This window comes from Euleptes europaea, chromosome 10 (assembly GCF_029931775.1).
Source record: "Euleptes europaea isolate rEulEur1 chromosome 10, rEulEur1.hap1, whole genome shotgun sequence".
NCBI classification, from domain to species: Eukaryota; Metazoa; Chordata; class Lepidosauria; order Squamata; family Sphaerodactylidae; genus Euleptes; species Euleptes europaea.
The window spans coordinates 66,444,022-66,588,200 of record NC_079321.1 but is presented as its reverse complement, the minus strand read 5'-3'; the positions used below and the strand labels follow the sequence as shown (position 1 = coordinate 66,588,200).

Here is a 144,179-nt window from a genome sequence, read left to right as displayed (position 1 = left end):
TAATTCCGCCACCCCTCTCACCTCCTCTTGAGGAATATTGGTATATAGTGCTTGAACATCCATTGTACACTTCACCAGCCTTCATGTCATATCCTTCTACTTTGGTGATAAAGTCCATAGTATCCCTAAGGAAAGCATGTGTATGTGGGACAAATGGACTGAGAAAACTGTCAACATACTGTGCTAATGGTTCAAAGATGGAATTTGATCCAGATACTATTGGAGGTGGAAATCTTTCTTTATATAATTTAGGTAATTTGCAAAAAATGGGGACTCTATAATTAATGTTCACCAAAAATGAAGCTACTGTGTTGGTGATAAAGCCTAGAGATAAGCCCTCATAAACAATTGTTCTAACAATATTCAAAATATTCTTACTGGGATTACTGTCTACTGATCTATAATCCTGTAAGTGTCTGCGCATCTCCAATTCATAGTCACTCTTATCTAATATGACTATAGCCCCACCTTTGTCAGCAGGTTTGATTACAACTGAAGAATCCTCCCTAAGTCCTTTCAGCTGTCCTGCTTCCACTTCAGTTCTTGTGGAGCTCATCTGTTTTGTACAGACAGTGTATCCAAAATCTTTCCCTAGTTCTTAACAAATTGAAGTCTTTCCCTTAGGTTCTACTGTCTCGTTCATGCTCTGAGACACTTAATCTCTGTATGTCTGGTTGGCCCTGTATGTTAAACAAGCAGCATTTTGGGGAATGCTGCCTTGGAGGTTCTGGGTCTCTTATCTCCTGCCTAACAATCTAATTTTTCATCTAGGACGACATGACTGCATTTTACAACATTGTTGCTGCAGATGTGTATCACAACCACTGGCTTCTCTCCTGCACTTACTAGCCTATCTAGTACTTCTCTCCTGCACTTACTGCTTACTAGCCTATCTAGACAACACAATGTTTGTCCCAGGCAGGCAAGTAACAGACCATCTCTCTACATTACTAAAGATCAAAAATCCCACCACCACGTAACCCCACTCCCAGAGGATTATCCATGGTGCAAGAGGATATTGGTCTGCTGTCTGAAGAAAAGATCCCTGCTAAGGGATTACTGTCCCATGCTCCTTAGCCTGACACCCCCCTACAATAAGATCCCCATTCTTCCTCACTGCAGCAGAAGTATCACTGTGGGAATGGGATTCTTTAGCTGATCTCTGAAAGTCGTCTCTATATATCTCCTCTAGGGTAAAATCTCATTCCCTGAGAGCCAGAAGCTCAATGGTCTAAGCATACACACAGACAAGTTCTATCCAGCAGGCATCTCCTATTGTATATGTGGTGCACTGTGCAGTATATCCAATGAAACCTAGTTTTTTTTTTAATCTCAACCCACCAACCAAAGTCTAACATGTTACAATGTCTATTGGGGAGCAGGTAAAAAATGTGCAGCATAAGAATGCCTTGATTCTGCTCCCTTTTCTAGATGTGCATTAAGACTTAAAAAAAACTTGTGGGTAACTTGCACATTTTATTTTATGTGTTGCTTTAAAAAAATATTTTCATTTCATTTAAGCATAAACATACACAGACAGGTATAATAAAATCCAGTACATAAGCATCACAAACTGCATAATACAAATACAGAATCTAAGATACACTAAAATAGGTTTTAACTGAGTGGACATATAAAGTTTTTGTTTCCCTCTTGCTATCTTCCCTGTAAATACTGCCGTAACATTATAACATTGAGTCTGCTTTTTAATCAATATTTCTCTCTCAAAATATAGATACTTTATACTTGCATAGAAAAGCAAACCATTATTAAATAATTCTAGCTGCTTCGATAATTTTATATATACTCTAGATTCTATTATATACTTCCATTGTATGTTTTTTCCATTATAGTATATTTTTTCCATTATAACTAAGCATTTTCCTTTTCAGGTTTACATAGATTATGAGACATATGCATAATATAGCTTCCAGGTTTTTTTGAACTCTTCACTGGATCTTTGGTTCACATAATTTGTCAATTTGGCCATTACTGCATACTCTGCTAGCTTGTCTTTCCAATCTTCTGTCCAGACACTCTTCTGACTTCCATTTTGTAGCAATGATCACTCTTGCAGCCATGGTCATGTATCTGAACAATTCTTCCATCATTTTTCTGTGACTCATGGTAAAACTCCTAACAACATGGTATTGGAATCCATTGTAAAATTAACCTTTAACATTTTTTGCATTTCACCATGAACTTCACTCCAATATTTTTTAATCTTCTTGCATTACCACCATGCATGAAAAATGGTTCCAACTGTCTCCTTACATTTCCAACAGTGTCCACTTACAATCTTATTCATTTTCTGGATATTTTTTGGTGTGATATACCAATGGTAAAACATTTTGTACCAATTCTCTCTTAGTGCTTGACTTGCTGTAAATTTAATTGCTTTAGTCCATAACTGTTCCCACTGTTCCATCGTAATCTTCTCTACAAAATTCTGCATCCATTCCACCAAACATGGTTTGACTTGTTTGGACTCTGTCATATTTGAGTAGTAATTTGTATATCTTGCCCAGAAGATGCCCTTTGTTCTTCATAATCAAACTTTCACATTCCGTCATGCCTCTAATTTTACCCATAACTAAACTATATTTTCTTAATCTTGAAATCATTTGGCAATATGTAAGCCATTTTATATTTTTGTTCTTTTTATTTGTTTGCCATTTTTTGATTTCTCCCTGTTTATTAATCATATCTTGATATGTTATATAGTCATTGAACTTCACTGTCATCATACGCTTCAGTTGAAGACATTAATGGTGATGGAGTTGGGCTGGTTTCGTTTGTTGACCATAAGGTCAGAAGATTATCCTTGATTACATATTGTGTCTTCTGTCTTGTCAGGCCTCTAGATATTTTCCCCATCCAGAGATGATAATGCAATCCTTCTTTCATGTCAGGTTTCTCCAACTTTATTAAACTTGCTTTTGAATGTCTAATCCAGTCTGTAATCCACACCAACTGAGCCGCTTGGTAGTATAATTTCAAGTTCAGTAACACCAGGCCCCCTTTTGCTTTTTCATCCTGTAATATTTTCAGACTGATTTTCTGTTTCTTGCCATTCCACACAAATTTATTCAATTGTTGTTGCCAACCTTTCAAAGTCTTTTCTTCCAAGTGATTCAGCAACATTTGGAATAGAAAATTAAGTTTAGGCAAGATGTTCATTTTAATTGTAGAGATTCTTCCCAACCATGAGATTTTCAGTTTTGACCATCTCTCCAAATCCTCTTCAGTTTTTCCCATGCTGTTCTATAATTGTCTTTAAATAGAGTCTTATTGTGTCCTGTTATTTTTATTCCCAAGTATTTGATATCTTCTTGTGTCACCTTACATCCTGTAATACTGTATATACTCGTGTATAAGCCGAGTTTTTCAGCCCAAAAAAAGGGCTGAAAAAGCCGAACTCGGCTTATACACGGGTCAATACGGTAGGAGAGGGGAGGAGGGAGGAACTTACCGCTGCCATCGCCGCCTCGCCCGGGAGCCTTTCTCCTGCCGGCAGGGGCCTGGAGGGGCCGGCAGGAGGTCCCTGCTGGCTGCTCCGCCGCCGCCCAGGCGCCTTTCTCCTGCCGGCAGGGTCCTTCCTTGGCTGGCAGAAGGTCCCTGCCGGCCGCTCTTCTGCCGCCCAGGAGCCTTTCTCCTGCGGCAGGGGCCTGGAGGGGCCGGCAGGAGGTTACTGCCGGATGCTCTGCCGCCGCCCAGGCGCCCGGGCACCTTTCTTCTGCCGGCAGGGACCTTCCTGGGCCGGCAGGAGGCCCCTGACGGCTGCGCCGCCTCCATCCACGAGCCCAAGCGCCTTCTTCCGGCCGGCAGGGGCCTGGAAAGGCCTCCTGACGGCCCAGGAAGGCCACACCGCCGATTCGCCGCGTCTCCCGGTAAGTAGGGGGTTCAGGGGCTCTTCCCCCTCCCCCCCTTGTATGGCACTGGGGGTGGGGTGGGGTGGGGCGGGAGGGCTTGGGAGGCTGCGGGAGGGCGACCTGGGGCAGGGGCTCTGCGCTCTAAAATGGCGGCCGGCATTTTAGAGCGCAGCATTGCCGGTAAAGGGAATTTCTTATTGACCCTCGGCTTATACGCGGGTCAATAAGAAATTCCCTTTTCTGGCCTCAAATTTGGGGGGTCGGCTTATACTCGGGTCGGCTTATACCCGAGTATATACGGTAAATTTTATCACATCTTTTTCTTGCCTCAAGAGGTGCTCTAAGACTGTTTTCGTCTTTAACTTGTTAATTTTATAGCCTGAATATGGTCCACATTCTTCTATTTGTACCATGAGATGTCGTATCGATTTGTGAGGGCTGAGTATGGTCAGCACCACGTCATCAGCATAGCATTTCCTTTTGAGTTCTTCTCCCTCCATTTGCAGCCCTTTGATTCTGGTGTCTCTCATTCTGTTTACAAGCACCTCCAGCAGGATGTTAAACAGCAGTGGTGACAGTGGACAGCCGTGCCTTGTGCCTTTGCCAATCTGCAGCCCCTCCATTAGTTTCCCATTGATCAGAGTTGTTGCTTTCTGACTTGTTGCAGATACTCTGAATCCACTTCAGAAATCTATCACCACAATTTAGGATTTCAATTTTTTTTAACAAGAACATCCAAGAAATATTATTGAAAGCTTTCTCAGCATCAAGAAATATAAATGCTGCTTTTTTGCCCTTGTTTTCACAAATTCAAATGCATTAAGGGTTATGTGTTCCTTTTTAATTTAATTAAGCTAAAAAAATTTAAAGGATTCCTTGACACAAACTGAAACCTTTACTCCTGATTGCAGAGTTCCCACTGAATTGTACTGAAGATTTTTAAGAATATGGGAACATTAACATGCTTATTTCGTTTCGTTGTATGTCTACTTTGAAAAAAGTATCAAGGGAGAAGATAAAAATATGTGGGGTACTTCCCATGGGGTTTATAGATGTTGTATACTATTAAACAAGATCTCAAGCTAAGTATATCACATATAGTAAAGTAATTAAATAGCCTATTTGCAATGCTTTCAAGTAATAAAGAGATCTTTGTTTAACAAGAATTAATATGTATAGTGTTGCTTTTGCTATATAATTAAGTAAAAATAGGCATACTTGGCTTGCAATATTAGAAATGCAGAAAACAGAAATTAGAGCTAGAACTTCAGCTTTGTAGCTCTCTTAAACTGTCTGATGTTTTCTCCAACCACATTTTCCAGTGCGCATGTGCTTCCTAAATTAAACTTGTCACTGTTGGCAAGGAAGAGAGCAAAAAGATGAAAATCTTTATTTATTGAGTGGGGAAATGTGGTGTGCAGCTACTTCCATCTTTTTTTCACTGAAACTTTTATATGGATATTAGTTTATTTTATTGAAGTACAGATACATATTGACTAAACATTGTCACATATATTTTTTTATTGAAGTACAGATACATAGTGACTAAACATTGTCACATGTATTTTCACAATGTCTCTTCGTTCATTCACTCGCTCGTTCATTCTCTCTCACTTATTTTGCTCCCAGTCTTGAAAGGAAGGCAAGCACATCCTTCATATTTAACATTTTTATCTAATGAAAGAGAACTTTGATATGCTTTCAGGAATCTAAATTTAACTTACATTTGGAAAAGTTTCAGGTAGCTCATATTCTGCTTTGGGAGAAAGTTGCCTTCTGGTAAAGGTTCTCTAGAATCTATTACATTAAACTCTTATCTGAAGGCCATTGCGTGTGTGTTAAGTGCCATAACATCATATCCATAATCCCAGTCCCAAAAGTAAAATGGCAGTGTTCAAGGACACCTGGCTTTTGTAAATTGGCCCAGTTTCCTTTGAGCAAAAGGAGAGAGAAGTTGTCTGTCCTCACAATAGAGTTGCTAGTTGAAGATGTCATAAAACCCTTTATTGTTAATCTGCTACTGATTTAAACCCCCTTTAAATGTAGATGAAGTGACATTATTCTAAGGCCAAATCCCTTGCCTCATCCTGGTGCCATCACTGGGATTTCAGTTCTGAGCAAAATGGGCAAATGCTTCTTTGTGCCTTACTGAACCCAAGACAAGCTGCTGCTTGTCTTCAATTAGATTCTACCCCATCCCCACTAAACCTTTTGCAGATCCTGTCCTTATCTCTTCTGTCTTGTGCTAGCCGTGTGATCTAGGATGGTCTACAGCTACTGATGTGTAATATTTATTAGTGCCGACATCATGCTCATACTGTGCAGAACACAGATGTGAGATAGCCTGTGATTAGAGTGGGTGAACATAATGAAAATAGAAGTGAGAGAGGAATTGTGGTTAAAGATTATTGAACATGGAGTAGGTTTTGGCTGAAAAGTAGCAGAAAGAGAAGGAATTGTGAGTCCATGGTACAACATGAAAATCTTTTCAAAAGTGTGTTTTTGGAGCAATTTGATTATGACAGATGAGGCACTCTTGTGGGAATAATCAGAGTAATAGCTGAAGGCAAGGGTAGAAGAGACCCGACAGTTTCACACACAAAAAAACATTTTAGCCTCTTTTCCACTGTTGATGTGGATGTGTGAAAAGTGTGAAACATAGTTTTAAACATAGTTTTAAATATGCTCAACAGGGTTTGGATTAATAGATGTTTAGAAAGGTGGTGGTATAGGCAGGTTATCCTGTGTTTTTTGGGTCACTTGTGAACAGATGGCTATTTCCAAAGGAAAAATGCATTTTTGCACATTTTAATGTCTTTTCCCTATTTGGAATGTCTTCTCTGTAGTCACTGTTAATAGGTGAGGCTCTCACACCTGATTCTTCTTCCTTTTACATGACTGTGTATTTTCTGGTTGGTTGTTTATCTGTTTGTCTTCTCTCTCACACACACTCTCACTCTCTCTCACTCTCTCTCTCTTTCACTCTCACACACGCACACACACGAGCCGAGCCCTTTAGTAAATTCTTGAAATCTGAACAGAAATATTTCCAACACTTAGGAGCAATCAAAAACCTTTGGATGTGGCAGTTATTCTAACTCCTTGCTGTCTGGTTTAATTTTTCCAGGCAGAATGATAGGCAGAGAGGAGAGTGTGTGACTTAGCAGTTATTCCTGACAGAGACATCATTCAACTACAACTGGCCATCTTTCTGTCAAATAAGAATGTTGTGATTGATGTTAAAGCATTTTCTCTTTAATCCAAATTATTGCACAACCTCACTTATTTTGTCAGGACTTTTAGCTTTAATAAGGCCGCATGAACTATTTTGTGCTCTTCTGTGTTTTAAAGTGACATAAAAACCAAATCTAAGGTGAACTCTTTTGCACACCACAGTAGCACACATTGTAATGGTTTTTAAAAATGAGGAATTTGTGAAATTGACATGGATTTCTCCTGACTGTCAATTTCAGCAGAGTCTGGAGAGAAGAGACAGGGAATGAAATGGTGGGGCAGTAGTGTACAGAGAATGTTATGAACTGTCAGACCATATATCAACCGCCTAATTATGTATCCTGGTCTAGTTACGGTGCAGCATCCAGAGTAGGCAGGAAGGGGAAAAGTCTTCTAACATTCTAGCTAGAGGGTATAATGACATTTAAAGGAGGAAAATGTGAATTTGTGAATGATGGTAATGCTCAAACTGAAGGGGTAGATTCTTGAGTAACCATTAAGTGCTTGAAAATGTACATGTAATTCTAACCCCAATACACCTGTGTATAGCTGAAAGGAAAGAAAAAGAAAAATAATGCTGGCAAGAGAAGGTGAAAATCGGGGCATAGTTATGGACAACTTTAGTTGTGGCACTAGTTGATTCATGTTTCTGTGAAAACTGACATTAAGACTGGAACAGATGTCCCAACATTCAAAAAAGAAAGATGTAGTAGTAATGGGAGATTTCAATTATCCTGACATCTGTTGGAAAGCTAACTCTGCCAAAACAACTAGGTCTGACAAATTCCTCACTTCCCTTCCAGGCAACTTCATAGTCCAAAAAGTGGAAGAAGCAACAAGGGGAACAGCCATTTTGGATCTGATCTTAACCAGTTATGATGACATGGTTTATGGGGTAGAAGGAGTGGGATCTTTGGGTGGGAGTGACCATGTTCTCCTGGAGTTTGTTATACAGCAGAAAGGAGAAGCAAGCAATAGTCAAACATGTATTCTAGATTTTAAGAAAGCTGATTTCAATAAATTTAGAGAACTACTGGGTATGGTCCTGTGGGTGAGAATATTGGATGAGAAGGGAGTACATGAAGGATGGGAAATTCTAAAAAAGGAGATATTGAAGGCGCAATTTCAGTCAATTCCCATGAGGAGAAAAAGAGGTCGAGGTTTGAAGAAACCAGGGTGGATGTCTAAAGAACTTTTGGTTGAGATAGGGTTTAAGAAGGGCATGTACAAAAAGTGGAAAAAGGGAGAAATCAACAAAGAGGAATTCAAACAAGTAGCTGGCACATATAGGGAGAAAGTCAGGAAGGCTAAAGCACAGAATGAGCTCCAGCTAGCCAGGGAAGTTAAAAACAACAAAAAAGGGTTTTTTGGTTATGTCCATAACAAAAGGAAGATCAAGGTAACGATCGGGTCATTGCGTGGAGAGGACGGTGAGTTATTAACAGGGGAGGCAGAAAAGGCAGAATTACTTAACTCCTTTTTTATATCAGTCTTCTCCCAAAAGGGGAATAGTGCTCAACCTGGGAATAATGGAGCAGAGGATGCAATAGGGGAATGACAGCATAGTATAGACACTGAGATACTATGGGAGTACCTGGCTACTCTCAATGAATTCAAGTCTCCGGGGCCGGACAAACTGCATCCAAGGGTGTTAAAAGAACTGGCTGAAGTGATTTCAGAACCACTGGCAATAATATTTGAGAATTCATGGAGAACAGGAGAAGTTCCAGCAGACTGGAGGAGGGCAAATGTGGTCCCCATCTTTAAAGGAGGGGGGGGAAAGAAACCCCAAACAATTATCGCCCAGTCAGCCTGATATCAATACCAGGTAAAATACTAGAGCAGATAATTAAACAGAAGGTCTGTAAGCACTTAGAAAGAAATGCCGTGCTCACTGACAGTCAACATGGGTTTCTCAAAAACAGGTCATGCCAAACTAATCTCATATCTTTTTTTTTTTTGAAAGAGCGACAAGTATGGTAGATGAAGGGAATGCTGTAGATGTAGTGTACCTTGATTTTAGTAAAGCCTTTGATAAAGTCCCCCATGATCTTGAAACAAAGCTGGTAAAATGTGGGCTGGTCACTGCTACTGTTAGGTGGATTGGTAATTGGTTGACCAACCGAACCCAAAGGGTGCTCATTAATGGCACAACTTCATCCTGGAGAGGAGTGACCAGTGGGGTGCCACAGGGGTCTGTCCTGGGACCGGTACTATTTAATATTTTTATAAATGACTTGGATGATGGGATAGAGAGCATGCTAATCAAATTTGCAGATGACACCAAGTTAGGAGGGGTAGTTAATACCCCAGAGGATAGGGTCAGAGTTCAGAATGACCTTGATAGACTGGAGAGCTGGGCCATAAGTAATAAAATGGATTTCAATAGGGAGAAGTGTAAGGTTCTTCACCTAGGCAGAAACAACATAAGGCACAGGCACAGGTACAGGATGGGAGAGAGTTGGCTTGACAACAGTACATATGAAAGAGATCTGGGAGTCTTAGTGGACCACAAACTGAACATGAGTCAACAGTGTGATGTGGCGGCTAAGAAGGCCAATGCAATTCTGGGCTGCATCAATAGGAGTATTGTGTCTAGATCAAGGGAAGTAATGCTACCACTGTATTCTGCATTGGTCAGACCTTGGAATACTGTGTCCAGTTTTGGGCTTCACAATTTAAGAAGGATGTTGACAAGTTGGAGCGTGTCCAGAGGAGGGCGACCAGAATGGTGAAAGGTCTGGAATCCATGCCCTATGAGGAGAGACTTAGGGAGTTGGGTTTGTTTAGTTTGGAGAAGAGAAGGTTGAGGAAAGACATGATAGCCATGTTTAAATATTTGAAGGGATGTCATTTTGATGAGGGAACTAGCTTGTTCTCTGTTGCTCCAGAGACTAGGACACGGAGTAATGGATTTAAACTAATAGAAAAGCGATTCCACCTAAACATTAGGAAGAACTTCCTGAGGGTGAGGGCTGTTCGATGGTGGAATGAACTGCCTCGGAGGTGAATATGTAGGCATCAGCACACCTATCCTCAACTGACATAAATATATTTGGTATGAATGAAGGCCTGAGAAGATGCTTACTAGCTTGTAATTTCCTGTTTCCCCTCTGGACCCCTTTTAAAAAAATGGTATAACATTTGCTACTCTCCAGTCTTCTAGTACAGCAGTTGAATGTAGTGATAGGTTACATGATCAGGTTAATAGATCAATTATATTACATTTGAGTTCCTCTCAACCCCAAAAGGCTATCCTCGATTCAAGAAGATATTGGTCCCGTCCCCCAAGGAAGAGGTCCCTTCTAAGGGATCACATCGGTTCTCCTCAGACTGACACTCTCCAACCTTGAGATTCTCACTTTCCACAACAGCAGAAGAGCTGCCAGCACAGGAGTGGGACTGTTCTGGTGAGTCCCTGAAGTTTTCATCCCCAAACTTATCTCTCTGCCTTAGCTTCTCCAGGTTGGCAACCCTAGCCTCAGGGGAATGACCTGCTCCCTGAGAGCCAAGAGCTCCATGCATCAAGAACACAGCCATGATTTCCGCCCAGTGGGTAGATATTCATACATGAAGCACTCCCTGCAAAACACTGCATAGCCCCCACTCCCCGGTTGGCTTTCTACCTTTATAGCTGGTTAATCATTCAAGGTGTTTTGGAGTGAAATAGGGTGCTTACCTGAACGTGTGGATATCCATAGCAGGAAGGATACAGCAGCACACCATCCTCCTTGCTGATGTGGAGCTTGTATGTCCTTTCTCAGGAAACTTGGACTAGAGGGGTTCTCTCCAGCTTGCCTGCAATCTCCCACACTGAACTCCCAAGCTCTGCTCCTCCATTAGAAGCCTGTTCGAAGCATTGGTCACAAGCCCCACAGGAATCCTGTGTGCCTCTTACAGGATCAGCCTTCTAACCCTGCTTTGCTAGCTGCCCTTGGGTCCATGGAGAATAAGGCAGGATATCAGTATTTTAAATAAATAAATTATTTTCTCTTTTCCACTGCCAGTGTGTGAAAAGCAGGGGAAAGTAAAAACAAATTTTTTTTCCTTCTAACACAAGAAAATGAAACCCTTGAATTAAAAAAAAAATTGCCATCAAGTTGCAACCAACTTATGGCAACCTGTAAGGTTTTCATGACAAGAGACATTCAGAAGTGGTTTTGCCATTGCCTGCCTCTGCATAGTGACCCTTGCATTCCTTGGTGGTCTCCCATCCAAATACTAACCAGGGCCAACCCTGCTTAGCTTTTAGGAGGGGAAAAACACTGCCTTCAAAGTTTGAAAATCGTATATATTCACTTCACTCAATACTTGTAAATCTAGCTACAATTTAAAGTGTGAAAAAACTAAGATTTTTTTTTTTAGGATTTTTTAGAATGTGATTGGCATATTCATTGGTTTGTATTAAATGAGGCTTGTGGCTTTCAGCTCACCAGAAAAAAAAACAGCCGTAATGGCCAGAACTCATATCAATAGGATCACTTGTTGTCCCTCACTGCTGAGACGCTAAACGGTGAATAGTCATGGAAACTGAATAGGCTTTTCTTCTCCAGTTCCTCATGAAGCCACATAGTTAAGCAGTGTGGGGGAAGCTGCCTGTACCACAACTGTTCTGGTATTAAACAAAAAGCCAATTCTTCAAGAATAGTTTTCATCAGTGTCTGTCAGCAGCAGTGAAATATTAGGTGCACATTCTCAGTTTTTAAATGTTAAACTAGCTATGGGCTTCTGCTGTACATGTGGTGTTTGATTCCCCAGGGGTGAAGGATTCAAGCAAGTGCTGGAAGTTACATCATACAATTCCTTTTGCTTGCCTTTGCCTTAGCATTAGGTATATCAGGGTAGATCCTACCCATATCCTATCACTCCACGGAGCAAAGTTTGAAGTCTTCTTCTGGTTTAAGGAGCCTTCCTCCAACTTAAGTGCCTCCTCCATTGAAGGAAGAGCCACTTAAGTTGGAGAAAGGTTAATTGGAGAAGGGTTGGGCCCACCCCATCCTTATAAGGTTGGTGCCCATAACTGCCTACTACCACTTCCCATTGGCACCACTCCAGTCACATTCCCCCATGCTATTGCATTCTTAGGAATATTCTAACCGCCTTTCTTGTCTCCCTGACACAGAGCACTGCCTCTCCCTTCCCATGGGTTATGCATCATAAGGTTTCCAGAACACTAGAGAAATTTAGGAGTGAGAAGAAAGAATAGATAAGTTACATTACATATATTACCTTCCCAGCTGAATTTTTGGACCATGATTCACTATGGGGGCGAGGAGGGATAATGTCTGCTGGGCTTCCTTGGTAGCCTTTCCCATTGGGGGAGAGAGTTCGTCTTCTATGATTTATTGCTTACAAGCAAGAAAGATGTGAAGGCGATTGGACTGATGTCTTCTTGCTTGTTCTAGCATTTATGCCCACGTGGAAATCTGTTGTCTGATTGAGATGGCTGCTGTCAGGGTGTGTCAACACCACCTTTGTTCCAAAGAAGAAATGTAGAAAACTCAAAACTGGCAGCTGTCTGTTTTTGGGCCTCTTCTGTGGCAGGACCATTCCTTTTAAATGGCTTACCAGAATGGATTTGAAGGTTGCCTTGAATCACTACATTCAGGAAGGCATGTAAAATGGTCTTATTTCAACCCACTTGAGGTGGAGAGTAAATTGTTTTGGCAGTTCTGATGTACTGTTTTTATCATGCGCTGGTTTTATCAAATTTTCTTTAATTTTTGTTGTATTTTGTTATGTTTAATTTTTTAAAAAACAGTCCTCTGCTTTCTGATTGGAAAGTGCTACTCCCAAAAGGCTCTCATTGCATCTCAATGTAATGTTTTCAGCTTCCTATTTTCTGTATTTTATTCCCTGAAGTAAGTTGAAGGTAAAGCCCTTTCTGCCCACAAGAAGCTGGTTAAAATGTGAAGAGGGCTGTCATGTTGTTGTGTAGGCATTTCATTTTAAAAAAAAGAACATGAGACTATCAGAGGGCTTATTTTAATACACCCATTCTGTTACCATAACTAAATTACATTAATTTCCAAGCATCTGTTCTTACTTTAAACTGCTAAGTAGAGATCCCATTCTTATGGTCTATGGCTTGGATCCTATGTAGCACAAGTGGACCTGCACTGCATAACCTTTTCCCGTCTTTCATTCTTGCTACAGTCTTCTGTGCACTGTGAAATTATATCCAAATGGACCACTGAACCCCCAGGAACATCGTGGAGGTCAAAGGGGAGGGGCTGCAGTAAGAGGGGGAAATTGCCAAAAAAATGCTCTCCCTCTCTTTGGCAAATAGAAGTGCTTTATATGAGCATGTCATTATGAACTTTTTTAAAAATTCCATTTATGACCTGATGATTACTTGAGGATATAAAACAAATTAATGGTATTAAATGGCTGTATTTGTAATGTTGCAGCAGCCCTAATAGCCCAGACTAGCCTGATCTTGTCAGAGCATGGAAGCTAAGGAGGGTCAGTACTTGGGTGGGAGATCACCAGGGTAGACTGGGGCTACTATGCAGAGGAAGGCAATGTCAAACCATCTGTGCTCATTTCTGGCTTTGAAAACCCTATGAGGACTCACGGGGATGCCATGAGTCAGTTGCCACTTAATGTCACATTTTACCTTATGTCCCGAGATAACGGCCGAGTCTCGGGCCTCTCCCCGCCAATCATACCAGGAGCCAAAGAGATGAAGCAATGCTGGCAAGGCAACAAGGACGTTGGGCTGCCTCTTCCCCACTGCTTGGGAAGCAGCTCAACAGGCCCCGCATGTGTGCCCCAGCCAGTGGCAGGTTGGGTGAGCAGGGAAAGGCCCACAAAAGCTCCAGCTCTGCGGAGCCCTGCAGAGAGATGGCCCCAACCCAGCCAGCCCACAGCGGTTCGCAAGGGCTCTGAACTGACGGGCGGAGCACGCTCCAGAGCACATGGGCAGACGCCAATCCACACTTCTGCCTTCACATGGGGAAACTTGGGCAGTTCCCTATATGGACTTTGGTTCTCTTCACAGCCTCTGCTTATCAGAGATGGCAATACTGGATCAGTGGTATGACTTGGCATGACAGCTTCATAAGTTCACACTGCTACTGTAAATATAATTAAGTGAATATGCTTTGCTTTGTAAAAAAAAGCCCTCCTCAGGCTCCACCTCAAAAACCTCCTTCCAATGGCGAAGAGGGACTCGGCGACCTTATACATCTGCTCTCCAGCCGATAGAGATCAGTTCACCTGGAGAAAATAGCTGCTTTGGCAATTGGACTCTATGGCATTGAAGTCCCTCCCCTCTCCAAACCCCACCTCCTCAGGCTCTGCCCCGAATATCTTCAGGTATTTTCCAATCCGGAGTTGGCAACACTGCCTTTCCTCCTCTCTCTTGGAGGTTGATTACATGAGGCACCCTGCTTGCCTTTACTTACTGCTTGTGGTTCATGATAACGTTGCAGGCTAAAGTTATGACAGCTAACGATATGACCATAGAACCGATGAGTAAATTAAACATGAATAAATGCAGATTGAGATGTGAACTATGAGTTGCATGGTGAAGTAATCACATTGTTTTCCCCATGTGTTAATCTTCACAGATGCAAGCTATATAATCTCAGCATACCAGTACGGTGCTACACATTTGGCACACTAATAGTGGTATACCAGTGAGCTTATTTTGAAAGGATTAGGGTGTGGCCTGTGTGTGTTTGTTTTGGTTCTATCTTGGGAAAACATTTCTAAACATAAAACCATTAATAAGATATGGAGTGTGATGCTACTTATTTCTTGATAGCATGGTTACTAGATCAGTACATAGTGCTCTACTCTTGTTGACTATATCAGTGCACTTGCTTGTACATCAAAATGCTCTCCGTCTTTTCTGCTCAGCATTTATTCTGTGAAATGGATAAGTTTAAAAACTTAAACTACAACCAAATTGAAGTTCAATTTGTAAGCAAGTTAAATGGCATAATTTTACTTTATGATCTATAAAAAAGTCTTGGCTTTTGGCCTCTAGGGGGCTACAGAACTGGATGGTAGCATAACCTTGAACTGCTGCCCTCCTCCCGCTCTTTTTTATAAAATAAAAGGCTATTAGATACCCATTGGAACGTCCAAATGGTCAGGAAAGGGCCAAAAGATCACCCTGCACCAGTCAGAGGAAAACAGATCTGAAGCTGTTCTTTGTGGGGCAGAAAGAACTCAACAAAGAAAAAGCTACAAACCACGAAGGCAATAAAATGGCTGCCATAAATCAGGGAGAGGAACAAGAGGAAAGGAGAAGCCGACCCAGCGAGGTGCCTGCCTCTAAAGAGGACGTCTTGCGAAACTCTTTAGACACACAGCAACAAATAATCAGCAGAATGGAGAGCCTGCTGGCCCCAATCAACGCGCAGTTAACGGAGACAGCAGCAATAGCAGGGGAGGCTAAGGACATGGCCAGTTCTAACCAAATGAAAATTCAAAACCTGGAACGGAGAGAATCTGACCTCCTTCACAATGTAGTCACTGGATGCTAAATTAAGGCAAAATAATTTACGATTTAGAGGATTTTTGGCTGGAGAAGAGGGAAGTGATCCAGCACTGTTTCTTTCAAACTGGCTAGCTTGACTTGGAAGAAGGCATAGCTCCAGTTATAAATAGAGCATACCGGGTGGGTCCTCTACACAAAGAGTCCCCAAGGTTTACTCACAAGAGGACAAAGGCTAAAGTCCTCAGAATGGCAAGGGAGAGCGGAACCCTAACTCACACGGGAAAGAAGATACAAATTTTTGCAGATATTGCCCCAGAAATTCTGGAAAAGAGGCAGAAGCTTAAGATGGCTGCTCAGGCCCTACGGGAGAATGGGATCCGATATAGATGGGGGTTTCCCGCCAGAATTGTGGTATACCATGACAACCATCTTTTCACAGCCTCTGATGAGCAACAAGGCAAGCAACTGCTATATGATTTGGGCATCAGGAATCCTCCGCCTGGTAAATCTGCAAAAGCTTCGACTCCAACCTCAACTTCGCCAAAGCATAACTGATCGTTTTAAACAGATCATTTTAAACCAGGTTTCTGCTTTTAGACATATATTTTGACATACCTATAAACTGTTTCTATATTTAGTATAACTCTAGAATAAAACCTGGCCGATGGGCCACAGAGCTGTGACTCGCTTGAGAGTTCTTAGTACATGCTCCCCTTAGTACAAATGCATTGGTTCTAGTTAATAGAGATCACTAAGGCTTTTCCTTTATATGGTTATAGATAGGTCTGTATCTTAATGTGGGCCAACCCTTGAAGAGTATACAGTTATATTTAAGTTAATTGGTTAAAGATGGCTAACAAGAGTATTCTATTTGACCCAAGAGTAATAACTACATAGGTAGCATGTTTCAGTTATAAACACTGTGTTGTACTGTATAATTTCTGAGGGACATACTGCCTCAGAGCTATATTTGTTACAGCTGTATACTAAGCATATTTTATTTGGGTTAAGGTTAATGCTGAGTAAAAAGACAATTTTTAGTTTTCTCAAAGCTAAAAAGAATGGAAGTTTATTCTATGTATGAAAAGGGTGCAGTGGAATCTGAAATAAGATACAGCTGCAAATGTTTTGTTAAACTTATTTAATTTTGTTTTTATAAAAAGGGGATAGGAATTGATATCTTTTAATGGGTCTAGATATATTTAAGCATTAAAGAAGAATATTTCTAGAAGGGTATTCTATTATAATGGACTTCCTTAGTTATAAGCTGTATGTGAAGCATATTTTAGTTATAGTTGAAAACTGAGTGTGAAGAACGTTCTACATGGTTTTAGGGGCTTTTTGTGTTTCACGGAGGGTGATACAACAAGTGGTTTTTTGGGCTACAACAGTCCAGTTCCCAGATTTCTCTTAACCCCAAAACAAAAGCTGAATATGAAGCACGTTTTAGTCACAGATGAATTAGGAGATTATTATAAGTTTTATCATTTTTGCTGGGTCAGTCAAAGTGCTTTATAAATTTTGATAAATCCGTTACTGGAGCAGCATCTGTGTTAAACCACGTTGCTTTCTCCAATTATAAATGACCAAAACATATTTCCTTTGCCCTGAAAGTTTAAGCTAATTATGAAGAATTTTCTAACTTAGGCCATGGAAAACATACAAAGACAGGAATAAGGCCTGAAATCAAATCTTGAAGCTAAGGTAGCTTACAGCCATTTCAGATTAAACGTGGTTGTGACCGGCCACTATGGGCTCTTACATTGACTAAAGGATAACTTAGTTCTTGAAATGAGGTTGAATAATTTGATTGATTGATTTGATGATTAACATGACCCTAGTATTTTCATTACATTGAAACCCAATTAGCATAAGTTAACTATGAGGGGAGGAGGACTGTAGACTCTAACTGCTTCATTGAATGATGGTCTTATTATACTTATAATTTTAGTAAAGCTGACTATGACGAAAGACTTAGCCACAGATGTGATGAATGCTGATTGTCTACTCTCAGGTTTTAAATTAGGGGCCCAGCTGATCTCACAGGATATTTTGACAGATGGCTCGAACTGATTATAGAATATCTATCAATTTCATATAGGAATAGATAGGAGAGTGTGGGGGAGAGCATTTCTAGTGTGTAAACCTACACATATCCCCAAAGACTTTACTCTTCATTGGATAGGGAGTTCCAAGGACTCTCTGAGGAGGTCATGAGAACCTCCTCACTCCCGAGAGGAAACACCTGCTTTCAGGTGTGCTTGTTGACACTCTTAATGTTTTGTTTTAGAGTTTCCTTTTTTTTTTTCATTTGTTAGTTTTACGTTCCTGTTCCATCAAGCATGGTACACCACGCTACAAAACTACAAAATTATGTAGGAGGGGAAAGGAATTCAGATTTGTACAACTTGACAGAACCACAAAATCACATTCAGAATGCACTCTAAATCACGATATAACTATAAACTAATAGTTTTCAAAAAACTAAATCACGATATAACTATAAACTAATAGTTTTCAAAAAACCATGTCAAAAAATTACTCTTGAATCTATTTACACGCCCAATGATCAACAACTTAAGTATAATGAAGAAGTGCTTTCTAAATTACTTGCATTCGGGGAGAACCAGCTATAGGAGGTGATTTTAATTTAGCGCCAGACCCTCTATGGGATAAATGTAAATATAAAAAAGCAAGGGCACCCTTAAAAAATGTAAAATCAAACTTTAAAGATTTATTAGAGACCTTAGGACTCTGCGACACATGGAGATTCTTGCACAGGGGAGAGAGAGACTACACCTTCTATTCTAATGTTCATAAAACTTATTCCCGTATAGATCTTATAATAATCCCGGTGACCCAAGTCTCAGATTAATGGCAGCAGGTACTGCACCAATCATTTGGTCTGACCACGCTTGGGTACCCTGCTCATTGAGCTCACAGGAAAACAAACAGCAATTCTCAGACTGGAAATTGAATAATTCTCTTTTAATGAAGGAAAAGATAATTTCAGAAACAACAACGAGCATTAAAGATTTTTTTCTTGCATAATGAGAACTGTGGGGTAACATCGCAAGTGGATGCATTCAAGGCGGTAATCTGAGGTAAAAACAGACAGTATTGGAATCCATAGAGAAATTGGAAACCAGGCATAAAAATTTGGTGGGAGGAAAACATATAAAAAACTCAGAGATAAACGCATTAAATTGGAATTGTTACAATCACACATGGTGCAAACAAATCTCTTATTGGTTCTTGTAGGTTATCCAGGCTGTGTGACCGTGGTCTTGGAAAAAATACCAAGACCACAGTCACACAGCCCGGATAACCTACAAGAACCAATGAACTCTGACCGTGAAAGCCTTCGACAAATCTCTTATTCATGAAACAAAACTATTGAGAATCAGGTGCAAGGGCAAGCAAATTACTGGCCAGAAGGGTAGCACAGCGGAAGGCATCTAATCTGATAGGCGCAATGAAAGATAAGACAGGAAAAATAAAAACAAAAAATGAAGAGATTTTAGAAATTTTTGAACAATACTACATGGCTCTATATACATCAAACAACCCAGATCATACTCGAATTGAGAAATTTCTAGAGCAGTGCTCCATGAAAAAATTGACATTGGAACACAAATCTTTTTTAGACTCCCCAATATTAGAGGAAGAAACTAAATCGGCTATTAAAAAGCTGAAAAATAATAAAACTCCTGGCAGGGATGGATACACTGCAGAGTTTTATAAAAAAATTCCAAGGTATCTTAATAAAACCTATGACGAAAATCTTTAATGAAGCTACTGAGAATGGAGGATTCCTGATTCATGGAGTGAGGCCCAGATTATTGTATTGCCAAAAGACAAAAAAGAGGCTACTTCGGCATCTTCATACTGCCCAATATCCCTCCTTAACCATGATGCTAAGATATTTACATCATTGCTAGCCACTAGACTTAATCGGTTTATCCATCAGTATATATCACCAGACCAAACAGGTTTTATCTCAAAATGATTAATTATGGACAATATCAGGGAAACTCTCAATATTATAGAACACTGCAAGAATAACCACTTAGAGACGGCTATTATTTCATTGGACGCAGAAAAGGCATTCGATCACCTGGAAAGTCCATATCTCCATAAATTACTAGTCTAATTAAATTTTGGCCCAGGCTTTTGCCAGACCATCAAGTGATCAGAACGCATGCAGGAATAAAAGGAATAAAAATTGATGATTCACAGTATAAGATAAGTCTGTTCGCAGACAACGTTATTCTGTACATAACAAAAATAGCATCTACCTTTCCCTGTCTAATGGAAACAATCCAGTCTTTCAGAACTATAGCGAGATATAAGATTAATTACTCAAAATCTAATATCATTACGCTAAACATGTCTGAAGAGAACATTTTACAGTTAAAAACCAATCTTCGATTAGACCATGCGCCCCCAAAATGGAAATACTTGGGAGTCACCTTATCAAAAGACATAAATGACATGCATAAATTAAATTATGGCCCATTAATAGCAGATATTAAAAAATCCTTTATGGAGTGGTCTGTTGCATTTGTCATGGTTCTCTAGAATTCACTTAGTCAAAATTATTATTCTACCCAAATTTTTGTTTTTCTTTACAACTCTTCCTATTAAAATTGAGGAAAAGGATTTCGTAATATGGCAAAGACTTATTCACGCATTTATTTGGAAAGAGAAAAAGGCAAGATTACAGACCTCTACTCTAATAATGCCAACAAATGCAGGTGGTCTGGGGGTGCCTAGCTTGAGGCTATACTATGCAGCGGCTCAACTAAAAACCATAACTACTTAAGCCCTATAGAAAAAGGCTCATGGCCTCAAATAGAACAAGCCTCATGCACCAATATTACCCTGGAGGAATTGGTCTGGCTTAGACTGTTGGAGCGCACCAAATACATGGATAAAAATCCAATGTTGCGGAACACCATAAGGAAGTGGGACAAATATAAAAAATATCTGGTACCAGAGATATCACCAATAATGACTTTCACTAAAAGCGCACTGTATCCTCCAGGACAAGAGGGACACAACTATAATACATGGAGGCAACTTCATATAAATAGAATTCAGGATATTACGGAGTGAAAGACAATCCAAAGCAAGATCACATTACAACAAAAGCTTTCACCCCTGGCACTGTCATGGTACCAATTTCTGCAACTGAAACATTTCATCCACGTGCCCCAAATCCAACAAAGTTTGCACAGGCCTCCAACACAATTCGAAATAATGGCACGGAATATGCAAGGGTATCATAAGAGGATTATTGCCAAATTATATAAGATACTTTTGGAAAGTCTCCCACAGATCCCATCTTATATAAGCAAATGGGAAATAGACAGTGGTGGGGCCATCCCAAAAAAGAAATGGGAAAAAATTTGGAGAGCTTATCCCTTCAGATCAGTTGCAGTTAATATTAAAGAGCAAGCGTGCAAGTTTATGAGCAGGTGGTACATGATGCCTGACAGGCTACATAAGATAAAACAAACATATCCAAATAAATGTTGGAAAGGGTGCAGGGGGAAAGCAGACTTTGCTCACTGTTGGTGGATATGTCCTAGAATCAAAGAATTCTGGGGGGAAATTATTTCTGAAATAGAAAAAAATTGTTTTGTATAAATTGAACCCGGTACTACCTTATGTATTGTTACATCTACATGATGACCAACATGAAGACGTATGTAAGAAGGAGCTTACTTCAGTCTTGATTTTGGCAGCACAGAGTCTTTTAGTATTTTTTTAGAAAAAGAAATCCATCCCAACATTGATACAATGATACTCCAAAGTGTGGAAGTTAATGATCATGGGTAAAATATCATCATAGATCAAAGCCTCGGAGGATGCAAAAACGAATTCAAACTACTTAAAAAGATGGTTTCCCTTTATTACGTATGTAACAAACAATGACACTCATCAGAATGTGAGTTACTCTAAGTCGGCGTCCATACTTCAAATATGGTCCATCTTATAAACTTTAATTTAGGTATAATGTTGTACTAGGTCTGCCTTTCACCCATACTGTATTGACTAAGTATACAATATTGTAGAGCAATTACAAATGCATCAAAAATGGAATGAGGAAATTGATGTTGTTATGTAAACCTATGTTTTGTTATTGTTATGTACGGAAATTAATAAACTTTAAAAAAAATTTTAAAAGTCTTGGCTTTAAAAACTGCTCTAAACTTCAAAAGGCCCAGCATTATTTTTCAGAAGCAAGTTTAGCTTTGGACAAAAATGAAAAGTCAGTATGTTTCTAATTGCATGGACTGAGTTGAAAATATCCTTGGAGGTTGATAACATGACGGTTGAATTTATACTACAAATCTATCTTACCAGGAGTTAATATAGATCTATATGGCTTTAAATTACTTTTCAAACGATGATACATTTGCATGAGTCCTAGATTACTTCAGTGGCAAACATGGAGAATTTCATTTTCATGAGAAGAACTTCCAATATTGATTATTGTTGGCATTATGTGTGTGTGGAAGGTATAGTAATACAGAAAGATTCTGGGTGCTCAGAGTATGCCAAATGGGTTTCCTAAAAGAGTATTCTGCTTGTGCATTAAAATTCATTAAAATTGAGAGAGAGTTAATCACAGCAAGTTGTATTTTAAAATTGCACATGTCTTTCAATTGCTGATATTGGTTCTCAGTTCTGTAACTTAAAACTTCCCAAGGAGCAACTCCTCCCCCCAACAGTTGTTCAAGAAACACATGTTCTTCCTATTTACTGATTGAAATTGATTGAAAATCATTTGTCATCATCAGTCACAATTAACTGAAAACATTCATCTGAGGGAGAGCAGTGTTTTAAACTGCTGTCGGTACCCATTGGGGAGAAAAGCAGGATGTAAAACATAATAATAAACATAAGTTTTGTTTGTACAAATTCCTCTGCAGTTTAAAGTTTGTCTTTTTAAAAATCAAACCATGGGTAAAGGCCAAGCATTATCAGCCAGTGACCTTTTAATAAGAGCTTGCCCTGCCAGCAGACTGCATATGGTTTTGCTAGCAAGTTCATAAACTTTTTGAAGCTTGATAAACTCTTTTGCTTCCCCCTTCCCCTGGCAGTAGGATGCAGTAGATATAGTTGCCAGCTTTGGCTTGGAAAATTCCTGGAGATTTGTGGGGAGTGCCAGGGGGAGGGCAGAGTTTGGGGATGGAGCTTAGCAGGAATGTGGCGCCATAGTCCACCCTCCACAGCTGTCATTTCCTCCAGGGGAACTGTTGTCTGGAGATCAGTGGTAATTCTGGGAGAAGACCACACCCCACCTAGAGGTTCGTAACCCTAGACCTATATTTCAGTTATTGGATTAGGTCAGGAAAATCCTCGATACAGCCTTTTGCCTCAATCCTTTCTTTCCAGATCTGTTTTAATATCTCTGGACCTAGGGACATACAAGGAAATGGGAAACGGTGCCTGCCAAGTGCCATCATAAGCAGATTTTCTAAGCTCATTAAAGTCAGTTGGCTTAGAAGAGTGTAATTTTGTTTAGGATTGCACTGCATGAGTCTTGCTTCCTTTGAAGGCTTGAGTATTACGCACAAAAATCCATTTGCCCCACTTCTGCATCAAATTGATATCAAATTGATATCCTTTTGATATCAGCTTGCTTAGGGTTGCCAGTCTGCAGCTGGCAGCCCATGAGAGGAAATGGGGGGTTGAGGGGCATCAGCATTGCATAACTTTTGTTACTTCCAGTGAAAATTGGAAGTGATGTGGTGGGCGCTCTAGCATTTTAGAAAAAACTCCATGGTTTACTGTAGTTGTTACAAAATGCTAGCGCATCAGCCATGTTACTTCCAGTTTTCACCAGAAATTATGTAAGTATGCTATCATGATGCCAGTACAACTCTCCCCCACACTCATTTCCTCCTGCTGGAGGGCAGTAATGTTGGATGCTGGAAGGCCTGCCGCTATGGCAGGAGGCCTGGCATCCCTAGTCTGCATTGACAGATGGGGGAACAGAAGCAAGGAATGTATTTGTGCGCACTTCTCAATGTGGGATTGGAGGAAGACTGACTTATGTGATTACAGCCAGCTTTTGAAAGGAGTTGTAGAATATGTCTGTATGAATGAAGCCAAAAGTTACATAGCTAGGTTATCAAAAGATTGTAGGGACTTCTTCCAAACCTTGTTAAGGAATTAACAATCAGAATAAAAATAGCAAGTCTGAAAAGGCTTTGTCTGGCTAGGCTTTTTGGCTTCTCAAGATTATTACTTTTTGTTGTTTTTATAACTTTACTCCTTTAGGAGCAATTTCAAACTACCTACTGATACAGAGGGATGAATTAAATCAACACTGTGAAAGTAGCCATTAAGCTACTGAACTAGTCTCTTATGGGAAGAACTGCCTCAGTCACAGAGTATTTCCTTCCAGGAAGGCAACACAGCTAAATATTTTACACTTTAATTAAAAAAGAAGGTGGAAGGCAGTGGTATCTCATATCACTGGAATTGTTTTTACTGAGTTAGAATGAAGTGTTCCACCCTGTCATAAGTAATTAAAACACAACCATTTAGTTAACACCAGCACCATTAATCAATACATTGGGTTGGATCCAGAATAAATTTCCACTGATGCAAGTGTAGGACGATTTTCAGCAATTTGCCCCTCGAACTGCAGACCTCTGATTTGCCCCTCATATTGTTCCTGGGGTCCCTCACAAGCAACATTTTGGTGAACTTGGTGGGCTGAATCAGGAGTGAAGACAGGAAACGTCTTTTCCACTGTCACTTGATCCAATCCAATAAGGCTAATTTCAGGTGTAGCACCTAATCATGATTAAAGAAACTTAAATGTTAGACCAAGGGTGTGGAACTCAATTGTTACGAGGGCCGGATATGGCATAAATGTCACTTGGTCGGCCGGGCTATGCCTCGCCAGCCCAGATCGAGAGTGGGGTGGGGCTGCTTCAGCTGGATTGCAGGCCAAATATGAGCTCTCAAGGGGTCAGATCTAGCCCCAGGCTTATGTTTGACACCCCTGTGTTCGACAATACAGCCAATAACCAAGTCATGATTTGCAGCCAATTGTAGTTGGATCTGGCTGCAACATCTGTCCCCCCATTGATCTCCAGGGTTGATTCGGCTGATCTGGCTGGCTAGGTGGGTGTCCCCTACCTCCCTCACCGCTCCATGTGCTTCCCTCCTGAAGCTGCGCGGTGGAAGACGACCATCCTAGTGAATTGTAGTCCAGATGTGATTTGAAATGAGTTAAAAAACCAAAAGTTCATTCTAACTGTAGATCGTAAATATGTCTGCACTAAAAAGCTATATTTACTACTAGTACATAGTACTGTGCTTTGTACTACAGGCATTACTTCACCTGCAACAATCACCATACCATAGAAGCAGGAGTGCTGAGCAGCAAGAAATCAAAAGCCAGTGATATAGCTCTTGCTGGTGGGTCCCCATTGAACAATCTAATCTGTGGTTTGAAATCATGATTTGGAATCAGAATTTGCAGGAAGAGCACAAACCATCATTTGCTGATATTCTACCGTCACAGTGCAAGTGTTTCTATACTGTCTCCAAGCACTTCTTTAAGGTTTGCACTGCTTTCCACTTTCCTGGAATTAAATGGAAAGTAAAGACACAGGAGAGTGTGACACTGTACTCCAAGTCTCTTTCCTCAGCTATGTAATCCCCACTCCCCAACTTTATTTCTTTTTTTAAGGCACTGTTATCAGTCTCCTGTCCAATTTTTCCTTTGCTTTTCTGTATATCCTTCTCTGGTGCATTTTGTAAACATGGAAGGGGAGGACCCAGCGTTGAGGAAAGGACTGTGCAGCCAAGACTGCATTCTCAGCAGCTTACATAGATGGCTAAAAAGCATACCCTGAGACAGTTGTTTAGAGGTCAGGAGGAAGCTGTATGTGGTTCAGGAAGTGGCAAGCCTAGAGGCAGCACCAGCAAAGCTCTAAGGTAGGGGTGTCAAACATAAGGCCTGGGGGCCCGATCCGGCCCTTTGAGAGCTCTTATTCAGCCTGCGAGGCAGCCACCACCACCCCACTCTCGATCTGGGCTGGCGAGGCATGGCCAGGCCCGAACAAGTGACATTTGTGTCATATCCGGTCCTCTTAACAATTGAGTTCAACAACCCTGCTCTAAGGCAACGCTGTGTTTGTTACAGCTCTGTTTGGAGGCAGCACATTTTGGGTCCCTGGGAGGCCAAAGGAGAATTTCCTTGCATTTAATACAAGAACCAGGTTGGTGCTCATTTGTCTTGAGCTGACATTTATTTATTTATTTATTTAGAAAACAACTATACAACAACAAAAGCCAGTAGCAGATTTTGGATGTTCTTCTTCAACCAAGAACTGTCTTAGCCAAACACCAGTGGCAGAGCTTCCCCTACAGCAGAACAATCCAGTATATGTTTACTCAGAAGTAAGTCTCACTTAATCATAGGTAGGGTTGCCAACCTACAGGTGGTGGCTGGAGATCTCCCGCTATTACAACTGATCTCCAGGTGACAGAAATCAGTTCCCCTGGAGAAAATGGCCGCTTTGGCAATTGGACTCTATGGCATTGAAGTCCCTCCCCTCCCCAAACCCCACCCTCCTCAGGCTCCACCCCCAAAATCTCCAGGTATTTCCCAACCCGGAGCTGGCAACCCTAATCGTAGGTAAGAATGCATATGATTGCAACCTTAATAAACTGTTGAGTGATTGCGGCCATCTCTTGGAATGCATGACATTTGGGAGTTATTGCCTGTCATGTGCATCTGCTAATGCTGCCAGTGGCAGCTGGTTCTGCTATCTCCACCTCTGTGCTTTTTCTGTGACACCATGTAAAGGCAGTGTCAAAAATGGACGCCACAGGAATGAACAAGAGCAGGAGGTTCTGCTGTTGCCATCGCACCTCAAAGAAGGCCAAGGGGGGCTCAGATGTAAGAAATCCTTTTAATCTGGCTGTTGAACATCCACTGTATACCAATCACTAAAGGCAAACTCGATACAGTCATCCCTATAAATGTCATTATTTTATCCAGCAACATGTTATCAGCCGTAACTAGTCTTAAGGACTGAAATTATTTATTGAAATGGCTGCAGAAGTTTTAGTCCTTCTGAATATTTACCATTGCATTTGTAGGGCTTTTTCTTGTTCTAATACAGAAAAATAGAGGTTCATGTGATCAGGATTAAGGGAATGCATGAGGCTCCCAGGAGCAGCAAAGTAAAGGTATAGAAGTACTGATGGTAAAGTAAGAGGCCTCTGCTAGTGAGGGAGATTCTGTACATTCCCATCTTCTCAGGATTCACTGAGTCAGACTCGATGGGACGGCTTCCACGGGTCCAACCTGTGAATGCTGCCGTCATTTTAAAGCGATTTTAAAATTCTGCAGGAGTTTGTTCCCACAGCACAGCAGGCTAAGGCACTTTTGTCGTCCCCCCCCCCCGTGCTTTTCGGCTACCAAAACAGCCATGGGGGTGGACACGATCACATCTAGTTTGGCCCACAGTCTCAACCTGATGAAGGTTTTTCCGTCAGAAGAGTTGTTTGCTTTGGGAAGGTGGAGGAACACATACCACTTTGCTGGACTACTTGTAAAACCAGAGCTTTTAGTGAGTCCAAGGTTTCACATGCCGCATGGAAATTTAAAATGAGATGTGGTCTGTTGCCATAATGATGATAGGGCTGCCAGGTCCCTCTTCACCACCAATGGGAGGTTTTTGGGGCGGAGCCTGAGGAGGGCGGGGTTTGGGGAGGGGAGGGACTTAGATGCCATAGAGTCCAATTGCCAGAGCGGCCATTTTCTTCAGGTGAACTGATCTCTATCGGCTGGAGATCAATTGTAATAGCAGGAGATCTCCAGCTAGTACCTGGAGGTTGGCAACCCTATATGCTTTGTATACCATCTGTACTGTAACTGTAATGGACCAGCAATTTTATTAATTGTCCAATGTGTGCTATGGTAAAAAAAGGATGTCCCAGGCTGGAAAACATACTGTGTTTAAACATATGTGTATGGAACAAGAAAACTCATGCTCAAGGTAAAGGTAGTCCCCTGTGCAAGCACCGGGTAATTATTGACCCATGAGGTGACATCACACGACGTTTACTAGGTGGTTTGCCTTTGCCTTCCCCAGTCATCTACACTTTACCTCCAGCAAGCTGGGTACTCATTTTACCAACCTCGGAAGGATGGAAGGCTGAGTCAACCTTGAGCTGGCTACCTTATACCAACTTCCGTTGGGATCGAACTCAGGTCGTGAGAAGAGCTTTGACTGCAGTACTGCAGCTTAGTACTCTGCGCCAAAGGGCTCTATTCTACAGGGAGAATGTTAAAATTCAGTGATTAGTCACCTAGTTTTAAACGAATAGTAGAATAGAATAGAAATTTTATTACAATGACCAGCACAAGAAACGAATAGTAAAATTCATATTTTCTGATTATCAAATATAGCTTTTGTAGATCTGAAGGCTTAAATTAGATTGTTAATCTTTAAAAAGAAAGAAAAAACCCTAATCCATTCTTATGACCTTTCATATAGTGGCTGTGATAGAGAAATCAGTAGCATTTCCTTGTGCTAAATACTTCTGAATGAGTGGCTAGCTTTCACATCCTCAAATTCCACTACTCTTGTGTGCTCTTTGCTTAGGCAGTTGTTTAGAATATCTTGCCAGTCTTGTAATGTCAAAGCGGAGTAGAACAAGGCTGACATTTGAAGCACATGGTGGCATTTTCTCTCCCCCTGTGGTGTGACACAGCAATCTTTTGATCAACTACAGAGAGAAAAAATCAGCTTGTCTGAAATGACTTTATGCAAGATAACACCTGTTTTTAAAATATGGCTTACTTTAAATATTTTAAGATCAATTTCGTAGACAGAAAAATTCAAATCAAATATTTCCTTCTGCTGGCAGTTTGGGACCCTTTAGCAGTGCAGGATGCTAAATAGTCTTTGAGGTAGGGTTGCCAGGTCCCTCTTTGCCACCGGTGGGAGGTTTTTAGGGCAGAGCCTGAGGAGGGTGAGGTTTGTGGAGGGGAGGGACTTCAATGCCGTAGAGTCCAATGGCCAAAGCAGCCATTTTCTCCATGTGAACTGATCTCTATCGGCTGGAGATCAGTTGTAGTAGCAGGAGATCTCCAGCTAGTACCTGGAGGTTGAAAGAGATCCACAACGACACTCACAACTATAATAATAAAGTAAGGATTTATAAAGTGAAAAGGGTGCAAAAAAGTGAATATATATACATGAATACAATAGGGTACAATAAGATACAAATTATCAAAGGAATCCAGCACAAATGGAAATTCAATTGAAGAATATAAGCATCCTGTAAGCCAGGTAAGTCAATGTATATTGTCCACAATATGTTGTTATTTCTTCTCTGTATATAACAAGCTGGACGATAAACAGCGATGGCGAAGCCACAATGAGGAAATATCAGGACGTGTCGTCTAGATCAAAAGCACATTTCGCACTTGGCTTCATCAGCTACATGTATCTATGTACCATGAAATAAATATGCTATTTTATAATAATAAATATTTGAATATTTTAAACATATTAAAATTTATACTTTATTCCCAATAGTATTAAAAACCTAAATTAGATTAAAATATACATAAGCCATCATATATGTATCACATATTGAAAGGGTCTTACCTAAGAGAATTCATAATAGTAAAGTCTCAAACAGGACCAAAGTCTTCCTTGTGTAGGTCTCTCAAGGGATAGAATAGTAGAATGAATAACAATGGGAAGTTAAGATAAGAGCACTGCCACTAATGAGTTACAGCTGGTTAATTGAGGACTGGAGGAGATACAGTATCTTAAAAGGCAAGGTCTTTATAAAAAACAAGAATAATCCAATTCATTATTCAGGCCGTTGGGGGATAGGGTCCCCATAAGAAAAAATAGTTTAGTTTCCATCTGATATAACAACTTTTGAATATTTTGGGAATCATAAGAACGACCATGATACTGCCAAAGGACACAAAATGTAAATTCATTAAATTCATTATCAGCATGTCCTTTTTCTATGAAATGTGGTGTGAGTGGCGCCTCCAAATTCTTGGAGCGTAATCTAGATCGATGCTCGGCAATTCTGGTCCTAACTGGTCTAATTGTGCTTCCTATGTACATAGAGCCACATTTGCATAAAACGCAATATACAACATTTTTTGAGGCACAGTTGAAAAAATGCCTCAAAGAAAACTTAAAACCAGTGACAGGGGATGTAAGTTCTTTAATTGTAAGGCACAGATTGCACACCGAGCAAGAACCATATGGGTAGTGTCCTAATGCAGGAGGTAATAGAAGAGATGTGGTGGACGGCATGTATGTAAGAGTGTCCGTATGAGTCAAACAATCTCGGATCGCCCAGGGTCGGCGTAATCCACAAAGTGGCGGGGTTTGGCAACCTGGTAAATTTTTCAAAAGATGCCAATGTTTCCTGATTAGTTTATTAATTATATGAGACTTTGAACTAAATTGCAAAGACCAAGTGACAGTAGATCGGGAAGAAAACATGTGTTTGGAAGTTAACAAGGCTTTTCTATCAGAGAGATCGGCTCTCAGTTTGGCTGTTTGTAAAATCTGGTCTGGATATCCCTTAGCTACCTTGGCAAGGTGGAGTTGAGCAGAAGATTGTTGATAGTATTATCAGTAGAGTTTTGTTTCATTCTTAAAAAGTGACTAAGGGAGATTCTTAATAAGATGTGGTGGATGAAAGGAGGAAAAGTCTAAGCCATCATGTTTAGAAGATGGCTTTGTATAAGGTTTCACAGAAAGGGAACGGTCATGAGAAACAAAAACTTCAAGATCAAGAAACGGAATGGAAGTGTCGCTGACGGTCCCAGTAAAGGATAACTGGGGATGAAGCGTATTGATCCAATTTAGAAAGAGAGTGTAAGTTGATAAAGATCTGAAATTAAAAATTAGATCATCCACAAAACGTCTGTAAAAAATAATATCATGAGAAAAGGGGTTATTATGAAATAAAAAATTATGCTCAAAATGAAAATGTTGGCTATTGAGGGGGCACAAGCGGCCCCCATAGATACTCCATTAACCTGCAAATAAAATTGATTTTTGTACCTGAAAAAATTATGCTCAAATATAATATCAAGAAGCTGCAATAAGAATTCAGTGGGGGGAGAAGGATCGTTTCTACTATCCAACAGATCTTGAATAATGTTCCGTGCTTCATTTAAAGGAACATTAGTGTATAAGGATACCCCATCAAGGGTGGCAAGTACACTTTCATCTGGAATGGTAGCACCTTCCATTTGGGAAATAAAATCCCTTGAATCAAAAATATAAGAAGAGGGGTATTTGAAACGAAAGGCTTTAAATAAAAATCCAAGAGGTTCCAGAAGAGAGCCAGATCCTGAGATGATTGGACGTCCAATAGGGGATCGGGTTGGTTTATGTACCTTTGGCAGGGTATAAAATATCGGTGTCCTTGGGAACTTATTGATAAGGAAATCAGCTAGCAGATTCTAATTTTTATTGTCTGATTCCTTCCAATCCCAGTAAAGCAGTTGATCTTACCATTAGAACCTCTGTTTATGAAGCACTTGCTGCTGGTCATATTACACAGCATATAGCTGATTTCCTTATCAATAAGTTCCCAAGGACACCGATATTTTATACCCTGCCAAAGGTACATAAACCAACCCGACCCCCTATTGGGGGCTTATGTATATTTTGGCTTATGTATATTTTAATCTAATTTACTTTTTTGCACCTTTTTCACTTTATAAAACTTTATTAATATAGTTGTGAGTGTTGTTGTGGATCTCTTCCATTACCATTGCAGCACTGAGCCTTGTTTGTCTCCAGTACCTGGAGGTTGGCAACCCTAATTTGAGGGTATGTAAGTAGGCTTCACCACACTCCTCTCCTTTTGCCATTATGTTGAAGTTATAAGAAGTACAAAGTGCTGATTTAATGAAGTCCAAAACATTACAGAAATAGGATTAATAAGAAAAAACAAAATAAGTTTTAAGATGAATAAATGATGGCCCTGGACTTACCTGGGGCCGGCTGCCTTTGAGAAAGGGGTGAGTGAAAGGGAGGGTTTCCCCCTTTCTCCCCTTGGCTCCTTGGGCTGCAGCAGGGAGCCAGGTGGGCTGGCTTCAGCAGCAGACTAGGCCAACAAGCCAGGCACCTGGGACCAGTTTGAGGGGGGGAGGAATTGAGCTTCCAGGAGGTCCTAGAAGGCAGAGTCTTCACTCCTGTGCATCTCTTCCTTATTCAGTCGGCTCTGCTGGTGGTGCCACCTCTCAGTTCGCTCCACCCTTCCCCGCCCACCCTTCCTTGGTTTTCCTTGCCATCAGATGACAGGCAGATCGCCCAATGCTAGATCCATGTGCCATGCTGCACCAATGCTCCTGTGGTTGCATTTAATAAAGCTTTGGCCTGTTTTCACTCCAGTTGCATTCTCTGGTTGGCATTGTTCTCTCTTTCACCCTCACTCCCTACCCTGCCCCTAGGACCTCAAAGAATATTTCTGTTTCTAGTTTCTCTCACATTCTTTTCCTTTCCATCCTTCACCCTGTCTGGACCTCATTATTTCCCTCCAGAAGCTCACCGCAAGCTGAAGAACAAAAAACTCATCACCAACTAACTGCCCCCTGCTGTCAGCATTAGCTAATCCACTTTCACCTCTGGAATCAGCACCCCCTCCCATCATCACTGGATAAAGTCAATACATTTTAAATCAACAACAACCTATCAAGGAAAAACTGGTTTGCACATCATACCCAATAATAATAATAATAATCAGCTACTCACATTAGCATACCATGCAACCACATCCACTCACCAACAAACATATGATATACATATATATGTTACTGTGTTCCAGCATAGCCTTAATTTTTTTACTCCAGTCTTGCACCCATGCTTAGTTCTGCAGAAACCTTATCTGATTAGAGGGACCATTTGTGTTGTGCAATAAGCTGTTGGATGTTGGTTAGCTCAGTAATTCGCTACAGATCTCATTCTTATTTACCTAGCCATTGTATCCATGATGTCTTGCAAGAAATCACTTCTGCTTTTTAAGAAGCCATTGCCTGGTCAGAAAGGATTTAAAGTTCAAAGCTGTAATCACTGTTTACTGATAGCCAAGGGCTGGGCCCTGTGTGGATCAAAAAAACCTGCACAATTGGGTCCAGTGTGACTACAATTTGCAGTTCTGCAAACTTGGGGGAGGGAACCACCAGGTTTATGCAAAAAAGTTAATTTTTTTTTTTTTAATGGTGTGGGGGAACCTAACATGGTAACAGGCAGGTTATAGCAACCCAGATAGTTGCGGGAGCCATCACAATGATAAGGTGTTGGTGCCGGGAGATGAAAGAGCCAGAGCAGGGCTTGTGGAAAGCAGGGGCTGTATGGGATGGGACGCAGTTTCCCTTCTTCCATGACTTTCATCGGTCCCTCTCGTTTTCCTACTTTCCAAATTTAAAGGGGGATATTGATTTTACTCGCCTAATCCACAAGAGATTATGCTTCTATATATTTTTCATATAGTTGGCTATTAACTAATTTTCAGCCTGCTTCTGTATCTATAAATATATAGATTTTTTTTCAGAAAAGCTAGTGGAACTGTCAGACACTAGTCTTTATTAATATTTTGGTTTGAACATTTATCCATTTTGACTTAGTGTTTTTGCATCTGTTTACAGAGCAGCTGTTGTTAACATGTTTGTTCTTTAAAATCTTGGCTCCGGCAATCGTATTTTTAGTTATAAAAAAATTCAAATGTTGAAAGATCTGTAACTGTAAAGAAGGCTTTGTACAAAAAATAATGTTTTTCATGTGACTACTGATCAGCCGTGTGGAGCCAAAGATATGAGCAATGTTATGAGATTATTTTACATAAAAGAATATTACTCTGATACTCTACTAATGTGTGTTGGAAATTAAAGCCATGTTTCTGATTTTTGAATAATGACAAATGGAGAGCGTCACATAAATTAGATCTGTTTATATTGTTCAAGGGCAGGCACTACATGCCAAATTTTAAAAAGAGGTCTCCAGGGTCCATACCTTGCCCTAGCCTATCTTAATAAGCTGTGATGCCCCATGTTTCCCAGAGATGCTCCAGAAGATCATCCATCCCATCCCTGAAAAGGGGAGAGAGGAGGTGGGCTTGATAGAACCAAATGATGAGGAACAACCTGGGACTTCCCGAGACAATGATGGTAGCAGGAGACCAATCCCGCCATGCCATCAGCCCAAGAAGGCTTCCACGAGGGATGGGAGGAAGATCCCACCTCTCAACAGGCCCAAAACCACAATCCGTCACTAGCTGCCTTACGTTGAATGGCGGCAGTAAGTGAAGGGAAAGTCCAGGATGCACGCACGGCCAGGCAGTGACCCCACATAATAAGGGAGTGGGACAAGTGGTATAGGGTGGTCCAAGACAACAAGGGGGAGGTGTGCCAATTGCTAGTACCCCCCCACCGAGCAAAACTTCTAGAGCTCAGCCATGAACATACGTGGGTGGGCACCAAGGAGTGAAAATACACTGTGCTGTCTCTTGGCCAGGTTTTTCTGGCCTGCCACCTCCTGCGATGTAAAACAGTTCTGCTGCTCCTGCTCCCAGTGTCCGCGATGGACAGCCCGAGCCCCCTAGAACCCGCTGCCTATTATCCAAACTCCTTTTGAGCGCCTAGCAATGGATTTTGTGGGACCCTTGCCCCGGACCCCAAGGGGTTTCTGATATATACTGGTCATAGTCAATTATGGCCGTATCCCTGAGGACCATGCAGGCCTCTGGCGTCGGCCGCACTTTAGTGCACCTTTTTGCCAAAGTGAGTCTACGCCGGGTGATATTGATGGACCAGGGCACCTCGTTCACTGCAACCCTCACCTGCCACCTCCTGGATCCTGGGTATATGCCAACTCCCCTGCAGAGTGGTCTGAGGCAGAGGGGTCACAATTGATACAATGTAAAGAAGTGTGAGAGTGTAATCTATGTAACAGAGAATGTAAAAGAAACCTATTGAGCATATTTTTAAAGTGCTGTAGTGCCAGGAAGTCCAAAGGATAGTTGAACACATTAAAATTCCTCCAGCTGCTGAGAAGAGAGAGATGTATTCAATAAACACAGCTACTATGTCTATTCAATATTATGACAAAAAGTATATTCAAAGAGCAAAAGTTTATCAGTTAGCGTATATTTCGTCACTGTTTCATATAAATAAAATACAATGTGCTACCGCACACACATTGCTGCTCAAGTATAACATAAAGTCTGCAAGTTGCATATAACAAAATTCATAGAAGGATAAATGTACAGCCATCACGAACAAAAAATAAATGAATGCTGAACATAGAAAATCAGGGTGGGGTAAGTAGTCCTGTGTCTCAATCTGCCGCCCGTGCACAGACACGTGTCTATTCTGTTATGATTACCGCAGCAATGTGAGTTTACACTTCATACAGTCAGTATTCCATCAATCCGATATCAGTTCAAACGTCCCTTAGGCTCATGTTTTGCTGCTGTCACACTCTCTTACCTTCCACAAAGGATATGGAAAGAAGAGAGAAAGCCCAGTTGAATTATATTTTGTCCATTAGGCAGTGGCAAGGAAATGAGTACTATGAATCTATTTTTTGTTGTGTTGTTTTTTCAAACCCAATTAATTTTAATAGATTAGTTGGATAAATGTTACATAATTTTTTACAGTGTGATCCTATGTAATTTTAGCCAGAAAATAAGTCTTTCTAAGCAGGTCCTACTAATTTCAGTGGAATTTATTGTTTGAATCCTATCTAATTTGGGCCTTTTATGCATGGGTTGTTTTTACTGGATATACTACTCTCTTGATGCATAGTATTTGCAGTCACATTCTCAAATCGCTCTGCACAGGGGCTTTCCCCCCAGAATTAATTCCCAGATTTATTTGGGATTACTTGGAGTAAATTTCTACATGCAGCCAAAAACAGTGGGGACCATCTGAACCAATGGGAGTGGTCACTGATGTTGTTGTTGTTACACGGCTTGCCACCCCCTTTTTTTAAATAAGCATGTGTTCTAGTGATAGATCGCTAGCGAAAAAGGCACACACAAGCGAGTCCCTTCTCCTTCCAGATACTGCTTTGTATTTGGCTGTAATGGTGGGATTCTTTCATTTTTACATAACCGAGTAGCCATCTTAGATCCACAATGGAGATCTGATTCCACATGCCTGCATCCACTAACCAGTGATTCCACCCAAAATGACCAAAAGGAGAAATGTACACCAATGCACCATTCGATTAAGAATTTTTCATCAGGTGAACTCATGTGGCACACATGGCTCACCAAGGGTCATTATGGGAAAGCTGCATGGTCATTTGTACTATTTCAACAATCTATGTATAGTCTTGTTCGCAAAAAAAAAAAAAAAAAAATAGACTGGGGGGAGCTGTTGAAGAGGATGTTAAATGGAAACGAGAAATAAGCAGCCGCATACATCATTTGTGATTATTCCAGATTTCTATCGCTAGTCCTGTACTCCCCCCCCCCAAAAAAAACCTAAAAATAAAAATGGCAGCTGTGGCCAGGAGTGGCTTTTACCATAACTGGCTAGCCAGCTCTGGCCTTCCAGGGCAGAAAAAATCAGGCCACTGTGGTGCATGCTCTGGTTACCTGTAGATTAGACAAGTGAGGACCTGCAAGAAACTTGTGGAATCGGTGACCCTATTCTCTTTGCTTTTGCTTCCTCCCCTCTTCTCCCACTCCTCTCCCACTTTTTCCCTCTTTCTCTCTCTCTCTCTCTCTCTCTCTCTCTCTCTCAGCCTGTCAGGTTTTCTCTCTTTCTTTGTCCCCCACCCCCACTGTCACTTTCTCTCTTTTTTGCTCTGTCCTCCAATGTTTTCTGTCACTCGTACTCTCTTTCTTGTTCTGTTCCCAAATGCCTTGTCTCTCTCACACACACAGAGAGAGACTTACTTGTCTCTGTTTTTCTACTTTCCATTCCACTGCAGCTGCTTCCTCCCCACCCCCACCAGCCCACATTGCTTCCCTCTTCACCACTCGGAGTCAGACAGTTAGTGAATGGGAGGGGTGGACCACACTAGCGAGCTGCTTACACTGATGCAGTTTGGGAAGTGGCCTGCTCACCCCCTGCTCTGCCCGGCCTTCTCAGTAGCCAGAGGGAGAGTTGGAGAGTCTCCTGCCTGGAGCCTCCTCACCCAGCTGTCCTTCACCTCAAGTCACTCTGCCTCCCTCTTCCTGTCTGGCCATCCTCTCCCTCATTATCTCATAAGTTGTGGTGGGTTTCTAGTGGGAACTGCTGCTGCATCAACCCTCACACCTCCTAACCTCTTGCTTGCCTACCTCCTAGATGCTGTGCCCATTACTCTGCCCCACTTGTATGGCCACTCCCTCAACAGTGTGCGCATGAACAGACAACATTCATTTGTTTCGGGGAACATAACCCCCCCTCCATTTCCCCCTATTTCCAGATTTTTCTGCAAACCTGGGGGGGATCCCCAGTTTGGAGAAAAGTATCCTTTGTATCAAAGTGGTCCAGATCTGCAGATTTATGTATCCACAGATACTTCACTTTTAGATATACAATTACTCCAATGCACTCTATATGGGGCTGCTCCTGAAAAGTGATCAAAAACTTCAATTGGTGCAGAATGTTGCAGCCAGGATGGTGACTGGAGTCTGTCATAGGGAGCATATGATTCCAGTCTTGGCCCATCTAGATTGGCTCCCAGTCTGTTTTGGGGCACAATTCAAGCTGCTGGTGTTGACCTTTAAAGCTCTATATGGCGTGGGACCAACATACGCCTCATCCCTTACGAACCTACCCAATCATTGCAGTCATCTACCAAGGCCCAGCTTTAGGTGCCCCTGCCTTCTGAGATTAGGTGGATAGCAACCCAGGAAAGGGTCTTCTTGATCATGTTATTCAAACTGCCTCCCCAATGAGACTGGCCTGTCTGTTTCTGTTGCCATCTTTTGCCAGCAGGTGAATACTTTTGGTTTCATTCCCGCAGTGATCCCTCCTGCCTGTTCTATGTTTTAATTGTTGTTGTTTTGTTTCTGCATGTGTATTTTATCTTTGGTTTTAAATGTTTTAATAATTTAAGGAGAGTTGTTAATTTTCATGGTTTTTAAGATGTGTTTTGTTGTGTGTGTTTTAATCTGTTATTTGCATTGGTGGCCCAGATGAGAGCAGAAAACCAGGATATAAATCTTGCAAATAAAATAAATTCCCATAGGAAACCTCCAAGGAATACCAGGGTCATGGCGCGAAGGCAGGCAATGGCAAACCACCTCTGAACATCTCTTGCCTTGAAAACCCTATGTGGTCATCATTACTCAGCTGTGACTTGATGTCCAAAAAAGGGGAGGCTGTTTCAGGTCAAGAAAATGACGTGGGGGGAGCAAAGGCAGCATGGTATAGCCCAATCTCATCAGATCTTGGAAGCTAGGCAGGGTCAGCCCTGGTTAGTATTTGGATGGGAAACCACCAAGGAATACCAGGGTTGCTATGCAGAGGAAGGCACTGGCAAACCACCTCTGTTATCTCTTGCCTTGAAAACCCCATAAGGGGTCGCCATAAGTCGGCTGTGACTTGACTGCACTTTACCCACACGCAAATGATGTGGGGGATATGTAAAACACTTTTCTTTTTGTGGCGTTATCTCCTTTATGCAAGGAAAACTTCTGTTCAGATATCAAATATCCATGTGTGCATTCACTTAACAGGTTTTCATATTTGTATAAACAGACATTACTTTTATGAGATTAACCTGCTATTTCATTTTTAAAAGTTTTAAGAAACATAGGCTGTAATCCTAGGGATGCTTTCCTGGGAGTAAGCCTTACTGAATAAAATGAGACTTCCTAATAGGCTTAGGATTGTTTCCATTAGCACCGATTACTTTATACATGGCTGTAGATACACTTTGTAAGTTCTTGCGCTCTTTGTTGTCTCTGCAGATATTATAAATGCTCTTTCCTGTGCATGAAAGGCTACTCAGTGCATGTATAACCCCACAATATGGCAAATAACATCCCTACCAGAGCCATTTCAGCTTGAGAAAATGGCTCAGGGGGTAGGCTGGAACCCGTCTTCTCTTGGTGCCCAGTTCGGATCCAAATTGGATCCTGAGGCACGTGGATTAGCTTTGGGGAAAGTGAATTGGGTTGGGGGAACCCAGACCAACTCATGGCCTAAGTCTGAAGTGAGTTAAATAATGGCATGGTAGGAGACCCTTCAGCCTCTCTGTATCCCCTATCCAGAAACACTGCAGCATAGAAAAAGTGAGTCTCATGTGACAGTTGTACATATCTATTTTTTGGTGTATAAACATAAACATGTGGTGGAAAACTGCAACCAACTGTGGCTTTGTAACACGTGTACATGCAGTATAATAGGTCTGCATGCAATTATCACATTAGGTTATCTGTATGTGAGCTTAAATGTTTTTTCCTACACTAGTTGCCTTCCAGGCAGGAAATGTATAAATGTTTGAGGGGCCCCACAATCAGATTGTGACAGAGCACTCAGTCAAACCGCAAGCACTCTTGATCTAGTGTGATGAAAAATATCAGCCCACTTGGAAAATATGAAGCAGTCTATATGCAAGAGAATTGCACGTATCTGGTAAGTACACTGTCATTTCTACGGCTTATGGTAAATATGAGTAAATTGTAGTTCTCGCTTTAAAGGGTAGAGAGTTTTTTAAATGCTTTGTTAATAATAATGTTGATGTTCTTAAGGAAATTAGCATGCAACAGAGTCACTTTGCTGTTAGTTTTCTGAACACCATTGTAACTTGTGCATGGAGAGCAATAGTGTTCCTGTGTAAGGATCAGAGGGTGTCTGATCAGATCTTGGCCTAGCTGGCCACTGGAATGATTCCTGATCGCAGTGCTACAAAGAAGCTGAAATGCAGTCATGTGAACACATGAAGCTGCCTTATACTGAACCCTTGGTCCATCAAAGTCAGTATTGTCTACTCAGACCGGCAGTGGCTCTCCAGGGTCTCAGGCAGAGGGCTTTCACATCACCTACCTGCCTAGTCCCTTTAACTGAAGATGCCGGTGATTGAACCTGGGACCTTCTGCATGCCAAGCAGATGCTCTACCACTGAGCCACAGCCCCTCCCCAGTCCCACAGTTGATGTGTTCCATCTTGTCTGGAATTTCCCATTCAGTGGAGAAATTTGACTGAGGGAAGATATTTGAAACAGTCTTAAATAACCATTCTGAAGCTGAATAACCATTGTAAAATATGAAAAAGCCTTCCATTAGAGTTAGGCTGCTCATAAGACAAAATGGTAATGTGACGCAATACCCAAAGTTTGTTTATTTCAAAGTTTACATCCTGCTTTTATAGCCGCAGGGGTTCTCAGCATGGCTTATGAAAAGCCTCATAATAAAATCACAACAAATCCATAGTGCCATTAACAGAAACTAAGTATGACCATTATCAAAATACCAAATGATGAATAATTAGGGGAAAGTCTGCTTAGACAGCTATCTGTTACAAATTAAATCCACAATCAGGCATGGCAGCTTTCTTGCTGGGCAGCTTAAACCATAGCATGGTCTAAGGAGAATGCGAAGGTGCACTGTAAGCAGGGCCACCTCTGATAATAAAGTATATAGGGTTGTATAGGGGAGAGAATGGTTCTATACTGTCTCTAGCCATGTAGCTATAGTGGCTGATACTAGAATTTTGGATTGTGTTCAAAAATGAATTGGAATTCAGTATAGTGCTCTGAGCAAAACTATTGTGTTTTCTGTAGTCAAAGGTTCAGCTCTGTATTATATAACATTATCACAGCTGACAATCAAAGATATTTGAAGGTTGTTCCTTGGTTTTGAGCTTGTGGTCTGTTATGTAGTAGTTGAAGTCTCACAGCTGCAGTCCAAGGGCTCCAGTTCATGTTCTGGGGTTGCTTCACAAAGGCTCCTGCTGTTCTCTCCTATCAGAAGAAATAATGAATTGGAGGTTCTGTGAGAGCATGCATAGCACTTTTCTGCATAGGAAAGATCAGAAAGATCAGGGCTTCAGATCAAGCCCTTAGTGGTTCCAGGAATATGGAATTACTTACAGAATGCATTTTTTTTTTTAATTAACGTGCAAATGAACTGCTCTATGGGGAAATGATGCTGTCATTTGTACCGAACACTTGCTGTGTGGCTTGTAAGAAACAAGTGACATTTTTACACCAAATTTGTGTGGATGATTAATGAAACATGAAAATACTAGTAAGTTCCGTTCCCTATATAGCCACCCCCATTTCAACGTGCTAGCAATATATGACAATGTATACATTTTTCTTTATAATTATAGCACATTGCACCAGAGTGCAACAGTGAAAGTCCTAATCATTCAATTCTGATATATACAATAATTTATAATACAAAGTGTAAGAATTGTACTGTGTGTTTTAAACATCAGCACAGAGCACAGTAAAATATTGTATTCTGGTGTGTAATCGGAGGTATGAAATGTGTGTAATGGAACAGTGCATATAACTTGTTTGAGATTCAAAAGAAAGTTTTCAAGTTGCGGAATGCTGTCCCTTAAAATGGACAGTCACCAAGTGCAGTTCATGTCTATGGAAATTACTATAAACAGCCCACTGTATTAACATGTTAATTCATTGAAAAAGTCCTATAAATAGGGGTTTGTTCCAATCTACAAAATGCCTAGTGTGTGCTTGTCAAATAGTGGATGTCTCTTTGAATGTGAGCACTTTCCTCTTTTTCCTCATCCTAGCACCTAGAAGGGAAAAAAATAATACAATGAAATTGATATGGCTGTTTGGTTGAAACTAACATTGTTCATAATGTTGTTGGGTATTTATGATGTTAGAATTTTCCAGAGTACTTCTTCAAGTGGGCTAGCTATAACTTTAAATAAATGAATGAAAGTACAGTCACTTAATCTGAGATAACATCAATTCCTAAACTTCTTGCAAATTTGTTGTTATGTTTGAGGGGGGAATCAGTATCTGAACTAATTTAAATGGGAGCTAAGAAGGCAATGGCAAACCACTCCATAAACGTAGTCTGCCTGGTAAACGTAATGATATGATGTCACCCCTTGGATCAGTAATGACCCGGTGCTTGTACAGGGGACTACCTTTACCTTTTAAAAGAAACAATGATGAAAGCACATGGGCTCACGGCTTAACTTTTTTCTGAATTATAATAATAAAATCCAGTGACTATTTACTTCCCAAAAATTCAGCAAGGGAGATATGACGGAAATGCCTTGAAATTACTTGTTCAATAGATTAGTATTTTTTTTCTCCAGATAACCCTGACTTGACACTCTCCAAATTTTTATTGTTTATGTACACCTATAATGACACTTCAATGTATATTGTACTAAAACTGTTTGAAAGTATTCACAAAAAAATCATTATGAATCTCATCAGAGTACATGGAATAGTGACGCAAGCTAACACAGCAATATACTCTTCTTTGAATTCACAGTTAAATTCTCCAACCAAGCTATTAACAGAATAACTGCTCTGGATTACAATCCTGCATTTTTTCCTGAAACTTTAATGTTAATAGATTTCATTTTATAACTCTGTCCAGAACTTGTGCATGGCTATTCATTTGATACTTCAGAAGATGCTTCGATTATGTTTAGTCACATTAATACTACTGTGACTAACATATTCTCTTCCCCCAACACCACTTCCACACGTTTCCTAACTGGATGTCTTATAAAGTACTGTTGAGATGTGGTGTATTCACCTCTTTGTTCATAACCATCAAGGTTGCAGGTTGCTGGGCGGTGTTCACGTATCCCACTTCTACAGGGTATGGCTGTACACTGATAATTTCAAATGAAATGCCAGGCTATTTTTTTAAAGTGTGTTTTTCTTTTTGTGTGCTTTACTCTTGGCAAGTTCATTTTTGTCACCTACAACACTCATGCTCTCTAGTGTTCAGTGCCATCATCTAAAAAAAAAAAAAAGACTGAAGTAGAAGGTGAGGAAGTAATAATTAATGGCAGAAATGTTTAAGCTGTTTCTAGTGCAGGGCTATTCGATATTGTTATTATTTTATATTACTGCATTTTCCTTTGGCTAGAAATTGTCTTGTAAAATTGATAATCATGGCCAGATCAGTTTGCAAACAACTCATTTTTACGAAACAAAATTTCACAATATTTCAAGTGGATGTGCATGCCATAAAGGAGGTCAAATGTTTCAAACACAAGTACAAGACTGGGCTAGAGTCTGACATGTATATTTTTCATTTAAGCAAATGACTACGCTATCATGTGTCATGGGTAGAAACCTTTTTCCAATTAACATACACCCACACCCCTCACTCCTGGCATTTGAAAAAGGAAAGGTGAGCCATTCTGTATTACAGCCATACATGTGCTCACTGCCTTTCTAGCACACTATATCTGTGCCCACAAGCCTAATGACACATGGGGTCTATACAGTGCTTTTAGGATGTTCAAAATATTTCTCGTGTGCTGTCAGTAATCCTGTAAGGATTATTAATGAATATTGTTAACTTCCTATTACAGGGGGAAGGGGATTGGAATGATTTGTCCAAACCATCTAATGAATTCATGATAGAAGATTCAAACAGGAAATTTCCTTATTCATCTCAGTCTCTTAGGTGGCAATCCTAAAAACACTTACAATTTCAATGGAATTTACTTCTGCGTATACATGCTTAGAGTTCACTCATAGCCACAGTACTCCCGTATACCGTCAGCATTTTCTGAGGGAAACTAATTATTTGTTCAGAACTGTCTCTTGAGTTGTCCAGCCATATTTGGGTCATTGTTTTAACAACATCTTAAATACTGTATGTCCATCTTTTGCTGGCATTTTTACTTTCATTGGAACTTATTTTATACTTGTAATATGGTGATTATAGGAAAAAACTGTCTACCTGCACCCTTCCAGCAACAGTCTAAAACAGCCAGTATGAAGTTTGTTGTTGTTGTTTTTAATTCTGTGATGTGTTCTGAGAATGGTGGGCTCTATTTATGGAAGGCTTGTGGCCTTCTAGTATTTTTCTGCATAGTTTTTGCATTTATACTTTTGTACTCAACAGTTTATTAAAACTTTCCTTCCCATGAAATCATAAAACATTGGGGGCAGGCAATAGTTCTACCAGTTGAAAGTGGTACAATAAAAGCCTATGTTTGTATACAAAGAACTCTGTGAATGGAGTTCAGAGAATATTTTTGGCTTTGCATTCTCTAAGAGCCAATCCCCAAACCACTGCTTTTCAGGAGATCGTCCACAATATTCCATTTACATTGGTATCTGCAGTAAGAACGGGGAATTGGCCTAAATACCTCCCACTCACTCTTATGTGAACAGAGCTTGAACAAGAATGAGGAAGTAATTTTGGCTGATAACACCTTCATGCTGCAGCTTACACTGCTGCATGTCATATTGTTCTGGAGGAACCCAAAACTCAGCAGTGGATTTTAAGGGGCTCTCATTTCTCTTGTCCTTTTGTCAGCTCTAGACAAATAGGATTTTCAGGGTATTTGAAGTATTACAAAACCTGTTACCAGTAATAGCAGGTACCTTTTTCTATATCTTGCTTTATTATATGAAAACCAATAATCTTGTATGTTGAAAGATGGTACCCATTCCCCATGACACATAGTTTGTCTTGTCTATATTTCACTGCTCTAGCATCTTGCATTGAAAGAAAGTACTTTGAAAGATTCAGCTTGTCTAGACTAGACATATTCTTCCTGCAGTACCTTTGAGATATGTCTTTTTTCCTGAGCTGGTGACTCTTGGAGAATTTTCTGTCTGACATGGTGACAAAGAGGTCAGTTCCCTCAGAAGCTGTCTGTTGATTTTGAAGTCATTGTTCTTCCACTAACTCTAGGTTAATCTTATTTCTTCCATGGTATGTAACCTTCATTATTGTTTTGATCCCCCCCCAATTAATTTATCTGTGTAAACCTTTTCAGCTGTTGTACAGTTTATATGGATCAGAGTAAGGTATGGTGGCTTTTATGTAGGTTCAACTTTCTTTGCAAATCCCATTGATGAATTTAATTTCCAACTTGCAGCTGTTCGATTCTAGAAGGAACTAAATAATATTTTCTTTTTTTCTACCTGATGGTAGAACGTTAAGTGGAGTCAATGAAGAATAGCCAAAATGTCAAAGAGCAACTGAACACCAGTAGATGATTAGAGCCTAAGATTCCCATCCACAGTATATACTTACATTTAACAGAAGATCCAGTAGAGAAGATAGTATATGCCATGTGTAAGAGCTGAGTTATGAGAACAAGGTTAAAAGAGAGCCTAGGCTATGTTGTTCTCTGTTTAATATGGGCTGGACAGGCAGGGCCAGTAAGAAGGAGACAAAGAAGCAGCAGTTTATAGTCTCATAGGGTTGCCAAGCTCCAGGTACTAGCTGGAGATCTCCTGCTTTTTCAGCTGATCTCCAGCCGATACAGTTCACCGGGAGAAAATGGCACCTTTGGCAATTGGACTGTATGGCATTGAAGTCCCTCCCCTCCCCAAACCCCATCCTCAGGCTCTGCCAAAAATCTCCTGCCAGTGATGAAGAGGGACCTGGCAACCCTATAGTCTCATGATTTACACCTGGATTTGTCACATCAGCATTTTTTCAATAATATTCTTGTATGGTATTCTATCCCTGACAACCTTATAGGTACCTCAGTGGACAAATCTCACCTTAGAGATTGGGTGTTTAAGTCTGATACATAGATCAATAGAGCAGCAATTCTGGGATCCAGATTTTCATTATGGTTCAAACTTTTTTTTAAAAGATCACTTTAGGACTCCCTACCTGGTCAACCTCTCAGTGCAGAGAGTCTCAGAGTGGCCTTCGCAGCCTTACATTTCCAGACTTTTTGACTGGACATAGTAGTCAAACCCCAAAGGAACATTGCCTATTGCATCTGTGGAATCCCAACTCCGGAGGATCTATCTCACCATGCTTGTGGTATATGGAACCGAGGGCCAAATTTTTAGATGGGTTACTGAAAAGAGTAAATTTTAGCTCTGAAGCTGAAAAACTCATTTTCCTATTATCTGACACTGATTCACATGTGTCCTACAGAACGTCACAATTTGCCCTGGCTGCAATGAAGATGAGAGCCAATGAGGTCTTAAAGGGAGCTTTGTGGGAGTGGAAAAATTAGTCTGGACCCAACCAATGATTTCAAACTTGGATTTTTCCCCAGTGGGTGTCTTGTAAAATGTTCATTCTTTGTGGTTTCCTGGACCATTTTATTGGCAGTATGGATAAGCATGATAAATTTGGAGGTCATTTATGCATGGTCGCTGTAACCTCCTTTATTCCCTGTTTCAGCCAGGATCTAACTTTTCAGTATGCACGATATCCCATTCCTTGGTAGCTCGACGCTGTTACAATGCAAAGCCAACCCGGGTCCTCCAATTCCTCTGTTAATCCTACTTTTCCCTCTCCTCTGAGCTCAGCCCGGCTCAGATTTCCATGCAGATAGCAAGGAGGAGAAACACAGAAGATTGGCTTCTCTCACAGCCAGTCACAAAGAGGCAGGGATTCAAGTGCTTCCTGCTACCTCAAAGCTCTTTCTGAGCAAAAGAAGGGCTTTTTAAAAATGAGGCTTGGATTTTCTCCCCCACACACACACATACTTCTTTCAGATTGCTCCTTTTTTTGTTCTTAAAAGGCTTTTTTATGTAGCAGTTGGGTTTGTGGGGGGGGAGATAATCTTCTTTCACAGTGAGCACTGCTGTGTAAGCCAATTACAGAGCAGTATTTAAAGAGGCAGGACTTGATTTGAGCTTGGGAGGCGGCCGGTGCATAGATTCTCAACAGAAAAGCATGAGTCCAGCCAGCAACGAACCTCAGGTAAAACTCCCATGCATAAATGACCACAATGAATTGGAGCTTGATTCAAGGCTTTCTAGACCTAGAAGTCTTCTATCACATCTGTACGACAATTGGAGTAAGGTGACTGTGCAAGCATGGCAACAAGTTGTGTTGTATCCTTCACAGACAGGAAAAAAATTCTGAGCAATAGCGGTTGAAAGCCGTTTATCTAATAACTTGTAGCTACTACAAAAATATACAAAATAGTGGTAACAAAAGTACAAAGAAATTGCAAAATACGTATTGCAGTCTACATATAAATAATTCTAAGATAAACCTCAAACATGAGCCAAGTTTATAAGAAAGGAGATAGGTCCAAGCGATTATTAAGACCGTGTGGAGATAATGTATTTAAAGTGAAAATCCAACGTGCCTCCCTTTGTAACAGTAATTTTTCCATGGTGTAAGATTGGTAGGGTCTGGGTAATATCCTGTCAGTAACTAAAAACTTGAAATTGGATGGTAAATTGTGTTTTTCCATGAAATGAGCTACCAAAGGAGCTTATAGATTGCAATTTCTGATTTTGCTGCAATGTTCAGAGTATGTATCTCAAGGGATGTGTGGTAGCGCCCACGTATAAAAGATCACAGGGGTAAATACGAATGTAAACCATGTTAAATGATGAGCAATTGGAAAAATGATCTAAAGTAAAGGCCCTTTTAGTAAATGGCTGAATGAAAGTTTTGGTCTGAACAGCCTGTGAACAACAGATGCATCCGTGGCACATATAATGGCCTTTCAAAATAGGTGTGATGCAGTTTTTAAGCCAGCACATACCAAAAGATCTTTAATGGACTGAGAATTTGTAAATCCAATAACAGGCTTGGTATCACAAAATGGAATGGAATTTTTAAAATGCCAGTGTCTAAGGATGATATTTTTAATTTGCATAGCCAGTGGAGAAAATTGTAATGAAAAAAAAGGTAGAGCTATCCTGAGTAGAGGTGGAATGTTTGGTAAATAAACCTTTCCTTGGTTTGCGACTAGCATGTTTTCTGGCATAAATGGCCAGAGAGTTTCCTTGGGCCTAAGCAGTGTCTGGGGCACTTCCTGGATGGCTACATCAGGACTTATCTTAGTATACAGCCCTGCATATCCCAGCAAGTGAGGGAATGGTACAGCTAGACTGAAGTCTCGCTTTGCAGCCAGTGGCATTAAAGACGCACACGGGAAGTGTTCTGTATTAGTGTCGGTGGGGCGCCCACCTTTTAACAGCTTAGGCTCTCTTAGCACTTGCTCAGCTTGCTAGTACTCATAGAGCCATCCTGACAGTCTTAAGAGACCGTTTTCTCACCACAGCCCTCTGAGATAGCACAATGTAATGCCTTCTTCAAGAAAAACCAGGGCTCAACAAAACGTTTTTATACATGTGTTGGTGAATTAGAGCACTATTGTTTCCAGACCTGGAGGAGATGGTGTGCAGGGTTGCCAGGTTGCTTAGATTGGCAGGCAATTTCCCGCCAATCCACTGCCTGGCTCAGAAACGGGGATTGTGTGCACCCGCATTAGTGCGATTGTTGGTGGGAGGTGTGTGGCCTTTCTATCTTGCCATACTATGAAATGCTGGAATTCAGCCTTTCCCATTACAGTTCTGTTTTTTGATTTTGTTATTGGCCAGTTCCGTTCAGGGTTTCCTTGCGACTATAACACTTTTTGTGTAGCCTTCTTTTAATATATTCAAGAGTGAGGCTTTGTTTGCTACTAGCCATAGCCCTTCTTTCTCATCTTCTCACAAAACCAGCTGGGCTCTCTTGGTATAAGTATTCACTGCCCGGTGAAGATCTCTTTCAGCGCACAAACAGTTACTGCCTCCTTCCCAACCTGCTGGAATGCACAGCACTGTCGGACGGACCAAAGTCAAGTTCTAGGGCCTGAGGAATTCATTAGCTGCTGATTTATAGCCCTGTGTTCCTTGAAGTGAATATTGGGGCCATGTGAGGAGCATCTGTGAAGAGTGGCAGCAGGTGGGCTCAGGGATCAAGCATAATTTCTCTAAACTCAATAGAAACCTGTAATGCAGGCTTCTTTCCTTTACATACAAAATATTTATACAGTCTCATGAGTCATAAAGATAACTAATTTTTAATGTTGTAAATAGGCCATATTGTAGTAATGAGTTTGCAGTCTGGTTGGGCCCTTTTAGAGCCTAGACCTCATTCTAACCTTTGTTTAGACTATGGCTGGATACCAAGTCAGCATAGGCATAGCAAAAACTATACCAAACCCTAACGGAAATGCTCCAAGAATTAGACAAATAGGAATGTGCCTTTTAGTTTTTAATCTCATGTTTAATCTTCAATTTTGGGAGGAAGGCATTACTAATATCACTTTTGTATTAGAATGTTCATGGATATTTGAGGATGCTTATGTACTTTTAAACTATCTGCCCATCTCTTTGAGGCTAACTGATGGTCAGTGAAAATGGACCCTCTGTGCCCTTAAAAAAGGTAAAGGTAGTCTCCTGTGGAAGCACTGGGCCATTACTGACCCATGGGTTGACGTCACATCATGACGTTTACCAGGCAGACTGAGTTTAGGGGTGGGGGTTGCCATTGCTTTTCCCAGCCGTCTACACTTTACCCCCAGCAAGTTGGGTACTCATTTTACTGACCTTGGAAGGATGGAAGGCTGAGGTCAATCTTGAGCCGGCTACCTGAAACCCTGTTCCGTCCGGATTGAACTCACGTTGTGAGCAGATCTTTGACTGCTGTACTGCAGCTTACCACTCTGCTAAAAGACTTGTATTGAATTTGAGAGATAAATGCTCACCTCCTGTAAATCAGTGGATTGAGTACTTTATAATTTTATCAATATTTGAATGCATGGCATTTTGACAATAATTGCATGTGGATTTATTTTTAGATATTTCAAAATCTTTTATAGAAACTTATGTGTAGATCTGTCACCACAATTATATTTTTGTTTCTGCTTTATATATACTTTCTTTTTCTTATTAGTTGCTGGATATTGAGGTTTTTTTTCCTTTCCGGTTCTTTGTTTCTGTTGTTTTTTAAATAAATATATTTTTTAAAGTTTTAAACTTCAGACATCTCAAAGGCCGATAAAAGACCATTTATCACTGTCTTGATACTGAGGAAACAGTTATGAACTACCTGTAGTGAAGGTATTTAATCCGTGTACTTTTTCTACTTACTTGACTTGACAGGCCTTAGTTGGCAGTCTACATTTTCCCCAACCTCAACCTTTTCCCAGTCCTACTTGTTATCTTTTCTGATTTATGTAGCAACACAAGACACAGGCTCTACTTTCTTCCAGTGGCAATTATCAAAAATTGTTATGACAGTGCTGCTTGTCTACTCTGCAAGCTATTTTGTCTTTGTATACAGCCTAAGGGGGAGAACTAGAGTAGCTGTCATGAGAAATTCAGTTAGGGTTGGCAAAACAGTGGCATTTGTCCATTTTACCCTTATTGCTTCTCAAATTGCCTCTGAATCATGTCATGTATGTCATTCTATCTTTCAGTAACTCTAGTTAATTGTTTCCAGTTATGTGCACAGTCTTGTTGTGTTTCTTATTTATGTGAATTTGTTACCCTTCACAATAAAACTGGAGAAGTGTGTAGTATAGTTTCTACAACCTTCCTGTTTTCCCAAAAGGTAAGTTCTAAATATGTGGGTAATGTAATTTAGAGATGTTAATTCCTACAACTACTTGATTGTACATAATAATTGCTAGCCTTTAAAGAAGCTTGTTCATACATTCACTGAATACTCTCATAAAGGGATTTTGCCTGCTGGCCAGGGTTCCCAGCTGTGGCTTGGAAATTCCTGGAGATTTTGAGAGGGGAAGGAGCTCAACAGGGATGTAGTGCCATAGAGTCTGACATCCAAAGCTGCCATTTTCTCCAGGTGAACTGATCTTTGAAGTCTGGAGATCAGTTGTAAATCCAGGTGATGTTGGTAACCGTATTGCTGTTCCTCCTTCCAGCATCCACACATTCTGCCAAAGCACGGCAGTAAGCTCTTATCCATGATACAGTTGAAGCATGGTTCCGCTTGCTGCATCATCCTCGATGGTTTGGAGGGACCAATGCACAAACTTGTGTATGCACATAGGGACTTTCAGCAGATGTTTAGCTGAATGTTGTGCCAGCAGGTGCAAACCTCCTACCATATTCATTGAACACACAGCATATATCTGAAGAGGCCATTTGTGTTCTTGCACTCTAAGGAAATCATCTGTCTGAGGAGGTGTGAAGGAATTCTGTAATTATTATCACTTTTGCTTGTTTGCCAAATAGAATTTAACAGTTTTTGCACCCAAATTCTGTTGGTATGGGGCTAATACACCTTAGAATGGTAGTAATCTCCAAGAATACCTTTGCAAGGGGGGAGTATTTGTGCAAGAGAGGCGGCACTAATGCTGTCTCTGTCCTTAGTCCTTTAAACATTGAAAATCAGTATTACACGTATGTGTCATGGCCCAGTTCCATCATAAACATTCAGGGATTGTTGTACCAGGAGATTTAGGCACTGTGTGCCAGTATGGAAGATCACAGTAGAAGTATATGACTGAGTACATCTTTCTTTTTATTGCAGGACCGAGTTTTAAGAAGTACTTGAAAAAATGTGCTGAATAAAAGCTTGCTGTGTTTACTGAGGGGAACTTCTGGTAAGCAGCTCTATGATTTATACATTATGGTTTGGAACCAGTCTAAATGTTCCATCAGCAGAATGAAATTTTATATTTCCCCTCCCCTATTGCAGCCCACTGATCTTGACAAAATGCTGCTCCTGGGGGAATAAGGGACCCTGAGAAATGACAAAAGTCTTCAGCAGAAAGGGGGAATCCATGGAACTGCCAGTATAGTCTGGATCTACCCTATGTCTGTACAGCTGTTCCCTTTACATTGCTTCTCTGTTTTTATTCTAGTTTAATTTCTACCCAGATTAGGAATCTTTAATTTCACACAGCGGTCACTAGTGTGGCAATATTTTCTTCTTTCATCCTTTATTTTCTTTCTTTCGTCAAGATTTTTAGGTTGCAATGAAAAAGCAATCAACCTGAGTCTGGAGGCAAGGAATGCACTTGACAATTAAATTTATTGAATGTCTTCTATTGATTGTGCTGTGATTTTTATGAAGTACTTAAAAGCCTTGGAGCCAAAATCTAAACTGGAGATATAAAGCCTTGCATTAAAAATAAAATTAATTATGCCACCATTAAACTAATACTGCACCTCATACAAAAATGGTCCCACCTAACTATATAAAACGGTACACAGAAACTACTTTGTAACTAGCAGTGTGGGAATTGGCATACCACATCTGTTTCTCATCTCTTATACCCATCTCTCCAAATTGAACTGGTTTTCTTTTGCTACATATGATTTTGGCATGTAGAACTCCTTTAAGATGACCCATTTAAGGATGTTCTGTTTGGAAGATGTGAAGGCTTCCAGTCATTAAATCATTTTTTCCTTTCAGTTTCCTAACTTGCTGACTGAGCAGTGAGTAATTCTTGTTTCAGATTAAAGTCCTGGAAAGATTTCTTTACTTGGGATGACAGAGGTTTGGGAATACCATGAACTACCACTATATAATAAACAGTTTGCTGGAAAAGTGAAGGAGAGGAGAAAGAAAATGTATGACCCACAAGTGTGAGGTCCTCCAAGAGTGATTTATATAGCTATTGTGTCTGAATCAAGCTAGAGTATTGATTTGGAAGATGTTTCATTGAAATAAATGAAGGCTTTTAGGGTGCTAGTGCTTCATCTCAGTTCAGTGAACTGTGCATGTCAGGAGCCAAGAAAACAAGCTACTCAGAAGTAAGCAATGAGAAATTTCTAGTTGTTCTCATAGCCGTTTCTTTATTCGTTAACAGTAATTGGAAGTTAGATGAGTAACTTCCTAGTTTTTGTTTCTTTAAGGGCATCTAGGTTCCCTGTGCTTTTTTTTATCTGATGTGTTGTCTTTCTACAAGTCTGGGATGGGTGTGTGTTCTGCCAACTAAGTGTTCTTTGTTGTTTTTCTTCTGATTGTATTCAATGATGCTTGTTTGTCTCCTGACTCAGAGAGGCAGTGAAGGCAAATTTGAGTGCCCCTTATTGTCGAAGGCTTTCACGGTCAGAGTTCATTGGTTCTTGTAGGTTATCCGGGTTGTGTAACCGTGGTCTTCCAAGACCACGGTTACACAACCCGGATAACCTACAAGAACCAATTGAGTGCCCCTTCCTTGAACATGTTTGCTTTTTCTATAATCAACTGACCTGTTATCTCCTAATATCTGTCAGTGTTGGGATCAAGATAATTGTGCATTTGTTACATTGAAGAGGGGCATCTTTATTGACTAAAATTAATATAGGTAGAAGAAGCTGTTCCTTAGTGAGCACCTGGAGCTGAAATTGGCATCTGCCTCTTTTAATGGTTTATTTTTGACAGCCAAATTGGGCATGTATTTATTCACATACTTGCCTATTCATGTGTAAAATAGGAGGAGCTAATTTTTAAAGTTGGGATGACAAAGGAAATGTTGCACCTTCTCCTATTTACCTTGCTGAGCTCCATTGCTTTAAAGCATTTTTCATCCATTCTGGCTCCTTTTTATTATCAGCTAGGCTTCAAATGATGTAGCATCGTGTGATAAGGAAAGGGAGGAGGGGAGATTTTATTTCCGCCACCCATGCTTTCTAGTTTCTGTTAATAATAGGTCACATTCCTCTTCTTTATACATGAACAGGTAGACACATGAACACATATACATGCATCCTCCCCTCACATGTAGCTTGGCCTCTAAGTGAGTGGATGCAGAACAGCTGATGTACACTTTGGATGGGAGAAGTTGGGAAATCATGCTGCACCCAGTGATATTATTAAGAATGCCATGGAGTTCTAGGTCCCCTCCTGAATTCACCTCATCCCCTCTCCTCCACCCCATCAGAGCTTATCTGTCCTCTTGATGGAGAACAATGTGGTGGCAGCGAGAAGTAACCAAGAGCAGAGAAAATTGTTGCAGCGTCACCCTTCCATCTTTTTTTTTGCATCCACCCCTTCAGTGTATTATGGGAATTGTTCTTCTCAGAATACTTCACATGCACCAGATGCCTCCAGTTCTTCTTCTGTCCCAAATGCATTCTGGAAACTATAGTTACTAGAATGTATAACATTACTTATCAGGTGTCATGGGTACTAGAATTCTAAGAAAGCACTCAGGAGTAAGGAAGAGAGGGAATAAAGAAATGGAGGAATAGCTGCAAGGATTTTTTCTTCTCGGTCATTGCCGTCACTCCCAAGGAAGATAAATTAAGGTGGAGAAGGAAGTGGTTAATGTTTCTTTGGCTCAGTGAGCTGGAGAGAAATTCAGCTGGGAGATGCTAAAACCCTTACTCTAAGCTAGAGGAGTAAAAAGATTGTAAGCACTTCTACTAAAGAGCAGTCAAGAAACTGTTCATAATTGAGCTTTGGCCATGTGCTATTATACTGCGTAAGGTTTATGGCTGGACCAGTCACATGATTGTATGTGACTCTATTTATGTACAATGTAAGGCTTGGATCCAGAATAACATTTCTATGGGTTCAAGGACCTTCTTTCCCCTCCTGTGGCAGTCCAAAATCCTGCCATAGGAGGTGAAATTGTTCATCACAGTTGGAAGTGCTTAAGCTTGTGGAAACATTAGTCTGGATCCAACCCTATAAATTTATAATGCTTGTAAATCAGATTTAAACAATAACTGTATGTCACTGAATACAAAAATTAGTTGGTGTTGTAGTTACTTTCTAATCCTATAATAATAATTAGAATATGACAAGCACAAGGAGGGAAAATGCCACTCTTCCCTCTTCTGGTGGTCCCTGTGATTCCTGCTGTGATAACCCCCCACCCACAAACACATACACACAAACACAGGTGCTAGGCTGGACTTGAAACTCACACTTTGCTCACCATGCCTCCATCAGCTGGCCAGTGGTAGTAGAGGAAACTTGGAGCAGATAGTATGCAGGACAGGCTTTGCACTCTAAGCCCTCCCCCATACTACCATCACCACCAGCAGCAGCTGATCAGGAGTCTCAGCTTAGAGCAGAAAGCCCATCCTGCATACTTTCTGCACCATTTTCTTCCTTCCCCACCACTGCTTGTGGCAGACTTGGGAGAGAAAATTGTGTCAGGCATCCTTGACTGTGCTTCCCCGCTGTGCCACCACTACCCTATCTCCCTCTTATGCGTGCACATGCTGCTTTTTCATGTTTTAAAAACAAATTCCCCCCCCCCAACACACACTTCAGATTTTTCTACCAACCCTAGGGATTCCCCCTGGTTTGTAGAATACCCCCTAACTGTACATGGCCCCGCTGTGTGGAGTTTTGAGACCACATTCAGATTTGCACATACAGATAATATTTTGTTCTTTGTCTTATAACTGGTATGCATAATTGTCAGAATATGTCTTATGCTGTTCTGTAATACAACTTAAAGTCTCTGGAATAAACACATTAAAGGCAGCATAGATCCAGTTCATACCAGTAAGGCATACCAATTAATTGTGGTATTTATTTTAAATACTTTATGATGTGTCTTATGTTTTCAACTTTACAGCCCAGTGGTGGTAGTGGGGAATTTTTGGAAAATGGCTTCTAGTGCAGCTTGCTGAAGGACTAGCTGCTCCTGTTGCTGGGGGCCACTTACCCAGATGAGAAAAAGAATCCAGGACCATTAGCAGGAGACATTTTGAGGAGGAAGCAGAGGCAGTGGGGACGTTAACAGAGCACTGTGGAGGTGTATGGCTGCAGAGTAGCTAACAGTGCTTCCAACAAGCCTGTGAGGTCATTACCCCTCTCCATACTACTCATTGCTAGTCACTCAGCAGCTATGTATCAGTTCCAGTGCCTCTGCTTTTCAGTAAAAGTGCTGGATCCCTCTCCCATTTAGTAGTGTTCATTAGCAGTGTTTTTAGTCCTCCAGTGAGTGGTGTACATACATTTTGTGCTATATAAACTGCTGTTTACCTTCTACCATCCTGGATAATCTCTTTTGTATATGAATTATGAAAACAGAGTTTGACTTTTTTTTAAACTCTCAGTAGAGATGACAGTATGTTTTGTAAGACTTTTCATCAGGCTACTGTGTTCAAACTGGGGGGGAAAGATCTGGGAAAAGGCTGACCAGTGACAAAGTGAATAGTGATGATTATATGCTGACTTTTGGGGGAGGGGAGTGTTTGCAAAGGGCGTAGTGTCCTTTTGAAAAATGACCAAACAGCTGTTCTGGGTACATCTAGCAGTCAGAAATAGGCACTATTGCTTTGTTGTCTCATTTTTCAAGGGGTTAGCTTTATTTGGGAGAGTTACTGCAGATAGTGAATCATGTGTCTTCCTAAGGAAGATCCTGTAACAGAGTGGAATATTCGGTCTACTTGCTTGCATCACAAGACTATAAAGCTTCTCTATAGTGATGATGTAAAACTTTTATTGATGCCATTTCAAAGGAGGATTTGCATTCTGTCCTTCTAATGCCCAATTAATTGATTTAATCACTATTTAATTAAGTAGTATTTATTATAGTAATTTCTTCTCCAAGGAGCATACACTTTATATCTTAACTCTCTCCTTATCAGAAAAGTATGTTCCATAATAACTTTCTTAGCCATAAAATAAATGACCAGCAGCCAGTTTTTAAAATAAATATGTTTGGGAAGGCAGGCTAGTAAATAAAAATGTGTTTAGGGGAGTTAGGAACTTTTAGGCATGAGCCAAAGGACAAGCACCTAGCAGATCTTAGCCTGTGGCTCTTAGGTCACGGATTATAGCCTAATGACTTGGCCCAATGGATTAGCCTGGTGGACATCAACCCAAGATGTCTTATTTACTTTTTGCTTTTTTACAATACTATTTTATATAATTTGTATATTTTTGTAAGCTGCATTGGGTTCCAATCAGGCAGAGAAGTAGAATAAAAATATACTAAATAAATGAAATAAACCAATGATATTCAAAATTAAGCACTACTTATTTATCTAAAACATTTTAATACTGCCTTTCCCCCCCAAATAGAGTCCCCAAGGTGGTGAACATGAAAACATTAAAACAGCATTTAAAATAGTATATGAAATAATTCACTAAAAACATATAACCACATAAACACACAACACCAAAACTAGGGAGGAGGGCCAATAATAGTTATTGGGGGTATGCCAAACAAGACAAAAAAAGTCTTCACCCGCTGGTGGAAGACAACAATAGGAGACAACATATAACTCTCCCAGGGGAGGGAGTTCCAAAGTTTTGGCACCACAGCCAAGAAGGCCCTTTCTTGGGTTGCCTCCCATCTAGCCTCAGATAGTGGGGGCACCCAAAACAGGTTCTTTGAAGATGACCAGAGTGGACAGGTAGGTTCTTATGGAAGGACTTGGTTCTTAAGGTATACCGGCCCCCAATCAATATTGGGCTTTAAAGGTCAATATCAGCACCTTGAATTGAGTCCAGAAGCAAACTGGGACACAGTGTAGATCGAACAAGATTTGAATGATATTGTCCCTATGACTCACTCCAGTCAGCACTCTGGCCACAGCATTCTGTACCAATTGTAACTTCTGGACAGTCTTCAAGGGCAGCTTCACATCGATCTCATTGCAGTAACTTTATCTACTTTGTTCAGTCAAGGTCATTCTCAGTAACAGGCCTAGAACTTTGTCAGTTCATTTGGCACCTTCCTTACAATTTTCTAGATGCTGTTTGTTTCGTATAACCTTTGGTAGGTGAGCACAATGTATATAATTTGATCATGGGCATTTGAAATTACTCTCCTGTCAGTTTTCTATTGGCCACATATTAAATAGTTTGATGCAGGCTGGAAGACAACACAAGACACAGTTCTTAACACAAGGTTCTATTCCTCTGTCCTTCTTATAGCCCCTGCTCTACATTCCCCTCCATTGTTCTTTCTTTCTCATGTTCCTTTCAGTATCGAGGACTCTGTCAGCCTAGCAATAGACTATGGTCTTCTTAATGAGAAAACATACAACTATTAAAACACAACACAGCAGCAGAGAAAAAAGGCAAGCAACTTGTTTCTTTTCTCTACCAGGGATAACAGCAGTGTGGTCTGTGTGTATACTCTTAAGTGAGCCTTCAAGAACTCATTGCTGTTTACCCCTAAAGGCCTGTATGGGAGGGGCCTCACTAGGGATGCTGCTCTGGTAGGGAGGCCCCCTGACAATCTGTCACTTTGCCTGCTGGCACTTCAAAGGCTGTCCGGGGGGGAGGGGGGGCAGGTGACATCACTTCTGGCAAAATCCAGAAATAATAATAATATGTATTATTCAGACCACTTGCACTGAATAACTATCAGTATATTCTATCTAGATATATAATACATGTTTTAAAATTAATACATCATAAAATACACACCAGCATTACTGAGGGTGCAACTGTGGATCTTTCAACATCTTTAATTATATTTACAAGATGTTATGGTTTGGGACAATTTGGACTTCAGCCACAATGCTGGGTGGGAAACATTACAACCCCTACTCACCACACCTCAGAGGTTACTGCTCCAAGCATTGGAGAATATGGAAATAGCTATACTTTGCAAGTGACTCAAGTAATACGTATTATGTCAAATTTGGATGATGAGTATATACATATGTTTCCTGGGTTTCTTAGAGCTGGCTGCCAGTGCGGGGGGACATGTTCTTTGGAGTAGGCATCCTAAATAAGGCCATACTTTTACAAATTTTTTCTTACCAGAAGTGAGAAAACACACTATGTAATTATGTCAAATGTATCTTTATGTGATTTCTGATGTATTTCTTGTGTGATCTTTGTGCCACTGTTAAAACAGCTAAAATAAATGGGAATTATTTGCTTTCTAGTAGATAAAAAGGAACGTATTTTTTTCTTGTAGCAAAAATTAGCTTGAAAACTAGTGGCAATATGTGCTTGTGACTGTGATCATAATTTATTCATTATGCATCAATCAGACCAGAGTTTGGGGGTGTGAAATGAAAGGGGAAGGGCCGTGGCTCAGTGGAAGAGCACCTGCATGGCATGCAGAAGGCCCCAGGTTCAATCCCCAGCATCTCCAGTTAAAAAAGATCAGGCATTATAGGATGCAAAAAGACCTTTCTCCCTGAGACCCCAGAGATCTGCTGCTAGTCTGAGTAGACAATACTGATCTTGATGGACCAAGGGCCTGATTCAGTATGAGGCAGCTTCATGTGTGTCAGTTCAGAAAAGTCAATTGAGCTGAGCAGGGAGGAAGGAGACAATTAAAAGGCTCAGTTATGATAGAGTTCTTAAAAACATATTAGAATCCTAGGAAAAGATTTTAATCCGGAGAAAGTTTATGGTATACTTTTCAACTAGTGGTTAATTGGTACTTAGTTGCTGAATCGAAACAATGACATATCACACCTGCCTTAATTAAAACCTAGGCAAGCCTCTAAAACTGATTCTGGTTTCCATTTGCCTTAAGCTTGTCACTATTTGTTCCATCCTCTACATGCTTCTAGTAAATTATACATGTGAGTTTAATATATAATTTTGGAATCATACATTTTATGGGCTTAACTCACCCCATGGGGTATCATAAGACCTCTTGGTCCCTATAAAGTTCTGTTTGACCTATGGAGGGTGTCTAAGCAGTCACATGAACCCTCTGGTGTTTGGGAGATGGTACGTTTTAAAAGGTCGTAATGTCTCGGCCGGTTTCACTCCTCTTTTTAAGGCTGAAAGCCTGTTTTCCCATAATGACTTTACAGCATTTCACTATATTTTATTTATATATTTATGAAAATATGATCAACCAGCCAGAGTGGTGTAGTGGTTAAGAGTGGTGGTTTGGAGCTGTGGACTCTGATCTGGAGAGCCGGGTTTGATTCCCCGCTCCTCCACATGAGCGGCGGAGGCTAATCTGGTGAACTGGATTTGTTTCCTCACTCCTACTCATGAAGTCAGCTGGGTGACCTTGGGCAAGTTACAGTTCTATTAAGAGTTCTCTCAGCCTCACCTACCTCACAGGGTGTCTGATGTGGGGAGGGGAAGGGAAGGTGATTGTAAGCTGGCTTGAGTCTCCCTGAAGTGGTAGAGAAAGTTGGCATATAAAAACCAACTTCTTCTTTTGATTTAAGAAAATTAATAAACATTGCATTAAAAATACCAGTAAAAAATTCAGCCCCAGAGACTAAATACAATAGAATTATTGGCTAGTATGCCAACAGAAGGCAAAACCAGCAACAGAAAAAGAATCCTTCTGACCATCCCAAATGCCCCCCTAAAGAGCACTGTTTTACCTGGTACCTAAATATTAGTAGGCAAGAAGTGAGCCTTGCTTCCTTTGTGAGGGATCTCCATCGTTTCATTATTACTGTTGAGAAGGCCTTACCCCTTGCAGCCTGACAGCCAGCCACCACTTTCCTAATGGTTGAAGGTACACTAAGAAAGGATTCTAGGGAAGATCTTAACATATGGGAATAGGTAATCTTTTATATAAACTTCTCATGGTAGAAACAATATTGCAAGGCAATCCGGGCTAGAATTTTATTTAAAGGCAAGGGGAATGTTCAGAAGGCAGAGAAGAGAGTATGTTAGTAGAATAGGCAAGAGTTCATCAGGGGAAGAAGGGAATAGATGCAGTTTGCAACTCAAGAAAGAAGGCTAGGAGCAAGTAGCATGGCTATCTTATTCTGTACCTATTTATTTCTTATTTTATTTACGTTATTTGTAGTCTGCCTTTCTTATAGGGACTCAAGGCAGATTACATGTAGTTAGCATTATTTTTAATTGTACGGCCCTGGTCTGTTGGATAAATAAAGCTAAGAATCTAAAATAAGGAAATATACATTCCACTTTATCTTTAAATATAGCTATCAGTTATGGGATGCTATCAACTCTACTTCTGGGAGAAATTGGGTCCGTATGTAGAGATGATTCCACAGGACAATTAGTACTTTCCACAAGTTTCTTTGGCTGCAGTGAGAACATTTGAAACATTTGCAGAGCAACCATGTGGACCTCCAGTTCTACCTTTGTCAAGCATTGCACCATGGAAGCTGATGCTGCAAAAGAAGCAGAAGCTGGAAAGAAGTAGGATCATAGTGTCATTGAGAGCATCACACCCACCTTCCTCAAGAGGTTAAATTAGCTCAGTAATAATCTCCCATGTGGGACTGCACAGAGACTATGATGATGAAAACTTTGTTGCAGTTACCTGCAACTGTTGTTCATTGGCTGGTCTTCTGTGCAAGTCAGACATCCCTACCTCCTGCCCTGCTATGAGCTCTCAGGTTTTTAATTTCCTTGAAGCAGGCTTATACAGGTGCAGTACCAGTTCTGGCTTCAGCTGATCTCCCCACAAGTCTGGACTTACCCTGCTGATTCTCACTGAGCAGGGTCTGGAGCTGGCTCTAGCAGGCAAGGGTTGTGACCTTGCAAACCAGTTCATCCAGCAAGGGTGTCTTTCCAGGCCCCAGCTTAAGTAGACTGGGATGTAATTGAGCCTAGCTGTATTGCTGGTAGGTGTTGGCGTTCCCAAGGTGGCTCTGCACACTGGTCAGGATCCTGCAAGGACTCACCCTCAGTGCACTGCTGTTTCCTGGTGTCGCATGCAGCCAGCCTGGCACTTCAACCTTCTTTGTGCCACTTTGGCCTGGGCCCTCTACTGCCTGCCTTCCTGCATATTGGAAGAGGGTCCTGGGTGGCTACAGGGCTGGGCTCAAGTCTTGCATGCCAGAGGCCTGAAGACTACCTCTGGGGCTGATGGAGATGTTTCCTTCTTAGGCTCTGGCAGGGCAGCCTCTGGTGCTGAGGAGGTGTCATCTGCAAGTAGCTCTGCAGTGCTTGGCCCTTCCTGGTCCCTCTGGTCCTCTCCTTGGGATTCTGAGTCAGAATCATGGAGTATGCTGGAAGGGGTCATGAAATCAATAAAAAATAATGACAATACCCATGTGTGACTGCACAGAAGACCATTCGATGAACAACTATTACAGGTAAGTGCAACTTTGTTTTCTTAATTTTCCCTATGTTATGAGATGGCTTGGTTTTAAAGCTGAGTCTGCACCTGCAGCTATGCCAACCCTGTTGTTGGAAAAACCATCCTCTTCCCTCCTCCCCCAGTTTGGGATGATGTGACACTGGAGAGCCCAGTATTGATACTACTCCTGAAGCAGAGCAGACATGAACACACTTGAAGCCACCTTTTACTGAACCAAACCATTGCTCCATCAAGTTCAGTAGTGTCTAGTCAGACTGGCAGCAGCTCTCCAGAGTCTCAGGGAGGGGTCTTTCACATCACCTACAACCTGGTCCTTAGTACTGGAAAGGCAGGGGATTGAACCAGGGACCGTCTGCATACCAAGCAGATGCTCTTCCTCTGAGCCACTGCCTCTCCCCTTCCCATCATGATCACGAGTTGCAGTGCACATCTCTTATGTCTCATGTGAAGCCAAGTGAAAACACATGGACTGATTCTTCACCTAGCATGCATCTTGTGTGCAAATCTATGAGTCGTACAACATTTCTACAAGTATTTGCCCAGTTCTTAATCATTGGCCTGAATACATTGTATATGTGTGACAACTTGAAAAGCTTCTTACAAAATAGAATGGCTCCAAATTTGTATTTTAAGGGGACAGAATGTGATGAGGATTCTTCAAGTTGCTGCAAAAAAAAGATTTTTATCCTCCAAAACCCAAATATAGCTTCCATTTAATATCCTTAGAAGTGGCTTGATTTTCAAAAGCCTATAATTTTAAGGGCTTTTTCTTCATTCTTTAATCTTCAGGGTAATTATGTCATGCTAGATAAATAAGAAGCCAAGACATCCATTTCCAAGTAGTTTTCTTCCAAATGCCATAACAACAAAAAAGAACCTATTTTTTTCAGAAGTGGGTTGATGTAATTCCAGACATTTATTATTTCACAACTGACAAGTGCTTTATTGGTGGTTCCTTATATATGTATAATTGTTTTCTTGTAAGGATAGAAGTAAATATTTTAAATTATTATCCACCTCAAGCCAACAGGACACAGCTGATATAAATTTCAATAAATGACCAGTTTTAAAAAAAAACTTTCCAAGGGTGCCTGTCGGGAATAAAGGTAGAGTATAAATGAAGTGAATACATAAATAAATATGTTATGTATTAGCTAATAGTATTATCTAAATCTTTCATCCTTCTTGTTTTAGTTGATTATGTCCCAGTGCACTTTGGTTTTGATAAAACCTCTCTATCATTTATCAACAATAATGACAATTTCAGTAAGAAGACATTTCAGATTCAGGGGGATCTTGGTTTCAGGTGGACCCTGTCTTTGGCTGAGTCAGACATTACTATGTTAAAAGAGTGCCACTCTGTACGTCTTAGTCCCAAACTTGCTTTCTCTGTTAGCATTAGAACATAGCATATACCCAGGGATTTTTATTTAATAATAGCCACATTCCAAACGTTTGCATACTTATTATCTCAGGAACATCCAACTAGAGTTGCTGTCCCTATTTGGCAAAAAGAGGGGCTAAGGCTAAGAAATGGGGACATTTTCAGATAGGCATGCATAGTACAGTGTTGCCAGCCAACACTGGCTGGCAATTGGTGAGAGAATGGGGGGATATGAGGGCACCCTCCAGGGTGGTGGGAACATAGAAGCACCATTAGCGCCAGTGTTACATCACTTCTAGGGGAAACCCGGAAGTGACATGACTTACTCTAAGAATTGCTGAAAACGTTATGGTAAAAGCATAGAATTTCCATTGATTCCTAGGATGGCATGACATCACTTCCAGGTTTCCCCCAGAAGTGACATAATGCTGTTGTGCAACATCTTATTTTTTTGTTCCTCTCCGACTCCTCCCAGGCAACAGGAGCTGGGGAGTAGAAGATCTCCTGTCCCCACTAGGCAGATGGCAAGCCTACCATAGGATCATATTGTAAATCTTACTGAGTACATTAGGGTTTACTTCCAGTAGGAATGGGAATAGAAGAAATAAAAATCAATGGGTTGGATGCTACCATCTATAGGCAAAAGGTGTGTGCAGAAGTGGATTGGCCTTCCCTGTTGTGACTCCAAAACTATGGAACTCCCTCCCCAGGGAGATTCATATGTCTCCCTCTATTGTTGTCTTCCGCCAGTGGGTGAAGACTTTTTTTGTTTGGTTTGCTATTCCTATCGTAACGGTTATTGGCCCTCCTCCCTGGTTGTGTTGTTCTGTGCGTTTGTGTGTTTATGTTTTATTGCTCAAATGTTTTATATATACTTTATTTTAAATGCTGTTTTAATGTCTCAAATGTTTTACTGTTTTGATGTTCACCATCTTGGGGACCCTGTCTGGGTAGAAAGGTGGCATAGAAAAGTTTTAAATAAATAAATTGTCTCTGTCTTTCCCACTAGCTCCCTGCATACCTGGAAGAGCTTTTGTAAAGGGCCAAGAAACCCCTCCTGAATAAAGTGCCATTCATTTTAGGTGATGCAAATGAAATTTCCCCTGCTACTTCTGCGCTAGCCTGATTTCCTCCTCCTTCTTTAGCCCCTGTGCTGCATGACATTTTGGTCATGAGGCTTCTCAGACTGCAGCAAGCAGCTCTTTTCAGGACACATAGAGGAAGAGATTAGGCAGGCAAGATCGTGTTCTGTGAACTCATTCTACTCACAGAAGAAGCATTATCCTATGCTAAAATCTGGATTTTGAAAAACCCATGTTTTTAAAAAATAGTGATTTATTGTATATTTATGGCAAAATATTCCCAAACTTTTTTGCAGAATTGGCATTGTTTTCTTCTCTTTGCAATAAAGTGAAATTTATTCAGGAACAAGGTATTTTTTCACAAAAGTGTTGGTTTGTTCCATTTCCTTACCAAACTTAGTTTTTACACAGATACCGAATTTTGATCTATATAAAAATGACAGCAGTGATCCCTTGACAGCTGTGGATATGGGTCTACTGTTCAGGATCATTGTACTTTATAGGTATTTCATTAAAAGAGTGCAACAGAGGATGTCTGTCTGTATGCAAACACATGTGCTGCTCTGTTTTTTCATCAGTAGTTTGATTGCTTTAAACCCCATGGGTAATTAGCATGATCATCAGTTTTCTACGTGTGGATAATCAAATTAAATGCCACTGGCATTGGGAAAAAGTCAAATGAGGTTTTGCTACCTATTTAGTGATCCAAATAGTGTTAGAAAGTGTGTGTGTGTGTGCGTGTACTTATGCATTACCTCCAAAATATGGCTTATTCTCTTTTCTGTGTTCTATAATCTGTTATACTGCCTTATATTTTTGCAAGTGGTTGCAAATATTCAGTATAATGTGCATCAAAACACATTCTTTTTGCTGCTACAGATACAAGCCTGATTCATGCATTCGTGGAACTCACGCTGCTTCTCCCTTTTCCATACCCCAGAGTGTACGTGTGTGTGTGCGCGCGCACGTGCAGACATATACAAAGCTGCCTTATACGGAGTCTGACCATTGGTCTGTCAATGTCAGTATTGTCTACTCTCCTGGGAGGTGACTTCCCAGGGTCTCAGGCATAGATCTTTCACATCACCTGCCATATGATACTTTTAACTGGAGATGCTGGTAACTGAACTTGGGAACTTCTGCATGCAACATTGATGCTTTACCACAAAGCCATGGTATCACCCCAAAGAGTAAAGTGAGAAAACTCCTTCCGCCACCCACCTACTCTGGTATACTCAGGTAACTAGGGATAGGAAAGGGTAAGATCTTTTCTGTCATTTTGCTCTGAGCTTTGGAGAAGGACAGGAACAGTAAAAGTCACTCTTGCTTCTTCTCCCCTGCCCCAGTGCCTTTTGTTGGGAAAGAAATATTAAGGAGAGCTCTGCAACTACTGGCCTTTTCCAAAACCCAGTGTAACATTGTAGAAAAGGTTCATTTCCTCTGTGCCCCCCACACATGCCAGAGAACTCCCAAGATAATAAAAAAAATCTCATATTATTTTATTTTGGTCTGAGTTTCAGAGAAAGAAATAGTAGAACAAGTTTCTCTTCTGCTTCTGCGTTAGTTCCGTAGATGCACCAAAGAAGAAAAGACTAAATAATCATAAATAAAACATAAACTTGTTTACCCATAATATGAGAAGCATCTACAGGAATTATGTACATTCTAGATGGTCAGTCCCACATCGAATCGTTCCACGTCTGCTGGTCCCATGACATTCTGTATTTCATATGTTACCAGAGAAGTGTGAGATTAACCATAGTGAAGCAGCCATGTCTGTGGTAGGAATTGAGCCTAGCAAGCACTTTGTTTTAAAATTTCATTCTATAATAATGGTTGAAGTTGATCTACAGATGTGTACTATTGTATAAATGCATACAAAGAATGGAAGAACACTAACTAGAGATACAAATGAAGTTAGCATATGCAGATATTTCTTTTGCTGTTTAATAGGTAACTACATGAACTTAATGATATCTCTGCCACTCTGAAGAATATCATGGAAGATTACAGGAGTTTTATTTTATATTACTTGCCATAATATGCTAGTGGGGCATAATGCACTTAAAATATATTTTTAATTACTTGATTTAAAATATTTATATGCCTGTCTTTCTCTTGAGCATCTCAAGACCCAAGGTGGGTAACAACAATAGAAATTTTTTTCCTACCAATTGGAATACCATCTAAGACAATTGCTAAGTGGCAACGTGTCATTAATAAATTTGTGTGGTATGGGAAGAAACCAAGAATACGATTTGCCGTACTAAAAGATTATAAAAGTAGAGGAGGGTTGGCTATGCCAAATTTGAAGCTATACCATCAGGCAGCCACCCTAGTGGCAATGACAGATTGGATTTTAAGACCTGAAGATCACAAGATTAGACTTGAGAAAGCATGTTTAGAATGGGGATTTCACCACTGGCTATGGCCCGATAAACCGTTGCCAACTCCAAGAGATAAAAATCAGGAGAATTTAACGTTCCAAATGTTAAAAGTGTGGAAGGCATTAAAGAGGACTTTCAGTCCATCTCCACCCGGTTTGATGTCACCGACTGAGGCATATATGGACCTTGCAGGCAGACTCAAAAACAACTTCCTAACCTACAAAGATCTTCTCAAGAAAGATGGGAAAATCAAAACGCTTCAAGAATTGATAGAAGGAAATATTAAATTTCATGGTTCACCTACCAACAAGTCACCCATGCATTAAGAACGGACTATATACAAAAAGGAAAAGAGAGAAAACAAACAGAGTTTGAATAAATGATTACTAAAGCATCGGACCATCTTTCAAAGATATACAAACTGTTACTAACCATAGAAACAGCTCCAGAACAAGTGAAAATCTGTATGATTAAGTGAATACAAAATTTTGGTGAGATGATTCCTATGTGTACGTGGGAGCGAATGTGGAAGGAGGAAATCAAGTTTTCTAGTTCACAAGCTATCAGAGAGAACTGGTATAAAATGTTTTACAGATGGCACTTTGCCCCGAAGGACTTACAAAAAATGTGTAAGTCGAATCAAGCCAATTGTTGGAAATGTTCTGAAACTGAAGGAACTTATTTTCATCAATGGTGGACGTGTATGAAAGCACAAAAATACTGGAAGATGATACATGCAGAATTACAAGTGATGTTTCAGGTAAACTTTAATGTAGAAGCTGAATGCTTCTTGCTTGGAATGACTCCACCTCAAATCAAACCAATTAATAAGGAATTATACCAATTTTCGATGACCGCAGCTAGAACCCTGTTCGCAAGGTACTGGAATGACTAGAAGACACCAGAGTTAACAGAGTGGATTACAAAAATGTTTGAATACACATCTATGGTAAAATTAACTAATTTGCTTCAAAAAAAGATGACAGATGACCATAGAGGGGGCAACCTTCTATGATAGACATGTTTTACCTTAGTATTAGTGCTCGTATGTAAAGAAATAACTGTAGATCAAGATTATAATATTTTAGGTAATTGTCAGCTTCATTGTATAGCAAGTATGATTGAGAGAGAAAGACTATATATTCTGAATAGCGTAGATTAACTAATCGCAAGTTGTCAATGGAATATTATTTTTTGATGTTGTTGATGGGACTCGGTCCAGACATGAGCCCAACTATGTGTCAATGCTTTGCCTCCCCCTTCCCCTACTTTTCTCTTTCTGTACCCAATATAAAAATTTAATTTAAAAAATCAATGCAACGTTGTATGCCATTATTTAAGTTAGTGTATGTATTGTCATAACTTGGTTCTCTCCCCACGTTATAGAGAAAATTATTTATGTATATGAATTCTTGAATAAGTGCTCTTGGACTTGGTTCTGAGCAGGGCTCAAGACCTGGTGAGAGATGTAGAGGTTGTGGCACCATCTGGGAACAGTGGCCACAATGCTATTAAGTTCAGCATTCATGTCAATGGAAAGTTACCACTATTTCAAAAGAGGAAACTTTACAAAAATGAGGGAAAATGCAAAAACAGTCAAATCCCTAGAATATGCTTGGAAGCTATTTAAGACCACACTAATTGAAACCCAGTTAAATGCATTCCCCAGGTTAGGAAAGGCACTGTAAAGTCTAAAAGTATACCTGCATCGTTAACAACACAAGTCAAGAAAGCTATAAAAAGCTATAAAAAAAAGTGGAATGTCTGCCCCAATTAATTAAACACAGTTCCTTGATCACAGACTCTGGCAAAAGAAATGTAAGTTCTTAATTAGGATGCCCCAAAAAAAGAATTTGAGGAGTAGGTTGTTAAAAGCACAAACAATAAGCATTTCTTTAAATGTATCCAGAATAGGAAATCAGCCAGAAAAGCAGTTGGGCCTTTGGTTGACCAATGAATAAAGGAATTGCTAAAGGAAGATGGGAAGTGGCATAGAAGCTCAATGAATCTTTTACTTCTTTGTTCACCGTACCCATGCCACAGCCACTATGTTCAGAAAGGGAGTCTGAAGAACTGAGTCAAATAGAGGTGATGATAGATGAATATCTAGACCTACTGGGGAAATTAAAAACCAATAAGCCTCCAGGCCCTGATGGCATGCACCAAGAGTTGTTAGGGAACTCAAATGTAAGATAGTTGATCTATTAACCTGTTCATGTAAACTATCACTAAATTTAACTGCTGTACTAGAAGACTGGAGAGTAGCAAATGTTACACCAATTTTTAAAAAGGGCTCCAGAGGAGAACCAGGAAATTACAGGCCAGTGAGCCTAATGTCAATTCCAGGCAAATTAACAGAAACTGTAGTCAAAGATAGAATTATTAAGCACATAGAGGGGGGAAAGCATGCTAAGGGAAAATCAGCATGGTTTCTGCAAAGGGAAGTCTTGCCTCACAAACCTTTTTGAGTTCTTTGAAAAAGTGAACAAGCATGTAGACAACAGTGACCCAGTAGACATTATATACTTGGACTTTCAAAAATCTTTTGTCGAGGTACCTCACCAAAGAAACCTGAGTAAGCTTAGCGGTCATGGGATAAGAGAATGGGTTCTCTTATGGACCATACTTCTCTATGGACCCCCTGCTCCATAGAAAAGTACGGTAAAGTTTACTCTTCTCTATGGAGGAGGGGGCGACCCCTTCTAGACACCATAAAATTGGACCCTCTCACCCAATCTTCACCAAACTTCGTGGTTCATGCAAGGAGAGTCCTTTGAAGCTACCCTGAAAATTAGGGGAGTCTACCTCCAAAAATGCCTCCCCCAGAGCTCATTAAAAAACTTCCCATAGGGAAAAGCCTGGGGAAAGCTGAAGCCAAAAAAAGCCGAATACCTATTCGGCTGATTCGGCTATCAGCTATTCAGCGTCGGCTTTATTCCCAGGTTTTGGTATTCGGTAAAACTGAAACCCAAGTATTGCCGAAATGGCTAATTTTAAGTTTATTTTTGGTTCGGGTTTATCACTATGCACAGCCCTAGCAGCTAGTCATGCAATGTACTCTCTGACCTATGCTTCTGCCTGGGCTTTCCGTCTTCTCTGCTATCAGTGTTCTGGGGGTGACCATGGGATCCCTGGTAATAGGCTGCTCTCTTTCATAGATCCCTCAGCAATTTCTGTTTCTGGAGATTTGCTCTTGCTTCTGAGCCTCCTGGGCTTCTCGTCCGGTAGCCAAAGCTGTCTGCAAATCGCCCTCTGACCCCTGGAGGTCAGAGACCTGGGCACCTCAAGGTCTGTCATGGTTCTACCTTCCATGGAATCTACCATTATGGTATCCTCTGATGAGGAATCATCAGGCCCAGTCCTTAAGTAATGTGCAAATGTTGTTACCTTGCATCAAATGTATGACCAAAGCCCCATTTACATACAGAAAGTATGAACATATTTACATATAGAAAGTATGAAGATAGTGCATAACATTGAAGCAGATTAAATTAATTGGCCTTGGTATTTGGCTTTAGTTGGCTTCCACCACTGTGCATAGTATAAAATTGATCTCAACTAGCCAAACTGATATGTTTTATCTTCATTTTAAGAATAAATTTCTTTTCCAGTTTCCATATGTATAACAACACTTTCCATGCATCACTTTAGAATGTTCATGCTGCATTATCGGCTTTTGTAGTTCCTACGGGTTTCAGTTTTTAATAGCTGATTGCTAGGAAAAATTTTCATTGCTTAGTAATAATTTCTCTGAATTCTAGAAACAGGTGTACAGTGAACAGCAAAATTACATACATGGTCCAAAATACTATTCATTCTAAGGACCATTTTCATATATCACACAATAAATCTGTGACTGCTGCTGTATATATATTCGACAGGAGCCACAGTCAGATTCAGCTGTCCAAATAGTGTACCTGTGTGATGTATGTTCTTTCAGTGGCATGACTCATTCATTCATCGAAGATGTACACCTGACATAATTTCTGAATTTTCAATATGCAATGTTGTTTGTGTCCATTGGTACAGTTGTTCCAATCCTGCAGTTCTTTTCAGGTGCAAGTGTTCCAATGCACATGCAAGAACCCCAGTTTGCAACAGCTTTTTACTTGCTTCAGAGGAGGGGGCCAGTCTCTACATTTACAAAAGGTGCTTGTGTAGATCCTTTTCCTCTAGTGAACAGAATGTGAAGCTCTCACAGGATTTCTTTAAATGCCTCAGAGTATAAGAGGCTCTGCATCAGAAATAGTGTGTTTAAGGTCAGCATCCAAGGTCAACATAGCTGTGTATCTGCCAAGACTTGGTGTGTGTGTGGGGGGGAAGAGTTCTGAAATGTGAAGTAAAGAAGAGCAGAGGGAAGAGGAAGAGAGAAGCATGTGGGAAAAGAGCAGCAAAATGTCAGCAGAGAACTGTAATGGAGGGACCATAAATGCCTTTTGCCCAAGTGCCCACAGGTATCTACAGCTGTTCATGACTATGTTTTAGGTTTTATTTTCAATCTTTGAAGTCAGTGGCCATTTTCAGCATTCTGCATTGCACATTTAAAACTATCTACAAATTTAAAAACAGACGAAAAGATACTTGTTTTTCTTTGTCTGCATAAACTATTTGATGTAATTATTTTTCTCATCCTTCTTTCCTATCCCTCATGGTAACCATTCCTAATACACTACCATGGGGTGGGGATTGTTCAAAAACCATTTGAGTGGGAAGATGACGTTTGGCAAGACTGTTAACCTACATAGAGTGGTGTGGTGTTTTCCTTTCCTCTTTCTCACATTTAAATGTAACATAGGCATTACTTTGTAGCACCCAATGTAAGGCTAATTTGGCTCATTTGAATCTAAAAAGCCCACATCCTTCCTGTGCCCTTCAAAGAATTGTAAAAGGCTCTACAGAGAAAATAGATGTACGGGTATGTATCACTTACAATTAGGGATGACAAGATGAGGTTCTATGTGGAACAAAATAAAGAATAAAACCACCCATGCAGAAAATAGGCTACTAGGAAGATGAGGAGAGCTGGAGATGCTGGACATTATTCTGTTTACTACTTTGCTGCAGTAATTGAAACCCATCTCTACAGAATAACTATATATGAAGTAATCGCTTACTGAGATATAAGAAACTGTCTAGAAGACAGAGCCATAATACTTCAGTTTTAACCAAGGATGAATATATGATAGAAATTCACTTTTTTCTTTGGTATATAATCCCTCCTGCCCCCTTCCAACCCCCCCCAAAAAAAAACCCAACTCTCAGCTGAGTGCTTGAATACCATGGAAATGTTCTGAGCTGCTGAGTGTTTAACACTTCATAGTAAGCAAAGAAAGCTCACTTCTGTTTAATTGATACAGTGATTTAGATAATACAGAGCATTTTGCATACTTTCCCCTGTTTACGTTTGATCAGTAAAGAGAAATCATATGGCACCTTAAAGAGTAGCTTGATTTTGCTTTCATGGTGCTGTGACACTCTTTGTGTTTGCTACATTAATGCAGCTATTCATCTATTTATAATGTTCGTTTTCTAAAAATTCTGACCTCACTACTCTGGGGGCCGATTCATGAATTACAAAGTCCTTATGGACAAGGACTTCCAGTTGGTTGTATTCTGGGAGTTATAAGCTTCTCAGGAATGCAGGTATGAAATTCAATCAGGACAACAGCACATGGTGAATGGGACCTTAAGCCTCCCTCACACACACTTTTTTTTAAATCTGAAGTGTCCTGGGGAGCCACTGTTTGCTCAAGTGGAGAAATTTACATGTACTGATGGCTACATACAAGTTTCCTCAGTGGGGCAACCCCTGGAACCATTTCGGGTTGTTAAAATGGCACAAGCTGAAGGCTTAAGCTCTTTCTCCCCACACACCATGGTCTTGATCTGAATTGGGGCCCCACAACCTTGGAATTAACTCCTGAGTATAGAACTTCCAGCACCCATCTGTTTGAAAGTCCACATGGTATAATGTGTGAATTGGCTTTGAGACTCTGACCCAGCATTACATTTTTGGTGTTTCTGATAGATGGTGTTTCTTTAGATGGCTTCCATGGTCATTATGTCATCCAGTGACACCTTTCCTGGTGCTCTCCAAGTGTGTTTAGAAAGTGGGTGCAGCCAGGTGAGGCTTTTGCCCAGCAAAAAATTGTCCAGTCCACTTGAAAAAAAAATTGATTGTCCACTGGACAAAAAAATTGATTGTCCACTGGAGATCTGATTGGCTAATCAGATTTTTAAAAATGCTTTTGGCAGCAGCTGCCACCACAACACAAGAATCTTCACTGTGTGACTATAGGTAAGCTTTGTGTATGCAAGAAATGTTTTAAAATAATATGTTCATTTTAAAAGGCATCCTATTAAGCAGAGCGAGTTATGCATAAGCTTACTTCCTGACATTTTGTGGTTGGCTCCACTGCCTGCAGCAGCCATTTTGTGGTTGCACACCCCTCCCCCCCAATGAGAATTTCAAAGATGCCTCCAGGCTCAAAAAAAAATCTGGATCCCTGCTTTAGGTTATTTTATAGGCTTTACTATGCTGTCTCTTCATGCTAGTCTTTTACATGTACCATATTTGTAACAAGAAACAGTTTAACAACAAATCAAAGTTTATCTGAGCAAGCATTTTTTCATTCAACACACTCATTCCCAACAAGTGATGGACTGACAACTATTCAGCCTTCATTGTCCCTGCTTCAACTAGAAGAGAAAAGAGAAATTACCATGGGGTCAGTACAGTCCATGCTGCTGTAAGAATGAGGTAGCTGTGTGGTTTTCCTAAATAAATCTACAGGTGATATTTTCTGAGTATGAAGTATTATCTATTCTAACAGAAGAATTGTTTATTGTTTTATTTAAATACATTTATGACAACTTTTAATATCTGTCAGTGAAGTCACCTACTAAATCTCAGATTAATTATCTGTTGAGCAATCTTGGTAATGTTTTAATCCCTGCTAAGAAGGCAGTGCTCTTACTGGGCACAATCAGAAAGACACACTCTGACTACCTCCATAGGCATCTAATTTTTTCTTAAAAGCCTTTTCCCCACAACCTCCTATGAATTCAAAAAGTAGTTTTGGAGGTAATACCAAAACCACTTTCCAAATAGTGGGAAATAGTACATGTGCACCAGTGGCTTTTGTTCTTATGAAATGCTCCCGTGCCATATCCCCAAATTGTTTTTTACTTTTTTCCATTATTGCAACATTAGCAGGCTCCAAGCAGGAAATGGTTTTGTACATTGTGCTGGCAATCATCGGTTGTTCCAATTTTTTTTCTTGATATTGACCAGGGAAAACTAAATGATGAATTTACTAGAAAAATATCATTGTGGTTTAATGCCTTCCCCAAAAAGTTCCAGAGGCAAAATCATGTTTGTTTTCAATAGCAAAAACAAAAAAGTATATGATACCTTGCAGACTATAAAAAATTGTTAACAGATAAGAGTGAAGGTCATGAAATGAAGTAGACATTTTGGGTTTGTGATCACTGAAGATGAACACACATAAGGCTGCCTTATTCTAATCAAAGTCAGTACTGTCTCGTCTGACTGACAGCATTTTTCCGATGTCTCAGGTCACCTACTACTGGATGAAGATGGAACATGGGGCTTTCTGCAAAGAAATATATTTGTGTGTGTGTTTAAAAATTTGTAAATTCTGACCCGAATATCCCCAGGTTAGCCTGATCTCGTCAGATCTCAAGAGCTAAGCAGGGTTAGCCCTGGTTACTATTTGGATGGGCAACCTCCAAGGAACACTGGAGTTGAGACATGGAGGCAGGCAATGGCAAACCACCTCCAAATGTCTCTTGTCCCCAGGGTCGACATAAGTCAGCTGTGACTTGATGGCACAAAAAAAATCTATATATCTAAATCCCAAGTCGGCCCCCTGCCTGTGGATACTTAAATCTGCAAATAGGGGGCAGACTAACCCCCAACCATTTTTTCTGCAGAGTGGGGCACCTCCTAGGTCTGCAGAAAAATCTGAAAATTAAAAAAAAAAATATTGGGGGTTTAAATCCCCCGATTTAAAAAACAGCATTGTCTGTGCATTTACATGCACAGACAGTGAGCTTACCATTCAGGTGAGGAGCCGGCAACTTTGCTCGGCCCAGGTCATTGGTGGTGACAATTGCGGGGGGGGGGGAGGGAAGCCACAGAGGGCTCCGTAGCAGAGGCTGGGGGCGTCTGTTGGCCCAGAATCAGCAGCAGTGGCAGCGATTATGGGGGAAGGAAGCCACACTGGGCTCCCCAGCAGAGGTAGGGAGCCTCATTGGGCCTGGAATTGGTGGCAGCTGAGGCGATTGGGGTGGGAGGAAGCTGCAGGGCCCCAGAAGAGGCTAGGAGCCTCACTGGTCCCAGGATTGGCAGCAGTGGCGATGGGAGTGGGATTTCAGATTCAGTAATGAAGCTTCAGTTCTCTTTAAACTTAAAATTTAGTTATCTGTTCCAGCTGTGTCTCTGTTTTGGTACTAGCTGATTGGCCGCAACTCCAGCACTTCAACTTGGAAAGAACCATGAATCACATCCCACGTTTTTCACTTTCAGCACTGGGTGAAGATGAAAACCTAGTTCATCCAGTTCATGGGCATTAGAGATGCTAATGACGATGCTAAAGAGTCTGATGGCTGTTGCTTAGATGACCATTTATATTCAATTGCCAATACCTAGTTAAAGGGCACAAATATCTGATAAGAAGGACACACTCCTGTATAAATAATTGCTTGTCTGTTTAAAATTCATTCGAGCACTAATTGGAAAATTAATAGGAAAAGTAACTGTTTTTACACATTCATATATGATAGCATTTGTATATGTTTTTGTACTTGGGAGTCAGCATCGAAGTACTAAATATCAGATATGAACAACCCTTAGAACCAAATATAGTAGAAGGAAAAAGTGAGTGGGGAGGCAGGCCACATGCGGAAATGGGAGAGAGTAGACTCATATGGTAATAGAAAAGGTGCGTGGGGAGGCAGGCCATATGGTGAACAATTTTGCACAATGCAGTGGAAATGAAAGTGGAGAACAATTTGTTATGACTTCTGCTAAATGTTTGCAAATACTGGTCTGAAGGAGATGGCACTACATTGCCTAATCATTTGGATTTTATTTGTAGACAGTAGCAAAAAATCTCATGCATGTCTACAAACAAAATGCAAATGATTAGGCAATGTAGTGCCATCTCTTTCAGATGAATGTACCAGCAGATATCCAGTGATCAGAGTAGAGACTGCATAAACGTTTTTGCTAGTTTTATTTCTTACTTATGTACATCCTTGAGTTTAATTTATTTGCTTTATACAGTCAGTTTTGAATATGTACTGTACTAGCAATGGTATGCAGCAATGTCATATATATTGATACACCACAATTTAAATAGAAAGTAGCAATGCCTTCAACACAGAGACAAATGAGATTTTCCCAGATAGAAAAATAGTTTTCATTGGATCAGTAAAAGGCTTATTCACATAAAATCTCTCCAAGAAATACCATTCCAACTGTTATTTAATATGAAGAAGTATAGTTTATGGTCTCATGAATAGTATCTACATAGTTCTTTTTCAAATCAAGGCCGTTGCCGGCTGCAGGAAGGCGCAGTGGCGGCCCGGCCTGCAGGGGCCTCCTGCCGGCCCAGGAAGGCCGCTGCTGGCCAGAGGAAGTCACGCGGGCGTGGTGGCGGCGGTAGCCCAGCCTGGAGGGGCCTCCTGCCAGCCCAGGAAGGCCGCTGCTGGCTGCAGGAAGGCACGCGGGCGCTGCGGCGGCCCAGCCTGCAGCGGGCTCCTGCTGGCCCAGGAAGGCCGCTGCCGGCCGGGGAAAGGTGCGCGGGCCCGGCGGTGGTGACGGTGGTAAGTTCCCCCCTCTACCGTATTGACCTGCGTATAAGCCGAGTTCGGCTTTTTCAGCCCTTTTTTTGGGCTGAAAAACTCTGCTTATACGCGAGTATATACGGTATTTGTTGATAATCTGAGATAATCTTGGATCAGTCTTGGCTATCAAGGCTTAATTCTTAGATTATTTTAGTGGAGTGGGAGCCCATTCTTTTCCCATAATACTCTGTACCCAATCATGGAGGAAAGAGTGCATTTTATTTATTTACATAATGTATACCCCTTCTGCTGTCCTCGCGGCCACTGAGGCAGCTAACAGATTCAAAACATGTCTTAAAAACCATTAAAACCAACCAAAAGCACATCATTCAAACAATTAAAACCAAACTAAATACACATATAAAAACAAAAATTAAAACATAGGATATATCCTGTTGAGGTGCTTCCCCTCTCAAACCGCCCCCCGCCCTCAGCTCAACTCCCAAAGTTTTAGGAATTTCCCAAACTGAAGTTGGCACACCTATCCCTATGACCCACTCCAATCAACATCCTGCAATTGAAGTTTCCAAATACTTTTCAAGGGCAGGCCTACATAGAGTTCATTGCAGTAATCTAATTTAGATGTAAGCAGGGCATGCGCTTCACTGACGCCTGGAGTCCAGATCAGGGAGTCAGCCCAAGTTGCAAGCCTTTTATCATTATATAGTCTGTTCATGTTTTAAAATGTGACTCTGTTTTTATTCATGAGATTTATGATGTGGGGTTGGATGGGGAGGGCACATTTTATGTATTTGTATCAAGCCCAAGTGATGCTGGGGGAGCTGACAACCAGATAACGTAGACCCATGCAGGACTGAAGCTCGCATAGGATAGGAATGCGTAACAATGTATATTCATCTTACATGGACTGAGATGCTGCATGTTATCCCAGCAGTATGGGAAAAAGCAGCAATACAGCAATTGCTACATAGCTGGTGTCATGTAAGTACTATGTCCAAGTTGTTTTACAAGTTGGAAATTAGTTTGTGCAGTTTGAAGCATCTTCATTAGAGCTCCCTCACATGTCAGAAGAATCCAACGTACTGGCACCTATGCCACCTGTTAGTAAAGAGATTGGCAAATTGAGAAATCAGAAACAGTATACTGTTTGTGAGGGCAGGGACGGTTAAACTTTGAGATTCCAAGTTAAGAAACCTATTTTCTTGGAGAGTTAGCCATCCTTTAAAAAAATTAGCAAGTAAAACAGTTGGCAATTTGCATGCATTGCTTTAAAATACGTTATACTTAAATATAACTGATATCTTAAACACACGATTCAGCTTTCAGAAAAAGCATATTTCCACTTATTTATTTATTTATTTTTATTGACAGAATTTATAGTTGCTGCTTACTATTGTGCTGCCTGGGATGTATTCCAGGAATCAAAATGAACTAGAGGCAGCAGCTGCCACAGGCCAAACAACTCCCCTCCTCTCCAACCCAGCTACTACCCACTCGTGCTCATTGATGGTGGGACTGAAGCTCCTGGCAGCGGTCCCACATGAAGGAGAACAGAAGCTTGCACTGTGTCCTTGAAGCATACCAAATGTACATGCTGGCAGATGGGTTGCCGGAGAGGGTGATATCTGTAGCTAAAGGCCTTCGCCTTTTAATTCTTTAGGGTTGTGGGTTCCAGCCTGTGTGCTGGCATTCAGCTTGCAAGTCTAATCTAATCAATCCAAATGTTTTAACTTGATTTCTTTTGCAAGTTATAGGAGAAAAAAATAGTAGTTGAACTATGGCCTATCCTTTCCAGTATTTTTGACTGAAGGTAACATGATCAGAAAGATGACTTAGAAGCATCTTGCTATAAGACAGATGCTTACAGGATGCAAACCTCAGTGAAAGATGTCACTTTTACTTTACTGTTTCTGCATCCAAAACACAAGTTAGGCAAGAAAAAAATGCCTTTGTGGTCTTCCTGGTGTTGTCAGTTATCCTGTGGTAACCCCGACCATAGTAACTCATTGAAATTCTGGATTTGTCTGAAAGTTCAGAGCACAGTTGTAGTAACAAGTTGGAAAAAAGAGTGTGATACAGTCAGGTCCTTGGAGCCCCCTTTGTGAAGGATACTTGAAGGAGTGCATACAAGGATTGGCACAGACATAACATTATGCAGAAACTATCAATGGTTTGCATTAATCTTTCACATTCATGCACGTGTATTTATTTACTATTAACATCTAGCTTTTCTGGCAGTCACTTCACAAACTAACTTACCTTAATAGAGACATGCCCTGTCCTCAGGCTTACCATTTAAAGAGCAGACACAAAAGGGAGGTGGTATGGAGGAAAATATATACACTATGGACTTTTCTGTTGTGTAAATTCCCTTAACCTTCTTCTCTTACACCAAGCTAATTGTGATTAATAGTTAAGCTAAAATGGGAGGTATAGGAGGCTCTTAACAGTAGTTAAGCAGTGGTTAACAGTCATCTGATGTAGCCCCTTATTTGAGATGAAGAGGAGAGACTGTGATTTTGCAGTCTTTTCCTGATCACTAAACTTAAGTTAACATCTGCATAGCATTACTTCTGCACTAGACTGTGGAAAAATAACAGTTTGGAAACATTGTAGTCCTAAGATTATAGTGCAAATCATGAAGTATTTTCCTCCAAGGCACAAATTCCTTAATTAAAGTAATCATCTAATATTCTTTGTTCTTTTAAAAAGGAAATTCTAGTTATAATAATGGTGGAGACAGTCTTGGAACTGAAGTCTGAAGTCTCAAAACCCTGGAGGCAAATAAAACGTACTGAGGTTTTAAGTTTAAATCATTACACACCAATTCTATGATTTTGAGAGCAGACTATTACATTATTTGACTATTTGAAGTGTGTATTATCAGACATTTTATATTGTAAGATTGCTGGAAGGGATAATATAGAAATTGGTGGTCTCCAGCATTCACATGAGTGTAAACTGTATTAGAGATTACTACCTAACAGAAAAGACTGCTTATACACAGGACATTGTACAAAAGGTTTCAAGAATGCTGATTGCAAAACCTGGGGTCTTGCATTGTTAAATTGTTAAATTACATTGTCATTCAGCTATGGTAGTAAAGAAAATTTATCCTTTGTCAAGTTGCATAAACAGGAGTTGCAGTATTAAACCTTGTTTATGCTGTACCAGTTCAGGTGGGATTTACAATGAATGAGTGTTCTAAATACCAAGAAGTGCCTTAAAAGTTAAAAAAAAAAACTAGAACCTCAGGAAGAAGGCTAATCTTTCCTCCCTGGTAGCTAATTTTCTATATGCAGGGACTTTTTTTGTATGGAGCATTCCATTGGGCAGTTCCTACCTGCAGTTTGAATTGGTACACTGCAGACATAGGTTTATCATCTCCTCTGCTGTTGGTAAGAACTCTGCTTTTGTTAACTGGCAGAATTCTATTTGTTGCAGGCTTGGCTCACATTTACACAAATTTCAACCTCACTCCTGCAGTTTGAGTGCATACCTAGAAAGCACTAAGAAGGGGTTGCCTCTCCTGAGGATTGCACTCAAAGTTCTGTAGGCTGAAAAAAGACATTGAGTTTCATATGTTCATTTAGGTTTTATGCACAGTGCTTTTGCTTGATTTCAGAACTGGGGGTAAAGAAACGATGCTAAATGCTACTTCGCTACTGTAGACATTAAACTTCATGTTATATGACTAATTTTTTTTTAGAAAATATCAGCAAAATCAATCCCAGTGATCCCAGTACTTCTCATCCAGCACCACTACATAATCTGTTTGCCCCTGCTTTTGTGCTACGTAAAGGAACAAGGGTACACTGAGCCTGGCTTTGGCTGGGAAAAGAGGGCTATAAATTGAAATAATAAAGAAACAAATAAAGAAACAAATAAATATAGATTTCTTACTGATTTACTTATTAAAGATTTGTGACATAAAGTTTCTGTGAACTACAGCCCACTTCATCTGATGTAGGAAGTGTGTCCTGTATTGGTACACATATGTATATTTGTGCACATATAAAATAATGAAATTAGACACATGGTTTGGATCAGGGCCATGATGGGGGGGGGGCAATGCAATCCTTATTCAGGGGCCTATGGTGGCTCTCGGCAGCCCTGTATCTAGCCAGCCCACAGCACTGAGCAAAGAGGTTAGTGCATGCACAAATTAGCAGCTTCTGCTGCTGCTGCCACAACCTGGGCTGTAAATGTTCATCCCCCCCTTCCCACCCTCAGGTTTTGCAATCTGAGGGCCATGGCTTCCTTGATTGAGTCAATCCATCTCATATTGGGTCTTCCACTTTTCCTGGTTACCATATGTGGAAAGAGAAATGCCAGATGTTCAAGCTGGATTCAGAAAAGGAGGGGGCACTAGAGATCATATTGCAAATTTACATTGGTTACTGGAGCATATATAATATCAAAAGAAAATTAGCTTATGTTTCATATAGGGTTGTGCATATTGATAAACCTGAACTGAAAATAAACCCAAAATTAGCCGTTTTGATAATTTTCAGGCTTCGGGGTTACCAAACCTCAAAACCTGGGAGTCTCCCCAAAGCTGATTAGGCTATTCCTGAAAAAGCTGAATAATTATTTGACTTTTTTTGGGTTCGGCTAGTCGCCTTTGCTCAGAGGCATGGCTCTGTGCTTTCTCCCCTTTTTCTTTCTTTTTTTTGACTGGTTTTGTTAGGTCAGGGTCAGGGTTGTGTAATCGGAGCCAGCTTTGTCTGACCAGCATCCAACCACACAACCATCCATCCATCACCGTTCAGTGGGTTAATATGGATGAAGCATAAGGGTGTTTTTTAAAGATGGGGCTCATCTAGTCCCGCCCGGAGGGATATACCCTCTGGGCTAAAAAGAGCCAACTTTGACTGCTGCTACCACCAGGCTTCTGAAGGAGACTTCTCAGCCACGCAGATGTGCACTCTCTTTCAGCCAGCCCCCATGGTCGAGACTTCGGCTGGCTCCAATATCTCCACCACTTGCTCTGAAACTGAAGGTCGCCCCAAGTAGAGGCTTCGTTTCCCCGGACTGTGACCATCTCTTGAAATCAGATTTTTGATGACCATAATAAAGGACTGTTCACAGCATGTTTTATGTGCCTTATCATAATTATCATATTTTTGTTCTCATTTAAAGAGGAAATCTTCAGGAATAATACCAGTCATCCTCAGAATGAGCATGATATTGGGAGGACATACCCCTCCTTGCCCCACAATGCTTTGGGTGACTCTTCAAGCATCACCCCATGTGATGACATCACTTCTGGTTTCATGTAAGAAGTAATGTTGTACATCACCACAAAGGCAAAGTGCCCTCCCTGCATTTTTCTTACTGGCTTGTCAAGTGGCAGTGGGGAACTGGGGAGCCAGGCCAAGAGGTTTCCCACCTGGCATCTTTAGCATTATGCATCAGTTCTAAAGAGGTCACATTGGCTGTCTATCTGTTTCTGGCCTCAGTTTAAGGCTTTAATCTTTTTAAAGCCTTATGCTGCCTGAAGCCCAACGTAACAGAAGAACTGCTTCTCCCAATATGAGTCTGTATGCCAGTTATGATCTGCTGTTTCTTTTGCAATGAAGAGGAAATAGCAGCCACTACACAGAAGCCATCGTTGTATAGTGATTAGAGTTTTAGATTAGGATCTGGGAGACCCAGGTTTGATTTCCTACTCTGCTATGGAAGCTCTTTGGGTGACTTTGGGCCAGTCACACACTCTCAGCCTAATCTACTTCAGAAGGTTGTTATGATAAAATGGAGGTCAATACAGTGATGTAAAGTGTTTTCTGGTCCACACAGGGAAGACAGGTACAATATAAATGAAGTAAATATAGCTGAAGATGAGAGGCAAATGAAAGGTGGGTTTCCTGATGGGCGGGAAGGAAGGAAGCAGGGAAAGGGGAGAGTGTATGGGGACTGCCAGGAAGAGGGAAAGAAGAAATAGTGGGAGAGGGGATACAGGGGAAACTGAGATCCCCTGCCTGTCTTTGTGGGTCCCCTGCTTGCATCACCTGGTGCTTCGCAATCTACAGTTGTTTTTGTTTGTGTGTTTTTGTTTGTGCTGTAATATCTAGAAGTGCTTCTTATTTATCAGTTGCTGAAAACCAACATACAATTTCAGTTGTTCCCACTGATACTTGACACTCTTTTTGGTATTGCAGCTACTCTTTTTTTTTTTTCCAGTGGGCGGTTTTTTTCCCCTTGACTGAAACTGGTACAAGCAAAGCGAATGAAAAAGAATTCTCTATTTCTAAAATAAAATAAAAGGCCCTAACGCTCACAGAATTATCTGGCAACGGAAGTCTGTGCAAACTAGGATGAGTGGCAAAGTGGCCTTTTGTTAGACGTTTGGGGGTGAGCCTCCTCCTCTTTCATTTGCTGCACTGGAGGGTTTTTGATCATGCCTGCTCAAACAGCCACTTTGTGCTAATGTGTTTTCTTGTGGATTTGCCAGGTGACCCCCTGACTCATGGGTACCGAGCCAGTTCTACCACAGCGACTGTTCCTTAAACAAGCACAGCAAGTGAAGTCAGTTTTTTTGCTACTGCTGTCCAGATGGAACACTGACTTTCCTGTTTCTTTTCAGCTGGTGGTGAATATATCCCAGTGCTTAAAAAAATAGTGCCTCAGTGCAGAAATGTGAGAAGTGGTTCTCTGAATAACAAAACTAGGAAGATAGTTTTTGATGAGCATGTGCGTAATATTTTCTCCTATTGACTTATGTCTCACGCTTAATACTGGTGGATTTTTTCCTCTGTCCAAAGAAGACCATTTTTTGATGCTTCAGCTTTTTTCAGTTGCTTCGTTTCTCCAACTGTTCTCTGGGAGTTCTTTCTCTATATGTATCTTGAACAATTGTTTCATAAGTTACATTTCTTCTGAAATGGGACAGTTTTGTGACACACATCCAACCTACTTGCAAAATAGAAATTAGGTGGCTTTGTTCTATTTATTTTTTCTGGAATACACATTCGCATAGCCAGAAGTGTATAATTACTGTTAGCTTGCTTTGTAGTACCTGGTGAAAGACATCACAAATATCTCAAAAGTATATCTCATTGCTGAGCCAATCTGGGATTTAAGTCACACTATGGTTATGGTTCAGCCCAACATGCTGTACCATATCTTTGTTTCATAAAAAATAAGATACAGGAAGCAGCGACTGGGAAAACAAGAAGCAATTCGAGAAAAGAAATCTACTTTATGTGGTGCAGTATATTAACATTTAATGTGTTCCTTCTGGGCAGTAGTTAGGAAACTGACTTTTCCTCAAGCAACAGTGTTTTCTTGCATGCTATTTAGAAAGGAGGTTAAGATAAGCAACAGGTATCCCTTAGCAATGATATCGGACACAAACTATTGTGCTCTAGAAGTTTAGCAGAGTAGCCCCTTAATTGACTAGGAGATTTCCCACTGAGTGGGTATAAGGAAGGCTGCCCAGAGCACAGCTCTTTTCTTGAGAAGTTGGCTCCTTTTTGTGAGCAGGAGGAGACAGTGACCACTACCTCTTCTTTGGGGGAAAGTGTTCTGCTTTGGAGATGCTCAGGTTGGTTTTTCTACGAGGTGGAAGCAGAAGAGAGAATAAAGGTTATCTAAAAATCAAAATACAGTCTCATACATCCAGACATTGTCATGCCAAATAAGAACATGGGAAATGTTATCAATTAAATAATGTTTACTTTTTGCTTGCCTGAGATAGGGAATACGGCACACATCATCTCATCAACTGAATAAAAAATTTCAAGTAGCTAATTTCTAATTCAAAATCTAAGTGTCACAGGCTGATTTTTAATAGATTTGATAGGCTTTCCAACAAATTCAAGTTTGCTGGAGTCATGTGGCTCAGATTATCCAACAAATAACCGGCAGGAGGTTAAAATGTGTTGCTTTTAATACTAATTCTGAGTTATTTGGTTCATTATGATACTATAAAACTAGCTGTTACAGTTAAATCTCCTTGTGGCTGGTAAAGTCATTTTAGCCCAATTATAGATATTATTTTTCTACCAATGTTTGTGGATTCACTAATAAAGAATTTATGGTAACTTGATTGTGTGTGTTGGGTGGGGTAATTAGATAGAATTCCTTGAGTGAAGGGGCAAAACTCAGAAAAAAATGATCCAATAGGTAAGGCTGGAATAATTAAACAACTATCTAATCCAGTTAACCAAGTGACATCTGAGACGTAAATGCTGGAATCGCAGGAACATAACATCGGGTTGGAGACAATGCCTAGCATAGTCTTTGCAGCAAGTAAGACACTGGTTTTCATTCAGTATGCCAATGAAAGGACACCTAAGCAGACATTTGGGACTGTTGTTGCAGGCATTCCAGTCTTCACTGGAGAGACAAATGAATTTGACCCTCTGCCTATTTGCCTGTGGTACTACTCATCAGGAGGGTATTCTCAATGGCAAATGATAGTGGTAAACAGTCACCCTCTCGTCTTCTTCTGTTTGTTTGGGCTAGATCAGGGGTGGGGAACCTTTTTCCTGCCAAGGGCCATTCGCACATTTATAACATCTTTCGGGGGCCACACCAGGTGTAGATCTCCCGGTGGGGGGGGGAGGCTAGGGTTGCCAGGTCTCCAGCCACCACCTGGAGGTTGGCAACCCCAGTGGAGGCCAGCCAGAGAAGGCCTGCAGGGCGCCCCCCTTCCGAGGAGGGAGGTGCAGCCAGCGGTGGGCCCCAGAAAACGCGCCAGGGGGGCGCAGCCCACAGTCAATTGGCAAGGGAGGAAGGAAAACAGAGAAAGAGGAAAAGGGAGGGAGGGAGAAAGAAATGGAGAGAGGGGGAGAAAGAAAGAAAGAAAGAAAAGGACGGAGGGAAAGAAAAAAAAGGATGGAGGTAGACAAAGAAAGAGGCAGGAAGAGAGGGAGAGAAAGGAGAAAGAGTGACAGAAAAAGAGGAAGAAAAGAGAGAAAAGCCTCCCACACACACACACACACCCGCGCATGCCGGCCTGCGCGACTGGGCCCCAGCCACCCCACCTCCCCTGCCCCCACACACACACCCGGCGGCGCACAGAGCACCAAGCAACCAGGCCCGTCTCCATGCACTCCCCCCCCAGAGTCCATAAAAATCCCCCCCCCCAGCCAAATCGGCTCCCGCATGCATGCTCTGCTGCCGGGAGCCGCCGGCCTCTTCCCCCCCTACTAGTCAACAGGCAGCGAGAGGGGCTTACAATGTGCCGCAGCATTCCTGCACGCCACAGCTGTAGGGGGCAGCCTTGGGGGAAGCATCCCTCCCCCTCCCCTCTCGCCGACCAACAACCGACAGTCGGTGAGAGGAGGTCCAAAGGGTGCAACAAGGGCGCTTACACCAAAGGGTGTAAGCCGTGGCCCCAGGAACCACCCTGCGCCCCGCCTCCGTGGCAGGGTTCCCGGAGCTCCTGAGGGCCACAAAAAATGTCCTCGGGGGCCGCATACGGCCCCCGGGCCTGAGGTTCCCCACCCCTGGGCTAGATGGTTCAGAATCTGTAGTTGGTTTGCATTGTGGGTATTTGGGGGGTTCCAGTTGTTTTACGCTAATCTGAGGGGCCTTGATATCATGTGTGGATGCCGTTGCTTGGTGGCATGGAACTTGCAAGTAATTGCCTGTTCACATTAGATAAATGGAGTTTTCTGTGGGCTTAGCCTCTCACTGGGCTAACTCAATATTTCCCAGGGCTCTATGAACTTATCTGTCCACCCCTAGGTGGAGGGAGCTTGTTTGTATGGGTGGAGAGATTTGTGCACCACTTCTTTGGGCAGCATCATGAATATATTTTTTTACATAACAATTATTCATTTTTTAACACTTTTTGTTTTGCATGACAAGTAAAAGTTTTGGCAGCCTTGGTCTCTTCCATGAAACGTTCATGTAGCACATACAAATGTATCTAACAGGTTAAAGCCGATTTTGCAAGATCAAAAAGTTCTACAAATATACTTTTCCTTTTACTGAACCATTCTACTTAGGTATGCTCCAACATCAAAATATGTGCACTCAATGCTTCATTGTTTCTATAAATTTCAGTTTAGTTTATTTAAAAACAACCTCATTTTGCTTTGGAGAAGCTGATCGAGATTGGTCTTTGCACACAAATTTCTTATAGTATCCATGACAAATTATCAAGTAGTCATATGACCTGGCAATCTAGAGATTTGAGGGGAAATGTGTCATCTAATAGATCTACTCTAAAAAACCTGTTTACTGTAAGTTAAACAACACATAAATTGTTGGATATAAATCTCCAAAGGGTTTGGTGTAAATGATTTGCAGATTTTGTTGAATGACATCATCATTGCTGGTTGAAATATGCAAGTTTCTGGCTTTCCAAGGCATTAATGGCTGTGTTCAGTGTAGCAAAGCTTATGTTAAAGGCAGAAAATATATCCTTACACTCAATGTAAAGCTGTGAGTGGAGGGTATATTTAAAATTGTATTTAAAAAGAGTAATTTTGAATCAATCCCAGCAATGTGCTTTTAGTTCCTTCTGAATCATAACTAGCAGCCAGTGATATCATGCTTAGTTGGTGTCTTTAAGCAAGGAATGGAGAACCTTTCAAAGTATTGGCTTGAAAAGAAACATGTAGGTTACACCCTCTGTCACATCTTACAAGGTCTTGTAATCAAGTGTCCTTTTTACATGTACAGCCCACACACTGGAGCCAAGTAGAAATTGACAATAGAAAGGGGAAATAACCTCTCCATCAAACTTTCCTACCCACTCCTCCCAATCTCTCACAAAAAACACACACAAGCAAAAAAAAAAAGTAAAAGAAAGAAATTGGCTGCAATCCATCAATTAAAAAGCTATCTATTATACTGATGTCACTATTAACCCTTTTAAAAACCTGATTTTTAAAAAAAGATTTGGAAGGCCTATGTATGTATTCATTGCTGGCATAGTTTTCCGAGATGCTTATTCATTGAGCACTCATTTCTTGAATAGATGCTTTCTTTTTCCTTTTTTTGTTTTTGGCAAGTTGCACTTAATAATTCAAGTTTGTGCTGGCTCAGCATGTGAACAGTACTTTAGGGTCAGATCCTCCCCTTCCTGTGCAGTAAAGCATATCCTTGCTAAGTTGAGAATCTGAAAGTTTCTCAAATATGATTAAAGCAGAATGAGAGAGAGCAAAAGACAGAATGGTGAAAGAGAAATTCACTCATTCTGATCTCTGAACCTCTGGGGGGGAGAAAATCTGTGGCTTGGGGATACAATACACTGTTCTTCAGCCTGGTTCAGAGGCTCCTTGGTGCCATAATTAAGTTGGCCCCTGGATGCTTGGAGCCTACAGTTTTCTTGATCTAAACCAGGCTATGCACCCTCAGAGTCATTTGATGGGAGTGGGTAGGCTGGAAAGTTAAATCCACACTATGCCTGTCATTGCCTCTACAAAGATGCTTCTGGATGCTTCTGCCCATGGGTGGTGCAGTCATGCTGTGTGTGGGAAACAAAGCAGGTTCATAGAATGTACTATGTATACATAGGAGCTATATAGGCAGGAATCTAGTAGCTGTCACTATAGTAGCAGATGCTGGCAAAATTGCAGCCCCAAAACCTGCCAGTACATTAGCTATACAGCCTAGTCCACACTATCCTTTTCCTACTTGGTTCTGTCTCCACGCACAAGGTCTTCTGGAGGAATTTGGTACTGTGAACCAGATGCTTATTATTATGGTATCTGGAATTGGTTACTGAGGTAGACTTGTGTCCAGAGCCAAAGCATGAGCAGATGGGGAAATGCATATATTTTGCCGGGACCTGGGGTTGCTGGCCTGGGCTGAAAGTCCGTTACCATGATATGGGCTATTTATGTCATTTTAGAAGAAATACAGAGCTGTTTCTTTCATGACACGTTGAATTATATGTGTGGGGTAGGCCAGGGGGAGCGGGTAAAATTGCATGTTACAAGTATAAATGCAGAAAAATTATGCTTGGGCCTCATTCATGAAAGGGGATAGAGGAAAAACAGCATCCATATCCCACTGTAATAGAGAGTGGGTAGCAGCTGTTGGTTCTTCTCTTTGCCACTAACAGCAGAAAAAAGACAAGAGCGGGAAATTCCTATAGTCTGAAATAGATCAAAGGGATGCCTGATATCACACGATGTAAAAATACTTCAGAACATAAAAGCATAAAAAGGGCCCTGCTAGATCAGACCAATGCTCCATCTCACCCAGTGTCCTGTTTCACCTGGTGGCCAACAAGTTGCCCAGGAGTACCCACAAACATAGGGCTGCCAACCTCCAGGTACTCCATGAAATATAAAGGCTCAGTGCTGTAAGGATAATTGGAGCAACCCAAGACAGCACTATTAACTAATTTCTTATGCAAAAAGTGAATTTTATATTGAAAAAGTGCAAAATATATACAATTATATACAAATAAAGATACAACAAGATACAAATGTACAATAAGCAATCCAAAAAAGACTATAGCAAGGATATCACAGATCCTAATTGAACAGGTAAGTCACAATATACGACCCACTTAGGTGTCTTTTGATAAAAAGTCTCTGATTCATGCAGTAATTAAGTCCAGTTGTCAAGCAACTCACAAAAATGCAATAATTTATGACTATGCCAACATTAAAAGGAATATAAAGAATCTTACCAGTAATAAAAGTATCAAAACCCTAATAGGTAACGTCATAAATTATTGCATTTTTGTGAGTAGCTCTGATGTTTTTGTATATTGTTTGCTGTGATACACAGATACAAGTCACTGATGAAGCCATAGGCGAAACGTGGTCCCGATCTAGACGACATGTCTGGCATCGTCCCTTCGTGGCTTTCTTCCATTTTTTGCATATAGTTGCTTGACAACTGGACTTAATTACTGCACGAATCAAAGACTTCTTATCAAAAGACACCTAAGTGAGTCGTATATTGTGACTTACCTGTTCAATTAGGATCTGTGATATCCTTGCTATAGTCTTTTTTGGATTGCTTATTGTACATTTGTATCTTGTTGTATCTTTATTTGTATATAATTGTATATATTTTATACTTTTTAACTATAAAATTCACTTTTTGCATAAGAAATTCATTTATAGTGCTGTCTTGGGTTGCTCCAACCTCCAGGTACTAGCTGGAGATCTCCTGCTATTACAACTGATCTCTTAGCCAATAGAGATCAATTCACCTGGAGAAAATGGCGCTTTTGCAATTGGACTCTGTGGCATTGAAGTCCCTCCCCTCCCTTCCCTCCTCAGGCTCCTCCCCAAAAAACTCCCGCTGTTGGCGAAGAGGGACCTAGCAACCCTATACAAATGGGCCATAGAGGCCAGGGTCTTCCCCTGATGTCACTTCTTAGCTGCTGGTATTCAGAGGTTTGTTGCCTCAATCTATGGAGGTTCCCTTTGCTCATCCTCCATGAATCTGCCTAATCCCATTTTAAAGCAATTTATGCTCATGGCCATCAACTACATCCAGTGGCAATGAATTCCACAATTTAATCCTCATTGACTAAAGTATTTCCTTTTGTCTGTCCTGAACCTATAGCCCATCAATTTATTTGGGTGCCCTTAAGTACTAGTATTATGGGAGAGGGAGGGGGAAACTCTCATTATCCACAAAAGCATAATTTTATAAACCTCTTATCATGTCCCCTTTTAGGTATCTTTTTTCTAAACTGAAAAATTCCAGTCTTCAGCCTTTCCTCATAGGAAAGGTGTTCGAACCTCTTAATTATCTTGGTTGCCCTCTTCTGTTCTTTTACATCCTTTTAATCCATAGTTTATCCTTTGTGTTTATCCACTTTGCAGCAAGGAAAGGACAGGCCCAGGCCATATCAGAAGTGCACTTTAGTAATGCCAGAAAGGAGGATGTCTCTTAAAAGAATCTACTTTGGTGACCTCCCATATTTTCTACTGAAAACACCATTGCCAATTTGAATGCTCAGGAAGCTGGACAATTAACTACTTGATGCCTGTGAGCTTTTAAAGACTAGTTTCAGTCCATAGGGGCCATAGTATTAATACTGGGAATTGTATTAACAAGCAGTATATTTCCTTTTTATATACTACAGGATTTTAGATAATGGGCTGTGTGCAATGTAAGGATAAAGAAACAACAAAACTGACAGATGAGAGAGATGGCAGCTTAAACCAGAGTTCAGGTTATCGTTATGGGACAGATCCAACCCCGCAGCATTATCCAAGCTTTGGTGTGACTTCAATTCCAAACTACAACAACTTCCCCACAGCTGGAGGACAGGGACTGACGGTGTTTGGTGGTGTCAACTCCTCATCACATACTGGCACTCTGCGTACAAGAGGGGGAACAGGTAAATCATTATAACAAGTGCATCCATTATCCTTATTTTAAGCACAATGTGATATTTCTTGGGCATAAAAAAAGGTTGTTAGCTTTTTATTACTGGGTATGTTGTGGGCAGTGAACTGGTTCTTTTTTACAAAGGACTGGCCACAATACAGTAAAGCATAGTAGATGTGTTTTTGTGGTCTTCCCCTTCACTTTCTCACACAATTGCCTATTTGCATGCACAAGCATTTTTTTCTTTGCTGTCAAGTCACAGCTGACTTATGGCAATCCTGGTGGGGTTTTCAAGTCAAGAAATGTTAAGAGGTGATTTGCCATTGCTTGCCTCTGCATAGCGACCCTGGGCATCCTTGGTGGTCTCCCATCCAAATACTGACTGGGACCCACCCTGCTGAGCTGATGAGATTGGGCTAGCCTGGACTATCCAGGCCAAGGCACAAGTGTGCATACCCATTCATATAATTTATACACAATCCTCATGTGCACACACGCACGTGCTCACATTCTCATACACATACAATATTCATACTTGCAGTCTAAACAGTTGACTGAAAATGTCATCTCCCTTTTCTCTGACAGCTGCTATAGCACAGTGGCTAAGAGTCTGAGCTGTGACTCAAGTCCTTGGCTCAAATTCCACCTCTCATGAATTCACTGTTTTGTGAGCCCCAGGCAACCACCACCTTGAAATATGGGAATAATAATACTCATCAACTTTGCAAAGCTTTTGTACAGGTTTCTACATTATAATATATGTGAATCACTTTGGACTCAGAAAAGTCCTATACCTATACCTGTGCTAAGTATTATTTATCTGTTCTTGGAGTCAAATTGTGACAAAGAACACTCTTTTGTTATATATGAAAAATCAGCACATTCTGAACAACAAAAAAGAATCTTGTTGCATAAACTACAAGGCATCTCTTTCCTTTCCCATGATGCTATAGCAAGTCTTCAAAGCTGTGTTCACATTTACACGTCTTTCCATAGGTGTAACTCTTTTTGTGGCTCTATATGATTATGAAGCAAGAACAGAAGATGACTTAAGTTTTCATAAAGGAGAAAAATTTCAGATACTTAACAGCTCGTAAGTAAATGCTCCTGCATCACTTTCTTCATGGTACTATTTATTTGTTTGTTTAATTTTTTCCTCCCCACCCCCCACCACAATAGTCAGGGTGCTCAGGGCAGGTTACAGCATGAAATAAAAGCACCAATCCATTGATACCTACAGAGCAATAATAAAATACAATCAGTAAAATACATTAAAAAATCTAACCACAATGGTGTCTAAGGTTACATAATACCTCCCAATAGTAAAACAATCATAAGTTTAAATGCAATAAAATTAGGAGGGAAAGATCTAACATAAATAACTTAATAGGTGGCTGGAGAGGGAGACTAGCAGGGGGGTTGTGGAAAGGAAGAAGGGGGGCATAAAAAAGGGAGATTTGGGTCCAGGCCAGCAGATGTAATCATCATAGATGCATAACTGTCACTGCCCTCAACCATAAGCCTTTCAGAACATCTCCATCTGCAGGTCCTTTGGAATTGTGCAAGATATTTCAGGGACTGGGTTTCCCTAGACCCGTGTTGGCGAACCTATGGCACGCGTGCCAGACATGGCACGCGGAGCTTTCTCTGTGGGCACGCGCCCGCCGCCCAGGTGGGCGGGGGGCTTTGAACTATGCCGCGCTGCCTGCAGGCAGCGCAGCACGGTTTAAAGCCCGCCCTTTCCCTGGACTGCCCGCCGCCCAGCTGGGTGGTGGGGTATTTCTAATGGGGGGGAGGTTGGGGGGCAGCAGGGCCAGGTGCCCGGTGGGGGGACGGGGGGCCCGTCCCGCATTTGTGCTCCGTCATTGGCGCCAGGCGCCCAGCGCTCGCGCCCTTGGGCCCCTCTGGGGAAAGCGGGACCACCGCCCGTAAAGCCGGCGCAGCCTTCTGGCCCTCGGGGATCCCAAGCTCCGCCACCCACCACCCCCCGGCCTTAGCTGGGCGGGACGGCGCCTGCCCCCGCACCCCCCGGCCAGACGGCCCTTCCGCGGGGCCGCAGCAGCTGTGTGCCGGGGGGCGGCGGCCGCCGGACCCCGGCCAGCAAACCGGGAGGAAAAGGAACGGCTCGGCCGCCCCCCCTCTCTTCCGTGCAACATCTCACCACCACCCCCCCCCGCGCTCGCTTCTCCTGGCCTTGCCGGGCTTCCGCACTCGAGCGCTCAGCTGACCAGGAGCCAGGGGCAGACCCAACTTCGCCCAGCCGCAGCTGCGGAAAGAGCCGCCCCGGAACGTGTGGGTGGAGCGCGGGAGGCGGCGGCGGCTCCTACCCCCGTCCCGCCTGGCTCTCTGCGTGGTGCGCGTGGAGGACACCGCCGGGGGAAGAAGAGGAGCCGTCGAAGGCGGGCGGGCAGGGCGCGCGCAGAAGGGCCGTCGGGGGGCATTGCGTCTCCTGGGCGAGTCAGCTGTGACTTGACAGCAGGGGGGGCTTTGAACCGTGCCGAGCTGCCAGGCAGCGTGGCACGGTTCAAAGCCCCCCCTTCCCTGGACTGCCCGCCGCCCAGCTCAAAGCCCCCCTTCCCTGGACTGCCCGCCGCCCAGCTGGACTGCCCCCCTGCCCCCCTGGACTGCCCCCCCTTCCCTGGACTGCCCGAGGGCCAGTTCAAAGCCCCCCCTTCCCTGGACTGCCCGCCGCCCAGCTCAAAGCCCCCCTTCCCTGGACTGCCCGCCGCCCAGCTGGACTGCCCCCCCGCCCCCCTGCCCCCCTGGACTGCCCCCCCTTCCCTGGACTGCCCGAGGGCCAGTTCAAAGCCCCCCCTTCCCTGGACTGCCCGCCGCCCAGCTCAAAGCCCCCCCTTCCCTGGACTGCCTGCCGCCCAGCTGGACTGCCCCCTGCCCCCCTGGACTGCCCCCCCTTCCCTGGACTGCCCGCGGGCCAGTTCAAAGCTCCCTTCCCTGGACTGCCCGCCGCCCAGCTCAAAGCCCCCCCTTCCCTGGACTGCCCGTGGCCCAGTTCAAAGCCCCCCCTTCCCTGGACTGCCCGCTCCTTCCCTGGACTGCCCACGGCCCAGTTCATAGCCCCCCCTTCCCTGGACTGCCCGCCGCCCAGCTGGACTGCCCCCCCTTCCCTGGACTGCCCGCGGCCCAGTTCAAAGCCCCCCCTTCCCTGGACTACCCGCCACCCAGCTGGACTGCCCCCCTGGACTGCCCGGACTGCCCCCCCTGGACTGCCCCCCCTTCCCTGGACTGCCCACGGCCCAGTTCAACCCCCCTTCCCTGGACTGCCCACTGCCCAGCTGGGCGTGTTGGCACTTTGCGATAAATAAGTGGATTTTGGGTTGCAGTTTGGGCACTCGGTCTCTAAAAGGTTCGCCATCACTGCCCTAGACAGAGAGTTCCACTGAGAAGGGGCCACATGCAAGAAGGCTCTGGCCCTGGTTGAGGACAGCCAAATAGACTTTGGGACAGGGATTACCAGGAGACTTATCAGTTGAAGAGCACAACACTCTCTGGGGGATATATACCGGTGGAGGCAGTCCTATAAATTCAGGCTCCCAGGCTGTTTAGGGCTTTGAAGGTGAGTACCAACACTTTGAACCTAATACTGAATTCATTCTGGAGCCAGTGCAGCTGCCGGAGCACTGGGTGGATATGTGCTCTCCAAGGATTCCCCGTAAGGACCTGTGCAGCCACATTCTGGACCAGCTGCAGTTTCCTGAGTAGTCTCAAAGGTAGCCCTTCATAGATTGAGTTATAGCAATCCAGCCTGGAGGTAACCTTCGCATGGATCACATTGACTAGATAAGCACAGGACAGATAAAGTGATGTGTGTTGTAAACTACACCAATTCACTTAAACCCTCTGGTTGTGTTTTTGAAGTAGAACAGATTCTAGAAACAAGCATATTAGGTTAGATCACTTGCTTTCACTTTTTAGGGAGAAGTAAAACTTTACTTGAAGTAACTCAGATAAGATCATTTTATGAAATTCCACAAGCGTGCATTTAAAATAATAAAAAATTGAATAACGTTAATTTGGAATGACCAGCACCAAAGATTTAAATTGATTATATCTTCCTGTGTACCAGCACAAAAGTAAAAATGAAATTTCAACCATGATTCCATCGCTGCATTTCTTTTGACCTTGATATGCCTTCTACCTCAGTTCAGTTGTAAACAGTGCTGAATTTCATGAATGGAAACCAGCTGTGTATTCTAACAGAAATACAAATGCAGTAATATCTCATCTTTTGTCATTATTTTTGTCCTTGCATTGAACAAACCTATTATCAAAAAGGCATTACCACAGATATAAATGGTAGCCTTAGCAAGTCCTCATTGCTTATTTCTGAAGAAGAAGAAGAAAAAGGATTCAGTCATGATAAAGTGTCACAAAATCATCTTGGCCATGATCCAGCACACAGTAGGCAGGTTGGAAGACAGGTAGTTGATGAAGAGGGAGGAGGGAGCAAAAGAATAAATCCACCTGTCTTGTTTTCTCCTGCATCTTACTGTTTGCATTCCTTACAGTGTTTACATCTCCTGGAGATATTCAGAGAGATATTCTCCTGCTTCTGCTCCTAGTGCAGGTAGTTCTGCATTTGGGCCTCAGTAACTGGATGCATTGAAGAAAGCTGATAAGTAGATTCCTTTGAAATGTGGTGTTGGAGGAAAGTGTTATGGATACCGTGGACTGCCCCAAAAAAATCAGTGGGTTCTAGATCAAATCAGGCCTGAACTGACCCTATAAGCTAAAATGACTAAACTGAGGCTATAATATTTTGGACACATTATGAGAAGACAAGAGTCACTGGAAAAGACAGTCATGCTAAGAAAAGTTGAGGGCAGCAGGAAAAGAGGAAGACCCAACAAGAGATGAATTGATTCAATAAAGGAAGCCACAGCCCTCAATTTGCAAGATCTGAGCAAGGCTGTCAAAGATAGGACATTTGGAGGACATTGATTCATAGGGTCGCCATGAGTCGGAAGTGACTTGATGGCACTTAACACACACAACTGGATGCACCTAGAAGGAGTACCCAATTGGAATATGTCAGCTGAGGAGGAGGAGAGTGGGGAACAAGAGGAGTGAGTCAGGCTGGCCTATGTCTCATTCATCAGCCATCCTTTGCTTGCTGGCTTGCCTTCATGGGAGAAGCCAATGCACCCACCTTCCCTGCATGGAGAGGCTGGAACATGGATGCTAAAGATGGAATTGTGATTCAGTCCTTGAATCTGAAAGCCAAAATTAATCAGGAGTGAGAAAACAGCTTTTCAGAAGCCAAGGCTTATACCAACACTGTCTGTAAAATGCTTGTTTCAAAGCATTTACATGGTACGTTCCATTGATTTCCAATTTTTAAAAATTACCTTTAAAAATGTATAATGTATGAAAGAGCATTATGCTATTATGCACATCTTTCATGGACAGCCAAATGAGTTCTTGCTGTAACTGTGTGAAACTGAAAACAAACCCATCACTGTGATGCTTGGCAGTGTGGAAACAATGGAAAAGAGGAAGTAATTTAATGATTCTGCACAGGTGAACATCTTTGATTTAAATGAAAGCTCAGACGTTTCAACATTAATAGTGAAAACAGTTATTTAAAAAATCATTCTACGCTCTTAAATTAGCAATAAAAACTAACAAAAGATTTACGGTAACCGCTTCTTTTTATGCTTCAAAATACTGCTGCTGCAGACTTAAAGTAATGCTTGAATAGCAAATTCATTTCAAATTCTCAATTGCAATTATATGATCAGTGGCTGAGTTTTTAAAAAAATCCTTACTGGCAAGAAACTTGAGATGTAGGAAAAAATGAGAACTAACTACACAGGAATATTTTGATGGAGTATGCATATTGACATTGTGTCCTTTGTGCTGAGAATAAGAAAGAGAATGTTGGTTGCATGTGTAGGACTTGCAACAGTTCTGCCATTAAATATGGACACAGTAATATCCAAAATGTAAACAGAAATGGAGCCAACCTTCAACCCTTTATGGTTGTATATGGATTTTCCTAGAAAAGATGGAAATGAAGCACCCCATATTGTAGAGAAAGTACATTCCAACAATGGTTGGATACTATATGGCACAAAATGTATGTTGTGTTGTTTTTTAAATCAGAAGATCTCTTTACATGCCTTTGTAATTGACCATACTGCATAAGTAGATTATTGATGTTCTCCGTTAGACAGCCATGATGTAAATGTGTCATCTAGTGCTTATATAGGGCCAAATGATCTCAATGAGTATGAGCTTGATATCATGCAGGGTACAGTCTTTTTAATTTTTCAGTTCCATGCCACTTCACTTTCTTAATGTCACACTCCAAGTGTCTTTTCAATATGGACATCTTTAAGACATTTCACAGGATATCTCCAAGGGTTCCAGTCTGGGAAAGCTGGTTAAAGCACCCGTCATGCGTGTGTATGCTCATGATTAAAGCTAAATATGAGGAGCCCACTATATGAAATATAACTATAATGTACAGCTTGTCTAACTTACTTGTAAACCCCTCTATTTCCTATAGCCATGGCACAATATTTATGGATGTGATAAAATAGCTCTATCTAGTGGCGTTTTTGGAAACTACATTGGTAGCAAAACAAAAAGCAATGACAAAGCGATCTTTGTGCGGTATTAAGGCTGTTCTGCTAAAGGCTATTTTCTATAAGAATATCATGTGGTGAAATACACACAAGTGCTTTTATCACCTACTAATAATGCACACAGAATTTCCTGTCTAGAAGTGATATTAAGGACAGAGGTGAATGTCAAAAGCAGTTTAAGGTACATTGTGATGGTCTGCTGTTTAAAGAAACACAGAACAAAAAATCCCACAGTGGTCAAAAGCCCTTGGCAATTTCTAAAAATCCTTTTTAATGGCTTTTCAGAGTTTATGAAAGGTATTAAGTTTCATTCTTCCCAGTGGAGTGTGTTGTAGCTTTCTTGATTTTATGGGCTTGAATTAGGATTAAACTAAATATTATGTGAGAAATCCATGATGAGGATATCCCACATTTTTGGGGATATGTTCCAGAACAGGCAGTGGATGTGGCAGGCAAAATGGGTTGAAACAGTGGCACTAGGAGAGATAGATGAAGCAGTAGTGGACCGAGGAGGTCTTTAATAATTTCCTCTTTCACTGTTTCCCAATTATTATTTCCCAATATTATTAAACTGTTTCCCAGTATTATCCTTTAGTACATATATTACATTTATACAATATAGATTGGCTCTTACAAACTGCAGATAAAGGGTGCTGTTGGATTACAGACCTTGATCTCCTCTTTTTGCCAGCAACCCCTGGTTGATTCTGATGCTGGGGGTTAGAGATACCTCAAGGACAACCTGTCATGAGCTACAATAATGAGGAGGATGAACTGAGCAAAATTATCTCAGTCTTCCTCTTCAACCAGTGGAGCTTCTGCTGCCTCAAGTAGTTCTGCTGGCAGAAGAGAGAGGCAGGGAAATTTTGCCATCCCTCCATATTTTGTGGGCATTTTGTATATGAGGCTACCCTGACCCTTAGAATCAGCTCTTCAGGGATCCTAGGAGTTATGGGGGGAAAGAACATGGGCAAGATCTGTATTCATGAGCATCTGTTATTGCAGTTTATAAGATCCAACCCTATTAATACAATTATTTTTGTGGGTTTAGATCATGGTTGAGTTTCTCTGTTCTGTTAATTCCCAGAAAATGCATTATTTTTGTTGTATCCTACCATTATGTGTTCTGTGGATGCAAAGTGTGCTCCATCAACACAGCAGGCTCTTGCATCAGTGGAACATACATTACACCTGAGCTGCATGTGGTGACAGGGTGCTACTCATAGTCTGCAGAATGAATCTGTAGCAATGGGAAGTGATTAAAAGTTATGAGCAATTTTAAATTGAGAAGGATGACTTTTGTCTCGTGCTAATGCTCTCTTCTCTTTTGCAGGGAAGGAGACTGGTGGGAAGCTCGTTCCTTGACTACAGGAGAAACGGGTTACATTCCCAGTAATTATGTGGCCCCAGTTGACTCCATCCAAGCAGAGGAGTATGTCCTTTTCATTTTATGGAAGGCTGATTGTGACGCCTGCCCCTTCTCCACTCACAAAGAGTGCCTGCCACCCTCCACAACCTCTCTCTCTCAGGTTCAGGGTTACAAGTAGGTCAGGCTGTCACACATTGCTACCCTTCTTGTCTCTTCTAAAACATAGAGAGCCATGACCATTTCAACTTTCAGGTCCTCTCTCACTCCCAGAGACATCAGCAGACAAGGTAGCCCAGTCTCCTTTAATACTCTCCCCTCACTCAAACACTTCACAGCATTGTTGGGTTTGGGGACTCAACACTGTTCTGTTCACGCACTGCCACCTTTTATTCATATCCTATTATATATAAAGACTGAGATATCAATTTGTGCATGTTTCTTTCCCTGAGACAAACAGCTCACAGGGTTAAACAAACAAAGGCCATTTATGCAGGGTCAATTTTGATGCTCGCTCAAAGCTCTTTTTTAAAATGCGACCTTTAAAATGCTTATCCACAGTCCTGACTCAAAAGGAGAAATTCCACACACGCCCACTCGCCTGCTCCTTCATTCCTTCCATTAGCAACTGCTGTTTGCATAGCTAAAGCGCGGCTGTGAATTTTGCATGCTTCCTTGAGGAGATTCTTCGCGGCGGGGGCAGAGCAAACACAAAAGGTCATGTTAAAGGGGCTCTTAAGAAATGTGAAACAGGTATGCACTGGCTTCGCAGTCACTTCCTGAATGATGGTTCAGCATGAAAAACTCAAAAAAAGCTGCGGGGCACTTCAGCCTGGAATGTGCTGCTAATTAAAAGGTAAAGGTCCCCTGTGCAAGCACCGGGTCATTCCTGACCCATGGGGTGACGTCACATCCCGACGTTTACTAGGCAGACTTTGTTTGGAGGGTGGTTTGCCAGTGCCTTCCCCAGTCATCTTCCCTTTACCCCCAGCAAGTTGGGTACTCATTTACCGACCTCGGAAGGATGGAAGGCTGAGTCAGCCTTGAGCCGGCTACCTGAAACCAACTTCCGTCAGGATCGAACTCAGGTTGTGAGCAGAGCTTGGACTGCAGTACTGCAGCTTACCACTCTGCGCCACGGGGCTCCTTGTGCTGCTAATTACCAAGCATAAATGGCCAAGGAGTTCACTTTTATTTATGGTTTGAACATAACACAGAAGAAAGTCAAGTAGAGATTACAATGTTTCTTTTCCGTTGAACTGTTTTCCTATGCCAGCATTTGGGATCTTTTGTTACAAGATGACTTTTCTGTCCAGTTAGCTGTAAGCTGCTCTTAGCCGCAGCTTCACGGAGTCAGATAATACACTCCCCTGTCTCGCTGCCAACACCCAACTGCGGTTTTCCACCTCTCTCTCTCTCTCTAACATTCCATCAGCACTCATTGGTCGCTCTTAAAGAGAGGTGGAACCTAACCTGTCCGTCACACTGATTCATTCTGTACTTGAAGAAGATGCAAGGGAATTGTGCAGTTGTGGTGATGTTCAAACAATGTAACATCACATTAGTTTCTTTTTTTTTTTTGTCTGTACTGATTAAATAATTAGGTATTAGTATTTGATGCAAGTTTGAGAGTAGCAGATCATATGCTGAAGATATTGGTGGCAACCTCTTGTCAAAGTTTTTGTGGATAGGTCTTCCTGGTATTGACAGAGTGTTTGGGTTTGTGAGGGCACTTCTTGAAAACTGGATCCTTTCCCATCCTGGCTATTAAAATCATCCTGGAAGAAAGCTTCTCTATGGAAGATTATTAATATGTCCCACTTACAAGGGGCATTTATTTCACAGTGTCTTCTTTCAATTACGTTTAGTTCATGAATTCACTACAAGGGTGATGATGGATGCTCACGAACCATTTCCAGTCACCTGCAGGGAGTATGGCATGTTTGTTTTCCTCCCTGAGGACAAGATGGATTTCAACTGTCACAAGTGTAGGTTGATAGGTCTCTTAGAGGACAAGGTTCAGAGCCTAGAGGAAAAGATTGCTACTCTCCAAGACATCAAGGATGGGGAGGATTTTATTAACAGAAGCCTGGAGGCCCTGCATAGGGAAGGGGAGACGATTCAAAGAAACAGCAGTGTAGTTTCCTGCCCTAATGAGACTCCTCAGAGTGCTAGAGGGTGTCCCCAAAGGCATCGAGCGAGACGCCACTCAATGCCATTAGGAATCGATTCCAGGCCCCTGCAGTGGTGGCAGAGCTGGAAATACTGCCAGCGGAAGAATCACAAACACAAGGAAGATTGAGGGAGGAGGACAGCTGGATACAAAGGAGCGGCACTGGAAGGAAAAGGAAAGCGTTGGTTGTAGGTGACTCCCTGCTGAGGGGTATGGAACATCATGTGTCTATTCCTGACCCCCTGGCCTGAGAAGTATGTTGCTTGCCATGGGCAAAAATTAAAGATATTGTAGACCAGATACCAAAACTGGTCAAACCTACAGATCATTACCTATTTGTGATGGTCCATGTGGGAACCAATTACATGGCCGAGAACACCATCAAAAACATTAAGACTGACTATGAAGCTCTCAGGAGAAAGCTGAAGGGAATGGGGGCACAGGTGGTGTTCTCTTCAATCCTTCCTGTCAGAGGAAGGGGAATGTGACAGGAACAAAAGATAATGGAGGTGAACCACTGGTTGTGTTGGTGGTTCCAGCAGGAGCGATTTGGATTCTGGGACCACGGGCTAGGTTTTCTGGATGACGACCTACTAGCATACGATGGAATTCACCTTTAAGGTTGAGGAAGAATGTTTTTGGGAAAAATCTGGAGATAATCATTAGGAGGGCTTTAAACTAATACCACAAGGGGAAGGAGACAACCAATGTAGGGATTTAAATGAAGGAGAGCAAACAGCAGAGGCCCACCTGGGAGGGACATGTCTAAAGGAGATGAAGGCGCAGGGCTTCAGGTGTCTATGTACCAATGCCCAAAGCTTGGGCAATAAGGAAGAGCTTGAGTTTCTAATGCAGTCAAAGGGATATGATTTAGTAGGCATTACAGAGATTTGGTGGGATGATTCCCATGAATGTAGTAGTGGATGGATATGAGTTGTTCAAGAAAAACGGAAAAGGTCAAAGAGGTGGCGGAGTGGCATTGTATGAGAGGAGAGGGTTTGCTTGTCAAGAAATATTGGAGGACTTCCGGTGCCTGAGCTGGTCCCGGCAACAGTCTCCAGGGAGAGTTCCCAGGAGAATCCAAGATACGCTTTAAATTGGAGTGCAAATAGCACACCAACCCGGCCCTAAACAGTGGTCTAGGATGCAGGAATTCCTCTGCAGCCTGAAGATAGCAGTGTGACTCCCATACTCTCCGAGGGAGCTTTTTTAAGTCCCCCGAAGGTGTGGATGCTGTCCTGCTCGGCATTGAGGGGAGAAAACATAGCCTTGGGCGTTTTCTTGGCTACCAGCTTGGACCTCCAGCACCTATAACCATCCTATGAACTATTTAAGGAAAATACCTCACTCTCAGAAGTCTAAGTGAGTACAAAAAATACTTTTGATCTTACCGAGCAAACATTACCGGGATAGACGAGCACCCTGGCTATAAAATAACTGGGAACTCCGCACTCTCCCTCCCCATTAAATAAACATTGTTTGGCTGAGATAAGACATCTGATAAAGCAGTAAAGACGTTATCAAGCCGATCTCTGGGTAGACTAAACAACTGACTTTGATGGACGTTACAAATACCAATTGGATTCTGTGATGTTTGAGGGGAAAGGAGCATAAAACCCACCCTCCCCCTTGGTCACAATACCTTTCTGGGTTAGAAAGATCAGCCTGCCACGTACTCAAAACTGAAATCTTTGCCGACTCTGGAGAAGGAAGTTCAAATTCACCCCAGACCGGAAGCTCCCCCAGTGCACCACATAAAGGGTTTACTACTAAGAACTACAAAAAGGGGAAGACAAAAGGTCTGCGCCTGCATTATTTTCGGCTGACTTCCTGTTTCCTGTGGCTGTCAACCTAGAGTGGCCAAAAAAACCTCGATGGTACTTCAAACTTCAAAAAACTTATTTTCAACTGTTTATTGAGGATTTCTAAAAGAAATACATAGCGATTATGCTTGGTACAAGCTAATAGTCTATCCACATACTGGAGAAGTAAATCGGTGAAGAGAGTAAAAATGGAAAAAATCCACGATTTGTTTGTCCTGCAGCATGAGGCATCTGCTAGATGGTATGAACAAATGTTAAAAAAACAGGAGCAGATGGCAAAGCAGATGGAATGGATGGCTGTTACTATGAATGTTGATATCCAGTCGATTAACCAAAAAATAAATGAGGAAGATTTCGAAGGCTCCACTGAACTGCCACTAGATGACAAGAAAGAAGAATGACAGAGGAAATACTCAGATGTAATGGGAAATCTCAATAAGCAAAGTGAGAGAATTCTGATACCAACAATGGATTTGACAGTGAAGGATTTTGATTTGTGTCTTTTTAACCTGCCTGAGGAAATCTTTAACATAGCCTTGGAGGACTTAATAAGCAAGAAAATTGGAGCTGACAAGATTCCTTTACTTGAACGTGGGATGGAACAGACTACAACCTGGATTTACTATGAAGACCATCTGTATGCAGAGGAGACTTCAGTAATGACCTCCAAGGATGATTTCTTACGTCTGTTGCTATTGGAGTCACCAAGGAGATGCTGGAAATTCCGAGCAAAGAAACTAATATAAAAGAGTTGGGTCTTTCTTGGTGATATGATTGAAGGGAATGGGTTACATGGACTGGTTTAAAGGGAAAGAGAATTATAATTGATATTGATTTTTTAGAATATTAATATGCTTAAAAGGGATGGGCGAACTTTGTTGGAAACTGTATACATAAAATAACTGTTCTTTTAAGGGGAAAGGAGGCGTGGAGAGCTTATTGTGAAAATTATTTTTTGAAGGATCAATCTAAAGGATAAATTTTGATTTAATCCCATGTATATATTTTGCATAATGGCTAATTAGGATACCATAAGATTTGCATTAGACAAAATAAGAAAAGGATGATTTTCTTATAGAGACGAGGATTATAGTGTTAGCAAAAGTATTTACAATTTATTTTAGACGGAAGAAAGTGAAGGGGAAGTCTTTTATTTGTATTAGAAATTTTATTAGGTTTTTTAATTTGCGTTTATAAATCTCTATAATTGAGTAGTGTTATATGTATGATGTATTAAATGAGAAAATAATAAAAATTCTTTATAAAAAAAAGAAATATTGGAGGAGGAGGGTGACAGCCCAGTGGAAAGTGTCTGGGTGAGGATAAGGGAAGGAAGGACAATCAGTATTGTGGATGGAGTCTGCTACAGACCTCCTGACCAGGGTAAGAAGGTGGATGTTGCCCTCCTTGAGCAGCTGACAGGGTATCCAAACAACAAGACCTGATAGTTATGGGTGAGTTCAACTTCCCTGATGTGTGCTGGGAGACAAACTCTGGAAAGCATCCACAGTCAAGCAAGTTCTTCACCTGCCTCGCCAACAACATCCTTCATCAAATGGTGGAGGTAGCTACGAGGGGCTCAGCCATGCTTGACTTAATATTGACCAACAGGCAAGACATGGTAGATGGGATGGAGGTGGTGTGGACCTTAGGGGGAAGTGACCATGTCCTCCTAGAATTCCTTTTGCTGTGGGGGACCAAGGAAATTCGTAGCCACATGTGTCTGTTAGATTTTGGTAGGGCAGATTTTAATAAACTCAGAGGCATGATGAGGATCATTCCATGGGCAAGACTGATGGAAGGGAAAGGAGCAAGTGAAGGGAGGGCTCTCCTGAAATAAAAGCTCTTGCAAACTCAAGCCCTCATTATTCCAACAAGAAGGAAACATGGTAGAGGATTCAAGAAGCCAATGTGGATGAACAGAGAACTCCATGATGAGCTAGGGGAGAAAAAGGAATTGTTCAAGAAATGGAGGCAAGGACATACCTCTAAAGAAAAGTGTCTGCGGGTTGCTAGGCACTGTAGGTCAGCCATCAGAGAGGCCAAAGCTCACAGTGAGCTGATGCTGGCCAGGGAGGCTCGCCACAACAAGAAAAGCTACTTCAGATATGTGAGGAGCAGACGCAAGGGGAAAGAAGCCATAGGCCCATGGTTGGGTGAAAATGGAGAAACTCTGACAGAGTACAGAGAGAAAGCAGAAAGGCTCAATGCCTATTTTGCCTCAGAAGAAGAAAATAGGCTCAACATTTCCTGATATAGATTTCCTTTATGTTAGAGCTGGTTCATCAGTATAGAATAGAGGCTGCCCTGATTTTGCACAGGCTAAATGACAAGACAGAGCCCCATGGCGCAGAGTGTTAAGCTGCAGTACTGCAGTCCAGGCTCTGCTCATGACCTGAGTTCGATCCCAACAGAAGTAGGTTTCAGGTAGCCGGCTTAAGGTTGACTCAGCCTTCCATCCTTCCGAGGTCGGTCAGTTGAGTACCCAGCTTGCTGGGGGTAAAGGGAAGATGACTGGGGAAGGCACTGGCAAACCACCCCATAAACAAAGTCTGTCTAGTAAACCCCATGGGTCAGGAATGACCCGGTGCTTGCACAGGGGACCTTTACCTTTTACCTTTTTAAGAGTAAAAATAGGTCTATACCACTTATTTTCTGCAACACTTACTTTCTATTGTATTTTCAGCACATTAAACTTGCATAAACGCTTATTAATTACCTTTTTAAAAATCTGTTTACAAAACTGTACATATTAACTACTACTACTCAATTTCACCCTTGCATTCTGATTTTTTAGAGGCTATCAACTTAAAATGTTCTTTTGGCCAATTCTGGTTTTGTATAGGTGGTACTTTGGCAAGCTTGGACGAAAGGATGCTGAGAGACAGCTGCTATCATTTGGCAACCCACGAGGGACCTTCCTGATTCGAGAGAGTGAAACCACCAAAGGTAATATGGCCGGTGTTCCAATTGCTCCAAATGCTTCCTGATCAGACATTGATTACAATTTTTTTTCATGGAACTTGCAAGTACCGAAAATGAATCCAACATGTTGCTGAACCAGATCCAAATCATAACTTCTGCAGAGGGTATGATTCCTAACTTAAACTTTTGAGTAGAAAAAAATGCAAAGTTCAGAGTTGACTAGTCAAAACTTTGCTGCAAGTGCATACAGTTCTGTTGTGCTCAGGAAGGGGAAGGTTGAAAATGAAGCAGGGGTCAAATCAAATGTGTAACTCTTGCATTCTGATTTCTTATCAAGACAATTTTGCTTGAGTAGTGAGGAAGCTTTACCTGATAATGAGGTTTAAATGGCCCATAAACTGTCAAGCAGGTGAGGATTACTCTTGATTTTTAAAACTTTGCACATGATAAAATTGCTATTTACAGCTGATTTTATCCACCGTTGTCTCTATAGTGCTATCTTTGACCTTCAACTACTGAAAGTTGCACCAATCAATTTTCAGCCAAGCAAAGTTCCTATTTTATAATCATAGAGTTGGAAGGCTGTTGGGGGGTAATCTAGTTCCTTACCCTGCTCAATTCAGGAATATGCAACTAGAGCATCTGAAACAGATGGTCATCGAGCCTCTGTTTAAAGACATTTACAGTGTCATCCTATGCAGAGTTACTCCAGTCTAAGACCATTAAAATCAATGGGTTTAAACTGGAGTAAACGCTGAATAGGATTGTACTGTTAGTGAAGGAGAGTCCACCACCTCCCAAGTCAGTCTGTTTCCCCATCCTGTACTCGTGCCTTTTATTCTTTGTATCTAAATGCAAGAGTTTACATTTCTCCCTGTTGAAATTCACTGTGTTTGTCTTGACCCAATATTTCTAGTCTGTCAGTATCATTTTAAATCCCAGCCCTGTCTCCTTTGGTATTAGCTATTCCTTTCAGCTTTGGGTCATTTGATGATTTGATAAGCATCTCCACTATGCCCTCGTCAAAGTAATTTATAAAAAAGTAGAGCGGCACAGGGCCTCCCCCCCTGCAGTACTCCCCCTGAGGCCTGGCACCAGCTTGATACAGAGCAATTACTGAACAGTCTGGTACAGTTGCCCAACCAGATATGATTTCACCTAAAATAGAATCATCCAGCCCACGTTTACCAACTTGTTCACAAGGATACCATGGGAAACTTTGTCAAATACTTTGCTGAAATCAAGATATGCTATGTTGACTGCACTCCCACAACTGCATTTGAAACTACCAAGTTACTTTATCATACAAGGAAATAAGATTTTTCTGGCATAAAACTTACTCTGAATAAACCCATTCTGTCTCCTAATAATCAACACTTTCTTCTCTAGATGCTCACAGACAGACCACTTAATAATAATCTGCTCTATAATTTTACAAGGCGTCAGCATCAAGCTGACCAGTCTGTAGTTTCCCTTTTTTCAAAGACTGGGGCAACATTTTCTTGTCTCCAGTCTTCCATGACCTCACTCATTTTCCCAAGAATTCTCAAAGATTAGAACTGGAGTTTCCAAAATAACATCTGCAAGCTGCTTCAGTACCCTGGAATGCAGTTCATCTTGTCCTGGAGACATGAACTCATGTCATATAACTAGATGTTTTCTGTCTCCTGGTGCTTGACTTCAAGTCACTCCTCATATTGTATGTTCTGCTTTTCTCAGGTTGGGCATAATTCCCCGTATAGGAGAAACCAAGACAAAAGAGTTAATTGGTTTGCCTTGTCTCTATTACTGGTGAAGATTTTACCACTTTCCCCAAAGCAACACGCCTACCCCTTCCTTGTTCTTCTTGCTTTGCACTTAACAAGAAGCCCTTACTGTTGTCTTTAGCTTCCCTTGCAAGCCTCAGCTCTTTCAGGGCTTTAGCCTTTCTGATACCATTTTTACAAGTTTGAACTACTTTTTTTTAGCTTTTAAATTTTTGCCATCAAGTCACAGCTGACTTATGGTGACTCCATAGGGTTTTCAAGGCAAGAGATGTTCAGAGGTGATTTGCCATTGCTTTTCTCCGCATCAGGACCCTGGTATTCCTTTGAGGTCTCCCATCCAAATACTAGCCGGGGTCAGGGCTGAGAGTGTGTGACTGGCCCAAGGTCACCCAGCAAACTTCCATGGGTTTCCCATGTCCTAGTCCGACACCTTAACCACTACACCACGCTTGATTATATGTCCCTCCTATCATGTCCTATACATTTAGGTCTCAGTTCATCAGAGTGTTTTTTGTGCAGCAATATTGGGTTCTTTAGATGTCTCCTATTTTTTGCTGCTGATTGAAATAGATTGTGCGTGTGCTTTCAGAATCTCTTGCTCCTCTTGAGTTTGTTTCTCTCTTTAGATTTAAAACCATACCTAGTTTTTTCAGAGCTCTTTGAAATCACTGTTCCTAAAGTCCTGGGTGCGTGTTCAGTTTTATACCTCTTGCTGCAGCCCTGAAGGAGCATGATGTAAAGGAGAAGGGATTTTCTAACTTACTTTAATGATACTGCTCATGTAGCCAGTTTTGCCTTGAACAGTGTAACACTGAGATTGAAACTAAAGAAAAAGGATGTATTTTGATATTTGTATATAAATATCTAGAAAACCAATAAAAAATATTATTTTTTAATTTCTATTGACTGGGAGAGAAAGTTGGTAACTGCCAATGTAGCATTAAAATCCTCCCCTGCTAAAAGGACCCTCAGATTATCCAATTAGCACACAGGGTCCTGGATAAAATGTTTTATCCATCGGTTTCTAGCCTCATTGAGCAGGGCACAACTAAATAAAGAATGCTGAAGAATATCTATGTGGCCAGAACCCACTGACATACTCGTTTAGAGTATGGAACCCTATTTAAATGACCCATTCGCTCCCCTGATGGAATGGCATTTAGCCTAGCCTAGTCTGTATCATGGGACTGTCAGGAAGTTGAAATACGTTGGAAGAGATTGCGGCAGATTTAAATCTAGGTATAAAGGTGAACATACTTTACATGCTCTTATTGTAGTACTTCTAAAATCCAGTTTTTGCAAGCAGCTCAGGATTGAAGAAAGAGCTGCCGATGGCCTATGATCTTTTAGGTCAGAAAGAGGAATTCCTCAAAACTGGATATGGCGTTCAACCAGCTTACTCCATGAGCTCTGATAGGAATCAGCTTGAAGTAGATGTAAGTATCCATTCAATTCTGTGGAGAAATAAACTTTAACCCAGAATCTAAAGGCTGCAGCCCATGTCCGAGCTTCAAGGGAGCTGAGGCCCAGTTTGGCACACAATTAGGAGCCCCAGTAATTTTACGGAGAAAATAGTTCAAAAGAGAATCAGTAGATTCTCCACAAGCTTCAACCCACAAAGGTGCACCGTACAAGAACTGTGATACTACTTTACTGTTAAATACAGTGATTATTGCCTTTATGGAGAAGTTATTTTCATAACCATGTCTTAAATTATGCTTTTCATAATTACATTGTACAACTCTGTTTTCATTTGGACTAGAATATGTTATTAAGTGTTTTAATTGATGCTAATTATATATTTTAGTTATGTTTAGCTTTTATGCTTCTTGTTTAATAGGTGCCTATTCATTATCTATTCGCGACTGGGATGACATGAAAGGAGATCATGTGAAACATTATAAAATTCGTAAACTTGACAATGGTGGATATTACATTACAACTAGGGCACAATTTGAAACACTTCAGCAACTTGTTCAGCACTATTCAGGTAACTTTGCAAATATGTATTTGATATATTCTCACTTTCTTTAAGATACAAAACATTTTCTGTGCAACTCTTTAAGAAGAAAATATTAAGGAGTTTAATATCCTTCACTGAGTTTGTTGGCCCTTCCAATTTATTCATGTAAACAATAAAATCTGTAAACAATAAAATATACACAGTACCTGATATGTTGATCCATTAAAATGAATAATATATAAAGGAAGAATTTTTAAATATAGTAAAACCCAAAAGAATGATAAACAGTACTGAAAACAATGTGTTAGTTCCTTTCCTTTTATTTCAGGCTCCTTTGACCAAAAGTCTTATGCACAAATACATAAGTTAATATAAGTTAAAATACTATAGTATACAAATTTAAAATAAACAAGAGTAACTTAGGATTCTTAAGATGCTTAAACATTAAAATCAAGATCATTTGACCGAAGTTCAATTACTCTACAGACACAGCAGGGACTGCAATAGTACTCATGTCACTGTACAGATGCAACAGATATAACAGCAACTACAGTTGTAAACATGACGTTGGTCACAATGGTTTTAATCTTGTCGTTCCTTTAGAGAAATTACTATTACCAAATATTTCGCGACAAATTTAGTTATTCCTGGATCAACATCACTCATCAGATATGAGGCCACCCAGGATTCAGCAGGGAGATGGTATTTTAATAAGATCGTTGTGGTCCAGGTGGCCCTGGGTATAGCCCACAGATCACAGAATAACAAAAGATTGTCTATTGACTCAATTGCTCCTGATGCACAAGAGCAAAGCCTATCTGAAAATGGGATTTTATTAAATTGGCTGTTCAATTAAGCTGTTGGAAGGACATTCAGTCTGGCGAGCATAAATGCTCTCCTGTGGCTGGGAGTTGTGAGAAGTTTTAGAATGTGTTAGTTCCAGCAATCCTGTTTGGCTACTGGTGGAGATTTCCTGTGATGCAAGGAGAGTATTCCACCGGCACAGGGAGCCTTGCTCTGTCAACACTCCTTGCGACACAGGAAAACTACCATCAGCAACACAAAAATGTTGGAACCAATCTATTAGGAACAATACAGAAAGTCATAAAAACAGTAGTAATCAAAGTATAAAAAGTCTTTTAAATGTTAAGATTTATACAAGCTAGGAAGGGAAAGAAATACATTCTGCAAACCCTTTTTCCTTTCCACAGCTGCAAATGGCACCAGAGGAAAAGGCCAGTTTTGTTTGCAAAACTGCGTGAAGGTTAAGCCCTTTCTCCTCCTGTTGTACCCTCCATACAAATAAGAACCCTGTGCAGCACCTGTTAACTTTTTATGAATTCTGGAAACAGCACATTATAAATATCCACAACATCATCTTGATTTTGGCCTTTTAAATACCTTGTTGAGTCGCTCACTTTTCCATTAAAAATTTTATTATTTGAAGGAGTAGCCACTGCTCTTATTTTGATGAAAGATACAGAGGCTGTTTTCAGATGCTTGTAGTCTTGTAGTGCCTGCAAAAATTGTTTCCAGATAGGGTGGTCAATCTCCAGGTGAGTGCTAAAGATCTGAAATTATAGCTCCTCTCCAGACTACACAGATGAGCTCCCCTGGAGAAAATGGCTGTTTTAGTAGATGGACTCTGTGGTAATATACCGCGCTGAGGCTCCATCCTTAGGGTTGCCAATCTCCAGGTAATAGCAGATCTCCTGCTATTACAACTGTTCTCCAGCCGATAGAGATCAGTTCCCCTGGAGAAAATGGCCGCTTTGGCAATTGAACTCTATGGCATTTAAGTCCCTCACCTCCCAAACCCCGCCCTCCTCAGGCTTCACCCCAAAAACCTCCCGCCGATAGCAAAGAGGGACCTGGCAACCCTATCCATCCTCAAACCTTCAGGAGTTTCCTTTCCCAGAGTTGGCAACCACACTTTCCACAGTGAACAGAGATGTGAAGAATTCATTTAGCTTCTCTGCCACCTCCACATCTTCCTTTAGTTCTTTAATCCTTTTATTCTTTTGTCATCTAAAGGCCCAACGGCCTCTCTGGCCAGTATCCTGCTCCAAATATATTTAAAGAAATGTTTATTGTTTGTCTTTATGCTTAGCAGGATCACCACGTACATATATGAAAAAGGAGGAGGGCATTTCCACCTCATTTTAAAAATGAACTTCAAACATGTTTGCATGTATGGTCTTGCATGGACACACTCTGGCTCATGTTCAATGTGGCTAGGACAGAAAACCTACAGTGTTTCCACTGTTACTCATAGAAAGGCATTCCCAGGGAGTGAAACCTCCATTACCATTGATTATAAGAAGATTGACCTAATGGGAGCAAAGCTTTCTACCTACCATTCAGGTGGCTGTGGCAGCTCTCTGAGCGTGCCTTTTTATACCTCCTCTCCTCCAAAAGAATCTCCAGTGCTACTCCCACGTTCATGAACGGGGAAAGGGTGCATATAATTACCTTCACCTCTCCTGGCATTGCTGCTGCTCACAGCAACAGTAGTTCAAAGATAATGGAATGTAGAAGTGGATGAGAAGCCGCTCTTGTCAGCTTTGATTTGGCCACTGTTAGCAATGAACGGGACACTCCAGCCAGCGTTTCCCTCCTTTCACTTGCCCCTTCCCTTTCACCCAAAGCAAGATCAGCATTAGAGCAGAATACACTTACTTGTGTTCAGTGTGTGATACGGCAAAGATAGTGTACAAATGAGTCACATCATCCCATACAAAGCACAAATGTGTGAAACTTGACAGCCTTTGTTTTTACCTACTGCTTCCTGCTTCTACCAAATGATCCAGGAAGACTAGTAATATATTAAAAGATTCTCCCTTGAATTGCAATGAAGATGATGTACAGGATTTCCAGAGCTTCTAATGCATACATGTTTTAGTAAAATCCATTTTTTGCCAAACCTGTCTTTTTAAATGAATGGAAATGCTGTGTTATCAGCTAATTATGTAGTATTAGGATAAATATATAAGCATGTTAAATACAGTCCTTGTTCATTGCTTAGAAATGTATAAATGTATTATGATTGTGATTGATACGGAGAATTAATTAATTCCATTAATCAGGCTGATTTCTTCCTTACTCCCACAACAAATTTCTGTTACTTGTTTAGACTCACATTAAGACCCAGTTTTAATACATCAATTTATAAGGTTGGGGAGGGGGGGTTAGCTGGTAAAATTGATAGAAATATATCTTTTTTTTCCTAGGTAGTTAACATGTGCTTTTACTTGAGAGCAATCATGTAAGATTTGCTTTGTAGCACTCCTAGCTATGAAATCAGCAGAAATGCATCTTTTGAATACACACACAGAGAGAGAGAGAGAGTTCTAAAAGGATCTTCTGTTTTTCGTTTCAAGAAATGTTAAATGTTAAAAAAAATTAAATGCTTATTCTAGGGTATCATGTCTACAACCAAGAATGTTCAGTATTTAAAAAAATTCTTAGTAAACGTTATCAATTTGGGATTGTTCCTGCAGTGTTTTATTTCTTTGTACAACACTGCTGAATGATTTTTTTTTATTCAAACAAACTGTAAATTCTTATCTTTTATTTCTACTTGGCCTAAGGCTATGCTACTTAGACTACTTGTAATTTATGCCTCACCTATTTTATAACATTAATATTGTATATAATTCTCTATTGTATTGCGAAACTAAGAACTCTTACTTGTTTCTGAACTCTACTTAGTCCACATTGTGCTTCTTAATAATTTCTCATTTCTTGCTTTGGTTGTTCTATTGGAACAGTGCCAGAATGCTAATCCATGGCAGATTTTACAGCTGGTAGGAAAATCTGTTGCTAAAGAGGCATTTGTTTCTGTATGACTTTCAGACTATAGGTCTGCAGCCACAGATCTGACTCGTTATTTCAAATCAATATGTGAAAAGTAGTGGCCAGTGAAGTGGGATGGAAAACAGTAAATGGATGCTGCTGAGCAACAACTGAGAAGGAGAGAGCCCTGCATCCTTATCAGCTACCATCTGTTAGAGGCAGCCAAAGCAGGTGCAGTTTTCACAGCATAGTGCAGGTACACTGCTAGTAAATGGCCAGCAGGGACATGTGTGGCTATTGGCCAGTGACTACATTATCCCATTTCCAGAGAGACATCACTGCCAGCCATTTATCAGCGGGGCATCTGTATGGTGTTTGCATGAGTCACTCCCTGCCTTAACTGCCTCTGCAGTCTTACTGTTTTAAGGAACCCTTGTTGAATAATTTACTGTCCCTTATGCTGCTATGTTGTTCTACCATTTATTGATATTATTGGTTTTACTGGTTTTGCAATGTATTTTTTTGCGTTCTTTGGTTTTACTACATGCTGCTTTGTGCATATGTTTGTAGAGAACGCACTTAATGGAGTGGATCCAACCATCCTCCAGGAAGCTGTCCTCCAATGGAAGAGCCACAAGTTGCAGGAAGGCTTCCTTAGGCTGGAGGGAGGCTTCAAACTTTGCTCAGTTTGGCAGGATAGGGTAGCATCCACCCCACTCTAAATCAGCAAGCATACAGAGTTCTCTTCCCTCTCAGTTAGTTCTCTGCAGCATCTGTTTTTTGCTTTCTACCCCACTTCATTGGCCACTGCTATATTTGAACTTATATCTTCCTCTCGTCTTCACTCTTTCTGGCTATACACATTGCTCCTCTGACTCCTCCTTCTGGCATTCCCCTGTTCCCTTTATATCTCTGCATGACTCCCTCCACCACCACTTTTTATCTAGGTTCCTGCTTGGACTGTTGCCTCCTTAGGGCCCCTCTATCTTCCTTTCCTGAACTGCTGCTGCTTCTAGCCTTCCTTCTATAGGCCCTTCTGCCACATACAACTTTGATAAGAGCTGGTGAGTTCAACTATGGTTGACAGACCCTTCTGCCTTCTCTGCACTTATATGACATCCTCAGACAATCACTGTTCCCAGTAGTGTTTAAAATACTTCTGTATATTTTCAACTGAATGTTTTAAGTGTGCAGTTTGTTTATCCTCAAGCTTTTATTTTGAATGTTACTATACTAACAGATGAGACTTGTTTACTAGCACTGTTTTCTTGCTTGCTGTGTTTTTCATGTTTGTTACTCTTTTCTTTCCCCTTGGCTTCACTTCTGCTTCATCAGAGAGAGCTGCAGGTCTTTGCTGCCGCTTAGTAGTCCCTTGTCATAAAGGGATGCCAAGGCTTACTGATCTGTCTGTCAAAACCAAAGATGTCTGGGAAATTCCACGAGAATCACTACAGTTGATCAAGAGACTGGGAAATGGGCAGTTTGGGGAAGTATGGATGGGTATGCAGAGCTAATATTACTATTTTTTATATAGGCTGTCACCTAGGGACACAAGAATGGAAGATGGAATGTGGAAGCAAAATGAATCATAACCAACAATATCAAAAAGCAGATGTCTTCAGTGACTTAGTATAACATGCTCCTGACATTAAAAACCTTTTATTCGAAGCACTGAGTAATTTATATGGTTTTAAAAAGGAACCTGATACTATATGTCCTTGTCTGTAGGTGTCAGGTTTGACAAGCTAATTTCAGCTTAGCAAATCAGGCTTCACATATTCTAATCAGCTACACAAAGGTTTGATGTGGGCATGCGATCTAGAGATTAACTAAGCACGGGCACTGAAGGGCATACCATCTTCCATCTTTCATAGTGCATGCATAGCTACCTAGATTATAAGTATTTCATTTATTAATTTCCTTCTCTGTAGACAAAGCTGATGGTTTATGTTTTAACTTAACTGTGATTGCATCGAATTACACTCCACAAACTGTCGGATTGGCTAAGGATGCATGGGAAGTGGCACGGGAGTCATTGTTTCTGGAAAAGAAGCTGGGTCAGGGCTGTTTCGCTGAAGTGTGGTGTGGTAAGGCAGTGAAAACTGTTTTCTTTGGGATTAATAATTGCAAAGGTCATGAAAACTCAACATCACAAATTTAAACCTAAATGAACCCTACTAATGTGATGCGGCCAGATTCAGCTACCATTTCTGGTATGGTCCATCAATAATGGACGGGTCTGTTGATTTGCAGCGCAAGACAAGTCCAGAACTCCTTGGGTTAAGCCATATGTTCTGCATCAGTGCTGCACCGCAAACACTTCTCTGGTTTTGCAAAATGTGGGGTTGGATTCAAGGAACTGATCTTTCCCACGGGAATCCCCCCGCATCACTCAAAAAGCTGCTTCTAAAGGTCATAGCTTGCAGCAAGGGGGGCTGCAGCTTGAATGGAAAATCCACAGAAATCATTGATTCCCCTCCCAGATGAAATTCCTTCCATTTGCGCCTTTTAGATCCAACCCATTATTCTATCAGTGTAGTTAGCTGTACAATATATATATTTATGATTAAAGCAAGAGCAATGACATAGGTGAGTTCCTAAGTTTCATCACACTAGTTAGTCTGAGAAAGGGTGGGACTGGGCAGTTAAGGTCTGGCTCCTGTGATTTCCATTACATTTTATGGAACTAAGTAAATGGACCACAGGGTTATACAAAACTTGCCCCAGTTACCAAGGTTACCAAGAATCCATGATCCAGGATATTTGTATTTGATTTTATTTTACAAAACATATCCCCCCCCCTTTCTACCTTCTAGCTTAGGTAGAAAACATTGTGGGTTATAAATAGATCACACATAGCAACAAATTATTGAGCTGCAGCACATATACGGTAGTTCTGTGAATTTTGGAGGACATTGATTCATAGGGCCACCATGAGTCAGAAGCGACTTGACGGCACTTAACACACACACACACATTACCACACACTCAGGTGCTGGATCAGTGCAGACTTGGACTTGGACAGCATATGTTTTCTCTATATTTCCTTTCTCAAAGAACATTGTACATAGGCTTGGATCCTATGAACATGTTTCATGCACTTTAGACAACCTCTACCACAGAGTTCACTTCCTCTTGCATGATCACTTACGTTTCTGCAAGATTGTGTGAGTTAAGTGCTGTCAAGTCGCTTCCGACTCATGGTGACCCTATGAATCAATGTCCTCCAAAATGTCCTATCTTTGACAGTCTTACTCAGATCTTGCAAATTGAGGGCTGTGGCTTCTGCAAGATTAGTGGTTTTCAATTAACTCTTGTACAAATAGAAGTGCTAGATGAAGAGGCTGTATAGCATGAGTGAAAATAGTTCCTAGGATCCAAGCCATAGTCTCTTCTGACTAATTTTAGCACTGAAACATCAATCAACATAACTTAGTAAAATTAGAGCTGAGCTGATAACTTCCTCAGAAACTGGATGCTCTGTTAGTAATAATGGCATATAAATATGCTTTGCAGCAATACATACATTGGTATGGATCCAGTGAGTTCACAGAAGCAATTTTATTGTCTTCCCCTGTAATCTTCATAACCTCTGAAAGCTGCTGCTGACATTCCAGGGTCCGCCAGAACAATGTGCCATAGAGTACAAAGAGGTTTAGGAATCGTTCCCTTTCAGTCTTGTGAGAGCAGTTGTACTTTTCAGGAAGCTTCTGGAGGAAAGAGTTGCTAAAAGTGAACTATATCCATTGGATCCAGTCCACTCCTAGGAATCATGAGGATCTCAATTTTGCAAAGTAATGGAGTCCTTTTTTTCCAGTGTTAGCATGAAACTTTCCTGCCTCCACCCTCTCACTGCAACCCACTGATCTCCACCAAATGCTGCTCCTGGGTGATAGGGGACCCCTGAGGAATAATGCAAGGGAAGTCTGCAGCAGGGAAGGGGAATTGGTAGGAATTGCCAATTTAATCTGGATCCAACCCCATATTTTGCATACAAGGAACGTTTTAACAGTTTCAAAATATATTGTACTGCAGTTTAAGACTTGTTGTTTGATTTGTTCGTTCCATTTGTATTACTCCCTTTCTCCAAGAAGCACAGGGCTGTGTTTTAGCCATACAACAACCATATTACCGTAGGTTGATTAGGATGAGATACAGTGACTTGCTCATGGTCATGAGTGAACTTCACAGCTGAGGGCTTGAAGCTATTCTGCTACATGTGTAATCAACACTATAGCCACCAAAGTCTATGAATCTGTTTAAAGAGAGTAACTAAAATTGTTCAGCATCAGTAGCACCCACTTAATGTCTCGTTTACTGCTCTTTACTACTCTGGTACTTTCATATTTACAGGGTGCAAGTATTGTTCATGGGTGTTTCATCTGACTGTATCTGTGGTTTCTGTTGTAGGTACTTGGAATGGAAATACTAAGGTGGCAATAAAGACATTGAAGCCTGGTACAATGTCTCCAGAATCATTCCTTGAGGAAGCTCAGATTATGAAAAAGCTGAAGCATGACAAACTTGTCCAGCTTTATGCTGTGGTGTCTGAAGAACCCATCTACATAGTCACGGAGTACATGAGTAAAGGTAGATTAAGAATAGCTCCTTAATATAATATGTTCAAACTGATTGTAGATGGCTGAAGAGCAGGAAAGTACTCACTAGCTATTTAATGCAAATTAACTATACTTTGGACCCTTTGTTGCTACTGAAGTAAAAAAGTTGCAACAATGTGTTCTTCTGTGTCCTTTAATTGAATGATTATTCTACTCTGTTGATTGAATATGTGCTTACAGAGTTGACTCAATAACCATACCTGTGGGAATATTTGTTCATGAACTTCATTGCATCTTCATGATCCTATCCTTTATTCATCTTACTAGTGGATCCGTTTGTTTTAGAATTGCTTCAGATAATTTTATCTATGAACATATGAAGAGTTATCCTGAATCAGACCAGTGAATGGCCCATAATCCAGCATTCTGTTTCCCACAGTGGCCAACCAGATGCCCTGTAAGGCGCATAGCAGGGATTCAGTGGCATAAAACTGTCACTGCTACTACCTCTCAGCAACTAGCATTCAGGGATATGCTGCCTCCAAACATGGAAGTCCAACCATCTTCACAAACAACCACTGATGGACATCCTCCAGTATTTTTTAAAATCCCATATAAAAGCTAGAGGCCATAGATCTTGTAGCAGTAAGGGTTACAAGTTTGATACATACTGAATGAGGAAGTACTTTATTTTGTCTGCCCTGTTACTGAATAGCCCTGAATTCTAGCATTTTGCATAATTTTATGGACCTTTATCATCCCCCTTTTTGTCTTTTTTTGAAACTGAACAAACCAGACTCTTTAGCCTTCCCTCATAGGGAAGGTGTTCCAACCCCGAAAGGCACAGTTCTGCAGTGCTTTTGGTAGGTTTTAAGAGTGTGATATTGGGAGACTGCAGCCTCTGGCCTGTGGAGTCCCACAAGGTTCTATCTTGCAGCCATTCTTTTCAACATCTACGTATAGCCACTGGGCGATGTCAGCCAGAGATTTGGGCTGAGTTGCCACCAATAATACTCAGCTCTATCTATCCTTCCAGCAGATCCCACAGAGGCTGTGGAGTCTGTGAACTGCCTGGAGACTGCCTTGAGACAAATGAAGGTGCTACTGGTAGCTGGAAGGTTTGACCTAGGAATTGGGATTTTTCTGTTCTATATGGCATTGCACTCCCCCTAAAGGAGCAGGTTTATAGCTTGGGGGAGCTGCTGGACGTGGGCTTCCTGTTGGATAAACTGGTAACAGCAAAGACCAGGGGGTGCCTTTCACCAGCTTCAGCCTTTCCTGGGCAGGAAAGATGTTACTGTGCCTGGTAACATCTAGATTAGATTATGGCAATGTGTTCCACATAGGGCTACCCTTGAAAACTGTCCAGAAGCTACAGTTGGTACACAATGCTGAGGCCAGAATGTTGACTGGCATGGGTTGTAGGGACCATATCACTCCAGCCTTGTTTCATCTATACTAGGTCCTATTCAAGGTGCTAGGATTGACCTTTAAAGCCCTGTATGGCTTAGGGACCGGCACACCTAAAAACCATTTTCTCCAATGTAACCCTACCTGACCACTCTGGTCATCTTTGGATGCCCTGCATTGGGAGCCCTCACCATCTGAGGCTAGGTAGGTGACAACCCAAGTAAGGGCCTTCTTGGTCCTGGCACCAAAACTTTGGAATTCCCTCCCCAGGGAAATTCATCCTTCTCCCTCTGTCATTGTCTTCCACCATTGGGTGAAGAGGGTTTTTTTGTTTTGTTTGGCATGTGTGTGTGCACATGTTTGTGTATAAAGTGCTGTCAAGTCACAGCTGATTCATGATGACCCCAGCAAGGGGCTTTCAAGACAAATGAGAATCAGAGGTGGTTTGCCATTGCCTTCCTTTGCAGTCTTGTTTCCAGGTTTTGTTGTGTTTTACCTGATTTGTTACAAACTAACAATAAAAGTAGTAAAGCTGAAGTGTTATTTCTTTGGTATTATGCTTCCACAAAGAATGGTTTATTAAGAAAACACCATACCCTTAACAGCTTTCATGCTGCTTTATGAGAGAGGCTGTGGCTTGGTGGTAGAGCATCTGTTTTGCATGCAGAAGGTCTCAGGTTCAATCCCTGGTATATCCAGTTAAAAGGATGTTATTTGGTGATGTGAAAGACTTCAGTCTGAGATCCTGGAGAGCCACTGCCAGTCATAGTAGACAGTATTTCTCTTGATAGACAAATTGTCTGATTCAGTATAAAGCAGCTTCTTTATTCTTATGTGTTCTTATGTGGGTGACTCTTTTCAGTGGGGTGACTCCTTTCAATGAAATGCATTGAGCACTTAGAATATTTAAATTGAGGTGGGCCAGTCTTAGAAAACAGGAGACAAGGTTTTAAAATAGGGAAATTGAATTATTATTATAATATTGAATTATTATTATTATTTAGTTGAATTAGTTTGTAATTCCTTCTGTAGCTTAACATTTTCACAGTGGCTTCTGTAGCTTAACATTTTCACTAAGTCTTATTTGTAGTTGAGTGGTGTACTGGTCTAAAATTTTCCAGTTGTGTATTTTAAAAGATATTTTGTTGACAATGATAGTGACTTACATTTTTTAAAATTGGTAGAACTTCAGTTTTAGTCAAAAATATTGCTGTTCTGCTTCAAGAAGGAGCTACATTTCTTAATCTTATTTATGTATTAATGTTGTATTGCAGGAAGCTTGCTAGATTTCTTAAAGGATGGAGAAGGAAGAGCCCTGAAATTGCCAAACTTGGTGGACATGGCAGCACAGGTAAACACTGAGTAGTTAAGTTTATTTAAAACAGTCATAGACCAGAATATAAATAAGAACACAGTTAATCCATAAGTAAAATAGCTTACATACTACCAATATACATCTTATTAAAATACGAATTTACATAAGGCATCTTTATACGCCACTCCGCCTTTTCTTAATTTTAAGAACCAGCCAACCAAATTTGGCAACTTTACAGGTAATCTCCTGCTGCTTATCCGATAGCAGGATTGAAAGAAGAGACCTATTTTCATGAGGGTAACATGCAATTATAGGCACAATCAGGGATTCTCTAATCTGCCTATATATTCTACACTCAAAAAGAATATGTTCTAATAAACACTGAGTATATGATTAGTTATATGTATCCATGTCAAATATCTGTTTTCCTCAATAAGAAGATTGCACTCTGTATTATACATCTAACAGGTTGCTGCAGGGATGGCTTATATTGAGCGAATGAATTATATACACAGAGATCTACGATCTGCAAACATCCTGGTGGGAAATAGTCTAATATGCAAGATTGCTGATTTTGGATTAGCAAGATTAATTGAAGACAATGAATACACAGCCAGACAAGGTAGGATCAGCACATAGCATAACCTTGATCGAGCTTTTGGGAATGATTAGCAGACAAGCTAAAATGATAATGATTTTCTGTGTGCTTAGAAATCTCATGAAGGTGGAATGTGAACTGCTATTTGATTTATGAATACAGTTGGTGAATAGCAAAGCTGTTTATCAGTTCCATGACAGTTTCCACAGCCTATGCCTCTTAATATTCTTTCTCTATAGCCATGTGTCCAATTTTGTAATTTTATATTTACACACAAATACACACACATGGGATACAGTTTTTACTTCTGATGAAGTGAAGTGAGCTCAAGTTGAAGCTTAATGTCTACAGTAGCAAAGTTGCATTTATAAAAGGCCAAGTATCAGATGCCCCATCAATAATAATAATAATAATAATAATACCCATTGCTTGAACAGTGTTTAATATGTAATTAAATCATTTCTAATTATTTGTCAACAGGAGTAGTTCTAACTTCTAATCACAGACTTCATGTGTGCTTTAACTGAGTCTAAATAAGATGTATTTTAAAATCATAAACACAAATTATAGTCACATATTTAAGCTAGAATATTGGTTGCAGTGGTTGCTATAAACTGACACCTTTTATGCATGGATTGTTTCCATCATGTTCACCTTCCAACTTCTTCAGGGCTTCGTTTTCATTGTGCATGTTTTTTCCTGTGTTTTTCCCGCATTTTCAGGATGCTGTTTTACTGCGAGGTTAACACCTGCATTGAGGCCAGTTCGATTGCTACTCCAGTGCATAGTTTTAACTTCGGGTTTGTCTCTCCACACCTACATTCTCGCTTCTCCCTCCCATTTGTCCTCCCTCGCTCCCACTCATCCTTCCCTACCCTCATCCAACCCTTCCCCTCAAAGCCATTTTTGAGGGCACTAGCAAGAGAATGCTAGAATACTATGAAGCTGGAATACTATGAGGCTGGTTATTTGGTCAGTTTCACAGCAAGTGTTCAATTTCAGTCCTCAGATGGAACAAAGCTGGGCTGATTTGCTGCCCTCCCCTTATACGCATCCTCTTATGGGCATGAAACCCTTTTTTGTTTGTTTGTGAGCGTACTAGCAAAAGAGTGCTAGAATAGTATGAGGCTGCTTATTTGGTCAGTTTTACATGAGTGGTCAGTTTCAGTCCTTGACCAGATGGAACAGAGTCGGGATGATTTTCCCCTCTCCCCTTATACACACCCATTTCTGCTTTGGCTTTAAAATGGCTACTTGGTTCAGCTCAAATGAAAGAATCCTGCCATGGGGCTGGCGGGGGGCTGGTGACGTTTTTAAAAAAAATACATTACAGCCAATTATAAAGCAGCATTTTCAGGGGGGAGGGACTTGTGTGTGCACCAAGGTTTTTTTTGGTAGCAATCTCGCGATTTATCGCTAGTGCACATGTATGAACAAAAAAATTAAAAGAAGGGGATGGCAAGCCATGTAACTATGACAATATCGGTGACCACTCCGTCACTGGTTCAGAAGCTCCGCTTTTTCTCTGGGGATGCATAATTGATCACAAGGTACTCCTGGAATTTCTTCGGGGGGGAGCCCCTTTGCTTTGGGGAGGGGAGCACCTGTGTTTTGAGAATTCAACTGCAAATACTGTGCAGTTAGGGAGCAACAGATTCAGCGGAAACAGCCCATACGTAAAAGGACTGAAACGAAGGCATTCACCATTCTGTATTTATAACCATTAAATCAGAGTAAAACAGATCAAAGTGCATTTAAAGTATGTGTGGATAGTATCGCTACTTTGTTAGATTCTTGGGAAATATTAACTTGAGGCACACCCTTTCTGTTTATAATATGAATAGAGGTTTTCTGTTTGACTATTAAGTATGTTTTAACTCCCCAGCCAGGGTATTAAACTGGAAAATAGGAATTAAACTGGAAAATAGGGAGGGGAACAATCACAAAAGAATTAGAAGGGGAGCAAGAGAGGAATGAAGGCATACCAGTTTGGTTGATGAGCTTAGCAATCTTGCACATTTGCCTCAGCCTCATTGTAGTTTGTAACCATGCAGAGATAGCTAAAAAAAGTTGCTGCTTTAAAAAGTGCAGCAAACAGTACCCTGGAAGTCAGAGCTTCTGCCAGCTTGGCTGTGCTTTCCCTGTGCTCCTAGTGGCTGCAGTGCAGAACTGCCCTAAAAGTAAAATAAATTGAAATGCTTTCACTGAATGGGGCATGATTCCAGCTTCACAGGCTGCCAAGCCAGCTTGGGCCCCCTGCATTTTGTACCCCAAGTCCTCTATCAACAGCCCTGAATGTCAGTCTCTTTTCCCAGTCATAAGAGCATTAAATAATACTGATGACAAAGAGAATCCTAAAGAAAAGGTTCTCCATCACTGCAGGGAAAAGCAATGAAATATATATTTTTAAAAAATTCTGAACATCATTCATCAGTTGAATACATCAGCAGTTGTGAATACTTCTGTACAAAAGCTTGGTGCAGACAATGCATTATAACATACGGAACATACTCCTCTAGTATCAGAGGAGCATGCCTATTATTTTGGGTGCGGTGGAACACAGGCAGGATGGTGCTGCTGCAGTCGTCTTGTTTGTGGCTTCCTAGAGGCACCTGGTTGGCCACTGTGTGAACAGACTGCTGGACTTGATGGGCCTTGGTCGATCCAGCAGGGCCTTTCTTATGTTCTTACGGATACAAGCAATCAGTCTATGAACTGCTACAGCCAGCATATATTAAAATTGTTATCCCAGTATAGAACAGGCAGGCTTTAGGGAAGGGAGAGCAATGATAGAGCACTGCCTTGTCCTGCAACATCTAGCAGAGAAATATTCTAATAAGGGACAACCCTCTTTATATGCGGCATTCATTGATTTTAGGGCAGCATTTGATTCAATTTCCAGACCTTTACTCTGGGACAAGCTCGAAGCCTCAAATTTAGATAAAAGGCTCCTGATGCTGCTGCGAGCCCTACATGAACGGACAGCACTGAGAGTCAGGTGCAATAGAAGAGGACATCTTACCGTCCCCATAAACACCTATGGAGGAGTTAGGCAGGGCTGTTTACTCGCCCCCCTGCTATTCGCCTGTTATATAAATAACGTAGTCAGTTCCTTGAACGCACCGGATTTACATCCACCTAAACTAGCGGACAGGCATATTCATATTCTGCTCTATGCCGATGACGCAGTACTTCTTTCAAGAACCTCAGTTGGCCTAAGGAGGGCGCTAGTGAGAGTGGGAACATTCTGTGAAAAGGAACGCCTGACAATTAATTATGACAAAACAAAAGTAATGGCTTTTGGTAATTGCCCTAATAATAGGAGATGGAGCATAAATGGCCATAGGCTGGAACTGGTAACCCAATTCAAATATCTTGGAACGACAATCTAGGCATCTGGCTCCAAGCTGGCCCATAATACCTATGTTGCCAATTTTGGGGAAAGATCAGCCCGTTCAATAATGAATTTTGTCCGAACCAAAGGGGCACACTATATTCCAGCTGCCCTTAAACTTTTTCAGGTGAAAACTCTAGCACAAATGCTATATGGAACACAAGTTGACTCTCCACCTTCATGTCTTATTCCCATTGAATGAGTGCAATCCAAGTTTCTTAGAGCTGCCCTTCAATTGCCGAGATGTGTATCAAATGCCATGATCCATTTAGAAACTGGCATGATGAAGGTTAAGGCAAGGGTTGTCTTGTCCTCGCTTTATCTCTGGCTGAAAATTAATTTCAAACCTAAGGGTCTTCTTCCACTGATTCTTTGTGATACCTTTAGGTCAAAGTGGATAATAGCCATTGAAGACAAACTAAATAACCTGGGTTTTACCCCCCTAGCACTACTTCAGTTAGGGTGGGATCAAGCTAAGTCAACTATAAACCAAAGGGTTAAAGATATCGAGCGACAAGTAGATTTAGCAAGAGTGCCCCTATTTATGGCTCCCCCCCCACTCCAAATTTATCCTTGCACCAGCAGCCTATCTCCGTTACTTAGAGATAAACAAATATAGGAGGGCTTTTACCCTGGCTAGACGTGCAGCCTTACACTCTGCTATGTTAGAGGGGAAATTTAAGAAGCTACCCAGGGCAGAGAGACTATGCCCCTGTAAATCCAGGGATTTAGAAACCACTGAACATGTTCTCCTGAATTGTAACTTTTACACAATACCCCGTTCTAAGTTTATTTAGCCCCTCATACTGAGAATGGGACCCGACAGGGAAAGAGAAAAGATAGAAAAGCTCCTACAAGGAGATAATCCCTCAATCACCTCTCAGGTAGCAAAATTTTGTATGGCAGCAATGAAAATTCGTTGCCACAGAGTAGTCTCTTAGTCCAAATGGCAGATGTAACTTGGATGATATTTATTTTATTATTTTTATTTTTTTAAGTGATTTAAGACTTGCCTTTGTCGGTAAGACCATTTTAGTCCATGTATCTGGTTTTATGTGGCCAAGGGCCGCAAATAAACAATCTATCTATCTGTTATCCCAGTAAGAACCAGATATAACAGTCAAATAATCAGGTTCTCCTATGGTCACTGCAGTTATTACAAGAGGAAAAAATAGTAATGAGAATAAATCCTTTTAAAGTATTTTATCTGTGCAAATATTTAATTTGGAATATTTGCCATTATATGACCAGGGGACAATATTCCACAAGACACTTCAACTGGACTACTCTTTTTTTAAAATAGTTTTATTGAAGTATACAAAATATTAAAGAATATATCAAGATATACAAAAGAACATAGTATACAAAAAAGAAAAAGTGGGGGAAAAAAAGAAAAAGTGAAATATAAAACAGTACAGAAACCGACTTCCAACTCTCCTCATACAGAACAGAATATTACATATATTATTTCTTTTGTGAATAACTTTGATTCATCGGTGTAGCTTCTGTGCAGTCCCACATGGGTATTGCGCACGCGCAGGCCAGCCGCGGAGAATTTACACTGGAAAGCTCTAGAATATTCGGGCCGCTCGCGCCCCTCCATCACCCGAGGCTCTTACCACCCAAGCGGTCATGTGACAGGGAGGGGCGAGCGGCCATCCCTCCAGTTCTTCCTTCGCCGCCGCGTGGATAAGAATTTTTTTTGGTGAGCTCTGGATTTTTTGCATCGTCATTCTTAGAGATGATGGCCCTCTTCAAGAAGTGTGCTGCTTGTGGATACAAGATGTCGCAGTTGGATGAACACAATAAGTGTCTTTATTGTTTAGTTGAGACTCATAACCCAGCGGCCTGCAAACATTGCAGGGCGCTTACCCACCGTTCCCGCCACGATCGGGAATTGAAACTTAAGGCACACTTATATGAGCAATCCCTGTTTCCAGTTTTGGGGACCTCTTCTAAAGCTTCTTCATCATCCTCTAAAAAGAAGCGTTCTGATTCTCCCTCCGGCTCTAAAAAGCTTAGCGAGCCGGTGGAGGCTTCCTCGGGTTCCGCTAAAAGGTCTGATAAATCTCCCCATCGTGAGAATGAGCTGGCGCCCCAATCCCCATTGGCGCCTAAGAAAAATTCCACGTCCAAGGGAAAGTCAAAGTCAAAGAAAAAGTCAGACTCGACCTCAACTCACTCTCCACGTGAACGACCGGAGTTGGCACCGAGGAGTGCTTCGACTCCGAGAGCAGGGTCGGCACCGAAGAATGGATCGACGGCGCAAGGGGTAGTCCTTTCCTCCCCAGCTTCTATTAAGAGCGTGCCGCTGTTAGCCACTCTGACTCAGGATCAGAGGTCCACGGACTACCATCTATCCCTGGGATCCGGCGGGACTCGCCTCTCGGCAACATCTTCACGGGGACGCCGCAGCCGTGCCCCCTCCAGAGGGAGAGATTCGTTGGGCCGAGGAAGCTCCACCTCCCCCGCGAGGAAAAATTCACCTCGCAAGGACCGCATTTACTTCTCCCCTTCTGAGCATGACGTGATCGTCATCCCGGATTTCCAGTCCGACTCCGAGTTGCGTTCCAGGCATTCAGCTGAATCTCATCACAGCGATTGCTACCAAGCACGTCAGCACTGGGACCAATGGGGAAATTGTTCTTGCTGTCGATCCCCTCCACCTCCATAAGTTTTCCCATGTTTCCAAATCAATATTATATCCTAACTGCTTCATCCATTTCACCATTACTGGTTTAATTCTTTCTTGTTCTAAATTTACTTCAATTAATAATCTATATATCCTTCCTATCAATCCTTTATTTCCCTTTATTAATATATTTTCTAGTTTGGATTTATTTTTATTAAATCCAACTTGCTTATCTTTGTTAAATATATCTTTTAGTTTATAATACATAAACCAGTCTTTAATATTAAGTTCTTCTCTACTTCTTAAAACCCAATCTCCTTCCTTACTATCTATAATTTCTCTATATACATCCGTGTCTAAATTTAATTGTATCCCTCTCTTCATAAATGTGCATAATGATAGGGTAGTCCTCCGTACCAGCATTGATTTCCTCCCCAAGGTAGTGTCCAAATTTAATACGTCCCAGGACATTGTTTTACCTACCTTCTTCCCTAACACCCAGTCGGAAGAAGAGAGACGGCTCCACACACTGGACGTAAGGAGGGCACTTTTATTTACACAGAACCAGGCAGTTTCGGTTAGACGATACCTTATTTGTGTGTTTTTTTGGACCTAAAAAGGGCCGTAGGGCCTCGTCCCAGACCATAGCCCGATGGGTGACCAAGCCTTTTTCCATTGCTTATCTGTCAGGGAAGGAGTGCCCAATGGGTTTGAAGGCACATTCCACCAGGGCGATGGCGGCTTCGGCCGCGTTTCTGGGTTCGGCAAGTCTGACCGACATCTGCAGGGCTGCAACGTGGTCCAGCCCGGCCACCTTTGTTCACCATTACTCTATGGACGTTGGAACCTGCTGTGATTCCGCAGTGGGGGTGGCGGTGTTGAATACGGTTCTGTAGGGAGTTAATAAACAAATTGTTAGTTGCAATCTTACTCCCTCCTCCTGTGTTTATTAGCGTGCTATTCTCCCATGTGGGACTGCACAGAAGCCACGCCGATGAAAAACAGTGTTGCTTACCTGTAACTGTTGTTCATCTAGTGGTCTTCTGTGCAGGCACACATCCCTCCCTCCATCCCCACTATGGGTTGCTCTCTTCTTACAGGGCATCTCCGCGGCGGCGAAGTGGAGAACTGGAGGGACAGCCGCTCGCCCCTCCCCGTCACATGACCGCTTGGGCAGGAAGAGCCTCGGGTGAGGGAGGGGCGCGAGCGGCCCAAATATTCTAGAGCTTTCCAGTGTAAATTCTCCGCTGCTGGCCTGCGCGTGTGCAGTACCCATGTGTGCCTGCACAGAAGACCACTAGATGAACAACAGTTACAGGTAAGCAACACTGGTTTTTTATCTGTTTTTACTTTAATTACTATTTAGATATTTTCATCTTAGTCTACAGTTTAATAAGTTTAAGTTCTAAAACCTAAGGTCATTCTTCTATCCCTAAAATACTGATTTATATATATTGACCATACCTTCCAGTATGTATCTAAGTCCGAAATCCAGCTGTCTTCTATATATTTACTTAACTTGGCCATCTTGGCCAACTCCATAACTTTCTGATGCCATTCATGCAATGTTGATACTTTTTCTATTCTCCATTTTTTCGCCCATATAATTCTTGCCGCTGCTGTTAAATATCCAAAGATATCCCCCAAATGTTTTTCTAATGTTCTATCCAAAATAACCAGTAAATATATTTCCGGTTTGAGAGGAATTTTTACTCCAATAACTTTAGAAATTTCCTCATGAATACCTTTCCCAAATGTTTTTGCTTTGCTACAACTCCACCATTGGACTACCCTTTAAAGGCATTACATGATGCTACAACAATGAGGGTCCTAAATAAAAGGGACTCAGTCAATGCAAGAAAAAGCAATGATTTTTTTTTAAAAAAAACATATACCAGTTCAAAAGAGTAATAGTTTACTTCGGTGAGACTAAATAAACATACGAAAAAGTATGATTAATCTCAATACTGTTGTCTGGGTCCTAGAGGAACAGATACAGGCTCTGTTAATACTGATTTAAATGTAAGGGACAAAGGTATTTGTGGCACTGAACATGTAGAATAAAATATATTAATTGTAATCTTGATAATTCAGTATTACACATATAGACAATCTTTTTGCATAGAATTGGGAATTCTAACAGTGCAATCCTATGCAGAGTTACTCCAGTCTAAGCCCACTGAAAAGAATGGGCTCAGACTGGAGTAACTCTCTTTAGGATTGCATTATAAATTGCTTTTATTAATCAGCTGAGTTAACCAATTAAACAAACATATTAGCAATAGTTTGTGCTTTGTAGATAATGGATTTAAGAATGACAAAACAATTTAAAAAATCATGCTCGTTCTTCTAAAACTTTCCCCTTATATTTAAAGTACATTTTAAAAGCAAGATTTAAATAGTTTTTAACATGAGTCTTGTTGTGCCCAACCATTTTTCTGCTTTTTTCCCCATGACCCTATCACATAGGGATGTGTCTGGGGAATTCTGTGTTTTATCTAGCCAGCTGCTGTTTCTTATAGAGTGTCTGGCATAGAGAAGCAAAGACTGACTGGGAAAGTGTGATAGAGGCTGGCAGTAGCCTTTGGAGACAGGAGGGGCTCACCCCTGTTTAGAACGGAAAGTAACATTTCAAAATTTCAAAGTTACTTTTCTTCTTCCTTGCTACTTGGTATTTCTTGTGTGACATTAATAGAACTCCTCCTCTTTCACCTTTCAAAAGTATCACTCTCATATTCCTGTAGAAATTGATAAAGAAGCAGATGGTGCCGATCCCCATTTCCAATGGTTAAAAGAACATGGGATTATTTGTTCAGTTTGTGTTTAGCGTTTCTTTAGCATAATGACTGTTTGTAAGAAAATAGGTTTTTAAACATCCCCATTTCCTATAAATCGCATGCAAGCAGTAGATGGACAAGGGCTGACCACTTGCATTTTCTTTTGTTTTCCTTGGCATTTAGTAAAAGTTGTTTTTGAATTGTCTCTCCCTCCACTCTGCCTTATCCCTGCCTGAGCATGGTGGTGTGTATTTGGTTGGCTTATCACTGTTAATTTGAGGTCAGGGCCATGACAGTGGAGGAGGTGAAAAACCAAGCTGGGGGAGAATAGTGTGTCTGATGTAAAAAAATTGGAGAATAAGTTCTCATGAAGGTGGTAAGATGATTTGCGGAAAGACACTGTGAAGTGTTTGTTCAAATGTCCATTGCTAATATTCGGACCTGTTTCAGAGGTACTGGCTGTACTGGTAAGACCTTGAAACGGAGAGCAAATTGGGAGAGGCCATGTATTAAGGATAGACCATATAAATTACTCCACAAGTAGTACAAACCACACACAAATTTGGTGGTGAAGTAGTACTGGGTGCCACCTCTTGCAGTGTAGCCAAGCTAGCCTGAAATATAGCGTAGTTGCTATTTTATTTTTGAAAATGTATATTAAAAAAAGGTAAAGGTCCCATGTGCAAGCACCGGGTCATTCCTGACCCATGGGGTGATGTCACATCTCGACGTTTCCAAGGCAGACTTTGTTTGCGGGGTGGTTTGCCAGTGCCTTCCCCAGTCATCTTCCCTTTACCCCCAGCAAGCTGGGTACTCCTTTCACCGACCTTGGAAGGATGGAAGGCTGAGTCAACCTTGAGCCGGCTACCTGAAACCGACTTCCGTCGGGATCAAACTCAGGTCGTGAGCAGAGCTTTTGACTGCAGTACTGCAGCTTAACACTCTGCGCCACTGGGCTCCTATTACTGTGTGTGTTTGTGTGTGTGTGTGTGTTAAGTGCTGTCAAGTCGCTTCCGACTCATGGCGACCCTATGAATGAAAGTCCTCCAAAATGTCCTATCTTTGACAGCCTTGCTCAGATCTTGCAAATTGAAGGCTGTGGCTTCCTTTATTGAGTCAATCCATCTCTTGTTAGGTTTTCTGGGGTGCGCAGTGCAGGCGCGCATCTGGCTCGATGCAGCCACACGCAGACACGCCTGCATCACTTCCGGTTTACTCCAAAGTGATTGGGATGCTCTCTCAATCTCAGCCAAAACTCTATGGAAACCATAGAGTTTCGTCTGATTTTGCTAGAGCGTCCATGTCGCTTCAGGGTAAACCCTGAATTGACGTAGGCACATTACATGTGCGCGCGTGCACGGAGTGCCCGCCAGCCCTCAGCTGGTCGGAGGGCAGCCTGGTGGATTGGCTGTAGTTTACCCGCCACCATCTGGCACTTGGCAACCCTACACATCATGTTTTCTTTCTCAGGAGACCTTTGACATTCTAATGCTGTACTGAAATGCAGGAAGATTTTAATTAAAGAGTTGGAGGAAAAGAGGGAAGAAGAAATCACAGCACTCCTTTGTAATACAGATCAGCTGGGGCATGACCAGTAGATGATTTAAAAAAAAAAATCCTAGTGTTTTATGAAATTTGTACTTTGTATCTGTCACTAAAGCTTTTTGACTGATCAGATATTCCTGCAAATGATGATTGCCTTTATTAAATGCAGCTTGTTTCCTGCTGGCTACATATATTAGCAGTTTTAACGTTTTTTGTGATTTCCTTTTCTACTGCTCTGTACTTTTTTCACAGTATTACAATCTCTAGTAGAACACCAGCCTAAGATTAAAGTCTACAAGGTAGTATTAACTATTAATGCTTATATAATACATATTAATTTTTAATTTTTAAAAAAAGTTTAAAAAGGCTTACAATGGATAGCAAGAGACTAAATAAAAACACGTCAAAAGCAACCAGGTAGTAAAATTAAAGTACAAAAAATATTAATGCAAGCCTTCAAAGCTAGGCTAAATTCACTGTTCCCAAAAGATGCTCAACACTAGATGTTAGCAAGTCTCTACATGCTCTAGTTGTCCTCAATTATTGAACTGAGGGCAGTCTCAAGAGGGTGCTCTTGTCCATCTTTGACATCACAATAGGGGAAGACCCAGCCTTGTAGGAATTGTTTCTGAATACTTCAGCAACAATTCAACACTTCCCCATGTACAGTCAGGTTTATTTTTCATAAAAAAGTCTCATAGAAATATTAATAATTTAAAAGTTCCATAGTTTAGGAGATTTTGTTTGCAACAAATAGGATTTCCACAGTGCCCAGTATACTTTTCTGTGGTGGATATTGAGAATTCCACCTTTCGCCTTTACGGTTGTAGAGATGACAGATGTTGTGGCCACAGTCAGATCTAAATAGCTGGGATTTGGAGTCAAGTAAAAAGATTTGAGTTATTTTTCAAGGTTCATAATTTGACAGAAGATCAAGTCAAAGTTTTTAGCATTTATAAATCAGGCAGTACAGTTAGTGTTTTTTTATGTCACGCCCACAGAATGAAGGTGACCCCCTACTTGTCACATGCCACAATGGTAATTTTTTCATTTTTCTCTTAGGTGCAAAGTTCCCCATCAAATGGACTGCCCCAGAAGCTGCATTATATGGAAGGTTTACAATAAAATCAGATGTCTGGTCCTTTGGAATATTGCTGACAGAGTTAGTAACAAAAGGGAGAGTGCCATATCCAGGTAAGCAAAGATGCCAGAATATGTTATGATAAACTGTTATATGTTTTGTGTCCAGGGCCGAAGCAGCCAGAAGCTGCCTGGTGCGGTTTGACCCCAGACCTTTCCAGCCACAGCAGCCCCGCACTGGCTGGCAATTTACCTGAGCAACGAAGCTGCAGTCAGAAGTCCTCATCAGAGAGGGCAGGCCTCAGCCCTCTGCATTGCAGACGGTGCAGGCCGACTCAGGCTCCCACCCTCCAGCAGCCCAGGTAAGAGACAGGCTGACTGGAGGGGAAACCAGCTGGCAATGGAACACCACATCGGATGCAGAGAGACTACATCTGCAGAAAGAGCTGGGTGTGGCCACCCAACTTACGCCCTGCCTCACAAGTAGGTGGAGTAACACAGGTAGGGCCAGACCTCGGCCAAGGGAAAGACTGGCATTGCTACTCACAAGGAGGATCAACACTGAAGGTGAAGGGGGTGGGACTTGGGAGAGAGGAAGGTGAAGGGGGTGGAGTCACGGATGGAAAGGGGAATAAAAGAAGGTAGAAGCCAGCCGATGAGGAGGTTGGACAGTAAGCCTATGCAAGAGTGACAGATAGGTTAAAGAGTCCTGGGCGAAGAGGCTCTGGGTGAGCATGGCTCCAAGAGGCTGGCTCAGGTTAGTTGGAGGAAGACAGCCAGGATAGTGGGGGTGAGGCATGGTGTTACACATACTGATTAATGGAATTAGTAAGAACGTTGATAAATTTTGAGTAAGGAGAGGTTCATAATTTAACCTTTCTACCAAGGTAAAAAAGACGCCAATTCAAGTTTTGACCAAACACCTCAAGTCTAGGCCTGACTTGAAATGGGGCTTGCGACTGCCGCCCGCTGTGACCCTGGTCTTCCTGCTGTCTTCCCAAGCAACAATATATATTTTACAAGAGAGGCAGGAAGCGACCAGCCAGAGGAAGGGTCTAGTGCTGCTTGGGAATGGGGAGGAGTTGGCAGGGGGAGGAATTGGCATCTGTATGGTGGTTGGGAAGTTTGCTAAGCACTCAACAGAGGTGCTCCTAAAAAGCATTTCTGTTTGAGTTGTACACAGTGGGGAGGTAATTCATCCAGTACTAGGTTTTAAGATCAGGATCCAAAGGATTGATACATGAATGCAATAGCACCCTGATTTAGACAGCAGAAACAGTTGTAGCAAATTTAGGTGAAAACTGTGGGCTTTTCTGCATGCTTGACTTATTCCTGATTTTCTTGGCAGTCAACCCACAAGCATTGGAATTGATCTAGGCATGGTTCTTCCATACATCTGCTCTCCCTCTGTACAGTCACAGTTGTGTAGTCAATTTATTTTTTTTCTGAATGTTCCTTAAATAATCAGGATTTTCAAGGGAGGGGGAGGGGTACTGCCATCACTGGTGGCATCACAGCATACATACCCTTTTTTATTTTTCCCCCCGTACTTAATACCAATACCAATATATCAATATGTTGATATAATGGTTGCATTTTAAAGGCACTAAAATATGATATATTGATATAGTGTTGTAACAATAGGTTTCTCGGGTTCTCTGAATTCCCAGCTTTCATTTTTTTAAAAAGTAAGTTTCTAATACTTTCCGTTGTGGAGATATGCCTTTTTCCCTTTTTTTTTGTTTTGTTTTGTTTACATGAAAGCTGGGAAATTAGAGAACCTGCTAAACCCACTATTACAATGCTATATTGATATATCAATATTTTAGTGTCCTTTAAAAATAAATAAAAAACCATTCATCTTCAGGGGAAGGGGAGTGGTTTGGTGATGAGGACTGTCCAGTCATCGAAAAGTTGGGTGGAGGTGGGTGGGAGTGGGCGGGAAAAAGAAAACTGACAGAAAACCAAGGAAAAGGGCAACTCAGAATTGGCTTCCAGAAAAAGATTGGGGTAACAGTGGTCTCAAAAGAACCAGAAATAACCTGGGGGACGGGGGGGAACAAAAGAAGAAGCAAAAACTAAAGGCCCAGAGATGCATGTGGAAATCAAGGGATAACCTGAATCAGTATGGACCAGCAGAAAAGCCCTGTGTCTGCACACAAAACTCCTCCCGGCACATGAATAGAACTTCTCTCGATTCTGGTGGTAGACAAAAACTCATTTCTGTATTGTTTCATTTATATGACTACATCAGGGGTGGGGAACCTTTTTTCCGCCAAGGGCCATTTCGATATTTATAACATCATTCTTGGGCCATACAAAATTATCAACTGTAAAATTAACCAGCCAAGCCCCAAGCAGGCAGCTGCCCCAGATGACACCCCCCCCCCCCGCGCACGGGCAAGCAGGCAGGCATCCAACCAGTGGTGTGCTCGCGCACCTGGTGGCACAGGATAGTGTGTTGCACCAGCTGCACGCCGGAGTTGCTCCTGCTCCTCATGTTCAGGGCCAGATTCTACAGCCGGCTCCTGCTACCACCGCCTGCAGGGATGAAATGAAGACACACTGGCTAAGAACTCCCCCCCCCCCGTGCATTCTAGCTCTGCCCCCTTTAACCTCTCCATTGTCGCCACTTCTGCCCCAAGCCCTCTGGTAGTACAGAGGGAATACGTTTCTCCGTGGCCCAGGTGGGAAAGTGTTAACACAGTTTCTTGGGCGGTCCTAGCAGCTCCATAGCTAACAACTCTTCTGCAAGGGGGAGAAAAGGTTCCTTTTCTTGGCAAAACAAACTCACATCTGCCTTGAATAGAGGCTATTCCTGTCCACGGGAGGGGGCAGATCGCCAGTCTTAGATCCTTCTGAGCTAGAGATTTGTCAGGACCCACGAAGGGCCAGACCAAATCATTTTGCGGGCCTTAAACAGCCCCCAGGCCTGACGTTCCCCACCCCTGGACTACATATTTCCCCAAATCATGAACTTAAAGCATCTGTACATGTTCAAAGTAGATCGGTCTAAGAATTCTCCCTGCTGAAATTGCTTTTAAGTAGGCAAAATACTAAAACTGCTATTTAAAATCAAACATGATCCCAGCGAGCTACATTCTACAGAAATATTGTTCGGTAAAATCCTCACCCAGATTTTGAAATAAGCACACTTTTCATATAACGGATATTTAAGTGGAAAACATTTAAGCCAGTATGCTACCCTCCGGATTGCTCAGATCCTCTATGCTTATTTTTAAGGACTAACACTACTGCTACATTCTGGTGTGTAAAATTTAAAATGCTACTTATTAATGTGTCTTCATTTCATTTTTGATCATTGTTTTAATATGTTTGTAAACTAGGGTTAACAATAACCAAAAGCAAGGAGAACCTGTGCTGAAAGATAATAAAACCTGAAAACAGATAACCAGCACGATGGCCAATGTAAATAAATAGGCAATGTAAACTAGGGTTGCCAGGTGCTACCTGGCTACTGGCAGGAGTTCCGTCCATACGGGGCTGTGGGGGAGTGGTGTGCGCTCATGAGGAATGATGCTATCTCTTCCGGCATCACGTAGGAAGCTCTAGCAATTCCCCTGAAAACTCTATGGAAACCATAGCATTTTGGGGGAGAGTGCTAAAGTGTCACCGGCACTTCCGGGATAAACCTGGAAATGCCAATATCACACCACACATGCACCCCTCTTTTGGATCCCCCCCTTCAGCTGGCCTACTTGTGCCAGCCAGCTGGGTGGCGGCAGGTAACTTGGTGAGCAATTGCCTGTCATCACCGGGGAGTTGGGAACCCTATTGTAAACAGCTTTGAACAGCAGAAAGGGTATAGAACACTAGGCATCTCAGTCTCAGTGGTAAAACCATAGAGATGTTTGAAATTCCTAGAATGTTATGATATCTCTTCCTGTCCTGGAACAGGGCTTCATGTTCTGAAACAGGAGGTGACTTTGAAGTGTGGTCATCTTCCCCCCCCCCACTTCATTGACCAAGGGCAAGGGACAGGAAGCATCACCAGGAGGTCTTCCACCATTACCTAATAAGTGTCAGCAGAGAGGATCTCCCTTGAAGAAGGATTCAGAACAGAAGCTGGATCGCTATTTGTCTGGAATGATCTAACTATGGATTTGCTGCACTGAGAAGAGAGTTGTACTAGATGGTTGTACTAGATGACCTATAAGATCCCTTCCACTACTAGGAGCCTATGAGATTGTAAAACTTTGCATGTGTTATAATAGTCTAGCGCTGGTAGCATTCCCATAGTACATGGTTTGCTTGTGAATTATAAATTAGAATATACAACAGCTTGTGCAATATTCTAACATCTGTTGCAAAAGTTCAGTAGCATACATTATATATTTATATATTGTTGCTATCTTTTAAAGGTATGAATAACCGTGAAGTCCTGGAGCAAGTAGAACGGGGTTATAGGATGCCATGCCCTCAGGATTGTCCCATCTCCCTGCATGAGCTCATGATCCACTGCTGGAAAAAAGACCCAGAGGAACGCCCAACTTTTGAGTACTTGCAGGGTTTCCTTGAAGACTACTTTACTGCAACTGAACCACAGTACCAGCCAGGTGACAACCTGTAATTTTTTGCTCTGTGCAGACTTCCACTATCAGGTATCCCACTCACCACTGACATATAGTGACTGGCTGCTCCCAGGAGCAGCATCTTAAAGCACCAGGATGTGCTGGATCCTGAAGACAAGTCCTTCTAACTACCTGCCCAAAAGATCTGAATGTCTTCTATGAACAGAAAGTGAACATTTGGTTAAGTTCTTAATCAAAAGACTATGAACCTGCATTGTTTTGATGTTATGTACACTGCAAAAACTTTGTTCAGTGTAAATAGTAATTCAGTGCCAATAACTGATCCTAGAGCTTTCCTTTTTAAAAATAATAATAATGCAAAACTGTGTGATTTTAACTAGTCTTTTCCTGATTCACCTAAAAGTATTATTTTCCAAAAGTGGCCTCTCTTTCTCTACGTTTTTTTCATGTTTTAACAAAATAAAATCAGGACCAGTGTCCCGGTTTTTTTGTTTGTTTGTTTTTTTGTTCTGTTGTTTGCTTTTTATATATAAAATGTATGTAAAAATATTCATACTTGTATATACTAGTCAGTGGGTGCTACTGCAGAGGAAACTCATTTCAAAAACCGATTAGCCATGCTGCAAAGCACCCGGGTGGGTGGGGACTAATTTCACTGCAGACCTGAAACACTGGTAAGATTCTGAAAGCCAGTGAGTTTTTGACTTTTGCCAAGCATGAGTTTTTTAATCGGATTGCACTTTTTGTTTTGACTATATACCTGTAGGTCGTTGTAACTTTTGATCTTTCAGAAATTATGTGCAGAGTTTCCAGCAACATTTGACAACTGTGTGATTTGATTTTGTGATCAAGATTAAAACAAACTTATTTAAAGCAAGGAAATACACAATTACCCAGGACTGGAAGGTTGAAACTGCAAGTACTTTCTTGTATCAAAATATGTATGCTGAAAATTTTCAGATTTTTAAAAAATTTAATAAACATTGCAACCACATGCAAATAGTCTCAACCTCATAGCATTTTAGTTATGTCCACTTGCCTACCTATTCATCAAGCATCAGCTTTAAGCTTTTGCGTGTACTATTTCCCATCGTCAAGTGGATGTTTTAGATGTCCTGTATTGCTAATGAAAATTACTTTCAATATGTTGCCAAGTTTTCCGGTGGAATTACTATGCACTTCTCTAATGGGAAATGGGAGGGAGGAAGTGGAGGGATGCACACAAGTATTATTTTTTTGGTTGTCTGTTTGTACCAGCCTTGAATTACTTACTTTTAACCAAAAGAAACAAAAATCCCATTCTTTCTATTTCTCTTAATTTTTTAATAATTTTGAAGTCTTAATTATATTTTGTTGTTGTTTATTTGCAAGATTACATTTTGAAAATGTTTAACTGTCTTAATTTAGTAATTAAAAGAGAGCATTTTACATTTGGATTTTGTTCTTTCATTTAAATCACAGCTGGATGAGGTTTCTAACAGAGGAGTATGAGTATCCTTTTTGCTCATGAACATTATTGTTCATTGTTATGACACTGACAAAAAATCTGGATTCAGCCTAGGAGAGATGTGAAGATTTTAATCAAAGCAAAAACCTTTCAAAATCAAGAAATAATCCAAAGTGCCTCAAAACAAAGATACTTTTTCAAGGCTTTACAAGAAATGTTAAGGGTAGTGTACTTACAGGAGCCTCGATAGGGGTCACTGGAACTTCAAAAATACAAGAAAAGTTCCTCAGTATAATAACATTATTATGGACCTCAACTTTAACAAAGCTATACTACATCTTCTACAAGGCAGCGGTCTGTCAAGAGGGAGGAGCAAATCTAAACCCACTTTTTCCTCTTGAAGAGCTAGTCAGTACTATTATTGCTCAACTGGTGGAAATGTGCATATATAGTTCAAGCTTTTGAATACTGCAGTCATTTAAGGAAAAGTTCCTCATTTTTTAATCAATAATTTCTCTTAAAACGCTTAAATATGGGGAAGTACTTTTATTATATTTGTTTGCATTTTGCACACATGCTAGAACTGTTGGGTGGGTTTATATTTTGTATACTACGTCTGTTTCCTTATCACTACTAAATTCTCACATTGAAAAATTTGGAAAGTTGAGCCATTGTAGGAAATATACATAAAGTGTCTCTGTGAAACGGCATCTGTAAGTTTGTATTATTTACTTGATTTCATGACTTTCCTTTCCCCTGTTTATTTTCAGTAGAAGAGCTTAAAACATTTCCCTAACTGCTCTTTTTTAAAGTAAATGATTCAAAACATTCATAGATACGTTCTGCCGTGTAATGTAGGTAGGATATTCTCATTGCTTAGCACCTGCGTTTTCAGTGGAAGATTTTAAATTTGTTGTAAATGTTTCTTTTAAAATGAGATAGTTTGTTAAAGCTGGGTGAATCATATACAGGATTTTTTTCAACAGAGTTTCATAATTTTTCTACCTCTTTGAAGGGGCAGAAATTTCCACTGCATTCCTAGTTTGTATCCACTCCATTTTTTGAGGAATTTGTCAGGAGATTACAATTGATCGAATGCCATCACTTCTAAAATAAGTGAGGCCAACTCTAACATCCTAGTATGCTTTTTGAACAAGGCATTGAAATGTTTGGATCTGTCACCATTCTAGAGGAGTGCATATTTAAACCTTCTCTGACAGGAAAGTCCATTACTATTAGGGGTGGCGAGGGCTGGATTGCTTTCAGATCCACCCCCGCAGGCCTTCTCCAGACCCCAGAGAAGGCCAGTGGGGCAGATCTAAAAGATTCGGGGGGTTGTATTTTTGGGCTTTCAGGTTAATAAACTCAAAAATTCGGGTTTTCCAGATTTTCTTGAAAATTTCCGGGGTTGATAAACTCGAAGCCGAAAACTACCCCAAAAAATTTCTGCACAGCCCTAGTTACTTTCAGTTAGTGAATGGAAAATGGAGAACATATCTAAATCTTGGATTCATTACCAGTGGGATGTTAAGAACTATTTAATTAATTAATTAATTTATGCCCACACCCTCTTCTTACAGGGGACTTAGGGCAGTTTACAACGTTTAAAAATACACTTGAAATATAAAAAATACAAAGTAGGATTACAGCTAAACATCAAAGTAATGACTACTGGGGAATTGCACAACTTTAAGGTTGACGATGAAGAAATTGAAATTGTTAAAAGATTTTCTATTCCTTGGCTCCATCATCAACCAAAATGGAGACTTGATGTACATGATGTACATGACCAGTATAGAAGAATACTAGTACTTAATCCCAGTTATGCTACAGTAATTTCAATCCAATATATGGTCATTTCAGGTCATCTACATTGTAACTTCAACAGGGGGAAGGGAGTAAGGGATCCAGATGGCAACTTCAGTTGCACCCCGGTTACCCTTAAAATGGATCTTTCCTGTGCCATATTATGCCTCCTTTGTAACGTATGAAGATGTATTGTTCAATCTCTCCTTTTTTCTCCAGCTCTACTACAGCAGTAGCGGTGGGAAATGCATCCCTAGGAGCCACAGTATTTCCACAATATATGGGGAACCTTAGCACAATTAGGGCATCACAGATTGTTGGAGGGTAACATGAAACAATACCACACTTTCTTGGTGTGTTGACTTTTTCTCAGCTAAAATTATCTGCTGTGTAAGGATTACCAGGTACACCAATATGCCCTCAGTGAGCTCTGTGTCACTTACACAACATACTAATAGTTGTGGAGGCTTGTAATAGTCTGTCTGCATGGTCCATGTGCAAATGCAAGCCAGGTTAACCTAAAAAGACTTCCAAAAGGACTCCAAAATGCATTGGACCCTCATTATGGTTGGAAGGCACACAAAGCAACCTTGTTGAATCTAAGCCAGGCTGGGTCTGGCCAGTGCCTGAATGGGAATCCTCCTCAGTTCCCCTTTAGTTCTATGGTGAACAGCAGTGGGATATAAAGGTAACAAATGAATTATATGAGTTGGTCACAAGATTGGAGCAGCAAAACTAATGTTGTATAATTATATAGATTAAGCCAGGGGTGTCAAACTCAATTGTTACGATGTCCAGATATGACATAAATGTCACTTGGTGTGGCCAGGCCATATCTCGCCAGCCCGGGGGGGGGGGCTGCCTCAGCTGGCTCATGGGCTGGATAAGAGCTCTCAAAGGGGCAGATCCAGCCCTTGGGCCTTATGTTTGAAACGTCTGGGTTAAGCAGTTTATTTTAGCATAAGCCTTTGTATGGAACAATGTGGTTTTCTAGCATTTGGGATTTTCTACTTGAGTGACTGTAGTTTGAGTTCAAATTTTAGTCAATGAAGCTTGTTTTTCTGTATAGTTATAAGGGCTTTCTTTTATTCTCAGTTGATCAAACCAAGGCCTTCCTTTTGAGTGATGAGGACATAGCTTTGTGGCACCTGCTTTGCCTATTTAAGTCCCTCATCCTAATTCTCAAGTAGTACCGCTGGGAAAGGCCTCTGCGTGAGACCCTAGGTAAGCACAACCAATGGGAATAGACACAACTGGTCTATGTGGGCTGTTATTCTATGAATATGAGAATTAATAATATCTTCATTAGGCTACCTGACACCTAAACTACTTGTAAACTACAAAGTCAAATGGAACACATTACACATGTATTGTGAGCCTCCAAATGCTTCCACCCTCACCCCCCCCCAAGAGGCAGAAAAAATTATAATGTTTACTAAGCCTCATGCAGGCCACAATACGTAGCTGGTAACCTGTCTTCAGCTTTGTGGGTCATAAGTTTGCAGGTTTAAGGAAACCTAAAGAAAGTGGGTAACAGATACAGCTGATCCCGAAAACCAAACCCACTGTTCTTACATTCTCTGTGAAGAAACAAATATATTGAAACAAAGATATGTGGGAAAGGGGGTTATATATAATCGCTCAAATAATTGTTTAGAAAACACCTCAAGCAGATGGAAGGGGGATTTCTCCATTGGTAATGAAATGAGTACTGAGTCCCAACCCCTTAGGTTGGAAAAGTAAGCTTTCATCTTCTTAGTCATGGCACAGGAGACATTCAGTCTTCCTATAATAATTAGAGAATCTTTCATAATGCTACAATGTCACAGCATTGCAATGGTCCCACTAGAAAGCAATTAAAATTATGGTGACTAATAAACATACAGGGAATTTACTGCTGAAAGAGTATATGTATCTTTAATTGGACTATCATAGCACACATGTTTACTCAGTGTGCTACTGTTAAGGTTTCCTTAACTTGTGGTATCAAAATTCTGAGCAAAGTTTTATTATTATTATTATTATTTACATGATCTCTGTTGGTTTATTTCATAAGGGAATGATATTTCCAGGGGTAAAAGATCCCAAGTGGCTCTAAATGTAATTACCTCTAGCAAAACCCTTATTCACCCCTGAGTATTCATGCAAGTACTAATGAATTATCCCAGGGGCCAGGAAGAAATTCCTGGAGGCTTGCATTTTGTATGAAGGTTCCTTTAAACATCTGGTGGGGGACAGGCCAGTGAGTTCAGTGTTGCTGTAGAAATCTTGAACAGACCATGCCAAAAAAACAACAGGGAAATTAGGAATGCACATAGAAATTCTATTAAGGTTAGGGTTTGGCTCATTTTGTTAATTTTTTGCATGGGTTCATTCATACTATGTTGATTGGGGGTTATTGTATTCTCATCGAGTTCTGCTGCCATGCCAAAGGACTGGAAGCAGGGCTGGCTGTGAGCTCCTAGCCATACAATTAAGTAAGTGGCGCTCTTTAAAGTATAGGGCCATGGTGGCCTGGAGAAACCAATATGAATCAGGGTCCCCAGTTTAAGTTGGTAGCAGCATAACGGGGAGGGCAGAATGGAGACCAGCTCTGATGACACACCACTGCTGCCCTCAACTATGGGCCTAGCAGAACATCTTAGTCATACAAGCCCTGTGGAATTCCTTAACATCCCACAGGGCCCTGGTCTTACTACAGAGAGAGTTCCACCAGGCCGGGGCCAGGGCCAAAAAGGCCCTGTCCCTAGTTGAGGACAGCTGGACACTTTTTTGGGCCGGGGACAACCAATAAGTTGTTATTAGCAGAGTGTAAAGCTCTCTGGGGGGTGTACCATTGTCTGCCTAGTAAACCTTGTGATGTGACGTCACCCCATGGGTCAGTAATGACCTGGTGCTTGCAGGTATTTACCTATTGTATTCTCACCTATAACTTACATATATGCACCAACTGGGGTAAAATTCTTGGGGACTGTAACCCTCTCTCAAGGGATCCTGCCAAATTGTAGACAGCAAGGGGAAAGGGTCTCTCTTTTGTAGCCACTGAAATTCTCCCTTTTAGAATGACTCATTCATAACATGAGAAGAGGCTACTTAGCAGTCCATGTTGTTCCTGAGGAAGATTTCCTATAATCAGAACAGGCTAATACCGGATCCCTGTTGTTGATACGCTGGTCTACAGGAAACACGACACGCTGATCTATAAAGAATCATGCTATTTGTTCCACATGAATCATGAGTTACTAGTACTCATAATGTGATGGAGAATTCATAACTTCGCCTTTGATTCCGTGCTCTTTGGCTCTTATGGGGTACAGGCTTGGACATTCCCCATCTGGACTTTTGCTCACTTGTTGTCTATTGTCTATTCACTGTGTTATGTGTGTTTTTGTACTTTAGCTTCTTGATTGTATAGAATATTTTGCACATTGGTAAATTGGTTAAGGTCATAGAATCAGCATTGCTGACAGATGGCCATCTAGCCTCTGCTTAAAAACCTCCAGGGAAGGAGAGCCCACCACCTCCCGAGGAAGCCTGTTCCACTGAGGAACGACTCTAACTGTTAGAAAATTCTTCCTAATGTCTAGACAGAAACTCTTTTGATTTAATTTCAACCCACTGGTTATGGTCCGACCTTCTGGGACAACAGAAAACAACTCCACACCATTCTCTATATGACAGCCCTTCAAGGACTTGAAGATGGTTATCATATCACCTCAGTCTTCTCTTCAGGCTAAACATACCCAGCTCCTTCATCTTTTCCTGGAGACTTGATCTCCAGACCCCTCACCATCTTCGTTGCCCTCCTCTGGACACATTACAGCTTGTCTACATCTTTCTTAAATTGCAGTGCCCAAAACTGAACACAATACTCTAGATGAGGTCTAACCAGAGCAGAGTAAAGCGATACCATCACTTCGCTTGATCTGGACACTATACTTCTGTTGATACAGCCCAAGATCGCATTTGCCTTTTTAGCTAACGCATCACACTGCTGACTCATATTCAGTGTTTGGTCTACTAAGACCCCAAGATCCTTTTCGCACACACTACTGCTAAGACAAGTCCCCCATCCTATAATTGTGCATTTGATTTTTTTTCTACCTAAATGCAGAACTTTACATTTATTTTTGTTGAAGTGCATTTTGTTGGTTTTAGCCCAATTCTCCAGCCTGTCAAGACCATCCTGTATCCTGGCTCTGTCTTCTATTATATCTGCTACCCCTCCCAATTTAGTATCACTTGCAAATTTAATAAGCATCCCCTCTATTCCTTCATCCAAATCATTTATACAGATGTGCAGTTGGCCCC

At 41.3% G+C, this 144,179-nt stretch overlaps 1 protein-coding gene across 3 annotated transcripts; it reads left to right on the top strand.

Annotated features, from left to right (window-relative positions):
• Positions 1–51,003: 51,003 nt before the first annotated feature.
• Positions 51,004–137,255, top strand: FYN (FYN proto-oncogene, Src family tyrosine kinase). Of its 3 annotated transcripts, none has more exons than XM_056856085.1 (12): positions 51,004–51,064; positions 90,086–90,343; positions 91,330–91,426; positions 98,275–98,373; positions 105,149–105,252; positions 108,835–108,984; positions 114,684–114,839; positions 117,163–117,342; positions 119,996–120,072; positions 120,505–120,658; positions 132,045–132,176; positions 136,445–137,255. In XM_056856085.1, the coding sequence occupies exons 2-12, from the start codon at positions 90,097–90,099 to the stop codon at positions 136,651–136,653; spliced, it is 1,605 nt and encodes a 534-aa protein (XP_056712063.1). In that variant the 5' UTR covers positions 51,004–51,064; positions 90,086–90,096; the 3' UTR covers positions 136,654–137,255. The 3 variants fall into 3 exon arrangements, with proteins under 3 accessions (XP_056712063.1, XP_056712062.1, XP_056712064.1); XM_056856084.1 differs by lacking the exon at positions 114,684–114,839 and adding an exon at positions 114,088–114,252; XM_056856086.1 differs by lacking the exon at positions 114,684–114,839.
• Positions 137,256–144,179: the final 6,924 nt, after the last annotated feature.

Coding starts and splice junctions, on each gene's coding strand:
- FYN (XM_056856084.1), top strand. CDS start 90,097: ATGGGCTGTGTGCAATGTAAGGATAAAGAAACAACAAAACTGACAGAT. Junction 117,343..119,995: donor CACGGAGTACATGAGTAAAG/GTAGATTAAGAA, acceptor GTTGTATTGCAG/GAAGCTTGCTAGATTTCTTA. Junction 120,659..132,044: donor TGAATACACAGCCAGACAAG/GTAGGATCAGCA, acceptor TTTTTCTCTTAG/GTGCAAAGTTCCCCATCAAA.